This window comes from Ostrinia nubilalis, chromosome 22 (genome assembly GCF_963855985.1).
Source record: "Ostrinia nubilalis chromosome 22, ilOstNubi1.1, whole genome shotgun sequence".
NCBI classification, from domain to species: Eukaryota; Metazoa; Arthropoda; class Insecta; order Lepidoptera; family Crambidae; genus Ostrinia; species Ostrinia nubilalis.
The window spans coordinates 6016347-6151589 of NC_087109.1; the positions used below are offsets into that span (position 1 = coordinate 6016347).

At 39.0% G+C, this 135243-nt stretch overlaps 6 protein-coding genes and 1 long non-coding RNA gene across 7 annotated transcripts; 4 read left to right on the forward strand and 3 right to left on the reverse strand.

The window, feature by feature from the left end:
- Window positions 1-51219: 51219 nt before the first annotated feature.
- LOC135082777 (N6-adenosine-methyltransferase subunit METTL3) lies at window positions 51220-67321 on the reverse strand. The gene is made up of 13 exons (XM_063977541.1): window positions 66823-67321; window positions 66307-66505; window positions 65828-65952; window positions 63982-64070; window positions 62508-62634; window positions 60791-60992; window positions 60512-60600; window positions 60239-60334; window positions 59403-59547; window positions 58756-58903; window positions 53965-54076; window positions 53204-53270; window positions 51220-52603 (listed from the first exon to the last, which is right to left on the reverse strand). The coding sequence occupies exons 1-13, from the start codon at window positions 67010-67012 to the stop codon at window positions 52477-52479; spliced, it is 1716 nt and encodes a 571-aa protein (XP_063833611.1). The 5' UTR covers window positions 67013-67321; the 3' UTR covers window positions 51220-52476.
- Window positions 67322-76626: 9305 nt separating this feature from the next.
- LOC135082805 (uncharacterized) lies at window positions 76627-78288 on the forward strand. Its single transcript, XR_010259485.1, has 3 exons — window positions 76627-76815; window positions 76928-77073; window positions 78065-78288. It is a non-coding gene; the product is annotated as an uncharacterized LOC135082805 (long non-coding RNA).
- Window positions 78289-78811: 523 nt separating this feature from the next.
- Window positions 78812-80692, forward strand: LOC135082840 (DNA polymerase interacting tetratricopeptide repeat-containing, protein of 47 kDa). Its single transcript, XM_063977603.1, has 3 exons — window positions 78812-79227; window positions 79452-79642; window positions 79780-80692. Exons 1-3 carry the CDS (start codon window positions 79075-79077, stop codon window positions 80591-80593), a joined length of 1158 nt encoding a protein of 385 aa, XP_063833673.1. The 5' UTR covers window positions 78812-79074; the 3' UTR covers window positions 80594-80692.
- A 315-nt stretch (window positions 80693-81007) lies between these two features.
- LOC135082692 (uncharacterized) lies at window positions 81008-91322 on the reverse strand. The gene is made up of 9 exons (XM_063977472.1): window positions 91163-91322; window positions 90376-90546; window positions 89205-89415; window positions 88585-88816; window positions 87562-87751; window positions 86870-86969; window positions 86386-86499; window positions 82317-82441; window positions 81008-81208 (listed from the first exon to the last, which is right to left on the reverse strand). Exons 1-9 carry the CDS (start codon window positions 91223-91225, stop codon window positions 81077-81079), a joined length of 1338 nt encoding a protein of 445 aa, XP_063833542.1. The 5' UTR covers window positions 91226-91322; the 3' UTR covers window positions 81008-81076.
- A 1725-nt stretch (window positions 91323-93047) lies between these two features.
- LOC135082778 (vesicular inhibitory amino acid transporter) lies at window positions 93048-96590 on the reverse strand. Its single transcript, XM_063977542.1, has 4 exons — window positions 95991-96590; window positions 95420-95582; window positions 95015-95141; window positions 93048-94927 (listed from the first exon to the last, which is right to left on the reverse strand). The coding sequence occupies exons 1-4, from the start codon at window positions 96133-96135 to the stop codon at window positions 93743-93745; spliced, it is 1620 nt and encodes a 539-aa protein (XP_063833612.1). The 5' UTR covers window positions 96136-96590; the 3' UTR covers window positions 93048-93742.
- Window positions 96591-97332: 742 nt separating this feature from the next.
- LOC135082990 (uncharacterized) lies at window positions 97333-121034 on the forward strand. Its single transcript, XM_063977752.1, has 10 exons — window positions 97333-97410; window positions 98413-98583; window positions 99730-99807; window positions 105843-105984; window positions 106305-106536; window positions 110147-110336; window positions 111813-111912; window positions 119499-119624; window positions 120310-120431; window positions 120882-121034. Exons 1-10 carry the CDS (start codon window positions 97348-97350, stop codon window positions 121032-121034), a joined length of 1377 nt encoding a protein of 458 aa, XP_063833822.1. The 5' UTR covers window positions 97333-97347.
- A 6062-nt stretch (window positions 121035-127096) lies between these two features.
- LOC135082954 (uncharacterized) lies at window positions 127097-130264 on the forward strand. Its single transcript, XM_063977721.1, has 3 exons — window positions 127097-128154; window positions 128542-128724; window positions 129366-130264. Exons 1-3 carry the CDS (start codon window positions 127797-127799, stop codon window positions 129428-129430), a joined length of 606 nt encoding a protein of 201 aa, XP_063833791.1. The 5' UTR covers window positions 127097-127796; the 3' UTR covers window positions 129431-130264.
- Window positions 130265-135243: the final 4979 nt, after the last annotated feature.

The window sequence follows — 135243 nt, forward strand, 5'->3', positions numbered from 1 at the left end:
GTTAAGAGATATTCCTACCTGCTCTGACCTGACCACAGTCCGCGGTAGTAACCGGGAGGTTGCCATAACCACTTGGAATACACAATGCCGCCATTACATGACCAGCTTTGGATATACAAGAACAACACCTGTCCACACGGTGGGCCGTTCCAGACCCGTTAGGGAGACAATACTGCTGGACGGGGCATTGACCCAAGTTGTAGCCAAGATACAAAACATAAGCGGAGTGACCAGAAGGAAGCTCTTGCAATCAAAAGGATATTACCTTACAAGCACAGGCGTGCTCGTCTCAAAACTGTCCTCAAAACATGCGGTCAGGAGTGCACCCTACACGGACGCTGCGGCCGCATCCATTGCAAAGGCATTTGATGAGGGCCGCGCAACAACCCAGCCTCCCACTGACATGCCCGGCGACTCCGACACGGGTGAGATCAGGCCACACCATCTACTTCTGGCTTGTCCCACATGAACGTCGCCTCACAAGCAAGCGTGTCTTCATCCACCCGGCCTGCAAAGTCAAAAACTGCCCTAGCAGTTCCAGTCCGCGAAGTCAGAACCGTAGCCATGATGTTCAAGGGGTGTGAACCAGCAAAACCACCGAAAAGCGCTGCTCTCATAGCCATTGAGGCATATGCGACTAACAGCGACAGAGCATCTACTCAGCCGTATCTAAGCGCAGCCCGAGGAGTATTGGCTCGCGACACCCCGTCTATTCAGGAGATCGTGTCCTACGTATCTGCCTACAACGCATCTTACATCGACACAGCCCCAGCCCTGAGAGGCCTGCTGTACATATATCCCAGGGCAGCCAACGTCTGGGAATTTGACTCATACGACGCGAGGTTTCTCAGGCGCCTCAAACTTCCAACCCGCGCCTCTGACGGCATAAACTGGCACCAGACACCGGCGGCTGACAGGATCAACGTCACTCTTGTCGCAGTTACACTTCCAGCCTTTGCTTCGCACCTTAAAAACTTGGACCCAGGCATGGCAGCTGCTGACGGGATCCCCCTCTCGGGGATGGACACTGCCTGGGCCGCCGTCCCCATCAGCTCGGACATGCTAGGCTAGGAAACCCCTGGCTGCTTGAGCTACTGATGACCTACACGACAACCAATCTTTGGGCAGGCAAGATGTGTCACATGGCCCATGCCCAATATGCTTCCGAGGGGAATCCTGCTGACGCCAAGTACACAGGAATGCCTGCCGCCCACCAGATATGCATCCCAGGGCCGACCAAGTTGGTGTTGGTGCTGGTTGACGAGAACACCTACGCCCAGCAGCTTACCATAACAATACCCGGGGTGGGGGACATGGGAGTGTACAGGGGCACAAGGATCGCTGCGAGAGAAGCAGCATTCAACACATTTTGGGTAAACGCTCATGACGCACTGTATGATCTGTTCACCAACGCTAACTACATCGCCTCTTGCCAGAACATGGTCATGGCACTCCAGTATATGGAGAATAACCTGTGCACTTCAATGGCATTCCAACTGGCCGTGACACTTGCTGCAGAACTCTCCTCTTATGTGCCTGAGTCCCCGAAACTTCATGGCGACGAGAGGGGACAGTATGACGCCCGAACTCATAGGGGGGTACTGTGGCGACTACGTCCCACTTACGCCTCATACCAATTAATTAAAATATACTTAATTGTAATACTTCTTGTACAAACTTAAGATGTAAATGCTTTGTTACTTATAGCGTGTTAATTTTAGAGCATGGTAATTTTAGTTTCTCACGCACCTGCAATTTTAGGATTTTATTGTCGGAATGTTTAACTCAAATCTTTTTAGTGTTTCGCCGATGTAACATGTGGTCCATTGTTGATCTATGCAATTATTGCAGGTGTCTGTGTATCAAGCAACACCAACCTTTGTAATGTCTTTCTATTGTTTGTTGTTTACTTTGTATTATGTTTGTGCCAACCTTTGCCATGTGTTTCATACTAATTGTTTTGTTTGTATCTTCGTGTTATTTTTACTTTGTTTTACGATTGTTACCTGAAAAGGCCGCCGACCGTCGAGAGAAAAACCAATGTTTAGTCAGTCAGTACGCAACCTCGGTACCGGTCGGACGCCTCGAAGGCCCATCCTCGCGCTTACCCAATACAGTTACCGTCTTACCAGTCTATATGAACTTTTATTTATAAAAACCTACGAACCCTGCCACCCGAGTATAGAGCGCCGACAAGCTTAACTTGAGATTGTCGACCAAGCTTTCCTAGGAGCTTTCGCCGCCATCTTGGAAAACGCTTAAAATTTGTTTTTCGGCAATAACTCGGCTATCCGATGAGATTCGAAAATTTTTGTAGGACACTTTTTGTAGCTTTCTTTGTGCTCTACAATAACGCCCGAACCATTTTTAGCGTATCATGCATCGTTATCGAGATATCGATCGATAAAGTCAAAAATTTTGGACACAATTTTTTGCCTGTGGGTGCAGAAAAGCGGGAATCAGTTGCTCCGTTATTTGCATGCACTGCAGTGGGCAAACATGCAGTAACGTCGCCAGAGTCGACATTTTGCTTGACGACGACGACGATGTCTGGAACGATGATGATGACGATGCTCTCATCGAATCAGCATCATTTCCAACGGTTCAACAGACACAACAACTCGAAGAGTTTACGGAGGACGAAGATCTTCAGCCTGGACCATCCAAGCGAAAAAAGACATAAAAAAAGTCCATCGTTCGTGTCTTGAGTGCAGAAAAAAATATTTTTCTTTCCGTTTATTTTGTTTTGTTTATTTTGTATTGTAAAAAAATATTTTTTTTTACTGCACAAACAAATTATTTGTTTAATAAATTACTATTGTGTGATCCTTAATTTGTTGCTCTAAGTACTTATTTTTTATCCCATCAATTTCCTGAACAATTTCCCATTCGATTCGACATCCAGACACAACCGAGCGAGCAGCTCGCTCGACGCTGAGTGTGGATTCACCGACTTTGCGGCGCGCTGGAGATCGTAATTTTTGTCCAACATAAAAAAATCCAAGAAGGAAATTGTAGGTCTGAATATGCTCTACAAGTTTGAATTCCACAATTTTTCATATTTATTAAGACCCAAAGAAAAAAAAAGAAAAAAACAAAAATGTTGTCCAAAATTTTTGACTTTATCGATCGATATCTCGATAACGATGCATGATACGCTAAAAATGGTTCGGGCGTTATTGTAGAGCACAAAGAAAGCTACAAAAAGTGTCCTACAAAAATTTTCGAGTCTCATCGGATAGCCGAGTTATTGCCGAAAAACAAATTTTACCCCTTTTTTCAACATGGCGGCGAAAGCTCCTAGGAAAGCTTGGTCGACAATCTCAGGTTAAGCTTTTCTAGGTATCCCCTACAACATATTAAAAAATTAGAAGCGCAAATTCATTTTCTTTTTTGAATGTACGTAATGACTGGACTAGTCGAAAAGTTCATTACCGAGATTGGAAGTCGCTCTGCTATCTGGGACATGAAAAGCACACAATATAGTGATAGACTGCTTAAAATGAAACAATGGGAAGAAATTGAAACCTTATATTTAGAGCCAGGACAAACTTCTGACATAGAAAAAAATAACTTGGTAAGTTTAGAACTTTTATTTTAAATTTAAGCATATTTACTTTGCCATGGCAGTGGGTTTTCATTTACAAAATAATCTGCTAAATTATTACGGATCGCTGCAGCACTTGTGCTTCCTCTGCAATTATTGTCTATCGGTAAATTAACTATTACCTCTGTCTCATTGTTCGTATATAAAATATTTTCAAAATCAACACCATGTCTTTCCCTCACAAAATTATGGAGTACACAGCATGCTTTAACAATTTTTATAGAAAAATTTATGTTTACGTTCAAAGGGCATTGAAAAATACGCCATTTATGTGTTAAAATACCGAATGCACACTCAATATATCTACGCGCCCTGCTCAAGCGATAATTAAATTCTTTTTTAGTGTAATTCAAGTGATGTCCTGCATAGGGTCGTAGTATATTGTTTGAGATATTGAAAGCTTCATCTCCGATAAAACAATATGGCACGGAATCGGTGATACCAGTAATTGCAGAGGAGTTTGGTATGTTAAGAGTTCCATCTTGAAGTTTTTGATAAAAAATTGAATCACGGAAAACTGTAGAATCACTACATTTCCCATAAGCACCTATGTCAACGTATATAAATTTGTAATTAGAATCACATATAGCTAAAAGTAAGATGGAAAAATAATGCTTATAATTTTACACGCACATGTTTACCATCTAAGGCACCTAAAACATGAGGAAAATTGGCTTTTGACTTAAATCCTTCAGCTATATTTAACCACACTTCAGTTGTAGGCTCGGAAAAAGTCTCCATTTTCATTACATTCCATAATGCATCACAAACTTTTTCTACCTTCGAGACGCCTTCACGAAGGAGTGCCGAAGGCAAAAAAATTCAAAGAGTGGAGCGGGAGCTAAGAGAAATAATCAATATCGATTTTATAATCAACTGTTATTTTTAAAACCTTACGCTGGAAAAAATAAAACTCCGAACAGTTTGCCTACTGAAGATTATGAACCAGTTGGGCAAAGCGATGAATCAGTTGGAGGACCATATGAAAAGAGATCCTTAGCTACAAAAAAAAGAAATCTGATCCTCCAGAAGTAATGACTAGAGAACTTATAGATGCCCCGAAATATTAAATGGGCAAAAAGGAAAACGCCGAAGATCCTGACCGACCGCGACAGTTTATGCTTTCTTTGGTGCCTGATTTCAAAAAAGTACCCGATCGGTTGAAGTCAATGGTAAAAATAAATAATTAAATACATATCACAAGCTCAGGATGAAACGTACAATTATAAAGAACCAGGCGACACTGAAATGTCCTATGCTAGTAACCAAAATCAGGGTTACTATATGAATTCTTCATTGTCAAAGAAGAAAATTCTGCATTATTTGAATGTCACTTACAAGATCATTTCAGTTTCGACACCTTTGATAATATCTCTTTGAAGATGTTTTAACATGCCGCAAAGAAATAATACTACCATCATCTCCGACTAAATCTACTCAACCGAGCTCACAGTCGACTGATACTAAAATTGAAGATGATATTAAATGCAAGGGCAAAGTGGTTGTTCTTGCTGATGAAAAGCTATCGGACATAACAAAACAAAAAGTGAACCTAAAGCAGTGCAAAAAAATTGATAAATCTACAAAAAAGGTTTTAAAGGTAAAGAATGAGCCCATAGCCTACACAAGTGGGGTGAGAAATGTTCGAAGAGCAAGTTACTACAAAAATGATAATGATATACTTACGCCCGATTTCAATAATCGATCTTTCGTCAAATCCAGATTGAAATATGACAGTTAATGTCATATTTCAATCTGGATTGGTGTTACCTGCTTTCCAATAATGTATCCACGACTAGAGATTGCAATCTGCGCTGGCAATCTATCTATGGGAGGGTCAGATCAGAAAACGGATAGACCCTCTGTATGAAAATGACAGTTTTGTGGTTTCCTATATCCTATCCGCCGATTTTGACGTTTGCTTTGATAGGTGTTGTCATCCAAATTTGCAATCCTAGATATTTATAGGATTTTGTCAGAATCTTGATTCTTTTGGACGCTGTTCATAGGTTTTTGTTGTCGTAAACGAAATTGCGTTGAGATGGCGTTCTCACTGTCCAGCAGCAGCAGTGACAGCAGTAGCAGCGATGAAGACCCCACGCTCGTCTCGAGTTCAAGCGAGGAAGAACTGCCAAGACGCTCACGCAGTTTAATCAGAAGAGTCAATTACATGCAGAGCTTGGACGACGCGGAATTCACATTTCGATTTAGGTTAACGAAACCTGCGGTGGAGTTCCTGCTGGCTGAAATAATGCCATTTGTACGAGTGACCTCGACGAGGTACGTTATGAGAAACGCTACAGGAGTACCCTACTTTTTAATATTAATTTCATTCATTCACAACTCACATTCTTTGCAGAAATTTCGGAATCTCCCCACTGTATCAGCTACTGATGTCTTTGCGCTTCTACGCGCTAGGCACAATGCTGATATCAGTAGCTGACTTTGTGGGAGTATCAATTGCTACAGCATGCAGAATAGTGCGCGACATCTCGTCAGCGGTCTCGAGGCTTTATGATCGATATATTTTTATGCACCAGAACAGCGCTGCAAATTTTTACACGATTGCTGGGTTTCCTCGCGTGCTAGGTGCAATAGACTGCACACATGTACGCATACAATCGCCTTGTAAGTTTGTACATCATATTGTGATAAAATGTAATATTCGTTAATTTGTGGACAGTAATTTTATCTATTTTTTATTTTTAGGTCATCTGATAGGTGAAGAATTTAGAAACCGGAAAGGTTATTTTTCCCTCAATGTACAGTCACGGAATGAAAAGGTTCGTCAGTTTTCAAATTGATTCCTTCAACGAATCGCGAGCACATATTACCTTTTGAAACTATTTTACAGAATAATCTCGAGTTAGAGAAAATAATCTTTAACTGTTCATCAGTAAAGTTCAAAATTATTCAGATCTAAGTTGTTTGACGATTTATCTTGTCAAGATTATATTGATAAATATAACCTTCTTGTTGGTTTAACTTGCCATTATTATATCTATTAAATAAAAAAACTACATTCTGTAACATTGCATGGGATAGAAAATTAAACAAGCAAAACCTTATTCATTAGCAAACGTCATATTTATTTAAATGTTAGCAGCACTGTTTCTTGCACTGTTATGTTGGCAGGTTTGACTCTTACTTACAGTACCTAGTACAAGCGAAAACCGACACTAAGGTGACGAACCTTTTCATTCCGCGACTGTACAAGCTGTTTTGATGCGGATTTACGCCTAATGAATGTTGTTGCTCGGTGGCCAGGGTCTGCACATGATGCCACCATATTTAACAACTCTATGCTAAAGGGTAGGTACCTAAGATATGTATAATATGTGTTCAGTGGCTGGAGTATATATATTTAATGAAACCCCTTTTTTAAATTTCATAGCTCAATGTGACTCCGGAGAATTTGGAAACCGGTGGTTGCTTGGCGACAGCGCTTATCCCAACACTCCATATTTACTGACTCCTCTTTTGAACCCCAGTACAGTGGGTGATCATCGATACAATGAAGCCCATAATATTAAAACAAGGAACACAATTGAACGGTAATTATTTTCATACTTATATTATAGAAATAAGTACGTACATTGACCAGTACGTGTTGCCAGTGGTCACTTACTAAGGGCCTCATAAGAAAGTTCAAGGTCACCCAAAGGGTGGGGCGTGCTGTGCTCGGAGTTTCCCTGTGTGATCTAGTCAGAAATGAGGAGTTCCGCAGGAAATCGAAAGAGAAACCAACATAGCCCGCAGGATTGCTAAATTGCTAAGTAGGTGCTATAACTACTTATTAAGCTTCTTATTGTTTCAGAACATTTGGAGTTTGGAAACGCCGGTTTCCAGTAATCAGCTTAACATTGCGACTATCACTGCCTAATATCCAAGCAGTAGTCGTAGCGACAGCTGTACTGCACAACATCTGCAGGAACATGAATTTATACAGATAACAATCTGACGGACCCAGCTTTTCGACTTTGGATGAACTGAGCAAAATCAAGATGTTTTGGAAAACCTAAAACCCACGCTGTAGTAAAACTGTAGTAAAAATAAATAACATCTGATGCTACTGAAAATACAGATAACAATCTGACGGACCCAGCTTTTCGACTTTGGATGAACTGAGCAAAATCAAGATGTTTTTGAAAACCAAAAACCCACACTGTAGTAAAAATAACATCTGCTGCTACTGAAAATACAGATAACAATCTGACGGACCCAGCTTTTCGACTTTGGATGAACTAAGCAAAATCAAGATGTTTTTGAAAACCAAAAACCCACGCTGTAGTAAAAATAACATCTGATGCTACTGAAAATACAGATAACAATCTGACGGACCCAGCTTTTCGACTTTGGATGAACTGAGCAAAATCAAGATGTTTTTGAAAACCAAAAACCCACGCTGTAGTAAAAATAACATCTGATGCTACTGAAAATACAGATAACAATCTGACGGACCCAGCTTTTCGACTTTGGATGAACTAAGCAAAATCAAGATGTTTTTGAAAACCAAAAACCCACGCTGTAGTAAAAATAACATCTGATGCTACTGAAAATACAGATAACAATCTGACGGACCCAGCTTTTCGACTTTGGATGAACTAAGCAAAATCAAAATGTTTTTGAAAACCAAAAACCCACGCTGTAGTAAAAATAACATCTGATGCTACTGAAAATACAGATAACAATCTGACGGACCCAGCTTTTCGACTTTGGATGAACTAAGCAAAATCAAGATGTTTTTGAAAACCAAAAACCCACGCTGTAGTAAAAATAACATCTGATGCTACTGAAAATACAGATAATCTGACGGACCCAGCTTTTCAACTTTGGATGAAATCAAAAAGTTTTTGAAAATGAACAGTCAGACACAGAAAGTGTTTGACTGTTAGTACATGTTCTATAAATTATAACTGTTATGTCTGTGCACAGGTGGTGGTCCTCCAGATCCTAGAAAAGAGGATTCTGAATACTTGAGGATCATAAAGTTTAATTAAGACCAGGACCAGTTGGTTTACATAATCCGTTTGATGGAGATAGTTTGATTCCGGTGGCGAATGACATATAAAACATGCCAATAATCACATCTTCAGAATGATGAAAGGATGATGGGCACAAATGTATGGAAAGTGGTACCCGCTCCAATAGCCATAACCAATATATATTTTAAAAGGCCTTTAGATGTAGGAAAATGTCTGCTATGGGGCCAGTTCTAATTCACGTTTTGAAAGCAGTAATTCCACTAAGTATTATAATGAAAGTATAACACAATCATCCATGTATACGAGTATGTATTATGACTACAATCTATTAATATAACTAAAAGAAGCATTGAAAAGGAAAGGATTATACCTACGATGAACTACCCGAGCTATTAGCCCTTTATTCGCTTTCATCATCATCATCATGATCATTTTAACCATAGGACGTCCAGTTGAACATAGGCCTCCCCCAATGATTTCCTCAATGGCCGGTTGGTGGCGGCCTGCATCCAGCGCCTTCCCGCTACCTTTATGAGGTCGTCGGTCCATCTTGTGGGTGGACTTATTGGGTCTTGTGGGTTTATTCGCTTTAGCAACCCATAATAAAACCATTAAGAAGTAATAAAACTTTAACCCCTTTATTAATAAAAGTTACACCCTAGTTGAACTCTGGCTTAAATTGTCATTTGGTATGGAAATGTCATTTTAATCCAAGGTTCTTCCTAGGTGTAACTTTTTATTAATAAGGGGGTTGTACTTCTTTAAATAAAAATATTTATTTCACAATTATCCCCATCAATAATTATAGAGTTAAGGAAGGATGCTGGAGCAGTAAACCCTTCCTGCCTCGCATAACCTAAGTACCATACGATGGACACGTATGATACTTCTTCTTCTTCTTCCTTCTTCTCACTGATGAGGATCGCGACCACAGATAGTGTTCATAAGCTGTGTGGACCGCACGATGCAAACTCCCGCCCACCGTCTTCCTCACCGCGTCCGAGCATCTCGTCGGTGCCCTGCCCCGTGCGCGTCCCCCTTCATACTGTATGATACTTAGGTTACACAAAAAGTATCTTTATCTCCGAACGCAACCAGATCTGAGGCTGGTGGCCATAGTAAATGTTGTTCGTCTTGGTAAGACCTTTCAAATGACACTACAAACATAACTATTGGAGCCGGGTACCATTCTGCTGAAGCTGGGTAGACGAAGCGATAATGAGCTGAAAGTGGGGCAATTTGGGTATGGAGAGAGGAACGCACGTGGCCAACTGCTGGCTGGCTTTATGGAGAGGGAGGGCCTCTTTATGATGAACTCCTTCTTCAGGAAGCCAAAACAGCGAAAGTGGACATGGCTGCATCCCAATGGCGCTATAAAAAATGAGATCGACTTCATCTTGTCGACGAAGAAGCATATATTCAATGATGTCTCTGTGATCAACTCGGTCAAAACAGGAAGCGATCACCGAATGGTAAGAGGCACATTGAATATCAGACCCAAGCTCGAGAGGCGTCGACTGATGAAGTCTACGCTCCGCCCAGCGCCCATCCAACTCCAAAACCCCGAAAGCTTTCAGCTCGAGTTGCAAAATCGTTTCGAATGCCTAGGAGACTGCGAAAATGTGGACGAATACAATGACAGGTTCGTGGAAATTGTCCAAACGACTGGGTCTAAGTTCTTTAAAACCCGTCGTCCAAAAGGAACCAAAAAGATCTCTGACCTCACCAATAAACTTATGGAAGAGAGACGAAACTTGGTTCTGCAGTCCTCTGAAGATGCTGCTCAGTATCGGCGTCTTAACAGACAGATCTCCAAGTCTTTGACTCGCGATCTACGCCAATTTAATACAGATCGTATTAAAGAGGCGATTGAGCGTAACAAAGGCTCTAAAGTGTTCGCTAGGGATCTGTCTGTTGGCCAAAGTCAACTGACCAAGCTGAAGACCGAGGATGGCAGAGACATCTCGTCGGGGCCTGAGTTATTGGAAGAGGTTGAGAAGTTCTACGGACAATTATACACGAGTGTACGTACACCTGTCACAAATCTAGCCGAAGACCCAAGAGCTAGACTGACCCGACACTACACCGAAGATATCCCGGACGTCAGCCTGTACGAGATTAGAATGGCTCTCAAACAGCTGAAAAACAACAAGGCACCGGGTGATGATGGAATCACGGCTGAGCTTCTGAAAGCAGGCGGAACGCCGGTACTAAAGGCTCTTCAGAGGCTGTTCGATTCCGTCATACTTGAGGGAAAAACGCCTACGGCATGGCACAGAAGTGTGGTGATACTTTTTTTCAAAAAAGGCGACAAAACCTTGTTGAAAAATTATAGACCCATCTCACTTCTGAGCCATGTCTACAAGCTGTTTTCGAGAGTCATCACGAATCGTCTCGCACGCAGGCTCGACGACTTCCAGCCTCCCGAACAAGCCGGTTTCCGAAAAGGCTTTAGTACCATAGACCACATACATACGCTACGGCAGATTATACAGAAGACCGAGGAGTATAATCAGCCACTTTGTCTGGCGTTTGTGGACTATGAAAAAGCCTTCGACTCGATCGAGACCTGGGCAGTGCTACAGTCTCTCCAACGGTGCCAAATTGACTATAGATACATCGAAGCGCTGAAGGGCTTGTACGAAAACGCCACAATGTCGGTCCGCCTCCAGGATCAGAACTCGAAACCTATCCAGTTGCAGCGAGGGGTGAGACAGGGAGATGTCATATCTCCGAAACTGTTCACCACCGCCCTGGAAGATGTTTTCAAGCTTCTGGACTGGAGCGGATTCGGCATAAATATCAACGGCGAGTATATCACACACCTTCGTTTCGCGGACGATATCGTAGTCATGGCTGAGACCGTGGAGGACCTAAACACAATGCTCGATGGCCTCAGTAGAGCCTCTCAACAAGTGGGTCTTAAAATGAACATGGACAAGACAAAAATTATGTCAAATGCCCGTGTTGTACCCACTCCTCTGAAGGTTGGAGACACTACACTCGAACTTGTTGACAATTATGTATACCTGGGACAAACAGTCCAGTTAGGTAGGTCCAACTTCGAGAAAGAGGTTAATCGTCGAATCCAACTCGGCTGGGCAGCGTTCGGGAAGCTTCGCGAAATTCTCACGTCCGAAATACCGCAGTGTCTCAAGACAAAAGTATTTGACCAGTGTGTGTTGCCAGTGATGGTGTATGGCTCTGAGACGTGGTCGCTTACTATGGGCCTCTTATGAAGGCTCAAGGTCACCCAAAGAGCGATGGAGCGTGCTATGCTCGGAGTTTCCCTGCGTGATCGAATCAGAAATGAGGAGATCCGTAGGAGAACCAGAGTGACTGACATAGCCCGCAGAATCGCTAAAATCAAGTGGCAGTGGGCGGGGCACATAGCTCGAAGAGCTGATGGCCGCTGGGGCAGGAAAGTTCTTGAGTGGCGACCACGAGCTGGAAGACGTAGCGTGGGCAGGCCTCCCACTAGGTGGACCGACGATCTGGTAAAGGTCGCGGGAAGTACCTGGATGCAAGCGGCGCAGGACCGGTCTTTGTGGAAATCCTTGGGGGAGGCCTTTGTCCAGCAGTGGACGTCTTTCGGCTGAAACGAACGAACGAACCATTCTGCAAAAAAGTATGTATATCTTCGTACACAACCAGATCTGAGCTTGGTGGTCATAGTAAAAGTTGTTCATATTGGTAAGACCTTTCAAACGATACTAGACACATATCTATTGGAGCCGGGTACCATTTTGCCCATTGTCCTTTGGCATAGAGATAGTTTGAGTCCCGGGAAAGGACATAGGATAGTTTTTATCCCGGTTTTTGAAACAGGGTCGCGCGCGATAAAGTTTTTCTGTGGCAGATAAATTTCCACGCGGCCGGAAAGCTAGTTAAGGCCGGGTAGCAGAGAAAATGGCGAAAATGAGGTTTTCATTTTTCATTTTTGAGGTACTAAACAGTAAAATTAAAGGCTAAGATTTTTATTGGGCATAGTTGAGGATATTTTCTAGGGCTATACGGATGGAAACACGATTTGATGAAGTTGACTCGATAGAATAAATTCCCAAAGTTACCTCTATTCGTTTTCTATTTATGGTTTTATTTTTAAAATAAGCGATTTGAGATTCTAAATCTTTTACTAAACTAAAGTTCAGAAATAACTTGAGGGCTTTTAACGGATGAAATTTTTATATTGCGTCTTATTTAGTTACTATGTTAAAAAATGTGGAAAAAATCGTCCATGACGGCTTGGACAATCTCAATCAGTCGCGCGGTGGCGCTTACGGAGGACGGACGCGTGTCAGTTTGTTGGCCGTGACAGTTCGCGATTTGTCAATATTTTTGACAATGATGACTTTGATGAGTCACAGTATAATAATATCAGTGTTACTAGAGAAAGCTTACATTTTTGATAATTAAAAATTATCTATTTTGTCTACCTATTGAAATTTAAATCGTTCGCATCCTTTTAAACGAAGACTCTACTCATGATACATAGTACATTCCTCAAATTATGAGACAAAACCAATGAGTTAAAATTACATTTTAATAGTACCTACATACAATCGTCTTACACTCTTTAGAAGAGCACACTGACACAAATAAATAATAAAAAATACTGTCTAAGGTCTGTAGCTAAAGGTCTAAGCTGTAAGATAGAAGAATCTTCTAGCCATAAAGATGGCAGATGCAGCAGATGTCAACGGATTTAAAACTGGAGTTCATATGACTCCTTGTAGACTTGAGTCTCTAGAGCGTCCCTTCCTCCACCATGCGTAAGAATTTTCACAAAAATACTGTCTAAGGTCTGTAGCTAAAGGTCTAAGCTGCAAAATAGAAGAATCTTCTAGCCAAAAAGATGGCAGATGCAGCAGATGTCAACGGATTTAAAACTGGAGTTCATGTGACTCCTTGTAGACTTGAGTGTCTAGAGCGTCTCTTCCTCCACCATGCGTAAGAATTTTCACAAAAATACTGTCTAAGGTCTGTAGCTAAAGGTCTACGCTGCAAGATGGAAGAATCTTCTAACCAAAAAGATGGCAGATGCAGCAGATGTCAACGGATTTAAAACTGGAGTTCATATGACTCCTTGTAGACTTGAGTCTCTAGAGCGTCCCTTCCTCCACCATGCGTAAGAATGTTTCAAAAATACTGTCTAAGGTCTGTAGCTAAAGGTCTAAGCTGCAAGATAGAAGAATCTTCTAGCCAAAAAGATGGCAGATGCAGAGATGTCAACGGATTTAAAACTTGGAGTTCATGTGACTCCTTCTAGACTTGAGTCTCTAGAGCGTCCCTTCCTCCACCATGCGTAAAAGTTTTCCAAAAATACTGTCTGAGGTCTGTAATAAAAGTCTAAACTGCAAGATAGAAGAATCTTTTATCCAAAAACATGGCAGATGCAGCATATTATATCAACGGATTTAAGACTGGACTGGCACCACCTTGCAATGTCATCCTCTCATTGTTATCTGTAATGTAAATTATTTTTAAAATGTATTTAAAAAATAAAATGTTCGTTTTATTATTTCAATAATCTGACCTCTCAACTCAACTACACTACACAAACACCTTTGTTCGCAACTGTACTGACGAAACCTCGATATTATACCGTTCATTTAAGATGGCAAGCTTTTTGCTGCGGTAATGCACTCCAGGTAACCGTGTGTGATGCTCTTTCCAAAGTATTAGATTGGTTTACAACTAATAATTTGCTATTAAACGCAAAAAAAACTAAATGTTTAAAATTCACTATGCCTAATGTCAAACAAGTTAACACAAATATTACAGTAAATAATGAACGTATTGAACTGATAAACTCTACTGTTTTTCTAGGTATTACTCTAGACTGTAAATTACAATGGGGCCCCCATATTGCTGCCTTGGCGGGAAGACTTAGTTCAGCTGCCTTTGCGGTGAGAAAGATCAGAAACTTGATTGATGTTGAAACAGCAAGGCTTGTATATTTTAGTTATTTTCATAGTATTATGTCTTATGGTATTTTACTGTGGGGCTCAGCAGCAGACATAGAATCAATTTTCATTTTACAGAAAAGAGCTGTTCGGGCAATATACGGTCTTAAACCACGTGACTCGCTTAGAGAAGTTTTTAAAGAAATCAATATATTGACTGTGGCTTCGCAATATATATTTGATAACATTATGTATGTCCGTAAACATCTACATTTATTTACTAAGAAAAGCGACGTCCACTCATTTAACACGAGACATAAGAATAAACTTGCTGTTCCATCTTTTAGGTTGCATAAAATAGGTAATTCATTCTTGGGGAAATGTATTACCATATTTAACAAAATACCACACAACCTTGTCGAATTGCCAATAAACAAATTTAAGATACATATAAAAAATACCCTTATGTCCAAAGGGTACTACAAGGTTCGAGACTATATTGATGACAAGGATGCGTGGTGAGTTCAGTCTGCACATATTTGATGTACTCGAATTTGGTTATTCTTAGCGTTAGATAATTCCCGGCAATTAGTGGTGACTGAGTTTGTTCCGGCGTTTCTTCTCAGCACTTGCCATGTTTGTCTCGAAGCGCTGGTAGGGCCCAAAAGATAAGGAGACATGTAAAGTGCCCCATAAGGGCTAACATTTCTTTCTTTTTTATTATTTTCTATAATAATTTTGACGTTCATAAGTGCCACTTGTGGTCTAAAATGAATAAATACTTTTGATTTTGATGCTTATTGCTCATAGTGATTTTCGATACAGAGCCCCGTACATACGTTATACATAAATTATGGAAAGAAAACACCCAGACCAATACAAACAAATATGTATGCAATTTTAGTATAATATTTTTATTTATTAATAAACAAAAAGACTGAACAAAATTGATGCGTGTACTGATTAATGTAATTAACCACATGCAAAGCTTTGTGAATTGCAACAACTATAATTTATTATCCAAGCTCTAAATAATCGCTACTACGAGTAACTGATCATAAAATGTTTTTCCAATCGCTCAAGCTCCCGAGGATCTACCGATAGGTCGGGTGACGTAATCTTGAAATTCTTTTAGGCGGCGCGGAACTTCCGGAAGGTCGGGTGACGCCACGCCTCTTTGAACCGTGTTTACTTTGGCAGTTATATTCTATATTTATTTGATTCTAAAATATATTCCCAAAAATTTTGAAAGTTGTTTTAATTTGTATCACTTGGATATGATTTGTATTAGAAAGTGCTGTGAGTGTGACGCTTGAACGGAAGGAAGTCAACCTAACCTAACCAACTGCGTATTTCTAAACTGCGTATTTCTATACTGTGTAGCCGCGAGAGCTCTTTGGCGCGCTGTCTTCGGCGAAGTATTGCGCGCGCAGATTTTGACAGCGCGAAATACCTACTTTAGCAGAAATACCAAGCCTTAATTTATATCTGTTTTTATTTTATTCTCGCTTTGAAGAAATTCATAAAATAGTTTAAGGCGCGAGGCCCCTTGTATCGCGAGGCTGTAGGCGGAGGCCCACGTCGCCCACGTCTTACGTCGCCATTGCTCCCCGCTTCGGGATGTTCAGCGAAAGCTGTCACTCCCTGAAGCGCTGCGCTGCTCCAAGAATGGTGCCCATGCCTTCCGACGTAAAGCGCTTGCGCACGCAAGTGTATTTCTCCAGCGTCGTGGTAGAAAACGTACATATCCAGGTACTCCTGGGCTGAGTCCCGGTACGGCTTTCTAAAACTTTTATCAACAAATCCAATTCGACTCACTCTTGCAATAGGATCCAATCCATGGCATTGCGTTCGGAATCGATTTATCCTATTATTAATTAAAAACTGAGCCAGTCTGTTAGGCATTTCTTTTCTCTCTATAGCTCTGTTTAAGATTACTTATCATTACTTCGGTAACGGAACAAAGGAATCATAAAGATGAGCCCACGATACTCATATGCATCACGGCTATTGAGTGAACATGGTCATAATTATAGTTTTTTTGTTCTTGCTAGTAAAGTATAGGATCACAACTGCTTTTATAACTGCTTTTTATCCCGGTATTTGAAACAGGGACGCGCGCGATAAAGTTTTTCTGTGACAGACAAAATTCCACGCGGGCGAAGCCGCGGGCGGAAAGCTAGTCATAAATAAATAGTAAATAAATCAGTGAAAAAACCGGTTTCTGGGTCCATGTAGGTGAATGTGAATCCATTGCTTAAAGATGGGACACAATGGCCTATCTTTGATAACCGAAACATCATAACCAAACGGGAACCCAAATACCCAGAGAGGGTGGTGAATATAGCCCAAAGTCTTCAGTTTCATTAATGATAGACGCTACAACCGACGATTCTTTGCTTTGAAAACTAAAGATTGACTAAAAAGAATGAAAGCAAATATTGACACTGGGAAAGTTCCACGAGCTCAATACTCTCCAGTCCACTGAAGCTTTAAAAGCTATTAAAGAGAGGGTAGGAAATAAAGTATGCAGCTCTCATCATAGACGAAATGAAAATTATGGAATGTGAAGAAGCACTTCCTAATACTGGACGCACATTCGGTTTTGAAGACTGGATTTATGGTTTAATCCAGCTATACTCAACCTGCGGCCCGCGGGCCGCATGTGGCCCGCCGGGCCTTTATCAGTGGCCCGCGTACACTCAGAGATAATTGTATACTATTTTGAATTTCGCGCCCATTCGCGACGCGTCGGCGAAATAGTGCACGAGCAGCAGAGAAAAACAATAGGTAACTAGATAGCCGGCCGCGGTCGGCGGTGCGTTCCATCCAGTGAGTGTTTGGCAGAAAGGGAGGTCCGCGAGCGGGAATCCCTCTTCTACGTGAGCGCGTGTCGTTCTGTTTGCCGGTTGCAACTTGTTTTGAGTTTGACTTATTGAAGTTGTTCAGTGTTTCGTTATTGTTTTAATTTAAAAACAATGTCAGGAGTATCTTCTAAGTATAAACGAAAGATATCTGATGAAAATAGATTGTTTCAAGATGAGTGGGAAACTGAATATTTTGTTGTGCCTAACAAAAACAGTGCAGCTACTTGTTTGATATGTCGTGAAAGTATTACATTGAAGAAATACAATATTTCTCGTCATTTTACTACAAAACATAATTCGTTCAACGACACGTTTCCTCCTGGATCGTCTTTAAGAAATGAAAAATTGCAGTTTTTTAAGAGATCATTAAATCAACAACAGAATGTTATGTCTGTTGCATTGTCACAAGACTCCGCGGTAACTAAGGCATCATACGAAATTTGTTACATTCTTGGTAAGCATATGAAACCTTTTACAGATGCAGAAATCGTAAAAGAATGCTTTGTTAGTGCTGCTGATATACTTTTTGATAAATTCAGTAACAAGAAACAAATACTAGCTGATATAAAAAAAATACAGCTTTCCGACTCAACCTGTACGAGGCGTATTGAAGACATTTCTAAATATATTCATGAAGATGTTTTGGATAACCTGAGAAAGTGCAAGTTTTTTAGTTTGGCTTTCGATTCCAGTACCGATATTTCAGCTACATCGCAATGCTCGTTGTTTGTTAGATATTGTACCGAGAATAATCTAATTGTCGAACAATTTTTGAAATTTTTATCAATGAAAGGTCAAACCCGAGGCATAGATTACCTTGATACTATTTGCAATTATTTAGAGCAGAATGATATTGACATTAAAAAAATTGTGTGTGTTTGTACAGATGGCTGTCCTTCAATGACTGGGTCCGAAAATGGATTTATTGCGTTGTTTAAGAAAAAATATAATTTAACTAATTTAGTGACATTTCACTGCTTTATCCATCAAGAAAACTTGATCGCGCGTGCTGTGAATCCCGATTTAGAAGCAGTAATGAAGACAGTAATCAATATTGTCAATTATATACGAGCAAAAGAATTGAACCACAGAAAATTTACAAGTCTTTTGGAAGAATTAAAAAGCGAGTATAGCGACGTCCTTTTACATACCTCGGTGCGATGGCTTAGTAGAGGAAAAGTTTTGGAAAGGTTTTTTTCTTTACGCCATGAAATAATGCTTTTTTTAGACCAAAATAATAAAATTTACCCTGAATTACAACAGGATGAATGGTGGTGTCTTTTAGCTTTTCTTTGTGATATCACAGAAAAATTAAATAATGTGAATCAGAGTTTGCAAGGTAAGGATAAGATAGTCTCCAATATGGCCAATACAGTATTTGCTTTTGAAGAAAAGATAAGTATTTTTTATAAAGAATTACAGAACAAAAATCTGCAAAATTTTTCCACTATGTTAAAGACCACAGAAGACCTTTCCAACATTTCTGAGAAAAACTGTGTTATATTTTTGGATTATATAACTGCACTGTTAAACGAGTTCCAAAAAAGATTTCAGGATCTAAGAAAAATAAGAAAATGTTTGTTACTGGTAGAAAATCCATGGCATTTAGAAACAACAACTATTGGTGAGTTGGCTTCAGTTTTAAACTGTAATTATTCACAGTTGTTTGATGAATTCATCGATTTTAAAAATGACACCAACCTAGAAGTTCTGTTTAAAGAAAAAAGGGAAAACAAAGAATATGTAGAATTTTGGAGCATTGTTCCCCAAAAATATAAAATGGTTCAGAGAAGTGCCCAAACCTTATTAACATTTTTTGGGTCTACGTACCTGTGTGAGTCGTCATTCTCAAAAATGAAATACATAAAGAACTTGTATAGGAACAAACTTACAGATTCTCACCTGGATGATGTAATAAGGTTAGCGTGCAGCGACAAGCCAGATCTGGACAAAGTAATGAAAAAGCGTTCACAGTTTCAAACATCACATTGAATGATTTACATCTGTTATTACTATTTTTCAAAATTTTAGTTTCTGTCTTATCGTTATCTTGGCTAATATTTTTAATTTTATTGTAACTACCTTCACTTTCTCGACCATTAAAGTAATTTTGGAAAACTAATTCTTTTTACTCCTAAATTATTTCTGCTTGCGGCCCGCGACATCATGACTAAACCGTGTTTGTGGCCCGTATAAAAAAAAGGTTGAGTACCGCTGGTTTAATCGGATGGCAATAGACTTGCAAGAGAGATTTGCACTTTTGATTTGAACGGAACTTTTTCATTTAGCGAACAAGTTAAGAGCTAACCCCATATATTTTAAAACAAAAATAATGAATGTCCGTCTCGCATCTCAACTTTCCAGTCAAAGTATAGCAGACGCACTTGTATTTTGTGAAAATTTTATCGGCGTACAAGCGACGGCTAATTTTATAAAAGTTTTCAATTACCTATTTGATGTTTTAGACTCCAGGACACATCAATACGGATACGAACGTGCTTTGAATATCGAAAATGATCAAGTTTTCAGGTTATTGGACAAAGCAAAAACATATTTAACCACCCTTAGGCTGGTTTTAGTGTCACGCGGACTGTCCGCACAGCCGATCTGTATGAACTGCTAGGGAGCGGAGCGGTTCCTCCGGACCGCATAACTCTAAAACGCTCCCTAGAAGTTCATACAGATTGGCCGTGCGGAGCGGGTCCGCACCGGACGGTCTGCGTGACACTAAAACCAGCCTTAAATATGATGGAGCCAGTATTATGGACTCGTACTGTTCCACCGGCTTCCTAGGATTTTGTGTGTGCGCTGTAAGAGCTTAAGGCCTCATTAATCACCTTGTGAAACGCCCGATGAGTGAAGCTAATAAAAGTGGTTTGTGAAGCTAGATAGAAGCCATGCCCCCCTTTCATGTGATTGAAGTTGATCAACCGCTTGTCAGAAAATGGACAACCATTCTATCCCCCATGTATAAGAAGAAATGTCCTTTTTTATCTCGACCCATAAGAGAAATCAGGGTTGAAAAGGATCATCTAAGATTGATTTTTCACAGAGAACATTACAATCAAATCTTTTAAAGGTTAAAGATGCAATAATCACCACGTTGGCATTACTAAGGAGTGATCTTTCTCTACGGCCTCGAGAATGGGAAATTATTGAAAAGGCTGTGCCAATACTTAAGCCGTTTTATGAGGTGACTGTTAAAATTAGTGCTGAGAAAAATGTTACACTATCAAAAGTTTTGATTTTTGTGCAGTTGTTAACAAAACATATAACTCGAACGATGGGAATATCATAAGAGCATTCAGAATTAAATAAAATCATAATAACACTTCACGACCAATTAAAAGAACGGTTTCGTGATCTAGAAAAAAACCTTCTATACTCAGATACCACAATTTTGGACCCGAGATTTAAAGGAAGAGGTTTCAGAACACCAGAGGCCTATAAAACAGCGAGTGACAGTTTAAAACGTCGGATATGCCAAACAGTGCCTCGTTCAAATATTGCCGCTCCATCCGAAGAACCTAGTCATTGAATCCTTACGTGCCTAGTACTTCAAAGAATGCATTTGGGACGAATTCGACTGCGATATGGCACAAGTTACAAGACCAGAAAACCCCTAAGCAGGAGGAATACGGGAATTCAATAAATATGTCGTACCTGGAATATTGATTGTCATATAATCATACTTAGTAATAATTTTAATAATATAATAAAACCAAATAATAATAACAACATTAATTTTAAGTGTAATAAATTATAATTTGATTTATTGGAAATGTCTAGTAATGTTATAAAATAGTTTGTAGTAAGTAAAAGGAGTTGTATTGACCGCACCGAGACAAGTCGGGCTCTACCTGCTAGCCCGTTTGGGTAGGGATGGCTGTATAAAAAATCGAGCACCAGCGTGACCACTTTTAGTAGATTTCTACTTTTTTGGTAGATTTGAGGCAAAGAGAACGATGATTTAGTAGTGCGAAATCGTTTAGTAGATTTTGTCGATAATTGGTATTTTTATTTAGAACATTGTTATAAATGGTAGTCCAAAATTAAATTGTAACCGAGCCGAGAATCCAGGCCAGAAAAAAAGAACTTTAGGGTTCGTTTATGGTCACTATATGAAGGCGAACTAACTTGACAGTTCAATTCAATGCAAACAAATGTTGCTACATATTGGCTAGTGTTGTTAATATCGACATAAAAAAAATCAAACGTTTAAACCAAGGGTTTATTTTTAAGAAGTACTTTTATTTATCAATGAAATTAAACTTAAAACTTGTATTATTAAATAGTACTAATTTTAAAAGTGTTATAATTATCTATACTAATATTATAAAGAGCGCTGGAAATTGCACAAATTTTAAACCTGAAGCATCCATGCTACAAGTAATGAAAAATGACAAAAAATTATATAAAAATGTTAAAAAAGACTATAATGATGATGATAAATAAATAAAAATACTATATTTTGTTCAAATTATATATTTTATTTTATGTGCCAACCACCTGGATTAGATAGGTATTAGTGGTAGAATTTAAGTAGAATTTTAAATAGGTCTTGGTAGATTTGAGCATCGTTTTTGGTAGATTTATCTGATGAAAAAGTGGTCACACTGACGAGCACGACTGATTCATTCTGGCCTTACCCGCCGCTCGGTGTTGTTGTCTCAGTGCTGTCGTGAGACTGGCTGAATATTTTATTGTATTCTCACCGAAATACAACAATCTATAGTGAAAAGCTATGTATCGTTTTATTTACCTTCCGCCCAGGCATAACAAAGAGAACACCTATGCTAGTGAAACATAATATCCTGCCCCTTCTGACCGTTCTCCGACAAATACAATCAACGAAGAGTATCTCAAAAGGCAGGATTGCCTACATTGTTTTTTAATAAAGTTTACTGAGTGATTTATTAACATGACAGTCCTAAGCCTGCAAAGTATGAAGGGAAATCAAATATTTATTTCATTTCGTTCAATCTGACCGATCATCTAACCTAATAGAATCGGTGAACTAAAATGAACTAATAGTACTAGAAGACCGAACTAGTTCATTTGACCGATTGTACTAGTTCGAAGCGATCCGTTCAGTGTCCGAGTATTAACAAGCCTACTCCATATGAACCTTCGCCACACGGGGTTGGCGTACCGGCCGCTCTACGAGCGCCCGCCCGAGTGCGGCCGGCTGACGGAGGCTGAACTGGAGGAGGTGCAGGCGGCCTGACGGCGCGTCGTGGAGTCGGCCGAATGCTGGCTCGCGGCGTTGCAGCAAAATAACAAATTGTAGGAGCTATATACGAGTTGATTGATGATTGAAGTGTGTGACGCGGAGTAGGAAAGGCCGCTGCTGCCGGCTCCGCCGAGCCAAGATGAGCAGCGGGCCGGAGAGGCCGAGCGGGCCGGAGAGTGGCCGAGCGGGCCCGAGGCTGTCCATATGGAAAACCTTCGCCGCACGGGGCTGGCGTGACTGAGGCGGAGCTGCAGGAAGTGCAGGCGGCCTGGCGGCGCGTCGTGGAGTCGGTCGAACGTTGGCTCGCGGCGTTACAGCCAATTACCAAATTGTAGGAGCTTTATACGAGTTGAATGATTGAAGTGTGTGACACGGAGGAGAAAAGGCCGCTGCTGCCGGCTCCGACGAGTCCAGATGAGCAGCGTGCCGGAGAGGCTGAGCGGGCCCGGAGAGTGGCCGAGCGGGCCCGAAGAGTAGCCGAGCGGGCCCCGTGGGCCCTCCATATAGAGAACCTTCGCCACACGGAGGAGGTGCAGGCGGCCTGGCGGCGCGTCGCACGGTGGATCGAGCCCATACAAGGTGTTGGACATGGTGCTTTAAATGCAACTACTTAAAACAAGATTGATTTGCATATAAATTGAAAGATGAGACTTCATTCTATCAAATATCACTAATATCAAGTCATGATCTACTATCATAGTTATGTGGTGCGACCGTAAAGTGAACAAAGTCAAAATCATGGATTTTCTGACTTCTGTTTGTATTGTCAATTTATCCAATTTCGTTCACTGGTTTTATGTTATTACTTATTAATGTATTATCTTATACCTTTATCTTAATCTGTGTGTTAAAATGAGTGCCTAAAAAACTTCTAGCTTGGCTATTTTGACGTATTTTTAAAAGGTATTTTTTTTTAATGAAAACTGCGTGTTTTAGTTGACATCTTGGGCGATCTTTAACAAACCATGAATGAGAGATGATAGATGACAACGTGGGCGATATTATTACTCAGTTTTTAGACCCTTATTCATCCCTATTTTCGAGAAAATCACAAAAAACTAAATAAAAGCGCCTCATTTTTCCGCATAGCAAAATTAACTTAGGTAAAATTCGTTACACTAAAATAATGTCAGGTAAACCAAAGATGTTTATTTTGGTTTATGAGTTGTTTATCGTGTGCAATTCAGTAAAAATACTCATTAAAATGAAAAACCTCAAGTCAAATAGAGATTTGTATGCATTATTAAAAACCACGATGAAAGATCGCGCTAGTTCTTTAGCTAGGATACTAGAGCTGTTTTCGCATACACTCTCTTCAGATAAACAGAGGTAAGTACTAACGTAGTTAATACTTTATGAACATAAAGAAATACTATAAAACAGATATAGTAAAAAAATCATATTGTCATCATCTCAAAAGATTGTCGTTGAATTTAGTACATACCATACATACATTTTGTATGTATTTTTTTCTTCATTTATGATTGTGTTAGGTAGGTACTGAGTTACACATTTTATTTATCAGATAACTATAAAAAAAAAACAATAATTTCATTGACATTGTTTGTCGCAAGAAGAAGTAGTGTCATTATAATGAGCACCAGTTTTTAGCTACAAACGTAGATTGGCTTAGGCAATCTGTTGATTGGAGTCAGTTTTGTAGTCCGCTAAGTCCCTATAAAATTGCATTAGTATGTATCTAACAGCTAACAGAATATAAAATCAAGCTCGACAAAATCGAACAAAGTGATTGTGTGCAATGAAAAATCAGGCGTTTGCAAAAACATTTCTTTCATAAGTTTAACACTTAATGAGAATAAATTTAGAGTATTGTTAGATTATGTATCTAACAGTTAACAGAATATGAAAACAAGCTCGACAAAATCGAACAAAGTGATTGTGTGCAATGAAAAATCAGGCGTTTACAAAAATATTTCTTTAATAATTTTAACACTTAATGAGAATAAATTTAGAGTATTGTTAGACTATGTTACTCTTTAAATATGGAAACAGACCAAAATGAGTGAGTATTTGCTTTTAATTGAACAATAAATACAAGTTTTTCATCACTATATTTTAAGATTTTTTTTCACTTATATTAATTGCCATCTAATAAGTAAAATCTATCACATTAGAAAGATAAACTTGTCAACCTTACACTGTAAAAATTTGAAGTTACTACGTTGACGCAATCTCATTTTATTTTAAAAACACTGAGTAAGGAAGCGATGTCCAACGCTTTGTATGGGCTCGATCCAGTGTGCGTCGTGGAGTCGGCCGAATGCGGCCCACGGTGGGCTGATATTAGAGCTTCATAGACTTAGCGTCGCTCAAAAATCAAGTGCCGAATTTTGAAAAAATAAATATGCCAATGTGTTCCTTTACCAAAAAGGAATATTTTATGTTATGTAACGTTTCTTGATAAAGTTATTATTTAATAAGTTATTGACGATTTCCTTTTTTTTTGTATGGAGTTCAACATTTATTTTTATTTTATTCGTTATTCTTAAGCTTTCTTGAGAAATTGACTTTTGTATTATGTAATGCAACATATAAGCTGTGTTATCACCAAGTGTCGCATTTCGGAAATCTTCGGAACATTGTCATTTTGGACTTTAAAATAAAAAAAATAAAAAAAAATAAATAACTGCCAAATTTTGTAAATATAACTACGCCAATGTGTTCCTTTGCCAAAAAGAAATATTTTATGTTATGTAACTTTTCTTGATAAAGTTATTATTTAATAAGTTATTGACAATAATTACTTTTTTTTGTATGGAGCTCAACATTTATTTTTATTTTATTCGTTATTCTTAAGCTTTCTTAAGAAATTGCTTTTTGTATTATGTAATGCATCATATAAGCTATAATATCACCAAGGGACGAATCCCGGAAACCCTCGGAACATTGTCATTTTCGACTTTAAAATAAAAAAAAAGAAAAAGAAAACTGCAATGTTATGTACTTTCTTCCGTACTACCCTAACCAGGTGAAGAACTAAGCACGTTTTTTATAGTGGTGTTCCCAGAAGGCCTAATCCACATGATTACTAAGGTTACTATAATACATATAATATTTGTTTTATGGAAACTAAGCCAGTTTGAAGTTAAATTTATTGGTTAGACTCAAGAGCCACTTTCTGAATCTACAAAAGTAAAGCTTTCTTTCTCAGTATCAGCCTAGACATGAAATTGATCATTTATAGTGGACTTTTTGGTGGTGTTGAAAACCTTTCTTGATGGCAATTACGTCTAAATTATTCAAATACAAATATCACATCGCTGCTTGTGCAGAGCTGCCATTTATCAACGATATTATTTTTCTATCTATCAAGTGAGAATCAGTTATTACGAGATTGTTTTGCTTCCAGAATTTTATTACGATCTATTAAATTTTCAATTTCCGCGTCCATTAAGTTTTTTTCATTGTTAACATTAAAATAGGTCGACAATAATTAAATGCAGCTTATTTTGAATAAAAAAAAAATGGGTCTCCTTCATAAATTTGAAAAAGAAATGAGTCGATAGTAAAAAGTGGAGCTAGAAACCTTATTTTCCCTTATCCATTTTATCTGGAGACATCAAACCGAACGTTCATTTGGGCACTTACAAGTTGCCCTAAAACGCTAGAATCATCATTTTCGCAAATTTTGTTTCGCAGACCAAACTATACTACGTACATGGAGCTCTACATACGTATATGCCTGCAAGCATACAAAATTATTGCTCACGGAAAAGATATTTACTTCCAATCAGAAAGTACTACACCACGCTCGAATTTTGCAGGAGAGCAACTAATAAAGATATTTTACACAATTTATTTTTAAAATCTGATTCTCAGATATAGATAATAATATAAACTTCATAGAAAACACAAAGTTCTATCAACAGCAGCAAAAAGTTAATTAATAAATTATCGATTTGATGATGAGGCTGATACTGATACTGAAAGAAAGCTTTACTTTTGTGGACATTAGCCTATTTCACGGTTCAGAAACTGACTCTGAATAACCAATAAACTTAACTTCACACTGGCTTAATTTCCATAAAACATATTTTAATAATCTTACAAGTGGATTAGGCCTCCTGGAAACACCACTATAAAAAAACGTGCTTAGTTCTTCACCTCGTTAGGGTAGTACGGAAGAAAGTACATAACATTGCAGTAATTTGTTTTTTCGTTTTTTATTTTATTTTATTTTAAAGTCGAAAATGACAATGTTCCGAGGGTTTCCGGGATTCGTCCCTTGGTGATAATATAGCTTATATGATGCATTACATAATACAAAAAGCAATTTCTTAAGAAAGCTTAAGAATAACGAATAAAATAAAAATAAATGTTGAGCTCCATACAAAAAAAAAAGTAATTATTGTCAATAACTTATTAAATAATAACTTTATCAAGAAAAGTAACATAACATAAAATATTTCTTTTTGGCAAAGGAACACATTGGCGTAGTTATATTTACAAAATTTGGCAGTTATTTAATTTTTTTTATTTTTTTTATTTTAAAGTCCAAAATGACAATGTTCCGAAGATTTCCGAAATGCGACACTTGGTAATAACATAGCTTATATGTTGCATTACATAATACAAAAGTCAATTTCTTAAGAAAGCTTAAGAATAACGAATAAAATAAAAATAAATGTTGAACTCCATACAAAAAAAAAAGGAAATCGTCAATAACTTATTAAATAATAACTTTATCAAGAAACGTTACATAACATAAAATATTCCTTTTTGGTAAAGGAACACATTGGCATATTTATTTTTTCAAAATTCGGCACTTGATTTTTGAGCGACGCTAAGTCTATGAAGCTCTAATATCAGCCCACCGTGCGGCCGCCGCGCGTTGCAGCAAAATAACAAATTGTAGGAGCTATATACGAGTTGATTGATGATTGAAGTGTGTGACGCGGAGTAGGAAAGGCCGCTGCTGCCGGCTCCGCCGAACCAAGATGAGCAGCGGGCCGGAGAGGCCGAGCGGGCCGGAGAGTGGCCGAGCGGGCCCGAGGCTGTCCATATGGAAAACCTTCGCCGCACGGGGCTGGCGTGACCGAGGCGGAGCTGCAGGAAGTGCAGGCGGCCTGGCGGCGCGTCGTGGAGTCGGCCGAATGCGGCCGCCGCGCGTTGCAGCAAAATAACAAATTGTAGGAGCTTTATACGAGTTGAAGTGTTTAAATGCATTCATTAAACACTTCATTACCTCGTATAAAATTTAAAAAATGATTTTTTATAGCTTTTAACTCCTTGCAGCTTAGGTATGTAGGGTCAGTACATGGGGGGAGTTGATTCCAAAGATCAAAAGCTAGCCATGTTACTCCTTGAGAGAACACACGACAGTCTGGTATATTAAATGCCTCGCTTTTAGATGTGAAGAAAATTTAAGACTGCAACGAAATGTTAAAAAATCATGGAGGCCAAAGTGAAGAGAATCATAGTACAAAGTGTGTCAGACCAACGTATAAAAGAGAGCTCAAGTATACCTTAAAAAGCCTTTTAAAAAAACTGCCTATTTGGGAAATTGTAATGAATAAATATTTTAGTGAAGCTAAAGAAGTGGCTACTAGCTCAAATGTAAAAACGAATTCGCTTAGACGTACAGTACAGTATGCCACCAACTTATCTGTTCTGGTGGTCAAATGAAGAACTAGCGACGCCATTTTGAAATGTCATTCCGCTGTCAGTTTTGATTTGTGTGAGTGCTCTTTGTGATTTATTTTACTTTTGTGGTAATAAGTGTTTCTACAATGCCTAAGGCTGTAAAAAGTGATGCACGAATAATTATACTAAAAGTATTAGCTTTTATGAAGGACTAGCTTTCCGCCCGCGGCTTCGCCCGCGTGGAATTTTGTCTGTCACAGAAAAACTTTATCGCGCGCGTCCCTGTTTCAAAAACCGGGATAAAAACTATCCTATGTTCTTTCCCGGGACTCAAACTATCTCTATGCCAAATTTCATCAAAATCGGTTGCGAGGTTTAAGCGGGAAAGCGTAACAGACAGACAGACAGACAGACAGACAGACAGACAGAGTTACTTTCGCATTTATAATATTAGTTGGGATGAAAAACGTGCACATCAGCCAATAATACCATTCGAAAAGCTGTATGAACGCGTTGCTGCAGCGACAGGTCAGTGTTGCTAGATACAAGAAAATCAACTCCTAAGAGGATTTAAAAAAAAATGGGAACATTAAAGCTTCAATTAAAATATGTATGTTATTATGGACTACCTAAATAATAATAATAAATTTCATTTATTCAGATTACAAAGATCCAATTATGTTAGTAACAATGTTCTTACATCTAATGTTAGTAGTAATATTTGACATTATTAATTATTTATATATATACAATTTGCGATATTTGACATTTAAGCCGTATTTCTAATCTCGTCAAATTCGACATTTTAATTCCAATAACTTTAAAAAATTATAATTCTAAATGATCTTTATATTTAGTTATCTCATTTATTTCAGGTGTTTCTGAGCGATTCTTACACAAATTAGTTAATGAACAAAAATTGGCTCAAGAAGGTGGCACTAAACTTGAAACACCAGGCAAAAAGAGAAACAGGACTTCAGGTAAAATTGAAATGGACGACTTCGATATAGGTGTTATTAGAAGAAAAATTAATGAATTTTACTCTATAAAAAAAGAAATACCAACTATTCCAAAATTACTGAACGTACTACGTGAAGAGGTAAATTTTAAGGGCAGTCGTGAAACGCTTCGCAAATTGTTAAAAAAAATTGGATTTAGAAGAACGCAAACAAACAGAAAAGTTCTTTGCGAACGGAATGATATATGTGCTTGGAGAGCATCATATTTACAGAAAATTAAGGATAACGAGCGTGAAAATACTAAACCTGTAATTATTTAGATGAAACTTAGGTATAATAGACATTCATCACACTCGACTGGAAAATGCTGGCAAGGTCCTGAAGAAGATGGTGATTTAGAGCCAGTTGCAAAGGTCACAGATGGATCATTGTACATGCAGGCGGCGAAGAAGGCTTTGTAAAGGATGCCCTTTTGGTATTTAAATCCAATACTAAAAGTGGCGACTACCACGACGAATAAATGAATAGCACGAATTTCAAGAAATGGTTAACCGAAAAGTTATTGCCAAATTTGCAGTAACCGTCTTTGATCGTAATGGACACATCATAGCATATGCATTAACCGAAGCCCCAACTCAAATTACAATAAGGCTGATATGCAAAAGTGGCTTTTAGAAAGGGGCGTGGAATTTTCAGCACAAATGACAAGGCCTCAGTTATAATGAATTAATTAATAATAACAAGCCCGTGCCAGAGTACGAGATTGACAAAATAATAAAAGAAAATGGGCATCAAATACTACGTCTCCCACCGTATCACTGTGACTTGAACGCCATAGAAATGATATGGAGTTCAATGAAACGAAAAGTGGCAGAAACAAATGTTTCAAAGTCAAGTGCTAACATGCCTGATTTAATTTCGGATGCGTGCGGTAAGATCTCATCAGCTGAATGAATGAAATACTGCCATCATGTGAAAAATCTTCATGGAGAGTACAGAAAGAAAGATGCACACTTGGATGAGCCGTTTGTCATTACATTACTTAGTGATAGTGAAAGCGAGAGCAGCGACTCTGAAGACGATATGCAGTGTGATCCAATAAGTAGCAGTATCCCTGGGGTTCGTCCACTGACAATGTATCATGACGATCATACATACTGTTATAAAATATAAATAAAATAAATAAATTTGTTGACCCATTTTATGATTTTTCATTAATATACGCAATGGTAATTCCATTTATTTAAGCAAGTACATAGTAAATGTTTAACTCATAATTGTGATTAAACTGTACCACATCATTGCAAAATATATTTAAATGGCAACACTTGATACGACCACAGCGACGTCGCCACCTGAACAGATAAGTTGGTGGCACTCTCAGACTAACCTCTCCATGGGTGGGGTCGACAAAAAAGACCAGTTGCTGCAGGCCTTCCCCGTGGAGAGGTTAAGAAACCAAATCTGGTATAAAAAACTTTTCCGCCGACTTTTGAACGTTTCAATCCTAAATGCTCATGTTCTTTTTGGTACTGGTGGCACAAGGTTGTCGTCGAGGGAGTTCAGGAGCCGTCTCGCCGACGAGATGTTAAACAAATTTCGTCCTCTGGCTCCCTCGACTTCAACCGTTGTGACGGAACATTTTCCGGCTAAAAACTCCCAAAAAGGGGCAAAGGCACGTTGCAAACTGTGCCACAAAAAAGGTGTAGATTCTCGCACAGTGTGGAAGTGCGAGAAGTGCGACATAAGTTTGTGCATGCCAGAATGTTTTAAAGCTTTTCACTTAGAAAGATGCTAACTTTATAAGTGTAAGCTTTCAAACATTCTTCTTAATCTGGCTAAGTTAATATTTTTTTCTGCATATCTGGCTTTTTGTATTTTTTATTATATACATACCTATTATCCTAACAATAACGAACGAAAATGATGGTAAAATCCCTTTGGTAAAATTTTTGCATCTGCATTTGGTTTTCATACTATTTGTATAAAACACATACTTATTTTTGGTATGGTAAAAAGATTATGAGACATGTAACGGCTACTTAAGACCAACACATTAAGTTATTCTTTTTAATATTTGACGATTTGTAAGCACTATTTTAATAGCCCGTGCATATTTCTTGTAATGGGTATTAAACTTTGGAACATGATGAAACTGCGTACCTTTGATGTGCAAGCAAATACATCCAAAGCCCATAGGATGTAAAACATATCGCCCCCCAAAAGACACTGCACTACCTAATAGACGCAGGACTCGGAGGCGAACTGGGATTAGGAAAATAGTGGAGATCGATACCGGTCGCTGTGATACAAGGATCATTTCAGCTCAATGTGGGGGGGGGGGGGGGAGTATTCATTCATCATTTGAATACACCTTAAATTTAAAATAACTTGAAAAAATCGAATTGCCTAAGGTGGGAATCGAACCCACGATTTCATCGATTAATCAAGATCGAAAGGCGACACTTAACGCCATAAAAATTATATTAACTATGTAACTATGAATACACCTTTTTATTCCAGCATGTGTTTGAAGGCGTAAGCCGAATCTCAATCGGTACTGGTATTGATACCGGTTTATGCTCTCAGTGTGTACCCAGCCTTACGACCGGCTGTTTTGCTTACTCATACAAAATGGGACTCTTTGTTTTGAAATACCTATTGTATAGGTTTGGTACGCGCTATTGACGTGATATTTATACATATTGTACTCAAATAACCTATCTTTTAAAAGCTGTTAATATTTTTGGGGTATGTGTAAGAATAAATCTGTAATAAATTATGAAACTGGCGAGAAAAAATACGCCATCTGTCAAATTGTATCGTCATTTAAAAATAATTAAATACATGTTTTTTTAACACAAATAAGTAGTTTCATTATTTTTATCTTACAACACATTAACCAATTGACCGAATGAATAAAAAAAATAAGTAGGTTATCGATTTAATTACGGAAATAAAACATACTTTAGCTCGAGTATTAGCCATTTCTACAGCTAGTTTCGACTTTCATAGTTCATTGTAATTAATAATGTACATAAAAAGCAACGATAACAACACTGTTCGAAAGCTATATTCATCTGCTATCATAAAAACGGCACTTCATTCATAACCTTTATAAGAAGCGGTCATAAACATTAGTTTTTACGACTAGGGTCCCACGCGCGGCGGGTGACGTCATGGGGACGAGAACTCAAGGACGTTTTTTTTATACGCGTCAGGTATTCAAGCGGCTAAGGAAAGAAAAGTAGACATGGCACAATAAAATGAAGTTACTGTCATATCGGCATCTCTTTTTAACTTATGAAGATAATCATAATGTAAAAAAAAGACAACAGTAGTTTTATCTATTTATAAATTTTGTGTTATTAAGTGAAAATTGTGCTTGTTTACGGTGTTAAAACTTGCGTAATACTGCATTTATTATGGGTAGATGCAGTGTGTTAGGCTGCCGCATGAAAAGCAACAAAAAACCTCCCGATATAACATTGCACAGGTAAGTGACCGAATTCATTCAAAATATCTTCATTTTTCTAATTTCATTAAATCAGGGAGAAAAAAAGAACTGCTGTCCAATGTCCTTTCTCCCTGGACTCAAAACTATCTCTTTACCAAATATGAAAATCGGTTCAATGGTTTAGAGTCAATTCGTAACAGACAGACAGGTAAAGTTACTTTCGCATTTATAATATTTAGTAGGGATAATTCATAACGATCTGTTAAAAGAAAGTAAAGCAGATTTTGGAATAGTCAGAAATAGTCCCCGATACCAACAACTTATATTTTTTCGCTTAATTATTATTTGTCATACGTTTAGGTACTATTCAGTTTGGTAATACGAATATGGCATTCAGTCAGGTACTCCAGTACTTAAATGTTATAAAAATAAATGGCTTTTAAATAATGTTTGCCAAATTGCTCAAATCATTGATTAAAAATCCCCCCTGGCTAGGGGAGACTAATAAGAACACCACTAAATAAAACTTTTAAGTTAAGAAAAATAAACAAGATTCTTGTTCAAATATGGCCTAAGAGTTTTATTTATAATTAATTAAGCTATGTTGCACCTTAGCTAGATAGACAAAACTTTGTGATAACGTAGGTTGAATGTTGGCACTCATTTAAAAAAAATCTGTGATTGTACTACCAAAGGAAATCATTATACAGGGTGTTACAATTTTTATTTTTTTCCATCATGGAAGGTAGTTATAGAGCTGTTGTTTTTTTATATTATTACTATGAGACACAACTATACCTGTGCAAAAAATTAAATTCGTCAGTTACATAGTTTTGGAGAAAAAAAATAAAACAGTTTTAGGTATAGATGGGTGGCGTGCAGCGTTGCCAGACGTCCCGATTTTGGCGGGACGTCCCGATTTTTAAATCAAACTTAAATGTCCCGCGCGGGACAGGCTCGGTCCCGCTTTTCGGAGGGAGACACTCACTTCACCAGACTATTGTTTGAAGCGCCATTATTATTCTAAAGAATAAAACTTTTTTAATTTCGATTTTTCTTTTTTTTTCTTTTTTTATTCTAAAGACGAATTTAACGATAGAGTAAATCTGATTTAAAATATATTTTATTGGTTAATACATTTTCTATGGCTACTTTTGCTATCTATTGTCACGTAAACGTACCTAATTTTAAGTCAAATAAAAAGATAAATATTTGAAAACCTTTGATTATATACGTTTTTTTACTATGTCCCGCTTCTGACAGAAGAATCCCGCCATTTTCACTCAAAAAGTACCAAAGTCCCGACTTGGCGAAAAAAAAAACTGGCAACGCTGGTGGCGTGGCTCCCTGGGGGGTGTTGGGGGGGTGAAATTTTGCACAATATACTTATGAAGTATCGTTTGACCACAGTTTCGAGCTTCAGGCTTTGGGGGCACTTTTTCCAAGACTATCCTGCTACGCCCTTTAGTTTGTCACAGATCGTCATAAATTATAGCCTATATGTTATTCTGGGTTTAAACAATGATACTGTAAAGTTTCATCAGAATACGTTCAGTACTTTTTGCGTGAAAGAGTAACAAACATGTTAACATTCAGACATCCATACAAACTTTCGCATTTATAATATTAGTAAGATGTGAAAGGACATTGTCAGAAACCGCCTTAGATTCCTGGGCACAGCAGTAAAGTATCAAAATTAATCTCTTACTTTTTGAATACTTAAATATTAATTAGATTGTAACGGACACTTGAGGATTAGAAAATGAAATAATAAAAGTATTTTATATGTATTCCATAATACTATGACGACATCCGGACATTTTAGGGCGTGGCCTGCTCCATATCCTATGAAGTTCCATAATTTGTGTCGATAAAATCTATGTAAAATCGGCACAAGGCAATGCCGTACTTCATTGTTAGGAATCCATGTAATAGTGATGTTGACTGCGGTCATCATAGACAATAAGATACCGATCTTGTAAATAAAATAAATCGTCCAAATTGCTACAGTATGACTAGATTTTAATTAAAAGTTAAAAATATATTGCACGATACTACAAGAAGCTATCTAATGTGTCCAACTGGTCGAAGGTCATGAATAAAATAAAAAGAATTGTGATCATAACACTGATATAGACAATGACAACAATATGGGATCATCGTTAATATATCTGTTACAGTTTCAAAATCCGATGAAAAATCCAATGCCGCTTAAAGTGAGAGAAATGTCTAAAGTTCTAATAGAATTGAAAGTTTTATTCGCTCAAAATGCTTATAACAATAATTGGTAATACATTTCAAATATTAAGTACCTTTATAACGTATCGATAGAACCAAAATGATATCCTCTCAGCTTGGAAAGGGAAAACCCAGGATTGGGGGAGCGCTCCAGGCAATTTTTAGAACATTTCATAGGTGGTAGTAAATAATATTTATTTTATTATTAAAATTGAATATTTTGATATTGATAAAATTGAATATATCTTTCGATTCAAATACCGAATATTTTTCAATCGATAATAATTATCGAGAATTGTTAATAATATCACAGAATAATAATAAGTACTACGTACAGAAGTTTTACTTCGCGAAGGTATTTAAAAAAATGTATGCTCAATGTCATTAACAATATGGTGTAATTTAGCTTGTCTCAAGAGTCAAGCAAGTTTGTCAGAAGTTTTGATGACAAACGTCAGTGATCGGTACTGCGCCGAAGCTATAGGGCTGACTTCGGTAAAATGATGTGACGTGAGGTGCCAATCTGCAGAAAATGGCGGAGGAAATACATGATTTAGCATGAATTATCATGAATAATATTAACTACTTATTTACCTCTCAGTGTCTTCAGGCAACTTAAAAAAGTACATTCTGTGTTTTTATTATTATTTAGGCAGTTAAATACTGCACAGTATTTAGTACACTATTTTCTTTATTTTTTTCCATCATACACAAGAATACGCGTGCGTGAGTCAATGTTCGCTCGTATGTGAGGCCTTGTCGAATAGTACTCTTGTAGGGGGCAATCGTGCGTGTTTTGTTTTCGATGTAAACTCGCGGAGATGAACAGGCGAGCCCCCCTAGACAAAACGCACTTTTTGATCGAATCGAAAATCGAATCCGTCAAATTCCATACAAAAAAGGGGCTTTTCGACCACTTTTCGACTGGTTTGCGATTATAATGGCACTTTGTCTAGACCCACTGATAATATTCAATTAAAAGTTGTTCAATCGCTGGTCATGCATAGACTAAGACGGTAACCATGGAGATAGTTAATTTGGTAAGTCACGTGTTAAATGTCAAGAGTGGAAAGTAAACATAGGATTCATGTTATTTATTTACGTGCAAAATGTAAGTAAGTAAATCATAAAAGTGGAACGCCGAGCTATTTCCAAAACCCGTCCAATATTATAATACAATTTGGCTGCGACAACTACAATACAGAACATCTCCCAAATCGATGTGCATAAAATAATATAATACAATACTAGTAAGTAAGAGGTTATGATAACAATATTGCTATCAATAAGTTTATAGAATTGGTCCGCCAGGAATAATTGTTCTTACATAAAGATTTGTGTCATTTAGAACCTAGAAAGTATTATTTCGGCACTGTTGATCTAACGGCGAACAATGTATGGAGAACGAACATTGTCCTTTGTGTGGATGTAAATGTATGTAAGAATGTTTGTTACTTTTTCATGCTAAAACTACTATATGGATTTGGATGAAACCTTAAAGTATTATTGCTTAGACTTAATTTATAATGATATGTGACAAACTGAATTTTACCCGGGCGAAGTCGCGGGCAAAAGCTTAAGAAAAAGTATTAAATTATTGTAAAATTTTATCCTTTACAGTTACCAGCCCAATTAAACGAGTGTGTAGAACAAAAATTTGTTTCTCATAAAGCACTGGATGAGGAGCCTGTCTGCAGCACTTCTACACTCGCGAGCAAAACTATGGAATCACTTACATGAAGTTGTATCCACGCGATCTTGTGTACTAACGAATTTGTTAGTAACAAAAAAAGTGACACCATTTTAAAGATTAAACTTTTATCTTTAAATTGATACTAAATTCATTTAAATCACACCAGTATTTAAAAAGATATCCCGGCTGATGTGAAGAAGTAACGAAAAAGACATGTATCAACTGTTTGATACGTCGCGAGTTGCGGCCTATTTACCCCTATAAAAGCACGCGTTTTCGGATTTTTGCTTTCACACGTTGATTCATACACATCTCCACTTCTTTTGACACTTTACCTGGGATTCTACACCTTCAAAAGCAGCACAAATCGTTACACTATTGCAAAAAGGGCTCAGCCAGCGGGCTGTCGCACGTCAGCGCCACATAAGCCAGTCCTGGGTTTCAAAAGTTTTAAGACGCTTTCGGGAGACTGGTGGCTTTATCTCGAGACAAAGTTCTGAATAGCGCCGATGCACATCGCAGAGGGAAGACCGGTTTTTCATGTCAACCACTCTATGAAATCGTCATTTGACTGGAATCGACGTCCAGCAAGAGCTCAGAAATGTTCGTAGGATAACTTTTAGCGAGTGGACAGTTTGTCTAAGATATAAGCAATAGAATTTGACTCCAAAAAGGCCTGCCAAAGGCTCGAAACTGACGGCAGGTCACCGATAAGCACGCTTTCAATTTGCTCGTACACATCTCGATGGGAAGTCAAGCAAGCCACCCCCATAAGCCACTGTTTCAGCGAATAAGCACTGCACAAATCGCTCCCCAGGCCGCCTATAAACCCGACCTCTTCGACTGCTGCCCTGCAAACACAGTTTGCATTCATCGGAGAACAGAACTCGCCTCCATTACTCGCCTTCCCATCGAGATGTGTACGAGCAAATTGAAAGCGTGCTTATCGGTGACCTGCCGTCAGTTTCGAGCCTGTGGCCGGCCTTTTTGGAGTCAAATTCTATTGCTTATATCTTAGACAAACTGTCCACTCGCTAATAGCTATCCTACGAACATTTCTGAGCTCTTGCTGGAGGTCGATTCCAGTCAAATGACGATTTCACAGAGAGGTTGACATGAAAAAACGGTCTTCCCTCTGCGATGTGCACCGGCGCTTTTCAGAACTTGGTCTCGGGATAAAGCCACCAGTCTCCCAAGAGCGTCTTAAAACTTTCGAAACCCAGGACTGGCTTATGTGGCGCTGACGTGCGACAGCCCGCTGGCTGAGCCCTTCTTGCAATAGTGCAACGATTTGTGCTGCTTTTGAAGGTGTAGAATCCCAGGTAAAGTGTCAAAAGAAGCGGAGATGTGTATGAATCAACGTGTGAAAGCAAAAATCCGAAAACGCGTGCTTTTATAGGGGTAAATAGGCCGCAACTCGCGACGTATCAAACAGTTGATACATGTCTTTTTCGTTACTTCTTCACATCAGCCGGGATATCTTTTTAAATACTGGTGTGATTTAAATGAATTTGGTATCAATTTAAAGATAAAAGTTTAATCTTTAAAATGGTGCCACTTTTTTTGTTACTAACAAATTCGTTAGTACACAAGATCGCGTGGAAACAACTTCATGTAAGTGATTCCATACTTTTGCTCGCGAGTGTAGATATAATGATGTAAGTGTACTATTTTATAATTATGTTGTTATGGGTATTTTGGGCAGCATAATATATGGTAATTAATAAATATAATTTTCGTCATAAAAACATACTCGAATTAAATGTTTTTTTTTTAATTTCAGAATAAAGCTGTTCAAATGATTAAAAAATTAAAATTAAAATGTGAACAGCAGAAGAAAAAAATTAAAAAATTAAATGAAAAAGTGCGAAAGCAGAGCAAGAAAATAGCATATTTTAAAAATATAATGAAAGAATTAGAAGAGAAAAATTTTGTAAATGATGATCATGCGGCTGTGTTGGAGCAGTGTGCAGGCCCTAAAGATTTTTTAAAACGGCAAATAGCAAAATCAGTAGGAATACCTTTGGACCGACAATACAGCGAGGAAATTCGAAAATTTGCGTTGACACTCCACTTTTTGTCTCCAAAGGCCTATAATTTTGTTCGCCGTACGTACAATTCCTGTTTGCCACATCCAAGAACTTTGAGTAAGTGGTACCAGAACGTTAGCGCAGAACCTGGGTTTTGTACAGAGGCTTTTAATGCTTTGAGACTTAAAGTTCAAACATGTGAGATGCCAGTGATATGTGCCATGGTTTTGGACGAAATGGCCATAAGAAAGTCTTTGTGCTGGGATCCTCAAACTAAGACTTATTATGGAAGAGTTAACGTCGGCATTGATTGCGATATGGACTCACTAGAAGTAGCCAATGAGTGTCTTGTGTTACTGCTGACCTGTATAAACGGTAGTTGGAAGTTGCCTGTGGGATACTTTTTACAAGCTTTATATTGACTTCACTTGTTAGTATGTGTGGGACAAATCTTGCAACTGAATTTAAGACCAGTTCTCCTCAACCGATTGAGCTGAAATTTGGTATACTTATGTAAGTATGATGACAATGCAATGTTATGGTACCATTGAGCTGGTCTGATGATGGAGTCAGGAGGTGGCCATAGGAACTCCTAAACGAAACGGCGGAACCTCATCGAGTTTAGGTTCGTTAGATTTGTCTTTTCGAGCACTTTAGTGCTAGATGATCTCCAGGGCTCTGAGATTGAGATACAACTAAAAAGTGTAAAATAAAATTATAATAAAAAAAAAACTTTTTTAAAAACAAGCTTTATTCTGAAATGCAGTTGTACTAAAACGAAAAAAATAATTGTATGCTAGGTTCAAATTAATAATTTCGAAAGCTTGTAGCGCAAACAGAAAAAAAGAGGAATAAATCCATGCGCGATACAAGCTTTCGAAATTATTAATTTGAACCTAGCATACAATTATTTTTTTCGTTTTAGTACAACTGCATTTCAGAATAAAGCTTGTTTTTAAAAAAAGTTTTTTTTTTATTATAATTTTTCATAACGTCTTTGTCTGGGGAACAAAAAGCAGTAGGTACTAGTTAAAACATGCATCCATAAATGTGAAGAAGTCGGCGTCAAAGTTGTAAGCTTGACCTGCGATGGTCCAGCTGCAAATTTTAGCATGTTTTCAGCATTAGGATGTGACTTCAATGCAGGCCAGGTGACTTTTACTTACAGCAACAGCATCATACACGCTTTTATTGATCCCTGTCATGCTATCAAACTAGTCCGAAATGCTTTCGGTGAATTGAGGGTGTTCTACGATATGCATGGCAGGAAAATAGATTACATCTACCTGGAACATCTATTAAATTTGCAGGAAGCCGCAGGACTGCATATGGCCACCAAATTAACAAAGGCCCATGTACTATATCAAAAACAAAAAATGAAGGTACGACTTGCCACGCAGCTTCTTAGCGACTCGGTGGCAGATGCCTTAGAGCATTGTGTTGATTTGCTAATCCCAGAATTTCAAGAAGCTGAAGGCACAATCAATTTTATAAGATTGTTAAACAGTATTTTTGATGTATTGAACAGCAGATCAATAAGACCACTAGGCTGGAAAAAAGCCATTTTTTCGGGAAACATTGGTCTGGTGGATGCCTTATTCGAAGGTGCTATAGCCTATCTTCAGAATTTGATGCTGCCATCTGGACAGAAGAACCGGCTTTATCGGGCTTATTGTGGACATGACCAGCGCAATGCAATTATACAAATATTTGGTTGATGGTACTAAACTTTTGCAGTACCTAACTAACTACCATTGTACAAAATCAGCCAGGACCACCTTGAGCTGTTTTTTTCCGCCATTCGAGCTCGAGGCGGCTTTAATAACAACCCAAATGCAGTCCAGTTTAGGGCCGCTTTCAAAAGATTGTTAATAAGAGCTGAAATCAGGGATGCGGGTGTTAGAATATATATATCTACATACCTGATTTATATTAATATTCCATGGTAAATATGTATAATTGGTACACTGTTTAACTTGTTAAACACTACACACACAAAACATTGCACAGCCGCCATATTAACTGACAGATTGAAATTCAGATTTATATAATTCGTAAATTAGAATTTATTGTAAGGTTTTTGGTTTCTTAATAATTCAGAATTTAATTAAGATCTCCGATTCTAAATATGAAAGATAATATTACCCTATTTTTAATTTACAGTGTGAGTCACGTTAAAGTGTACATATGAAAATAGATGAAACTAGACCTATTTTTATCGACAAAAAAGAGGTCAAAAAATTTTGGAGATTTTTTTAAATTTTTTATAGAATTTTTTTTCTTCCAATTACTTATTGTAAAGAAAACATAATAACTTTTAAACTAAGCGGTATATCTTGATAAAATAAAAACAGTAATAATGCTAAATAACAGGAAATACTAAAAAAATACATAAAATACACAAAAAAGGCCAACAAATAATAAAAAAAATATACTTTTTGAAAAAAATCCGCTTAAAAATTCATGTTTTTTTGGTTATTTGATAAATTTCTCCAAAAAATGCCCCTATAACCGGTAGTTTTTATTACTTTGTATTATTTTCTATCGTATTATCTTTGTAAAACCAAAAATCGCATGTCTCTATCCCTATCACAACATTTGCTATGATCGTTTGAACAAAGGCCTGCCACAACATTTTTCTCCGCTACAGGTAGAGACAATTTTAATTTTAAGTAAAATGCTTATTTTACTTTGAAATCTTTTGTTTTTATATGAAATCTAACTTGTCTTTATCAAAATTACAAATCTAGAGCCATTTTCAGTTTTGTTGTTAACGAAGCGTTGAATGGCGCGCCCGGAGAGGCTTAGTTCAAACGATCATTGCAAACGTTGTGATAGGGATAGAGACATGCTATTTTTGGTTTTACGAAGGTAATACGATAGAGAATAATACAAAGTAATAAAAACCACCTGTTATAGGGGCATTTTTTCGAGAAATTTATCAAATAACCAAAAAAACACGAATTTAAAAGCAGATTTTTTAAAAAAAGTATCATTTTTTATTATTTGTTGGCCTTTTTTGTATATTTTATGTATTTTTTTAGTATTGCCTGTTATTTAGCATTATTACTGTTTTTATTTTATCAGGATATACTGCTTAGTTTAAAAGTTATTACGTTTTCTTTACAATAAGTAATTGGAAGAAAAAAAATTCTATAAAAAAATAAAAAAAAATCTCAAAAAATTTTTGACCTCTTTTTTGTCGATAAAAATAGGTCTAGTTTCATCTATTTTCATATGTACACTTTAACGTGACTCACACTGTATTGTAAAATGAGAAACTCCAACTTCCGCTTCCGAATAAAAATAGTTTTAAGATCCTGTGCCGTGATTGGTCGTTTTAAGCCGACCAATCGGAGTTGAGTAAAAAGAGGGAGAATTTGTGTATAAATCGATGGAATTTCTCATGGAGAGTAGTCTGAACGGATCTTTGAGGTGATGCTGATTGCTGACCAAAGTTAAGTATACATTGTTTATTGGTACTATTATTATGCTTGTTGTGTAATTGTATTGTATTATTGTGATATTGTATTAACACCTGGCTATGTGGCTGCGCCAGGCCTATTATATTGACACCTGGCCAATTGATGGTGACATGCCACGGGGTCGGCTCGGTAGTTTGATGACCAGTATAAAGAAAGACAATGCTTATAGTTGCCGGTTATGTTATGGTACAAAACCTAAGTCGTAACCTAACCTAACCTAAACCTAAGTCTTAACGTAACCTAACTTAGAACTTGTTTTCTGTGTGTTTGATTATAAATACTGGTTATACAAAATACCGTCAAAATGTTAATAATAAATAAGACGTAATTACTGCTAGATTACTCATTTTTATATAAGTTATAAATTGTAACTGGTTGAAAAAGAGGCTGACAAAGGTGACTGAGTTTCTTCCGCCACTTCTTCTCAGCACCAGCCCATTTTGTCCCGAAGTGGTGGTAGGGCAAGCTATACCTATTTGGGACGTGTATAAGTGCCCTGGAAAAGGGCTTTATACTGAATAAACCATTTGAATTTATAATTGGATTTTTAATTTGAAACTTGCTTAAACTACAGTATCTATTATAGTCCTATATATTTCCACGGTAGGGTTACAGGGGGCACAGTGACACACGGGGTACAGTAAAACAAGTTTAATATTTCTACCTCTTTTTATCAATTTATTTTTACTGGCCACACTGCCTTATTAAGCGTTCGCACTGCCATCTTGGTGCAGTTGTCTTTTCTCAATTTGAAAGCTGTCTGTTGAATTCTTGCAAAAAAACTGATTTTTGAAAGTAATTCGTATCTTTTTTTCACGAAAAAGATTTCGATTTTATTAGTACACTGTTTACCAAAGGTATGTATGGCTATTTTTTTAATAATTCTTGCATATTTCTTGTAATATTGACATCAGACGAAGGCCGGTGTTTATAACCTAAAGAATGTTATATGTTTTTGTGTTATTGAAGGGGGTCATGGGGTACAGTGAAACGGGGCACAGTAAAACATGTTTCAGTGTAAGATAAGTTTTTTGTTTTTAGAAAACACCACAATGGTTCGTAACCGGAAAAGAAAAACGGATATAGGGCTTCCTAATGAAGCAGATATGAACTTATGAGAAGCAGAAAATCTGAAAAATGTTAATTTTAGCACATTGTATAGGTATTTCAAGAAAAAAAAGGAAAACCGAGAAGAAGAGGGACAGGTCGTGCGATATACGCCCAACTACAAAGTGCGAAGAGTGTTTACGGACTGTGCCCCAATCTGTTTCATAGTACCCCTACCCTAGTTTTACTGTACCCCAGATCTGGGGCACAGTACAACAAAAAACTGATCTCGAAAAAGTGCCAATAATTTAAGATTACTTATAGAAACATGTAGTTTGATATTGTTGATTATTAAAGGGATAGCTAATGTAAATTTTCTTGAAAAGAGTTTATTAAAATAATAAGATATTTTGTTTCTATGAACAAAAAACGTTTTTTTGTTTCATTGTGCCCCACCTTACCCTATAATACGATATGATAGGAATATAACGTAAAGTATTTTATGCTAGATTTTGCTTATTATTATTCTTCTTTTTGTGGTAACTTTATTAATTAAAGAATCTGCTTTAATACATTAATATTTCCTAATTTACAAATGACTAATGCCCAAAATTCTAACACGGGCGTTGGCAACTGCGTTCCTCTGGAGCAAATCAACATTCTAACCTGCTCCAGTAAGACTAACCCAGTCACGGCCATAAATGAATTAACAGAAAGGCATTCATTTGTTGAATTGCCAGAGGATGACAGTGAGTTGTTCGAAGTTTATACATTGCATGTTTAACAACTTGCCCAACTACTCCGAAAGCGTAGTAACTTACATTGCCGGTTTTATATCGAGAAAGTTAGCTCGCTCTGTAAAATGCGATATTTGCGCAAATTTGTTATTCGGAGATGCCAATGCCTACCAAAAAAGTCTAATAACTGTGAAAAATACCCGTCAAAAGACGTGACGAATGTTGTCATTAAAATTGAAAAAAATCTTAAAGGAATTTTTGAAAAGCAGATTCCGTCTGAACAGTATTATCTACATGCTTTTCGATTTTTCATGGAACATTTTGAAGAATCCAATTTGTTGAAATCGAACTGCGAACATGACACGACACACAGACTTTTGCTTATTAAATCTATAGTACAAACGTATATGGATCTGAGGTTTAAATACTATGGAAAGAAGACCACAGAAAAGATTTCGTTTCGCAATTACTTTAACAAAATCATATTATTCCGTAACGATTAAACGACTAGCAATTTTATTAAAGTTCGACATGTTAATTTGATTATTGTGCACCTATATTTTTATAAAGTTTGTATTTTAAGAACTTGATTATAATATTAATAAATCTGTGTAAAATGGTAATTTTCGTTTTATTTTGTTTACTACTCCGCCCTATTGGCTCTAGAGTGTGATTTTATAAAGCCTAAGAGTAGGCGCACACCGTTGCTTTTTCGTCGGCCGTTAGTTTAGTCGGGCAGTTGATCAGTATGGGCATGTATGGGAGTGCGCACACTACGCCGATTCGATTTGGCCGATTCTTCATACAAATTAAAATCGGGCACAACTATCGGCCAACTAAAAATCAACGGTGTGCGCCTACTGTAAAGCCTTCGCCTATAAATGGGGATAGGGGTGAAGTACTAAAGCCTGAGACCAATGTTTGCCATCAATAATAATTATTTTAAGTAAGATTCAATTTACGATACGAGAGTTTATTTAAATAAGTGTTACTATGCAAGTTAAAAATACATTTACCCCTAAAGTATACTAAATTGTATACTAAAGTATGGAATGTCATTTTAAAACAGTGTTCAACAACTGTGTAACTTTTTATTAGTAAGGGGGTTAGTATGGACGCTGGTAACATTGAATTTTAGGAAAGTTCCTGTTAATTCTGTAACCAAACCTATTATTGATACGATTTGAAAGAGCTTAAAAAGCACTTAGGCAGGATCCGTCATCAGTTTTTCTATATCTCACTAATCGTTTCCACTCTGTAGATAGTATAGATTTAAAGACCTTAAGTGCAGGTACTGAAAGCGTGGTTGCTGATCAGTAATCATTATTATACTCTGATACAACATTCTGATAATAGTTTTAATATAGGTCAGTTGAATAAATAAATTCGTATTTAATTCCTACAAAAGGTTTTATTTATTTTAATGTCTAAAAAACTCATTTTTGAACATTTTGAATTCAGCAAACACCGTGAACCCAATTCAACTATCGATAATAATGCGCGCAGCTCTACGTCAAGCCGCCATCTTTGTGCCAGACTAACTTTAGGTATGCACGTTTTTTTTTGTAGGTATTTCATGTCCTTTCTTTTCCTTAGTCTGAGGTGGCACTGTACCTAATTAACTGCATCATTAGATTTTTGAAAGGAGACAACATTTTGCCAGGATAACGCACTCGACATTCACTTTACTGATAACCATAAATCCCAATTAGAAGGTTTTACTTCAAACTCAAACGATACATTTGCTGCCCATTTTTGCTTTTTATGGTGAAGGGAGGGAGTGAAGATTATTTAAAGCAGCCAATTGCGTATTGGTTTACGAATATCCTTAAAAGTGATTTGAAGGACCTAACTGTGACATCACAAAGAAGAGCGTGCGGCGGAGTGCTGAAATGCTGACAAAACTTCGCAGTCCAGGTTTCAGAAGTCGTCGAGAATCCATCAAAATCGGTACTCACCCATTTGCTATTAATTAAAAGCTTTTAAAAAGTTCATTTTAAACTTAAGTTATAATTCGCTTTATATTACTTCAGAACATTTTTGGAGTTTGGAAACGTCTGTTCCAAGTTATTAGCTTAACTCTACGTTTGTCACTGCCTAATATACAATCAGTAATCATAGCCACAGCAGTTTTGCACAACATCTGCAGAAATATGAACATTGAAGAAGTTCCCTCAGAAGGAGGCGCTAGTTGATGAATGGTGCTTACCAAAGAAGTATAAATGATTGGCGATCATATGAGATCGAAGTAAGATTTAAAAATCATGGAATAGTTAAAACAGGAAGTACCTACTAAGGTTAAGTGCTATTGGCGGAAATCTAAAAGAAAACTGAAGTGGTGCCAGACCAGTGTATTGAATGATTTTGCTGCTATAAGTACACCATCAAACATCAAGATAGAATTAAGTAGTCAGATCTACGACTTGTGAGCAGGGCCGTAGCTAAGTTATCAATTTCTCGTTGAAAGATTCCTATTCTGTTCGGTGCCATGCGGCTGTGGTCTGTTTTAATACAGGAGGTTTGAGGTTTGCAAACCTGCCTTTACATATCAGTGTGCAATGAAAGCCCAGGAAAAACGCTAAAGCGTCTGGAAGAAAAGAAATTATCACTGTGCCTGGGGGCCTGTTGGCACAGTTTATACCTTCTTTTTTGTCATGTAAATGGTTTTGTGTCAATTTTTTTTTCTATCCATAATAATAAAGCTCGTTCTATTCTAACTTTGCCTACAATGAAAGTGAAAGGAGCAAGATTGTAAAATTAACTTTGCGCCAATAAATATAATTATGGCAATTACAGGCCAAATCTAGTTTTTTGGAGTCTACAAAACAAGTCACAAATCGTCATGAAATTAAGCGCGTAACAATACTTCAAGCAGAAAGCGCATTGTGGCTTGAATTACGTAGGGTATTGAGTCTGGGCGCATCACCAAACGACATATATGAAGACGGCATCATTGAAATAAAATGCCCTTTTTCTGTATTGATCCAGATATTGCTATTCAGCAAAAAAGCTCTGATCAACCAAGGGATGACACAGCGAGAAGCACTTAACGTTCCCCGCTCATCGATGCAATATGCATTGAAAAGATATGAGATCAAGCTGGCCAGGTAATGCAGGTGTAAGGTGCACAATCAGTTCGAGATGATCAGATTATCATCTTAGAAATTTAAAAAACCGCTGCCTGACCATGTTGTTTTGGCCAGAAAATTACAAAATAATGTTGTTACCTAAACTTTAAGTGAATTGGGAACTGATTTTTCAAACTGCCGAGGGCAGTCCTATCACAACGCTCTGCTAACATGTCACTTCATGTCAGGCAAATACAATAAAATGTCATTTTGGACAAGAAAGCGGACCCAAGTGTGTTCGAGCTACCCAATAGAAAGAAGGAAGGCGATTGAAGAAGCGTTCGCGCCTTACAAGTTTACAACCAGCTTGCGGACGAGGCTTTTCTGCAAGGCATGGTGTTAGGTACTTCGTTACATTCATAGAAGACTTCACCGAAAACATTTATATTCTGCGTAACAAAGATAAATAAGAGTAACACAATATAGCATTAAAAATTTAAATTAAACCTTTAAATTAGCTATTAATAAATATATTTCTCTTTTAAGATTGATAACGAAGAGTTGACGCTAATCGAGGATTCATTGATGATTGATGATGCTTCTTCGGACAACAAGAAAAAACAGCTACTGTCAGTCAGCAGTGATGATGCTTCTTCGGACAACAAGGAAAAACAGCTGCTGTCAGTCAGCAGTGATTTTATTTCTTTAGAAGAAGAAGAGAAAGAAAACATATCAAATGGCGGGCAGACTCCCGAAGAAACGTAAATATTCAAGCAGGTTTAGTACAGAATGTAAATCCCCCAGGACTAACTATTTATACACTCAGCGGCACGGAATTTGGACCAAGCCTAAACACCCAGATATAAGGCCAAATTGGTGTTGTATACCTAAGTTTCGTGTAACATGTTAACAGAACATTTGCTTTTGTTAATTTAAGAGGCTAGATTAATAAAAAAATGCGTCTGTTTAACTTTTTTTTGACTCTAGAAACGCATTTCGTTGTTGGAGCGTAAAGAGTACGGGTAAGTTTAACCGCCTTTTACACAAGAAGACCAAAAAGTGGCGAATTAAGGTATATGCCAGCGCGTGATGACCCGATTATAGTGCTTGCAACGATATGATAGGAATATAACATAAAATATTTTATGCTAGATTTTGCTTATTATTATTCTTCTTCTTTTTGTGGTAACGTTATTAATTAAATAATCTGCTTTAATACATTAATATTTCCTAATTTACAAATGACTAATGCCCAAAAATCTAAGTTTACGCGAATCGTGGAATTAAATCCATAAAGCGTTAGTCTCCATAGAAAATGACACACAACAGAAGAGAGCCGTTATATGCGAAGCGAAATTGGAACGTTTTGCTTTTGAAACGGCCTACTTACAAAGTCCACTCCCATAGAATAGAACGCATCCAAAAAAACTTTACACGATACCTTGCTTTTAAAAGTCGCGACTGTCCCCGAGGTGCTAATTATTCCACTAGACTTTCTTTTTTCAAAATGACTTCCTTGGAGAGTCGACGGAAACTACTGGATCTCATGTCTTTGCACAAGCTCATTCATGGTAGATTGACTTGTCCCGGTCTGCTTCAGCGGGTTGATCTCGCTGTTCCGTATCACATTCCAAGACATCCATCTACAAAAACATTCAGATTGCCCCACTGTACAACCAACCTGGGTAAGGGCGCCCCCTTGTATCGATGTATGCGTACTTATAACGACGTCAACGACCATGGCATCGACATCTTATTGGATTCAGACCGTTTAATCAAGGAAAAATGCATCAGCTACTTGAAGTTGTGTGATAGCCTCAGGTGATAGCTAATGGCTAAATAAGGAACTGTTGCCAAATTTTATTTTTACTGAGTTATTAACTATTTGGATTGTTTTGTTAAAAATTGTTTTTTTCTTCTATGTGTACCACAAATTGTTGAGACAATATTTTCAAAATCATAATCATAATCATTTATTTATTGCTTCATCGTCATTAAGACATTTTAAACCACAAATCGTTGAGACTTTTCATCGTCATTAAGACATTTTATTTTAAACCACAAATCGTCGAGACATTTTCATCGTCATTAAGACATTTTATTTTAAACCACAAATCGTTGAGACATTTTCATCGACTTTAAGACATTTTAAACCACAAATCGTTGAGATATTTTCATCTTTGTTATGACACATTTTAAACTACAAATCGTCTAGACATTTTCATCGTCATTAAGACATTTTATTTTAAACCACAAATCGTCGAGACATATTTATCGACATGAAGACATTTTAAACCACAAATCGTCGAGACATTTTCATCGATATTAAGACATTTTAAACCACAAATCGTTGAGACATTTTCATCGTCATTAAGACATTTTAAACCACAAATCGTTGAGATATTTTCATGTTTGTTATGACACATTTTAAACCACAAATCGTCGAGACATTTTCATCGACATGAAGACATTTTAAACCAGAAATCGTCGAGACATTTTCATCGATATTAAGACATTTTAAACCACAAATCGTTGAGACATTTTCATCGTCATTACGAAATTTTAAACCACAAATCGTCGAGACATTTTCATCGACATTAAGACATTTTAAACCACAAATCGTTGAGACTTTTCATCGTCATCAAGACATTTAAACCACAAATCGTCGAGACATTTTCGTCGTCATTAAGACATTTTAAACCACAAATCGTCGAGACATTTTCATCGTCATTAAGACATTTTAAACCACAAATTTGTTGAGACATTTCATCGTCATCGAGAAATTTTAAACCACAAATCGTTGAGACATTTTCGTCGTCATTAAGACATTTTATTTTAAAGCACAAATCTTCGAGACATTTTCATCGACATGAAGACATTTTAAACCACAAATCGTCGAGACATTTTCATCGTCATTAAGATATTTTAAACCACAAATCGTTGAGACTTTTCATCGTCATTAAGACATTTTAAACCACAAATCGTCGAGACATTTTCACCGTCATTTGACATTTTAGACCATAAATTATTGAGAAATTTTCAACGTCATTAAGACATTTTAAACTACAAATCGTTGAGACGTTTTCGTCTTTTGTTATGACACATTTTAAACCACAAATCGTTGAGACAATTTCATCGTCATTAAGACATTTTAAACCATAAATAGTTGAGACATTTTCACCCATTGAGATATCTTTTTTTTTCATATTTGTTAAAATACGTTTTGAACGAGAAATCGTTAAGAGACATATTCGACCTTGTTAATACACATTTCGAACCACAAATCGTCGAGACTTTTCATCCTTTCGATACGATAAATTTTTATCCTTGTTAAACACATTAGGCATTTTAAATCATAAAATGGTTGAGACATTTTTGCCCTTTGAGATATCTTTTTTTTTTCAAAATAGGGATGGGCAGTGTAGGCCAAAATCTTCATTTACTCAATTACAGAGAGAGTACTCTTGCAGTGGAGACAAAACAATCTGATGATGACGAAGAAAAGATGATACCTCAAAATCGGGATCACATTACTACCACAACGCGAACGACACGACAACGAAGAACAAATAATTATTTTGCAGACATATTGAAAAACAAAATCCTACTCAAAGAAAACGAACAATGCATTTTGTTTTGTAACGTTTTTTTAAAGACATATCACTGACTGCAATCAAAAGGTGGTAGGTATATTTTTAGGACTTCGAGTACCATGAGCCATAGACAATAAACAACAAGTTATTAGTTCTATTAGGGCTGATATTTCAATCGTCGGATAACTTTTAACTGAAGAATAAGTTTGGCATATTGACAGTTTCAGTATGGGAAATATGTCAAAATGACAAGTTTAGTCCTCAGAAAAGATATCTGACGGTTGAAAAATTCTTTCTATACACAAGAACAGCATTTCTGACCAGCAATACAATTTTTTTTTTTTAGCAATCGAAAGCCGCACTTAGCCTCTTGATTAGGCCATTGTGCGCGATTTGTTTTGTGGTTTATCTTTCTATTCCAACCAACCCAGATCCCCCAAATAGCAAGCAGCCTATTTAGGAAACCTTTAGCCCAGCTAGTGTGCTTGCAAAAATACCAATTTAGGCCCGGTTTCCATCAAAGCGGAGCAGAGCGGAGAAATGTTTTGAATAACCAATCAGATTTCATTCAGACAATTTCATTCAATCTGAATGACACCTGATTGGTTGTTCAAAACATCGCTCCGCCTTGATGGAAACCTGGCTTTAACCATCGTCTGAAATAAAAGCAAAATAAATAAATAAAAAGGTTAGGAAAATAAAAACACGTCAATATTAAACATGTGTAATTAACAACAATTATTATTATTTACAAGCTTTCCTTATATTATATTTATTTGTCAAGAGTGATTGTAGGGTTTATAAATACTCCATCTGTCCACGATTTACCCTGTTAGGACTGATATTTCAATCGCCGTATAACTTTTAACTGAAGAATCAGTTTGGCACATTGACAGTTTCAGTATGGAAATATGTCAAAATGACAAGTTTATTCTTCAGTTAAAATTTATCCGATGATGGTAAAATCAGCCCTTAGTGCGGCAAATGCGGCAATTCATGGATAAGATATTGTTTTTATGGCCGTATACAGAAATAAAGCTGGAAACTTATAAGCGCTTACCAGCGCTTCTCAGCGCTGGTAAAACGCGCAGGAAGATAGTAATGAACGCGCGCCCATAAGAACTGAACGGCGCCGACAAGTTTCAACACGCGCTGGTCAGCGCTGGACGCTGCCATATAAAATGCCATTCAACTTGCTTCCTTTGTGAACGAACGGACCAGCGCTTATAAGTTTCCAGCTTTCTTTCTGTATACGGCCTAAGACTTGGAAAAGAAGGTAATTGCGGACCTCTATTTATGTCGTTATCTTGTATCTACCCCATTACTATAATCTTAACAAATATGAATTAACTTTCTGAATGGTTTATCTTCCAATATCTTAAAATGCACACGCACAGTTTTAAACTGAAAAAGCTTCTGGCAGCTTGGTGCTGCAGAAATAGTCTCTCTTAAACATTATTAAGTCTATTATTATTTTAACATTTTACAGTTGGACTAAAGGAGAAATTGGATAAGGGTCATCGCCCACGGCGACTTTTTGTAGCGTTTCGTAAACGAGCGACAGTATCTCTACTAACGCGCGTTAGTCGCATTTGCAACGCACTACAGAAGCGAAGCAAACGCGTTACAGCAGCGTGACTGTATCAAAGCAAACGCGCGACCGTGTCGGACGACATTGGGGAAAGAACGCAGGGAGGGTTACTGAATCGCGTTTGCATCGCGACAGTAGCTCTTTTATGTGTACGAGGGCACATAGCTAGCGACCGCATTGCGACTGTATCGATGCGAATGCGCGACAGAATCGCTACTGCATCGCTACAAAAAGTCGCCGTTGGCTCATTCCCACGGCAATACAGTTTAACGGTGTCCAGTGATGCTGGATCCCGGATATTATACAGTTAACAAGGCAACAAAGTTCAAAATAACGTGGCCGTATTACCATTGTGTTTAGGGCTATTATTGCTTGGCTAGGGCAGCCCTGGGTCCGGGGGCGGAGGCGCCATGCAGTTGCCGTCTGGGTAACGCTTCTTGAACGCTGCGATCAGTTCTGGCTCCACCAAGCGGACGCCGTCGACTTGGTTGCCGAGGGTTATCCTGGGATGAGAAAATTAACATGTAAGGCCCGGTTTCACCAAGGCGCAGTGGAGCGGAGAAATGATTTAAGTAACCAATCATTCTGTCAATTTCATTAAAACTTAATGACATCTGATTGTTATTTAAAACATTTCTCCGCTCCGCTCCACCTTGGTGGAAACCGGGCATTATGTACGAACGACAGCACATTTAAGCTTGTATTTTTTATTGCAAAATAGCTATTATCACAACTGCATAAGATGCTAGTGCTATGAATAAAATCAATAGTATCGGTATAGGTTATCGAAGTAAAATAAATCACTCATAATATCGATAATTTTAGATAGTAGACTATTACAAGATATTTCACTATCGAACTATTTTTGTAATACTATCGAAAGTATTATGATCACTATCGATACAATCTCTCGATAGTAGTAGAGTAATTTCAGGTGCCAGCTTTTGATTCATCAAAAGATTTTCTAGATTATTTTCACTGCTGCAACTCTTATGTAGCCAGGATCTAAAGCTGTTATATTATATACAGTTAATAACAATCATCATTCATCATTTTAGCAAAACAGGGCGTCGACTTTTAATAATATTATAAGTTTTACGTACCAATTAGGTTGTATATTATGTGGTCTCCCGAAAAGCTCAATCTTCCTCGTGCCCGGACTGAGACGTTCTGTTGAAAACAAAATAAAATATAGCACAGTAAAAATTTGGGCGAGGTAGTGCCTAACCGCTCCAAGAGCCCCCGCAGACTATAGACTTTTATCGGCGAATATTTGGCCAGCTTTTAATTTGTATGAGGAATCGGACGATACCACAAAGGAAGGAATATTACCTTCGGAATACAGCAACAACCATGAGCGACAGCTCATGGTTGTTGCTGTATTTTGTTTCGTTTTGTCGTTTGACAAAACGAAACCGATTTTAGGGTGTCACTGGATGTCCATTGTATGTCAATTTTCAAGATTATTTCACTATTTTGAAGAATAATCAATCACTGAAAGTTTATTTCATTCATCACGTTTCTGAAGCACTATTTCTCATAAACATCCACGATTTCACTCACGTAAAATCTGAAATATCTAAAAATTTTCAGTGTGCCAGTAAGTGCCTCTGAACTGTCAAATAGTTGAAAAAAAAAAACGGTTCTGTCGGACGCATTTTTTTATCACAGTGTTGCTGCTAGTGACATGATGACATCTCACTCGCTCAGTTCTTTGTTGATCTATTCCGCTAGGTATATGAACTTTATGGCCGATACCAAATTGGTGTCATGTGCGCACTTTCATACATGTTCATACATAACAGCCCGACCAAAGGATCGGCCGACTAAAGACTATAGTCTAAAGAGTGAAGTCTGTACTCACCAATAATCCCGTATATTTCGTCAGGCTTGTGCGAGGTGGCCCTCACTTCGGCCACGATGACGTCACAGTCCAGGCCTCGGTTCAGGTTCTCCGGGTTGCCTTTCATGCCCACCTGTGGAACAAGCACAAACTTAACAAAAATTATACCTGACGCGCTAGTCAAATAGTCGCTGTTTTAATCAAATGTCTTCCACTGACAAAGGCCACAGATTTCCACGATTTCTTCCAGGAAACACCAATAAAAAAAAATCTAAAAAATATTTATTACCCAAGCCAAGGATTTCTAACCTAAAGTGCGAAGGACTAACCAATAATAGTAAGACCTCATCATCATCAGGTTATATCTCCACTTCAAAGGAACACGACCCTGTCCAATGAGGGCTATCGTTTTTATACTTAACAGTTGGCACCCCTGGTGATTGATAGGACCTTACTCTACAGTGGCGCCATCTTGATGAGTGCAAATGCGATAGTCCTCCTGCCACTTTAGCGCTCACCAGTTGGTGCCACTGTCTTCGCTACTAGCAAGTGACAGGACCTTACTCTACAGTGGCGCTAACTGGTGAGCGCTAAAACGATAGCCCTCATTCACTAAAGTTAAACGGAGAATTTAGCCTACCTTACCACACTTCGCAGACGAGTTGAGAAGGCCTGATATTCGCATATTTTTACCCTAAGAGCTCCTAGAGTTAATGTATTGGCCACCCGAGCACCACCAACCTGAATCACCCCTTTTTCAAACTAAAAAGTAGTAGCAGTACTATTGCTGAACATATGCCTCCCCACAACAATTTCCATGCAGGTCGGTTCGTAGCGGAGTGCATACAGTGCTTTCCCGCAACCTTTATAAGATCATCTGTCCACCTTGTGGCTGGACGTCCCAAGCTGAATTTATTTATTTATTTTATTTATTTATTTATTTAAGGCTCACAAAACAAGTTACAGTCATATTCAGGCACAGATAATATTCCATAGATTAATCTAAACCGCAACTCTAAACATGTGTGCAAAATAATTTTTTTAAAGGGTTTCGGGATTTGTAATGAATGTTAAAATTAAGAAGGGAAAGAAGATTTGGTGAATCAAGTTCAGAGTGCAAAATCTTGTGCAGACAGACCAGTTCAAGACATTCACGTCTGGAGGCCAGAGACGTCATTTTGAAGCGCTGTAGCCTTGCCCTGTATGACCTATATTCGCGACCCAAACCCAATCTGAAGCAAAGAATATTCAGAAACTTTCTTTGGACACCCTCAATTCGGTCCGAGTGAACATTATAGAATGGCGACCAGATTACACAACCATACTCCAAGATGCTTCTGATCAGTGAGTAGTATAGGCATATAAGGGTAGATTGGTTCTTGAAGTCCCTTGTAGAACGTGTGACAAAGCCAAGGAGTTGAGTACATTTGGAGACAATATGGTCGTAATGACAACGAAATGAAAGACCCTGGTCAAAGTACACCCCCAGGTCTCTGACAACGGATTCGCGTCTTAATACAAATCCGTGTAGAGAATAATCATAATATGTTTTATTTTTAGAAGTACCAAAAGATATAACAAGGCATTTGTTGGTATTTAAGAACATATGGTTATCAGAACACCACTTGGCCACCAATGACAAGTTCCTCTGCAGTTCAGAACAGTTTCCAAGATCATTAATTTCTAAGAAAATTTTGAGATCATCAGCGTAGAGCAAGCAGGGAACCGTTAGTTGTTCAGCCAGGTCATTGATGAAAATCGAGAATAGCAACGGTCCCAGATGCGAGCCTTGCGGAACACCGGAGGTGATCGCTGTCGGCGATGAAAGATGCCCATGTACACTTACTATTTGACTCCTATTATCCAGATACGATTCTAGCCAGCGCAGTAGACTGCCGTGGACACCATAACCCTTGAGCTTCCGACAAAGTATGAAGTGATTTACCTTGTCAAATGCCTTAGAGAAGTCCGTGTAAATGGAGTCCACCTGGCGTCCCCGAGCAAAGGCCGAGCAGAGATAGTTCTTGTATTCTAAAAGATTACTCACTGTCGATCTTTTCTCGATGAACCCATGCTGGCGAGGGGACAGATGTTGCTTGAAGAAAGAATAGAGAATGCCATAAGTCACAGATTCGAATAACTTGGCGAAGCACGATAAAATGCTGATTGGCCGGTAGTTTGTACATTGGTCTTTTGCTTCTGATTTATGGATTGGAATTACATGAGCTATTTTCCAATAAGTGGGAAATTTTCCTGTCCTAAGCGAGTTATTAAAAATTATGTAAAGTGGTGCACATAGCTCATCGCAACAACTCTTTACAAAATGTGGAGGTATTCCATCAGGTCCCGCGCCCTTACTGCCGTCAAGACTCTTGATCTTAGCTTTTATACATTTTAAGTCGATTTCAGCAGTTGATAATGAGAAGTGATGATGAGACTCGGTCGCGTACAAGGTGTCATGGCTCTGTTTACTTTCAAATACCGACCCAAAGTAACTGGAGAACATGTCACATATTTCTTCAACATTTGAGGAAATGGTGTTTCCATACTTCATTGTCAGGGGCATTGAAGAAGACGCTTTTTCACCATTGACATATTTAAAGAAATACTTGACATTATGTTTTATAGAAGTTTCAACTGAATCAAGATAACTTTTGTAGCATTTTTGTAGGAGAGACTTACAGCGAGTGCGAAGAAGGCAAAAAGTATCATAGTCCAGTGGGTTACCGTATTTCCTGTATTTTTTATGGTATTTGTTTTAGCGTATTAGAGCCGGACTAAACCAGCAGGGAAACTGATGGATTTTTTTGTTTTTTAGAGGTGTATGTTTATGAATAATTTGGTTTAGTTTTTCATAAAATGTATTCACAGTTACATCAATATCATCACCCGCCAGACAGTCATCCCAATCGATTGAGCTTAGATCACCCCGAATACCATTAAGGTTACACTTATAGAAGTTAGGTCTTTTTCGATGCGTACCAGAAATAACCTTCGGTGGTAACTCTGAAGTAGAAAAGTCTATTAAGAGTGGTGGGTGATGGCTATCCATTCGACTAAGTGCATCAGCGCCATATACAGAGAGTGAACTCTCAGTGCTTAGAACGAGATCAAGAATTCGATTGTTCTTGTTAGGTATACTGTTGAACTGTCTCAGATTACACAGTGAATAAGATTCCAAAAAAAGTTGAGATTTTGCATCAGGTGCGGGGGTGGGAATCATGTCGATGGAATCTGAATACTTAAGCCACTGAATGTTACATGCATTAAAATCTCCAAAACACAAGAAACTAGAGTTATCTTTAAGTTGAAGCAGTCTTCTTTGGAAATCAGTGTAAAAAGTAGTTAATTTAGATAGGCATAAGTCTGGTGGCAAATAACATAAACAAAGTATTAAGTGTTTGTTAGATGGAAAATTAATTCGCAACCAAATATCCTCAACTTCACTCTCCCACTCATATATATCATAAACAAAGTATTAAGTGTTTGTTAGATGGAAAATTAATTCGCAACCAAATATCCTCAACTTCACTCTCCCACTCATATAATCTTTATATTAGATTGCTACGGCTACTCCACCCCCCTCTGTTTTGTGAATACTAGTGCTACAACGGTCCCTTCGAAATATTAAGTATCTTGAGTCCAAAATTTCTGCATTAAAAACACTCGAATTAAAATTAGTCTCTGTGAGACAAATAATATCATAGTTGCAGTTGAGAATATTTAGATAAACATCTTTTAGTTTACTCCTAATACGATTAACGTTTTGATAATAAATTATTATTTTACTATTCATTATTTAAGGAAAAAAAATCCAAATAATATTTATGAGGTACAGTATGAGAAAAAGGGCGTAACATGGACATTCGACATAAGCTTCGTTTTGTCCATGTTCATCCTCAGGCCTACCTGTTGGGAAACTCGATTAAGGTCTTCGAGCATTGTGCCAAGATCTTCCAACGATTCTGCCATGACCACAATATCGTCGGCAAACCGAAGGTGAGTGATGTACTCGCCATTAATGTGATAACAGTGATAACTTATGGCTCGGAAACGTGGCCTCTCACTATAGGCCTTATACAGAAGCTCAAAGTTGCACAGCGTGCTATGGAGAGGGCTATGCTTGGTGTTTCTTTGCGAGATCGAATCAGAAATGAGGAGATCCGTAAACGAACCAAAGTCGCTGACATAGCCCGACGTATTAGCAAGCTGAAGTGGCAATGGGCAGGGCACATAGTACGCAGAACTGACGGCCGATGGGGCAGAAAGGTTCTGGAATGGAGGCCGCGTACCGGAAAACGCAGCGTGGGACGTCCACCTACAAGGTGGACCGACGACATCGTAAAGGTAGCAGGGAAGCGCTGGACGCAGGCCGCTACCAATCGATCAACATGGAAAGCATTGGGGGAGGCCTATGTTCAGCAGTGGACGTCCTGTGGCTGAAATGATGATGATGATGATGATGAGTATGAGAAATAAAAAAAATAAAAAAAAAGATAGATAATATAATATTACAGTTTTTTTAAACATCCTAAGTTTTTAATAAGTATAGAACTAGAGTCCTCATTTTTACGTACAAATATAGCCAAACTAATCTGAAAAGGAGCGATTTTGAACAAAGAAGACTGAAGAATCTGAATTTTGATATATTTTTTGTAAAGGTTTTTGTATATTAGTGTAGAATACTGACCAAGCAATGCTCCTTGCCGTGGTTAAGCCAGTGCCCCGTGCGACTGGTGCGGATGATCTTATAAGGTCATCTGTCCACATTGTAAAGATGATGATGATGATGATGATGATAATGATACTGACCAAGCAATGCTCCTTGCCGTGATTGAGCCAGTGCCCAGTGCGGCCGGTACGGATGATCCTCTGCAGCTGGTTCGTCTTCACCCAGATCAGTTCATCCACGCGCTCGTAGCCCCACAGCTTTAGGCACTCTCTGCCCAACTCCATGGCTCTGGTGACAAGATACGACAGGTTATCATCATCATTTCAGCCATAGGACGTCCACTGCTGAACATAGGCCTCCCCCAATGATTTCCACAATGGCCGATTGGTGGCGGCCTGCATCCAGCGCCTTCCTGTTACCTTTATGAGCTCGTCGGTCCACCTTGTGGGTGTCCCGCTCATTACCACTTCAACTTGCTAATCCGTCACGATACGACAGGTATGTGCAAAATATGAATTTAGACTTTATTGGCCATTAAACTAAGTTTACTGTCGTCTGTATACTTGATTGCAAGTCAATACAGGATGGATTTTTGTAATGCCACCTGAATTACTTTCGGAAATCTTGGAAAGCTTTGAATTCTCTTTCTTTTCAAAAATAAATGTTTTCTTTGAGTAACATTTTCTATCCACAAGAGTACTTTGCCTTCAGGTGGCATTACAAATACAAAATTCCACCCTGTATTTATATGCCAGTCAGTTTTTAGTGCCATGTAAGTCAAGCTTACCTGCCAGTGACCCACAGGAATATAAGCCCGCTGTCCTGCAGTTGCGGCACGCCGAGACACCTCATCTCGTCATCCGACATCGTTCCGTAGGGCAGCTCCATATGGATGTCCCACGGCGGGTCGGCCATGATCACCGCAAACTTGCCTGCGAAACACCTGTACACTCATTAACGCCTCAGAGATTCTGCGCCGGAGAAGTTTGTACATTTGGTTTTGAATCTAATCTTCTAAATATATAAAAGGAGAAACTGACTGACATATCAACGCACAGCCTAAACGGCTAAACATAGGCACTTGAGATTTGGAAGGGACGTAACTTAGGTACCGTAGAAGTGCACTAAGAAAGGAATTCCCGAAATTCCCACGGGAACGGGAATTAGCGGGAAAATACTTTTGTATGAAAAATGTAAACCGCTTAAGTTAGACGCTTGAATTTTTTGGCATGATACCTTAGTAAACTTAAAGCTTAGTTACAACAGGATATTGCAAAATTCCCACGGGAACGAGAGTTAGCGGAAAAAAACATTTGTATGAAAAAATCTAAACCGCGTAAGATAGATGAAGGGAGTAAAACGGGATCCACGCTATACACTATAGATCTGCGTATTAAAGTAGGTAATGCGGGCAGAGGACCGGTCGTTATGGAAATCCTTGGGGGAGGCCTTTGTCCAGCAGTGGACGTCATTTGGCTGAAATGATGACGACGATGACTATGTCGACAAGTAGGAAACATAAAAAAATTTAACAAATTTTTTACTCACGAATTACTATTTTCTTTATGAATTAACAAACATTCACATAAGTAATTACAGTGTAATTTTAGAATTAAAACTTACCTAAGAATGTCATGTCAAGATACCGCAGATCGCACTGCAGCCATTGTGGTGGAGTCAATGTCAATACTCCATCAGGCTTTGACACCACACTTGCACCTAGAATAAAAAGACAGTGAAAAATTCTGCAATTCTGTGTTCAAAGTTTACAAATTATGTAACAGTAAAATCAGTAAATGCTAGTATTGAACCAAAATAATATAGTAATTTTATCCTCTATGGCTAAGTCAATTTTTATAATCAGAATAATGTATAATTGTAGTTAAAATTACTTACCATTTTGTGCAATCTTCTGTGAAGATTCAGTTGTTATTTTGTTGGAATTTGCATTTGGATCCGTATTGTCCACTTCGTAGTGCACATACCTGTAAATAAGTTTAATTTGTTCAAAATGTCCTTTTATTTATTTATTTCAAACTTACATGCACATAAATCACAGTACATAAGGCGACCTTCATTCTAGAGCCAAACAAACAATAGCGTAGACGGTACTTCTGTTCTACTATTGTAAGAAAATAAAGACATTTTATTTAGATTTAGTCTAACTAGACTTACTTGCAGCTATCCATATGGAAGCAGGTGTTCAGAAACGAGCAGTCTCCCAGCGATTCATCCGTATGGCTCTGTATAATCTTCTTGAAGTGGAGTTTCTTACAACTGTACCCCTGCACTTCTGTACCGTCTGGTTTCTGAACTGAGAACGCTCGAACGCATTCCGCGCGGGTGCCGTGCGGGCAAAACTCCATCACTTGAGCACCTGTAAACAAAACACTGATAGTTCTAGAATATTCTATGTTCCCACGATGTATAGATCGTTTCATCCACGAAGACACGCCCCACTAATTTTTGGTTGAGAGAAGCGCGGGGTGCGGGGTTTGATCCGAGCAATCCGAGTGTGTTTATTGTAGTGTGCGTGTGCACTCATGGATAATTTAGCGTGTACCGATAACACTCAAACCTTAGCGGAAGAATGGTGGGGCGCGTCTTCGTGGATGAGTGGATGAAACGATCTATCTATAGTACAGGCTAGGGTCCTAAAAAAAAATTTTGGTTCGTCAATTTGAAAATTCAAAAAACATTGGAATATTTTTATTTGTCAATCAAACACGTAATTACGATGTTATGGTGCATTGAAGTTCCGCGTGATGTCACAAAAGTCACGATTTTAGGCACTTCTTGACGTCACGTGCCTCTATCAAACTTTGGCGCGCTGTATCTCTTTAAAGGATGATGGGCACTTTTCTATGAAATCTGGGCGTAAAACCAACAGAAATGTAACTACTATTATTTGTTAGGACTTAGTATCAGAAATATATTTTCATATAAATAACTACCAAAAACTTCCGGGTTTGCTTGGAAATTGACATAATGTATAATAGTCATAGGTGTTTTATTGCGCAAACAAAAAATATTATTAATTAATATACCTACATTGATACATTAAGTTATTTATCAATTATTATGTCCGAGTGGGGCCAACAAATGGAATAAAATAAGTACCATATTCTACATTACGTGCGTAGGACCACACCTACTCGTGGGTACCATTTTGAGAAATGAAATGAACACAGTCATGTTTCAATGGGATTTCTACCAGTTAAGCTGTAGGTAGTGTTGTCGCATAATCGATCACGAATCGATTATTAATCGATATTGCCAAATAACGATTTATCGATTAACAATTCGATTAATCGATTTCATTGATTACCATCATCACTATCATTTGATTGTTAGTTTGATTCCTTATTTTCAGCATTATACTCGATTACTGCAATCGAATAATCGATTGTGATTTATTCGGTATACTTACATACTTAATCGATAGAATCGATAGTAATATATGAAACAATACTATCAATATGATTGATACAAGCAATTAAATGGACCTAATACTATTTTTATTACCCTAGTGTGATGTGAAATACTATGGAAACTTTGCATATTCAATGACCTCTATCTCCGTATCCCCGCGTATTTCAGGATTGTTGTCATACTATGAAATGAAGTACTAGTATTTAGCTTTAATTTAGTACACTTTTTGTTTCTGTTGGTTCAACGCCCAATTTGCCCATCATCCTTTTTCATTAGTTTGAAAAAGTGAAAAATATGTGTCGAGTATTTTTTGATAAGCTGACTGATGAATCATTCAATAACATGCTGCTTTTTTACCTAGAAAATATCTCTATTAGACTATTCTATGCTTTACTTTCACATAAAAATGACAATAATCTTGCTTGACCAAAATATATTACATAAGAATTTGGTACCATACCTCCTTGACTTTTAAATTTGTCTGCTAAAGACTTCTCTTTAGCTGTGGGCTTGCTCAACAAATCCATTATCTCTTCTCCCACTCTTTTGACCGCCTTTTCTCTGCTCGAAGGCATTGCCAGTAAAGACTGTAAGAAGAAATAAAATTGAAATACATACTTGTATGTCTAAAAGATGCCTACATATTCAAGTAATTTTAAAGTTAAGTTACATTCAAAACATTATGAAACTTGCTCATGAAACTTGGCAAGTTAGAACAAAAATAATAGTATCAATTCTAAAAAGCTAATACAGGGTGACTGGAACTGAACCCGCCATAGCTAATACGCGTATAGAGGAGGTCATTTGCTAATTATTGAACCTTACTTTCTATGACTAAAGTTTTATAGTTTAGAAGATATGTCAATTTTTATACTTTTTTCAGATTTTTCCGAAATTTGACCTAAAGACTGCTTAATTTTTTTTTCTCGCATGATTTTAACCGATTTTTTTATTTGATACTAATATCGAATAAACCTTTAGTCAAACCAAATAAATTTCAGATCTAGATAATGATTCAATAACTAGTTACGAGCCGCCAAAGTTCAACAAAATTACAAACCACGATAAACAATTCAAGTCCGAATTCGATTTTAAAAAAAACTAATGGTGATAATGGATTGCCAATGATCTTAAAAATATCTCTAGCTTCTCTTCTTTCCAATGATATATCACACGTAGTAATTAGATATTGAAATTTATTAAAAATTCAAAGTTTATGGAAGAAAATGGAGTAATAATACGAAAATTATCCATACAAAGTTTCTTCAAACATCTCATATTTTCTGCTATACTCCTTTTCATAACTATTTTTGTGTGTTTTTTTGAAAAATGAATTTAAAAATAATAATAATCACATTATGAAGAAAAGAGTTTAAAAAAAATCAAAATCAACTTTGTATGGATAATTTTTGTATTATTACTCCATTTTCTTCCATTAACTTTGATTTTTTGACAAATTTCAATATCTAATTACAACGTGTGATATATCATTGGAAAGAAGAGAAGCTAGAGATATTTTTAAGATTATTGGCAATCCATTATCACCATTAATTTTTGTTTCAATCGAATTCGAAGTAGAATTTTTTATCGTGGTTTGTACTTTTGTTAGACTTTAACGGCTCGTAACTAGCTATTCAATCATTATCTGGATCAGAAATTTATTTTATTTGAATAAAGACATATTCGATATTAATATCAAATAAAAAAAACTGTTGAAATCACGCGAGAAAAAAAATTGAAGCAGTTTTTAGGTCTAATTTCGGAAAAATCTGAAAAAAGTATAAAAATTGACATATCTCCTATACTATAAAACTTTAGCCATAGAAAGTAAGGTTCAATAATTAGCAAATGACCTCCTCTATACGCCTATTAGCTATGGCGGGTTCAGTTTCAGTCACCCTGTATAATAATTTTCGGATGACTGGCTAACTTACCATTATATCTGTATCACCCTTTGCAACCTTCTTTTCATCTGGCAAAGTCTTTGACACTTTCGGTTTTGTGCTTTGTTCAACAACATCCCCTAAGAAGAAACAAAAATAATATTTAAGTGTCAAGTTATATTGTGTGGAGTATAGACTAGCTAGAGCATTTCTATGGTCTGGTCCGTGAGCACGTAGAATTTTGCCCAATGACCCCAAGCTACCCATCCTTATCGCTCGCGCGTAATTATGTTGCTATCGCGCTCGCACACTCACTGCGGGCGCCCGTCGCACAGTCGCAACAGCAATATAATTACGCGCGAGCGATAAGGATGGGTAGCTAGGGGTCATTGGACAAAATTCTACGTGCTCACGGACCGGGCTTTATGTAATGTAACATTCTTGCAAATGGTAAACAATATAGGTAAAGTGACTTTGTGACAGTGCGATACACAACACATTTCAGTGGTTTGTTGTTCTGTTACATGTAAATACTCTAGTCCAAACTCCAACTCCAAACTTTGAAACCTTGGGGCCATTATTTTTTTCGGTATGTTGCAAGGGCCATAACAATTTTAATTTTTCTGCCCACCTATGCAAACATAGGCTTAGTCTTAAGCTGTCGCGGGCCGGATTGATGGCAGTGGCGGGCCTGATATGGCCCGTGGGCCATAGTTTGGAGACCCAAGGGTAGAGCAAGCTCTAGTCTATACTTTAAAATAGTAAGTTAAACTGTGAATATTTGGCAATACCTCAGATCATAGAAAGAGAATAGATATGAAGTCGCGCGTAACTACAACGAGAACCAGTGTCCCCACATTTCCCCCACCACAGCTCCCACACACACATTCAACTGTGTAAAAACAAAGCGACTGAGAGTCTACGACAACATGTGCAACCGGCTTAAAAGTGCTGTGATTGGCCAGAAGGCGTGCCTTATGGCCAATCAATGGCCGCGTGACGTGACGCACACTTTGAAAACGCTAGTGAGAGAACAAAGATAAAATGGAGTCGACAAGATATCGATACTTTAAATCGCTAGGGGCAAGGCTCGAAACTGATTTCACAAAATGCTTATGTATGAAAACCTTTTTATTATTAAACGTTATTTTTAACTACTATCACCTATTAACTTTTTAATTATGGCGATCTGCGTACCGCATATGTTTATCGAAAATAATGCCTATATTAGGCTTTCAACTAGCTCTTATAGTAATTACATAGTTGACAGTTACTAATTACTTCTACTGTTATTATTTTTTTGTAAAATCTTAAAATCGCAAGTAACACATCATTTTTTTATTTAAAATTATAAAATAGAAAATTATAATTTACTTCTATTTATCGATAATAGGAAACCGCATTAGAACACGAGCACGGCACTATGTTACGACAGGCACATGCGGCCGTACTGTGTATTTTCACACGACAGTGGATACGGAAGAAATTAAATACATTGCGCAGTAGTTGAGCATGACATAAAGTGGTTGCTAACTAAATCGTCAATGTACAAGTGTGTTAGAATTTTTATCACCACTGATTTCGATATCGCAGTAACTGTTACGGCAATGAATTCGTTCGTAAAAATGTTTAGTTTTTTTTATTTATAAGCAAAATACCAATGGATTTGCAATATTTACATGTAGTAAATGACTCCATTGTTCCTGTAGTTCTTCGTTTCACTTGTTTTATTGCACGTAAAGACGCATTATCCAAAATATCGGAGAACATTTCCTTAGTACGACTGAATCGCGACTAACCTAGCTACGCGGCCGATGTTCGTTTCTGGGCATATCGCGGAGACACGCGCCACGCCCCCGTTTCACATCTATTCCCTTCTATGATCTGAGGGCAATACCTTTCCTCTTATGACTAGTAGATTGTTCTTCCATAAGAGCAGCTAGGACTGCGGCAAGTCTTACGGACTCTGCGCTCACCACTTCGATGCCACCGTCTGTTGTAGTCTCTGTCCTTTCTCTTATACTGTAACAAAATAAAGAAGATTTTTTTGGTCATAGATTGTAGGCAAAGTTACGGTACATTTATTATTATACTGCATATTTCATGATATTATTTAATATGCCAGTTGCAGACCAAGACCTTAGCTAGTTTTCCATAGTTGTATGCAAACTGCAAACATGCATGGTGTATGGACTAAGCATTTATATTCAAGTATTGTTGTAGGTTAAATGTAGTACTTTCTTTCTTTACTTTCTAAGCCAAAGTAACTACTAAGATCGTCGAGAAGCTCTTCATAATTATAACAAATTATTAATTCATAAACATGGGTATTACAGGATGTCATGCACCTGGCAATAGGGTCATATTATAACTTACGTAATCAACTTCTGAGTGGCAAATTTTTCAAGTAAACTGGCCACGATCCCTGCATCGACATCTCCAAGGCCTGGCAACAGAGCGCTGGCCGTTGCCGGCAACTGGAGTTGCATGTCTGAGAGCACTTGCAAAAGACGCACTTCCAGCGAAGCCGAAGGCACTGGTGGTTTTTGTTTTTCAGCAGAAGTAGGCGCTGCAACTACAATATTTTTACAAGTTAATCGAATGCATTTGGGTAGGTAGAAATCAACGTTAGATGTAACAGAGATGGATGGCATCTCAGGGAAATAATTGCTTAAATAGAAATTTTAAGTTGATGCAGTTTATTTAATATACATAGCTAGATGTGAATGTAGGTACAAAAAGTAGGTGAGTAAAACTTTTAGGGCAGTTTTGTATTGAATATGGTTAACATCAAACACCTGTAGGATTCACAAGCATTTAGAAATCGTACACAGCAATTTAGCCTGATTTAAAATGTATAACAATGCTAACCTATAATAATTATAGACTTACCATCAGTTTTTTGAGGAGCCGGACTAGATACACTGCGTTCTTTACCACCTGGGGAGCCCTCAGACTTCTCAGGGACCGTTAAAGTGGCTCCCAGAATATTCTGTCGTTCTTTCTTCCGTTTCTCAAGCTTTTCCCGCAAACTGTTCCTTTTGCTTTTGACGGCTTGAATTTCTTCCCAAGCGTCAGACATTTTCACAAAATAACACCAAATTGGCAACCGATCGGTACGATTCAGTCAGTAAGTAATTCAAATCCAAAATGAAGCTAAACTAAAACTAAACCAGGCCCAACTAGCCATTGATGTCTTTTATTTCACAACCGAGAAGACGAGAAGAAAACTGTTTGTAAACTAAATTATTAGAAAGGCACTGCAGTCACTGCACTAGGTACATCTACTAAACTTAAAAATACTGCAAGTTTGCCACCGAAAAGCCGAAAATAACCAATGCATAAATCAAGCAAAAAACAACATTCTTTTCATTCACAGAAGAGACAGAGACAAAATATATACTCTATGGACAAAATCGTAGATACTACGGACAAAATAGATGTTTTTTTTTAACATAGACTACGGCTACGGTCACCTACAATACAGTGCGCTGTGGCGTCTTTCCATTCTATACATAGCCAGAACGCAAGGGTGTGAAACTAATCGAGTATAGTTTGGATATGACTTTTTTTACTAAGCTCCTCCAAACTATACACGACCAGTACGCATACGCTGCGTACTGCTCGCGTATACTTTGTAGTGACTTAGGTCAATTATCTTCCTCCAAAATATACATCGCCAGTACGCATACGGACTAATCATGTATGTATTGTAATAAGTGCGTGATTACAATTATACGCGAGTAGTTGCATGCTAGTCATTTTGACTTATTGACCTCTCTTTCTATTACATACTAGCTTTCCGCCCGCGGCTTCGCTCGCGTGGAATTTTGTCTGTTACAGAAAAACAATATCGCGCGCGTATTTGCTCACCGTTTAGACCTACCCTGGACTACGACAAACATTTTAAAACCAAAATCAGCTCAATCGGCCCAGCCGTTCTCGAGTTTTAATCAGACTAACGAACATCAATTCATTTTTATTTATATAGCTAGATTAATTCATATCTGCGTGTCTACTTTAAACATTGAATCATCTTACGACACGTGTCATTGTTTTGATAAAGGATTTTTTGGTGTTTCTTATTCTGCCATAGAAAAGATATTTGTTTTGGGGCTGATATTTCACCAATTGTAGGTATGGAAATATGTCAAAATGATTTTGTTCTTGAGATAAAAGTTAATAAATAAAATAAATAATAAATAAATATCCTTAGACATTTTACACTGCGCTTCTAGTCCCAAACTAAGCAAAGCTTGTACTATGGGTACTAGACAACGGATATAAACATAATTAAACACTTTTTTTTTGTAAATACATACTTATTATACATAGAAAACACCCAGTCCAATACAAACAAATATGTTCATGCACACAAATGTTTGTACTGTGCGGGAATCGAACCCGCTACCACTTCGAATAACTACACCAAACGGCCGACAATACAAACCTAGCATTTAAAGTCTCGCATAATATTGTATTTAATGCGCGTTGAACTTTCTTCTCTCACTCTCTCTCATATTAATTAAATTGTTATTTAATTTGAAATCTACCTAATCAATTTAATTTCAAAAACCACTTACAATAGTTTTAAAAATCTAGATTTATTATAGATTCAGTAAAATAGTAATATTTTATGTAATAATATCAAATAAATGTAATTTTAAATATAGTTCCATATTTTACTGAATTTTACTAAATCAATATCAACTAAACACACTCTAGTCAAGTGTAAGTGGTGTAGTAGAAACTAATCGAGTATAGTTTGGAGATGACTTTTTTTACTAAGCTCCTCCAAACTATACACGATCAGTACGCAAAATTCGTGTATAGTTTGGAGTCACAGATTTACAAACGGGCACTCCGAAATATACACGAGCAGTTTCCTATGGGTGCGTTCTGGCCATGTATAGAACGGAAAGACGCTGCGCTGTGGTAAAAAAAACAGTAGGTAGGGTTGTTCATAATATCGATAAGATATTGTTAATGAGGATCAGTACTGTTGTAGAAAATTCAATAAAACTAGTATCTACGTTAATCTTTAAAACATAAGAAAGATATATCTTTTTGAATTATCCAAATCGGACCATTACTTACGAAGATATTAAGTAATAAACATAGGCCGTTTTTGCCGCTAAAAGTCAACGTACGCAGGGCCGCGGGACGTCACTATATCCGAATCGAGCGCAGCCGGCGTACTATTGGGATGGAAAATATTTTTTTCCAGCTAAACTATCAGTTTTAGAAAAAAACTTTTAATAACATTTATTCAGCAAAATAAAGTAACCTATCGACCAGTAATTTTTTAAAATAAAAATTGTGAAAAATAAGTATCGCTTTGTCCAAAAACCACATTTTCATAGGATTCGATGCAATGCGGAGACGCGGTTGGGGTGAGTGTAACTTAATGATTGTTTGTATTGAACATAATAATACATAATATGATGGTAATACCCAGTTTCTGGCCTGGGGGGGGGGGGGGGGAGGATAAGTCATACCCAGCTCATAGCCTGGGGGGAGGGGCAAGCCTTACCCAGCTTCTGGCCTTGGTGGGAGGGGGGGAGATGCAAGTCATACCCAGTTTCTGGCCTGGGGGGGGGGATAAGTCATACCCAGCTTCTGGCCGAGGGGGAGTCATACCTAGCTTATGCTTATGGACTGGGGGAAGGGGCTAGCCTTACCCAGCTTCTGGCCTGGGGGAGGGGGGGTCAAGTCATAACCAGTTTCTATGGGCTGGGGGGAGGGGCTAGCCATACCCAGCTTCTGGCCTGGGGGGAGGGGGGGTCGTCATACCCAGTTTCTGGCCGGGGGGGGGGGGGGGGGGGGTATGTAATACTCAGCTTCTGGCCGAGGGGGAGTCATACCCAGCTTATGCTTATGGGCTGGGGGGAGGGGCTAGCCTTATCCAGCTTCTGGCCTGGGGGGAGGGGGGGGGGTCAAGTCATACCCAGTTTCTGGCATGGGGGGGGGGGGGTGTCATACCCAGCTTCTGGCCGAAGGGTAGTTATATCCAGCTTATGCTTATGGCCTGGGGGCAGTGCCGTATTATCCATAAGGCACTTAAGGCCAGTGCCTAGGGGCCCACTATGACCAGGGGCCCAGCACTCCCGATAAAAAAATGAAAAAAAAAATGTTAAAAATTATTTTTATGCAACAAAATTCAAACCACCTCAAAAAACTTCGCCTTATTTTGGTTTACATGTCATGTTTCGATATTGTGGAACCTAATTTATTTTCGTAACGTTGGCATTACTGCTTTAGTTTACATGACAGGTCGACCGCCGACGCCCTTCAGAGGCTAAAAAGCCTCACTGCGGAGGCTAGGGAGAGGGGTGAGGGTGTGTTGGCTGTATCATTCGATATAGCCAACGCTTTCAATACCATCCCTCATTCCACCATATTCTAGGCACTTAAACATCACGGAGTGCCTCAGTACCTTCGAGCGCTGCTGGCCGATTACTTACGGGACCGCGAAGTCCTGTATGTTAACAGAGACGGCCAGCTCAAACGGCGCGGCGTATCCAGCGGGGTTCCGCAGGATTCGGTGCTCGGTCCACTCTTGTGGAACCTAGGCTTCAACTGGCTCCTCCGGGGCGTCCTTCTTGCGGGCATGAGTATCATTTATGCTATGCGGATGACATTCTGGTCACTGCCCGGGGGAAGACATTTGGGGCCGCGGCACGGCTGGCGTCGGCGGGCGGCACATTAGTCGCGCTGGAGAAGACTGAAGCCCTCTTCTTTCCGGGGCCTCGCCAGCGCACCCCTCCCGACGCCCACATTGTGGTTGAGGACGTTAGGATTGACGTTAAAGGCCAGATGAAATATCTGGGCCTCATGCTTGACGGGAGGTGGCATTTTAGGGGTTAAGGCAGCTGGCGCACTGAGTTCGAAATCCCTCCCGAATTTGGGAGGGCCACTAACGAGGTGTCGTCGACTTTATGCCGGCGTTCTGAGGAGCATGGTGCTGTATAGCGCCCCAATCTGGGCGGACGCACTCAACAAGAGGGAGAATGCTGCCCTTCTGCGCAGTCCCCAGCGGGCCATAGCGCAGAAAGTCGCAAGGACCTACTGCACGGTAGGGCACGCTGTGGCGTGCGTCCTCGTTGGTACTCCTCCTTGGGAGCTAGAAGCTGGGGTCTTGTCTGTCATCTATTACTGGATGGCAGACCAGAAGGCGCGTGGAAAGCGCCCGGCCCCGGAGCGGCGCGGCGCCGTCAGGCAGGAAGAGCGCGAGATCATGATCGACCGCTGGAAGAAAGACATGACTCGCGCGCAGTTTGGCCGCCGCACTATGGACGCCATTGGTCCTGTTCTGTACCAATGGTTGGAACGACCGCACGGGTTCCTCACGTTCCGTCTGGCGCAGGTGCTGACCGGGCATGGCTGCTTCGGTTCGTACCTGCATAGGATCGGGCGAGAGGAATCCCCGCTGTACCACAAATGCGGCGCAGCGGAAGACACGGTGCAGCACACCCTCGCGGTCTGCACAGGCTGGGAGCAGCGTCGTGTCCTCACTGCAGTCGTGGGCCGGGATCTTTCGCTTCCGAGCCTGGTCAACGCCATGCTAGGAAGTGAAGGATGCTGGATGGCGGTCGCCTTCTTTTGCAAAGAGGTCATCCTTCAGAAGGAGGCAGCGGAGCGCGAGCGGGAGAACGATCCTCTCGCCTCATCGCTCCACTGGCGGAGAAGAGGGTGGAGAAGGCGGTTGTACGACTGTTCTACTCAGCCCCCAGGTGGCGGCCAGCATGCCGGGGTGCGGGGGCACCCTTGTCACCTCCGTCTGACGGGAAGGGCTTGGCGTTTCGAGCCATTCCCGTCGGACCCCCACAAGGGGGGCGTGTAGGGTCCGCCGTGTAGGCGAGCTGTCGCCGGTGGTGTCGCGGAAGTCTAAGGCTACGGCCCGATACTCGCGACATCCCCACTTGGGTGATGACAGAACGCCGCGGAAGTTTTAGTGGGTATACCCCGTCCTTTTCAGGACGGAGCAGCGCCCTTATTAGGGCTCCAGGAGTCCCACACACCACCCTGTCCCCCGGCAGTGGTGACGGTGCGCAAAGCATTTCCTCCGCGACACAAAAAGAGGGGCCCGAAACGAGCTGTGCCTAGGGGCCCCGAGATGGTTAATCCGGCCCTGCCTGGGGGGAGGGGCAAGCCTTACCCAGCTTCTGGCCGGGGGGGGGGGGGGGGGGGGGGGTAAATCATACCCAACTTCTGGCCGAGGGGGAAGTCATGCCCAGCTTATGACCTGGGGAGAGGAGGGGAGCGGGGAGTCATACCCAGCTTCTAGGCTAAGATTAAATAGATTTCCAGGAGGGAGCAGCTGTCCTTTCCTGCAGCAGCTGGCCCGCCCATGGGAACGGCGAATAGATAGGTAGGTTTAACTCAGAAAAACTAAATAACAGGTAGGTATTGCGTGTACATCGAAATGATCTTCATAGCAATGTCTTGTAGCCTAGGCAGAGTGTATCTTTTTTTTTTTTTGCGGGGAAAAAATGCTTTGAATCGCATACCTACCCTGCGGCGACAGGGTAGGTTATGTGGGGCTCACAAAGTCAGAAGGACGAGGCATACCCACTAAAAAGACCCCGGTGCTCCGTCACTAAGTGGGAGGAAACTGTGGGTTTCCGGACAAAGCCTTCTCTACCACAGAGGCAGAGTGTATCTGCCTCAGCTATACCTTATTGTTAGAAGTAAATAAATTAACACTTATACATTTTTATATTTTACTTGGAAGAAGATATGACTCTAACAACACTTATGAACACTTTATTTGAATAAATCGCCAAATATACCACCGCGGAGACCCCAATCGCGTCTCTGCGTTCCATTGAATCGTATGAGCGTATGGATTTTTTGGGTTATTTTTCACAATTTCTATTTTTAAAAATTACCTATCGATAGCTTACTTTATTCTGATGAATAAATGTCATTAGAAGTTTTTCTCTAAAACTGAGAGTTTGGCTAGAAAAAAATATTTTCTATCCACGCAGTACGCCGGCAGCGTTCGGATCGGATATAGTGACGTCATCGTCCCCGCGCCGGGCGGTCAGTGAACTTTTTTAGTAATTTGGCCATAACTTCGTCAATTTTTGTCGTAGAACAAAAATTTTTGGACTGTGTATTAAGGATTTCTTAGCCCTATAAATCTGCATTCACAGCTAAAAATCGAAATGATCCTCATTGTATTAAACCAACAGAAATCGAAAATAAAGGTAAAATTGCAAAGCGTGATGTAATGTATTTCTGCAAGAGATAAAAGTTGACAGTTGTAATTTCGAAATTATAATACTGTTACGTACGCTGCTGTTACGTTTGGCCGCTTGTATAGAGGAGCTAAGTTTTTATTATTTACAAGGAGTATTCCATGGCTCAAAGGCAACAAATAAAATCTTTAAAAAAGCCATATGCCTAAATTGTCGGTAAGTTCATACAAGTTGAAGAAGTGGTTTTTTAACAATTTATAGCCTGACCAGGAACATAAAAACCCTGGCATAGAGGCGCGTCAATTGCATTTGATAGTGCAACACTGAGTACAGTCGTACCTGTGTTAAATTAATAGGCTAACTATATGTATCAGGATTCAGGATTACGGGCTAATTTGATTTTTTCATAAATTAACGAAAACATATTATTATAGGTAACCTGGTTTAAATAAATTAAATGAAACCATCAATCGAGTTAGTAGGATTTATTTTATTATTCATCAATAATCAAATTCAGAACTTGAATATTCAACTGCAATGTCTGCTTATGAACGCTTCAAACTCGGTACTTCTTTCCCAATTCCATTAAATTCAACACTTAGAAAGTGACAAAAAACTTTAAAATAGGTATTTGACACAAACCACAGCTAATTTTCATAGTGGACTGTACTGTACGATAAACATGTCAGTCAATTTGACAACCTTTGTCGGAAACATTATTCGATGGAAATATTGTCCGAACCCTTAGTATTTCTCTTCGACAAATACTTTAACACATTGTGAACCACTTTTCTTTCACGACTAGAGATGGGTTTGTAGCCAGCTAGTTTGGATAATAACTGATTATTATCTATTAATAGCCATTATTAGCCATCCATTGGCTAGTAACCCTGCTATTAATAGTTTCTTACGTTTTTTCTTCCACCTTTAAAATCAAATCAATATTAAAATCAAATATTACTCAAAGAAACAAAAAAAGAACTAAAATATTAAAAAAACATCAATGTAATTTATATAAACGACATTGTAGTTAAAAAGAATCCAAATATTAATTATATAAAAGGAGAAACTGACTGACTTAGTGACAGATCAACGCACAGCCTAAACGGCTAAACGTAGGCACTTGAAATTTGGAAGGGACGTAGCTTAAATACCGTAGAGGTGCACTAAGAAAGGAATTACCGAAATTCCCAAGGGAACGGGAAATAGCGGGAAAATCCTTTTGTATGAAAAATCTAAACCGCTTAAGTTAGACGCTTGTAATTTGGCATGTAGGTACATTAGTAAACTTAAAGCTTAGTTACAACAAGGAATTCCCGAAATTCCCACGGGAACGGGAATTAGCGGGAAAATCCTTTTGTATGAATAATCTAAACCGCTTAAGTCAGACGCTTGAAATTTGGCATGTAGGTACCTTAGTAAACTTAAAGCTTAGTTACAACAAGGAATTCCCGAAATTCCTACGGGAACGGGAATAAGCGGGAAAATCCTTTTTTATGAAAAATCTAAACCGCTTAAGTTAGACGCTTGAAATTTGGCATGCAGGTACCTTAGTAAACTTAAAGCTTAGTTACAACAAGGAATTCCCGAAATTCCTACGGGAACGGGAGTTAGCGGGAAAAAACATTTGTATGAAAAAATCTAAACCGCGTAAGATACATGAAGGGGGTAAAACGGGATCCACGCGTACGAAGTCGCGGGCGGCCGCTAGTGCTTAATAACAGGCGATACTAAAAAAATACATAAAATACCCAGAAAATGTCAATAAATAATAAAAACTCAGATATTTTTTGACTTTTTTTGTCGATAAAAATAGGTTTAGTAGTTCCGCCTATTTTCATATGTGCACTTTTTCAAGACTCATACTGTACTAGTGGCCGCCCGCGACTTCGTACGCGTGGATCCCGTTTTACCCCCTTCATCCATCTTACGCGATTTAGATTTTTTTATACAAATGTTTTTTCCCGCTAACTCCCGTTCCCGTGGGAACTTTGCAATATCCTGTTGTAACTAAGCTTTAAGTTTACTAAGGTACCTGCATGCCAAATTTCAAGCGTCTAACTTAAGCGGTTTAGATTTTTCATACCAAAGGATTTTCCCGCTAATTCCCGTTCCCGTGGGAATTTCGGGAATTCCTTTCTTAGTGCACCTCTACGGTACCTAAGCTACGTCCCTTCCAAATTTCAAGTGCATACGTTTAGCCGTTTAGGCTGTGCGTTGATATGTCACTAAGTCAGTCAGAATCTCCTTTTACATAATTATTTAGACTAGCGGCCGCCCGCGACTTCGTACGCGTGGATCCCGTTTTACCCCCTACATCTATCTTACGCGGTTCAGATTTTTTCATACAAATGTTTTTTCCCGCTAACACCCGTTCCCGTGGGAATTTTGCAATATCCTATTGTAACTAAGCTTTGAGTTTACTAAGTTACCTGCATGCCAAATTTCAAGCTTCTATCTTACGTGGTTTAGATTTTTTCATACAAATGTTTTTTCCCGCTAATTCCCGTTACCGTGGGAATTTTGCAATATCCTCTTGTAACTAAGCTTTAAGTTTACTAAGGTACCTGCATGCCAAATTTCAAGCGTCTAACTTAAGCGGTTTAGATTTTTCATACAAAAGGATTTTGCCGATAATTCCCGTTCCCGTGGGAATTTCGGGAATTCCTTCCTTAATGCACCTCTACGGTACCTAAGCTAACGTCCCTTTCAAATTTCAAGTGCTAAATTTGTAAACTATGAAGGGATATGTTTAATCATTAGTTTAACATTAATAGCAGGGTTACCATCTGAAATCGGCTATTATTGGCTATTAATGGCTAATAACTGCTTTTAATCCGTTTTTAGCCAATTGCTATTAACCGGATTATTAGCACTTACCCATCTCTATTCACGACTATAAAAAGATTTTAGCAATTTAATTCACAAAATCAATTGCGCACATTTAAAATAAAGTTTGTTTACACTTTGACAGCCATAGACTGACATGCAAGGTGACATGTCAATGAAGTTTTCAGTTACTGTTGCCATTAAAAGAAATTAGTACCATTAGTTTTCCGCAACATGGCGAGGGTTTTTATGTTCCTGGTCAGGCTATAAATACAGAACCATTTAGCGAGTTTAATTATTATCTGTGTAAATGAAAAAAAAAAAGTTTCTTAGATATAAATTCATATAAATTTTTTAAAACTTAGGCTGAGTTGCACCGTCTTATTTTGCCTTTGACAAACGTAAAAATCTGTCAAACTCTATACGAAAAGCACCGGTTATCGTTAATAATTAAAGTTACGGTCAAGTTAGGTGGTGCAACTCAGCCATATTGTTGTATGAAATCAAATGGACATATTATTAAATGGGATCGAATTATTATAGTATGCCTTAGTTTTACAACACTATCGAACATTGTAGATTCACTGTTGACCTATTTTCTAAAAAATAGACAAAATGAAATCCAATACTGTCTGCATAGAACAGCATCATAGTTTTATGACAACATGACATGACAAAACGAACTTACAAACTACATCTCAAATCAAAAGATTCGAATTTTTTGTGATCTTGATAAAAATACCAATTTTTTTAACATCATGCCCTTCGCTCCTGAATTAAGAACCCATTCTCAAAAAGTATGTAGTCTGTATAAAGCAGCTTGCAGACTTATCGAATCTTATTATGTTGCAAAGTAAGTACGTATTTAAGTTTTCTTATGTCATTAGAGCCAACAATTTTTCTTGTAATTTTTATTAATGTGGGCTCACAGTTTAATATAATTTGGCTTTACCTACTTTTTTTAGGTATTGTATACGATACCATCAAGTAATACTACGCAACGAATTTGATAAAAATAAGTGCGTATGTGATCCTCAAGAACAACGTCGTTTGCTTTGGTCTGGTGAAAGTGAGGTTTTTATGCACAAAAATCCTATTCCAAGCGCTAAGTGTGAGTTACTTAATTTCTATAACAAAAGCTAAAAAGTAGTTATTTACAACAAAATGCGTGTCATTCTGAACCTTTAGTGATAGTCCTAGTCTCCTAGTAATCCTAGTCTAATATTTATTGGGATTTTTATTTTACTAGATTGTTTGATGCCTACTTTACGTACATTTGGGACGTAGGTATATCCTGAGATGTAACTTACCCTCTCTTGTTAATTCGCCAATACATTTTAAAACTGTGGCTGATTTTTTCTATGTTATAATTCCTCGGAAAACCGATCCCAAGAGAATTCTGGAGCCTGTATTAGCACAGAATAATAATAAGTATATTAGCCACAGTTGTTGAGATAAGTCTAAGTTAATTGAACTATTAAAACTGGAGATTGAATGATAGAAAAATAAGCTAGAACTGATCCTGATTTGTTGTCATTATAAATTAACAAAAAAAAGTAAGAGTAATTAGTTCAAAATGACTATCACGTAGGTAGATAGGTAATCTACTATACAGGGTGTTTGGTAAATGGGTATATGAGCCGACACTAGCCCATGTTAACATGGGCATATAAATGGTATGGTGAAGTCAGAAAATTGATATCTTCATTTTAATTATTTTATTTTTCATACAAATCGGATTTTATAAAATTTATTTTGTATGAAAATTTAAAAAAAATAAAATGATGATATCAAATTTCTGACTTCACCATACCATTTATATGCCCATGTTAACATGGGCTAGTGTCGGCTCATATACCCATTTACCTAACACCCTGTATAAAAATAAGTCGGGTTTTCCTCCCTGACGCTATAACTCCAGAACGCACGAACCGATTTCCACGGTTTTGCATTCGTTGGAAAGGTCTCGGGCTCCGTGAGGTTTATAGCAAAGAAAATTCAGGAAAAATCTAAAGGGGATAAAACGGGATCCACGCGTATGAAGTCGCGGGCGGCCGCTAGTTATCTCTAACAATAATTTTTAACTGACTTTTCATTTTCAGTCCCAAAATCGTTAGGACTAGCTGCTGGAGTTGCGCATGGGCGCGTTGTCGAGCCACCGGATTGGGTACTAGACTATTGGCATCCACTTGAGAAAGCGCAATACCCTGAATACTTCAGAAAGCGTGAATGCAGAAAATGCGAATATATTAGGAAATGGAATAGTGGCACTTTGTATTAAAATGCTATTGTGATTTATTGAATAAAATTTATCGTGTTCTATGTTCAAAAAGTTATTTCGTTATTAGTAAATTACCCCTTCGCCACACACATCGCGATAACGTTCGGGCGAGAGAGGGAGTAGCGATGTCTTGCGACTATGTAATGTATGTAGGTATACAAACCATCGAAGTAGGTGTTACGCGCGATAGTGCGAATTTTCGGATTTTCGTGATGTATGTGGGGCTAGTAATACTTAAGTTCGTTATTGTTGCAATGTCTCCAAGCGAGACTTATTACGCAAGACGTATACAAATCTTTGCTTTGTTGAGGCTATCTCACACGCTACCAACAGTGCTGTCTCGCTCGCAAACATTTATGAAGAGAGTGAGGTTCGAAATAGCTTGTATTCGACATTATTAAACACATATAAGATGTGTTTGTGTTGTGATTCAATTAGTTATTAATGTTCGCTTCAACTTTTATTGAGTGATACCGTGTTTGCTTTAACGTTTTTTGCGCGATATAACTTATCGATAACATTTACTATCTGTGGTATAATATATATGCATCACTAATGTGTCAGTGTCTCTGTCAAATTTTTAGGTTATTTTCTTTCACTCATGCTGTATTGATTGTATTTTCTTTGCTCATGCTTTATTTTTGTTGTTCAAGATTTGATGACTGGTGTTGGTGAATAAAGCGAAAAGTTTTACATAGAAAAAGGGATTCGCTTAAGTAGAATTTTCCATTCATAGCACAGTTCACAAGGGTTATTAAACAACACTGTCGCTCGATCTTGGTCAATCACAGATTGGTCAATTTCTAAGGAGTCTAATATTGAACCAATATCATGGCTGAAGAGGCGCCTCAAGAGAAGAAAGCTCCTATGACAGACGAAGAGAGGCTTGCGTTATGTCAGAAGCTTGATCAGGAGCTCGACGATTTCATAAACAGCTTAGAAAAGAAGAGGTATACAGAAGGATGGCCAGAAGACCGATGGGAGGTTAGACTATACAATATCCTTCTTCTTTCTTAATTCTTGGATATAACGGCCCACAGATTAAGCTCCCCACTGAATCACATTAGTTTCTTTCTACATGGTTGGAAAAAATAAAAGTCTTAAATACTTTTACTTTGCTTGTGCCTATAACACTTACCCCTGGTAGAATTTGAGTGTGATGTATTGTATCTCTCTTATCTAGATGTCCTTTTTCTTTATGATTTCAGGAAGAGATGGACAAGCATCCATTCTTCATGAAAACTGTCCCAGAGAATGGTGATATATCACCACTAGCCGAGGGGCTTGCAAAACTAAAATATGATCCTGAGGAAAATACACCTGTGGAACTGGCTACCAGTTACAAAGAGGACGGGAACTTTAATTTTAAACACAAGAATTATCGTTTAGCGATATTAGGGTAGGTTTTGAACTATATTCTTTTAAAAACTAGTTTTAATGCTGGTCCTATATTTTCAAGATAGTGTTTTTCTTCTAATGTGATTTGTTTTCTTTAAACTGATAACAATTTTAATATATTTCATAATACACTTTCAGTTATACAGAGGGCATCAAAATTAAGTGTGACGATGCTGAAATAAACGCAAGCCTTTACAACAATAGAGCAGCCTCACACTGGTATCTGAAGAATTACAGATCAGCCCTATACGACAGCGAGAAAGCCCTGTCTTTCAAACCAGAACACATCAAAGCTCGGGTCAGAGCAGCCATGACAGCGCTACAAATAAGTAACTACGATACATGTATTCAACATTGTCAAAAACTACTTGAAACACAAACGAAGAACAAAGACATAATTGAGCTACTAAATAAAGCAAAAAAGCAGAAAATGATTCAAGAAAGGGATGAACGAAGAAAACAAAAGATTGATGCGAAGAATAATGAGCAGAGAGAGGGAGTGGTAAATGCGATAATCGAGCGTGGTATAAGGATATCCAATTGCGAAGATGAAGATGATATTGATTTATCGAAATTGGAGCCGAGTTTACCAGGAGCCCAAGATTCGATCGTTCACATTGAGGACGGTATTTTAAAGTGGCCAGTACTATTCTTATACCCTGAATATCAGATGACCGATTTTATTAAAGCGTGTCCTGAGGATGTATCGTTAATAAATCAATTGGAACAAGTATTTCCAGCACCATGGGATGAAGCAAATAAATACAGTTGTGATACAGTAAATGTGTATTTTGAAGGATATGACAAAATGCCTCACGTGATTGACGCTAAGAAAAAATTGGGTGACTTATTAGTAACGAAGTACTTTGAACTGAAAGCAGGTACGCCAGCGTTTTTCATATTGCCACGTGGTAGTCAAATAGAGAGTAGATTTTTAGAAAGCTATATTTAGTTATGGTATTTTGATATCTATATGTTTATGTAAAAATACTTACTACATTCTAATTACATAAATCTGTGTATACTTTTAATAAAATGATATTTATTTGAATATGTGTGTTTTGTAATTCTGTACTTGTATCTATTAAATCTTCAGATATGTAGTGATAAAAATGTATTATAGTAAATTGGTAGTTCTGCTTATAAAATATAAAAGTAGTAATATGTAAGGTAGTTCAATAAGAACCAATCTTTCAATAAAACATACAGGGTGTTTGGCGAAACCAGTGTGCTTCAAATACGCACCATTGAAGCCATTAAACAGAATAATAATGATATATTTTTTATACATGATCATTTGGACTCTAATTAATTACATCAAGTTCAAAAAATACACTTTAGGCGGTCTTATTGATAGGAACCAACGTCTTTGGAACAGGGTATTGTTGAGGTCAATGAAAGATCTTCAAAATGAGTAATTTTATTTATATTACAACTATTCAGAATCTTCGTCTATGTCAGGGGGGTAGTATGGTCCTGGAGGCTCGTATGTGTCTTTCTCGTCCACTCGTGACGGGTATGGGTGGTGGGGCATAGCTCCCATCCATTGTGGGTACCAGTACAAGCCCTACGAAAAAAATTTAAAGCATTATTACTATAGCTTTAGTAGCACTTGACAAAACGAAGCTTATGTCGAATGTCCATGTTGCGCCCTACCCAGTTTCAGTTGCGAGCTCAATTCTCGAGATTGTTGACAAGTATGTCATAGTCATAAATGTTTATTGCATCATGTTGGTACATTTGGATCTTAAATATTAATACAGAGTCCCGAAACATGGCATGGCTAACGCAGCGTGGGACGTCCACTTACAAGGTGGACCGACAACATCGTAAAGGTAGCAGGGAAGCGCTTGACGCAGGCCGCTATCAATCGAACAACGTGGAAAGCATTGGGGGAGGCATATGTTCAGCAGTGGACGTCCTATGGCTGAAATGATGATGATGAGTAGTGATTAACTGAGTCAGTGCCTGAGGTATGCGAGCGGCACGGGAGGGTGACTTTTTACGTCAAATGTCAGCGAAACTTCAGATTTGTATGCTCTGTCACGTCATATTAAGTCAAAATCACCCTCGGGCACTGCCTTAATACGCTACAGCTATAAGACCCATGCCCTTATTCACAAACATTACTATGAGGTCCCACAGTGCGCGTGGACGCACAGGGTGATACACGAACCAATCACAGAGCTCTATTCAACGCTGCCCGTTCGATTTGCTGCTTCACTTAAGCAAGTATCGTTTGTAAATACGGTCTAGCCTAGTGGCGTTATTTTTTGGCTATATCTGTACCCTCGAAGTCTCACTCTCCCTATATCCCGTGGATGTCGTAAGCGACAAAGGGATAAATATTCGAATATCACGTCTTCTCCCCCAACCCAACTAGTGACGGACAAACTTGACCTTCACTGGTTGGGTTTTTATTGGTAGTCAAGCTGTAGATCCTGGCTATACAGGAGTTGCAGCGGTGGGAACGAGAGGTGGGAATAGTCCCATTCTCCCCAACCCGTCTGGCCAAATCCTCCATTTGCTTCTGGTAAATTAGAAAGGGTTAAGAGATATGTAGTTCAAATCCACTTAGATCACCTGGATTTAATCACCCAGGTGATCAAAGTGGAGTTCAGGCGACACTTTGGTGTTATTTGATCACCTATATAGGTGATAAATCCTACAATCACCTTGTTTCCGCCCACGGCGTTGCACGTATACCGGTCGTCGTGTAGTTCAACAGTGTCTAGATAGCTCTTGCCGGCGATGGAACCGTAGTTCGGAGGGTACATGAATATACAGCCCTCCAGATTATCTGAAAATTCGTTACATGGTCAGTAAAAAAAAACATTGTAGCCATTTTAAGAACCGGGTTTGTGGACTTATGAATAAGAATAAGAATACATTTATTTGCTTAAAACACGGTATATACAGATGTTACACAGAAAAATGTTCAGTCATGTTTTGCTTACACGAAGCATGCAAATATTAATTTTGGGCCAAAAAACCCAGTGACTTGGGAGGAACCGCCCCGGGTGCCAACCCATGCTACGCCGCCACTGGCCGACTATACAGCAGTGTCTTTGGCAATTTAGAAAATCTTCAGGTACAGTCGCTAGCACATCAGACTACATTTTAAAAGCAAAATCGCACTTATTACAACTACATGACGCCCATACCCCCAACGCGACGGTATGCTCATAAGTAGGTACAGTAGAATCTCGATTATCCGGACTTCGCTTATCCGGACATCCGATTACCGGACTCAATCTTATAATCGGGATTCTACTGTATGCATTGACTTCAGCAGTTCAATAAATTCGAAGCCACGATAACTAACGGTGAAGGGGTCGGACTGGCCGACTCGTGATCCGGGGAACGCGGGTTCGGGCCCCGCCACCGCTCGACTATTGTGGTGAGCTCACTCGTGATATAAGTGACACCGTAAAATTGTGAATTCCGTCAGATTATAATCTGACGTAGTTAAATACAATCTAACCTTTTTTTTTTTTTTTTTTTTTTTTTTCGACTGGAAAATGCATTGAGTTGCATACCCAATGGCTCGGGGGGGCCAATGGGTTATGTGGGGCTCTCCCTGCTAGAAGAGCAGGGCCTACCCACTAAAAACCAGTCGGGTCCCTCTGGTCGCGCTTAGTGGGGCACACCGCGAGTCAAACAAATTGTTCGGGTGCGTGCCCCCACGCTACAGCCGCAGCCTCTCCCATAAGGCGTCTGAATAGGACGCCCTCTCTCCAAAGCGCGCGGGGACTCCGCGCGCACTTCGGGCCTCATCGTTAGGAGGCGGACACCCCCGTGTCCACCTCCATAAGGTTAGCCGCCGTGCCATTCTGTGGCACCGACTTAGGCTTTTGCGGCGGCTGGGGGCAGTTTTTTGCCCCCAGAATGTGCTCCGGCGCCTTCCCAGCCGCTACGCATAAAAGGCAGCGGGGGTTCTTGGCTGAGCACACCTTGGCCTTATGGCCCTCTTCTCCGCAGCGGAAGCAGAATCCACTGCGGTCAATTCCAGCCGTGCACTTGAAGGCCGTATGGCCAGTGCCCCAGCACACCTAGACGGCCTCGGTTTAAGCAGGGTTATCTGCACCGAAGCCCACCCTATCAGTAGCCGGCTCTTAGCCAGCTCCTTCGCTGCTTGAGCGGGTACCCGCACTATGACACTGCGGGTGTCTCTGGCTTGACTGATTTTACCCACTGATATAGCCTCCAGTGGGCAGTTCGCCTTACTCGCGATAGCTGCCGAGACCTCCATTGCCCCGGTGGAGTCATCAAGACCCGTGAGACGGAGGTCCTCGGACTTAATCGGTCGCCTAATGGTTACCGTGTCCTCTCCGAAAACTGGAACTGCTCGCAGAGCGGCTGCCAGTTTGTCTGCCTTTTCCTCTGCATCTGAGCTGGATAAAACCAAGAGTTTTGTGGCTGACTGGCTCGGTTTAAACCGAAGGCCGTCCATTATGCCTAATTCGGCTAGATCCACCTGCTGTCTGGCCATGTGCATGAACCAGACAAAGTCGCGAGGTGGATCACATCGGGCGGCCTCCGGAGTCATAGTGATGGCTATGGCCGCTGTCCGTGGGACGCGCACCCTCCGCGCATTACCCTTGGTGCGGCCAGGGCCGGTTCTCTGATTTTTGGCCGGTTGCGGCTTAGCTGGGAGGGCCTTAGTTTTGCCCTTCTTCTTCTTCTTGCCCCGCTTCACCACCTCAGACCAGCCGGCATCCATGGACGCTGGCGGCGGTGGCAAGGGGCGGGGAGCCACTGGGTAAGACGCGGGGGCAGATGAAACATTGCCCCGTTTTCTTCGAGCGCGGCCCCCAGATGCAGATGACGCAGGAGCCACGGCTGCCGAGGAGGGCTCAGCAGCAGGGGACAGTGTAGGCGCCGTCTTGGGGTCGGAACACACCTTATTGGAACGAGTAGTTCTCGCACAGGGAGCCGCCACTGCCTCCGCTAGAGTGGCAGGCGCAACTCTTTTAGTCCGTGTGGCACGGCCAATGGATGTTGTCGCAGCAGGGGGTGAGGATACTTCGGCTGGTGCCGGTCCCTTTACTTTGTCGGACGCGAGAGAGGGGCGGAGGCGTTTCTCCGGAAGGAGACGATCCTCTATGCCCTTCAATTTGGCATCCATCATGGTCCCCATCCGGACCATGAGATCTCTCTCCATTTCCTCTACCTGGGTAGTACAGGCGCGAGGGGGAGCAATGCTGTTGGCGGAGGTAGCTTTGCTGCGTTCATTCTTCAGGTTGTTAACCTCCTGACGAAGCTCCTCAATCTCCTTTTTAAGGAGCGAGTTTGCCACATTCAACCTGTGAATTTCTTCGTCAGGAGGTCGGTCGGCGAGCACATTAATTGCCGCTTCTATTGTGAGAGCGGCTTCTTTAAACGCGCCCTGCTCCGTACCTCTCAAGTTTTTGCACTTGCCCGCACAGTTAAATACCGCCTGAGCACTAGTGCGCACTGTTTGCACAAGTTCGTCTGTGGTAAGTACGTTGGCATGATCCTGCGCGCGAAGGCGCGCTGTTTTCATTTTATTAGTGAGCCGCAAGGTCAGCTCCTCAGTTTCCTCCTTTTGCTCTTTAGCAAGCAATCTGGCTTCGGCCATTCTTTCTTTAAGGCCTATAAACTCCCCTGTTACTGGGGGTCTCCCGCGTCCTCGCGGCTTTTTACTGCCTCGTGATGACAGGCGGCTTCTCTCGCTCATAAACGATGGGGCCGACTCGGTCGACATGCATGAGTCGTCCGTGTCGGCTTCGAAGCATCTCTGTATGTAACGATCCACCCTTGCAGAGTGATCAGTTTCTATGTCCGAGTATTGCGACTCCTCCGGTTCTTCGAGCCGCCGCTTGGCTCCTGCTCGAGTGACGGAGTTGTCTCTGTCAAGCCGTGATGATCGGCTACGGGTAATGGGAGTCAGATCATCGGACAGAGCCGACGCAGTCTCAACCACTACTTTTGCGGTTTTAATCGAGTCCGGGTTGACGTCAATCCGGGTTGGTGTCAAGCCTACTGGGACAGGAGTCACACTGCAGGATGGTCCCGCGGCGGCCTCAACCGTCCTTTTGGCGACAGGTTCTTGTTTGGGTTTGGCTGCATACATGTTTCGCAGCCGACTATCGAACTCGGTCAGTGTGACCTTACAAGGCGTAATCGCCGATGTCGACACAGAACACTTTTCGGCCCCCCCAGATACGTGGGCCGTGACCGCCGTAGCGGCAGAGGATTCTCCAGCTTTGCCGGTACCTCCCTGGGGTAGTTTAGTTTTATTTGTGTCCATGTCATATACTCTGCTTACGGGCGCAGCTGCCCCACCCTCGCTCCACGACGGGGTAGCAACTAGATACCCTCTAGCCATTCGTCCCCTCGGCCCCCGCCAGACCTTGGGATTAGGGGTTTTATAGACTTTTCCTTGTCTTGACCCCGACTTCCGTAGCCGGGGCCCCCGGCCCCCCTCCGTTGGGGGGTTACGGGTTGCCCGACAGGCCCGCCGAGTTGACGCGACCTGCCGCGCCGGTGAGGAGTCAGCCGCCCGCGTGACAGAGCACGCGGACGTTGCCCGGGATGCACCACGGGGAGGTCCCTCACCATCGCACCCCAAATACAATCTAACCTAACCTAACCCACTGTTAGTTTACAATCTAACGCGTTATATTATAAACTGACAGAGTTCACAATTTCACGTTGACATAAGCATATTAATTTAGCTTAGTACGAGGGGCTTTAAAAATCTCAATCATTCAATCTTACAAGGTACGGTGATGTTGTCTTCTTCCTCCGGCTCCTCTGGTTTTGGTGTGGGTTCGATGTAGGGCGGCACGGGGTCAATACCGCTGCCCGGGTCTCCGGGAATCAGGAATGGGCCTGGAATTACATAACTAATAGTTAAACTTGGGGAAAAACTCTGAAAAAATCATCACCGTATTTGCCATTTAGTGTGAAGAGAAGTGATTTCCATTTCGCGCGGTTGCGCCTTCCTGCTACAGTCAGGTCGTCACCTACAAGGTGGACGACCCACGCTGCGTTTTCCGATACGTGACCTCCACTCCAGAACCTTGCTGCCCCATCGGCCGTCAGTTCTGCGTGCTATGTGCCCTGCCCATTGCCACTTCAGCTTGCTAATCCGTCGGGATATGTCGGCGACTTAAGGCATAGTCACTGGGGGAGGCCTATGTTCAGCAGTGGACGTCCTGTGGCTGATGAGAATGATGATGGAGTAGTGTATTTTACCTACCGCCGTAATGGTTGGTGAAATTCCACTCGCAAACGTGGTGGTCACACACTAATGGCGTACGTGGTTCTTTGGTGTAATACGTGTGCCCGTTAGGTGATGTCTGAAATAAAAATTGTATTACGGCATACGGTTTCATTGTCGCAGCACAAAGACGTTCACCATCATCATCTTAATGGCTCGATATACGTCCCACTGTACAAATCGTTTGGACAATGATTTGCTATTATCGTTTTTCTACTGAAAACAATGATCCCATTTTAAAGAAAAAGGCATACGATTATTGAAGACTGCAAGCAAAACATTGGGGATTCTTCTGGTCATCGTGTGACCCAAAAATCAGTTTGTTCCCTTTTATGTAAAAGGCATAACCTTTTCAACGCCAATGACGGTTACATGCGTTTGCGTACATCAGGTTGACCGCCAACAACGGATTAATCCGCCTTAAAAATGATGTCAGTAATAGGCTAATTCAATATCAAGCGTGGCGTCAGAGTGATGGCTTTTTGTATTTGACGTGGCGCTGAAAAGGTTAAAAAAGATAAAGCCTAACTAAAGCTTAGAACTAAAGGCTTTATGGCATGAATGAACAGACATCTTCTGGGAAAGCTCGTTCCACCAAAGGTCAAGGTTTTCAAGAGCAAGCCTATTAAAAAAATAAATCTGACACCGTGATTTGCTTAAGGCATTCTCACCAACAAATAATCGTGGTGCCGGTACCGCAACCCCTGGATATTGAAGTCCAGGATGAAGGATCCCGAAGCGATGATGCACGAAGCAGCCGTCAGTGGCGGCAGTTTGTACATCACCAGCCCGCACTTGACTATGGCTTTGGGCAGAATTACCACGTCTCGTTCACGTTGCAGAACTTTCTTGAAGGGAAACCTTTGGATTTAGAAGTATTCAGGTGTTATGAGTGATTAAATACAGGGTGGAATTTTGTAATGCCACCTGGAGGGAAAGTACTCTTAATACTGTAGATAGAGAATTTTACTCAAAGAAAACATTCCTTTATTTTTGAAAAGAAATAGAACTGCACTCAAATATTTTCAATTTGCTTGCCATACCCAGGAATCGAGCCAACTAACATCTGTTAAAAATTACACCCTGTATTTTTATTGCATCGATCGTTAGGGTTAAGAAGTATAAGGATGAAATCTCTCAAACAAACTTGATAAATCAAATAAAAGGAAAGCCATCTTACATTATTTTAATTATTTATAGACAATTTTATGGTATAGTAGTGAATTTTCGAAAAAAAAAATCTGAAATCTTTGAATGCAGTTCTATTTCTTTTGAAAAATAAAGGTATGTTTTCTTTGAGTAAATTATTCAATCTACAGTACCTATTAAGAGTACTTTCCCTCCAGGTGGCATTACAAAATTCCACCCTGTATATTCCTGTAGCGAAATGTAGTCCAAAACTAAGCATACTGAGACCAGATGATAAAAACGTAGGTATGTTATTATTAATAGAGACAGTGATTGATTGAAAGGTGGTTAGAGCTTTGATTAAACAATTAAATATTTATTTATTGTAGGCGTATGTAAGCCTTGTTTGTTACTTATGTAAGTACATATATTGAAATTAGGCCTACTGGCAGGACTGAAAACGGACAGAAAATGGTATTTATTAATGGAACCTACTATACGTGGTTTCAAGTTTTTCTGCCTAGGCACTGCGTAGATATAAAAGCTCATCGAAATCATCAACTTACCTAAATATACACAGACCGACATGGCATTCCAAGCCATGCAAGAAGTTGTCAGTGGGAAAAGAAATACTAGGATCGTCGATCAAGTAGTACTTCTGTTCATCATGGTAGTGCAGGAAGCCAAGGAACACAAACGATCTATCCTTGCAGTAGGGGGCAGTGCCTTTCCCCATATTGTATATGTCGCTGTATAGCTCTGAGACGAATATGTAAACGTTTTTTCCGCAGTAGTACTCTGAAAATGAGACGTAAATGTAGAGTAGAGGAATTTTTCCGTGTCGTTTTATCCATTCATAGCAGTCGCTTGAAGAATTGACTATTGACCCTTTTTTCCATCGGGAAATTCGGAAATGTTCCGTAGCAATGGCCGATGGGGACGACGATTGGGACTCCCCGCTAGAAAGGTGGAGTCTACCCACTAAAACCCGACTGCCTGTGACCCGACGTTGTCCTCCGGGGCCATGAGAGCCAGTTATTGTCCTAAATTCGAACATTTGTCCACGGCTCCACGGTCTTGGATCGTTCGCGAACGGCCCACCCATTGGACACTGGCGAATTAAAATGACCCTGATCTACCCTGGTCATTACGTTATCCTGGTCTAATTGAACGCTCTGTATCTTACCCTGGCTTAAATAAAATTCCATAGGGACGGGGCCTCCAGTGTACGTCGCCTTTCGCTCTGCAGCCACAGAGTTGTGGTTCTCGTACATTGTCAGCATGTTGTCGATGACGTCATCCAGAGTAATTAAAAGCACCTTTAATTCTTGGATGTGCAGTTTGATGAAACGTCCCAAATGGTCAGTGGCTATGTGGACTCGCTCGTTGATCAGATACTGGAAAAAAATCATAAAAAATTAAAATCTTTTTCTCCTATTAGTTAGGTACTTCCTGTATAAAAAATATCAGTGGAATAACGAACCTCCTCCTCTTTGAAGTCAGTTAAAAAGCTGTTCACATCCACAGCTAGACGTAGAGACGCTAGCTCTCCCAAGGAGCGCTAATCAAAATTTACTCCCGCTTTTTCTTCAAGCAACTCCACAACTATCTTCTTCCTTACCTGATTGTCGACAGTCTTGATCTATGGTCTTGATTCCCATCATCTCGTTTTGGTACAGCCACAGGTTGTTGAACTTGTCGGTGGAGTCGTTTAGACTAGGGTTCCTTAAAACACCTAAGCTAAGAAGACATTTTGAATAAAACGCAAGTGAAACCTGATCCTAGACGGTCTTGATCCGCATAATGTCGTTCTGGTACAGCCACAGGATGTTGAAATTATCGGTAGAGCCGTTTAGACTAGGGTGCCTCACAAATACTTAGAGCGCTTTCACATTAGGGCGTTAGAAGCGCGACAGTAGCGCGGCAGCAGCGTTTTTATAATGTGAAGGCATCCATCCGCTGTCACATAGTATGAAATTATCGGCAGCGCGTCTTTCGCGCCTTTGTCGCGCTGCTAAAGTCGCCTAAAGGTAACTTTCGAAGTAAGCGTCACAGGCGCAGCGTCTTTAGCTTTGGTCTTGTGCCACCAACGCCGTGTCACTAACTCGCTTCGAAAGGCTACCTTTAAGACCAAAGCTAAAGACGCTGCGTCTGTGACGCTTAGTTCGAAAGGCTACCAAGAGCGCTTTCACATTTAGGCGATTTAGCAGCGCGACAAAAAGCGCGCGACATTCACGCTGCCGAAAAAATTTCGTACTATGGGACAGCGGATGCATGCCTTCTTCACATTATAAAAACGCCGCTGCCGCGCTGCTGTCGCGCTTCTAACGCCCTGTTGAATGAAACGCAAGTGAAACCTGATCCTCGGCAGTCTTGATCCGCATCATCTCGTTCTGGTACAGCCACAGGTTATCCAGCTTGTCTGTGGGGTCGTGGCCGTAGATTTCGAACGCGTCGATGATCATCGCCAGGGTTAAGTTCTCGTTGGGGTCCAAGCAACATGGGTGGTTCCGTATGTTGTACGGAGCCTGGTGTAAAATTGTATTATTAATGAATCCAATGCTAATAACAATCAGTGCAGTAACTAGCTTTTTACACGTCCAATATTACTTATACAGGGTGTGGCGTAAATAGTAGTCCAAAGCAAAAGGGTCGATACACAGTGCACTGAGGTACCGTACCACATACCAGTATTACAAAAATTATGTCAAGAATGTTCAAAAAATTATTAATTTTTTTACACCATAAGCATGTAAAGTCAAACGATTTGCTAGAAGTAAGTATTGAATTTCGAAACAATTTTTTTTTATTAAAATTCAGTTTATTGCTTGCTCGATTTTCTCACAAACATTTGCCTCGAGCAAGATTTAAACCCGGCATCCGAAACTAACTTCTAGTCTGGTACAGTCAGCATCAAATAGTTCGTGACATCCAAAGTAGCCAATTTCACAAGATGTCTTTGTTGCAATTGGAATAATGTACCTAGTCTTATCAACTTTTTGGCTAATTTAGGTGTCACGAATTATTTGACGCTGGCTGTACGAAAACCACCGATTTAGGCGCAAAAATAATGTAGTTAAAAACCGTTTATCGTAGTTTCAGGGTATCAGGTAGGTACTCGTATAATATTTGAAAACGACATACCGTAATTTGAACCCAGTTGAGACATAATGCGAGCAACGCGCATGCGCGAATACCGACGTCCATTTTGACGACATGGCGCCCGCCGTTACTCGCTGCTCAAGAGTTTTGAAGCCAATTATTTTAATTGCTATGAATTGAACCTTGTTAATTTTTAACGATGCAAAAACGAGAAGTCAAAACAGACAAAATAATCTTTATTTTTTTCAAACATTATGTATAAAAAAAACTCTACTTATCTAAATTTTGGCTCAGGTAAACGTATAAAAACACATTTTTGTAACAAATAAAACAACTGAATCGAATAACATTTTATATTATTTAAAATACACACCTAGAATTGTTCATTTCATCACAATACATGTATTTTATTATATTTATACAACATTATTGCACTTGGATACATTTCTAAATAGTTTTTGAATGTAAGCTATTTATTGTCACTCAACAAAAAGTACGTTTACCTATTTTTATTGATAAGCACATCATTAAATTTTATTATATTTTATCAAAAGTTCACCCGAGATTTTGGAAGGCCGATTTCTAGTACAAATCAGACAGATATACAACGCATTGCAACCCAGGACTTACTAAATACTCCCGGTACTAATATTAAGTTTCTATAGCTTTCCTCAACACTTTTTTATTATGTAAAAACTTTTTTGTTTTAGTTAGTTACGAATATATTACCCATTTTTTTATATTGTGTGTTTTTTCTCTATTGTTAAATAACATTTTTACTTAACTTTTTCTGACGAGTTTGTTACAATAGTTGTATATCTGTCGACTGTCACACTTGATTTTATTATTCATTAATACACAATCTCAACTGACACATTATTATTATTTCCTAATCTAGGTAACGTGTATAATTAATAGTAATCTACAATATGTATAATATATAATCAACAACAATAAATATCGTTACTTTGAAAACTGGAAGACTTAGTTACTTACGTAGTCAATAATCATGAACATTATAATTACCTGTGTACAGTCAGATACAGCAATGTATAATATGTATATTGCGACACAGATATTTTTGACAATTCCTTATTATCATCATCATGTAAAAATTGACATGTAAAAAGTATGAGTTTATGCCCTATTCGTTAGTCAGGGCTTAATCAGTTTTATTAATACATTTTTGTGTTTGACTGTACTTTTAAGGTATGATAAATATAATTCAAACTTAGTGTTTGTTTGATATTTTTATGTATGATATTTGCTTTTCTAATGCTTTTAATCAATGACAGTATTCTTTCATGATGTTTGAATTTATTTTGAATCCCACAGATATTGCATTACCTACATAGAATTTTTATATTAGCATTTCAAACATTTATACTATAGTAGAATTATTATCTGTGTTTATTTTTCATTTTGAATTAAGACAAATAAAAAATTGTATAAGTACAGTCGCGGAATGAAAAGGTTCGTCACCTTAGTGTCGGTTTTCGCTTGCACCAAAGAGTCAAACCTGCCAACATAACAGTGCAAGAAACAGTGCTGCTAACATTTAAATAAATATGACGTTTGCTGACGAATAAGGTTTTGCTTGTTTATTTTTCTATCACATCAGTGCAATGCAATGATGACATTGACCAATTGACAATAGTTTTTTTTATTTAATAGATAATAATGGCAGGTTGAACCAACAAGAAGGTTTTAGTTTATCAATCATAATAATCTTCTTGACAAGATAAATCGTCAAACAACTTTGATCTGAATAATTTTGAACTTTACTGACGAACAGTTAAAGATTATTTTCTCTAATTTGAGATTATTCTGTAACATAGTTTCAAAAGGTAATATGTGCTCGCGATTCGTTGAAGGAATCAATTTGAAAACTGACGAACCTTTTCATTCCGTGACTGTACAATGATTTGACATAATTATTTTAAAAATGTAAAGAAACGTCTCAAAATCCGAGGTCACAACTTAACTATTATGTAGCATCATTTTATGCAATTAATATAAAATATTTTATAAAACTGAGTATTTTTGTATAATTTATGGTTAAAAAAATACGGTAAACGGTAACTACCTAAGGTCTGGTAGATAAATAATGTAGAAATGCTAAACTATGCGAGATTCATCACTCTTAATAACTACATACAATAAACGACTATGATATAATATAAATATACATAAATATAATTACGCGCAGTTTATATTTTTACCAGCAAATTGAATTTCTTTATAACATATTCACTTTTTATTGGAAGACTTCGTTGTTATAGTATACATTATTATAAACATAAATATATTTTTGTAAGACATTGGATTATTTGCATAATTGCTTTTCATTGTAAAATGAGAGCTAACTTACAATCTATATACATAATGTATAATTTATAAAACTATATTGTAATGGAAGACTTTAATAATTTGTGTGTATACGAATTTGTTAAAGTAAAGCAATATTTTCTTTAAATACAATATGTATATGCGTCAAACAGTTTAATTGAGTTATTTACGTGCATACAACAATTCAAGCTGCGTATTATTGCGACCAAACATTTTACGAAGTATGCGTATATCTAAAAATAGATCAACAATTATCTAAGTCTACTTTGAAATTTAGAAGGGCAGACCTATCTTGAAGGCCTTCACAAGGGCCGACCCCGAGTCGTACATACCAATGATACCAAAGAGAACACCTAGACCGATGATGAAATAGTCATAAGCAATAGTGGTGCTTTCCAACTGATTGCCTTTAAGCTTAAGGTGGAAATAAGCAGGCCAGATGAAACTCAACATAGTGCCAGTAAAGCTTCCAATGAAGCCCATCAGTATAGCGAAATGGGGAATGAAAATTGCCATGAGCACGGAAAACATAATCACCCCTAACCGCCAAGCGAGCCCCCACACCTTCAATTCCCCATCCAGGGCGTATATTACTGGAAATATTGTCTTCGGCTTGCCCCTGAAAAGAGCACGCTCCAACAAATCGCACGCAGCGTAATAAGGCAAAGGATAACTCAGAACTGCTTTTATCACGAGGAAGAAGTTAACAAGTCCCTTAAATCCAGCTGATCTTAAATTGTTAGTTATCACCTGCTGAGTATCGTTTTGGAATGTTAGGAAGCAAAGATAGCCGAAAATTGATTTGAAAGCGGCAGCCGCAATATGGGACCAGTTCAACATCCATTCGAAACGGGAACGATCCTCCATGTTCCCTTCTAATGTTGGCAGGAAGATTTGCGATGTGTAAGAGAAGACAATGACCCCTAAACTTATGGGGAAGTTCTCGAAATCTAAGCTCCACTTGACTTTAGACCAGCCCCAGTCACCGATGTAGAGAATGCAGTAGCCAAGAACGATGGCATTGATGATCAAATGGCTCATGGTGCACCAGAAAGACAACATGCTGACAGATTTCAGGGACTTCAAGAATGCTAAAGGAAGTAAAAATATGCCTGTCAGCATCATCCAGGATCGAGTATCAATAGATCCATCAGGGAAGGTGCCGATCATGAGATCTCCGCATACCACGACATATAGGATGCAAGTCATAAGAAGTTCAATAATTTGAGCAATATTGACAATTCGCGCTCCATATTTCCTACCGAAGCATTCTTTAGCGATACTGACATACGAGTCTCGTACTCTTACGCGTTGTCCTGTGACAGGGTCGTCTTCGTAGAGGCATTCCACTAGGATTTTTCCAGTGTAGCAGCAGATGTGGGCAATACCGATCATAGCGGCGATAGCCCAGTAGCCTCCTTGGAGCACGGCGAATGGTAGGGACACTACGAACATTCCCTGGAAAAATACATTTACTAAGCATCGTCCCTTAAACAAAATTAAGCTGTAGGATAATTTGGAAGATTGCATCCGTTATAAACTTACTTGAATGGCATTTGTGACGTTCCAAGCGGCTTGAAACTCGTTGATTTTAGCGCCAGGCTTGCCGCCCTCTTCGAAGCCGCCTTCTTCTGATGAAGCATAGAAGTCCACACTCTGCATACTTTGAGTTCTGAAAAGGTTATGTAATTAAAATTTTAGTGGAATAAAGATTGACAATTACATCAATGTTGAATTTAACAACATAATCCCTACTATATTTATTACACCTCTGACGATAACACAGTTAAAAGTTTTTTGAACGATTATTATTTTTATTGATTATTTCTAACTTTAAATTGTTACACACACATAATTTGTCACATAAAACTGTTACAAAATTAAATGACTTATTTGTAACTGTTAGTAGTTTGTAGATTGTTTAATCTATAGAATGGAAATAGATTTTACCTTGGCGCTCCATCTTGCTGCGGATAGGTGTTCTGGTAGCTGGTGAAGGAGTCTTCGGCTTGCAGCTCCCCACTCAGGAAGGGATTGGTGGGGTTCGTGGACTGGTACGTCGGGGAGGTCGTCTCGTTCATGGTGGACAACTCGCAGCTCTCCCCCATGTTGTCTAAAATTTGCAATCAATCAGTAAATTGTCGATAAGACTTCACGTAAAAGTATCCATGTAACATCCAAAAAATGTATGCATAATGTTATTGGAAATCTGCATAATTCAGTTATTATACAAATAGGTAATATTATATTAGTTTGTTGTTACGTTTTTACGACATAGAAACCATTTTCATTGGATCACCTCACTTTACTTTCGTATAGTAAACGTTAAAATCGCCTAAAGGGACTGTACGTACCACTAACTCTTGTGTAGTTAGGAATTACAACATGGCCACGAATAAAACCTCCAGTAAAGATTAAGTTAGTCCCGGACTCCTGGGGAAATTTTTGACTGTTGTTGGACCACGTACGAAGTTACATTACTTACTAATAATATAATTACTAGATAATTGTAAAAACTTACCCAAATTGGCAAATCTGACGTTCTGTGGAGGGCGAGGCGAAGGTCCTGCTCCTGACTTATCAGGAATCTGCTGCCGCACCGTTTGCATGGCCACATCCAAGGCATTCTTCAGGGGTGGTAACTTGAATCGACCCAGATTTATCATTTTGATTTTTTTTATTTCAAAAAATATTTTCAATTTATCTGTGTTCCAATTTTTTGTAACAGTACAAGAGTGTCACACTTGCGCAACAATTAATAATTACGAATAAATATTTTTTATTATATCATGTAAAATTGACGTTAACGGGAAGACATCGATTTTTAGTAACACTATATTTTTTTATTAAATCTAACACTTAACTTTTCTAATTACAATTAGTTTGGAAGACTTCTTTACACTACACTATGTTAAGAGATTACATTATTGTGTTAATGTGCCATTGGGTTGGAGCAGCCATTTCTTGGATTTTACCCATCTCGAACCCCAGGGAGATTTTTCACTTTTTCGTCACACTATTTTACGGTTTTTATTTTGTTTTTCAGGTTTAGAATATGTAATTTTGGATTTTACACATTTTAAATGTGATTTTCTTTTGGGTGATGGCTGCTCGGCACAGTTTTCCGTGTGGTGGGAAGGGGTGGGGGGTAAGACGCGGCGCGTTGCGCGGTAGTTCGATCAATATGGCGCGATCGGCGAACGAATTACGTCAGCAGATAGAGTCTGGTCGCTGTCAATTCTGCCAGATGCTATCTAATTGTAGGCGACTCGTAACTTTGATGGCGATTGGGACGCGATGTAAAGAGATGGAGATGGGCATTTGCTTTTAGATTACGCGAGTCTTCTCACCTTGCGTATTTACTTTATTAGGTTACATTAATTGTTACTGTTGATGTAGAGAAAAGGAAATATTTTATAACATCACACAATCACATAACTACTTACCTAGTAAGTAGTTTTTGTGTGTTTGTTTGAAATTATAGCAGTAGCATTTAGTTAATCAATAAATGAAGGGGGTGGCATTTTTTATTCAAGAATATTTTATATCCTTAGAAAAAAATAGCAAATTAGTGAATTAAAAATAAATTATACCTACGTAATTTTTTTAAGTTTATCATTAAAAAAAAACTAAATTCTAGGACGTTTTTAGCTTACATAAATTTTATATAAATAGTAACAAACTTACAATTAGTTCAAAATATAATTTTAATAACTTTTGTTCTCGTATTTATTGGTAAATAGTTTTAATATTTCAAAAATGCTAATCTACTTAACAAGTAGGTAAAAGTTGTTATTTTTTTATAGTTTTAGAAAAGAAACAGTTTTTATGACCATTTGCACTAATTGGTAGAGTTAGGTCGTTACAGTCAGACGCTGATGGTTATGGCGCCTTACTGTGTTTTAAGTTTTGTATTACTATCATATTTTTTTACTGTGACTGTAAGTATTTAATATTGCTATCGTTCTAGAGATAATGTTAGTGTATTATTTTTATGTCTAGGTAGTATCGAATTTTACTGCCCATTTTCACCATCAATCCCTAATTTTTAAGTGACCCCTATGGTAACACTTAATAGTCATTTTGTTTACTTAAGGGTCACTTAAAAATTAGGGATTGATGGTGGGCATAAGTCTATCATTCTATGTAATGTGTACCTTCCCCGATGTAGATAAAAAAAAACCTATAGTTGAAAGATTTATTTAATTCTTTCACGTAAATGTCAATTTAGAATGCGATTCCTCCAAAATTTTACAGCGTTCCTGTATGTTCCTGGTACAGTCAGCATCTAATAGTCACCCAAAGTAGCCAATGAGTTCGCAACACGTCTTTGTTACAATTGGAATAAGGTTGTGTTGTCAACTTATTGACTAGGTACTTTAGGTGTCACAAACTATTTGACGCTAACTGTATCATGTCTATTGCGAGGTTTAGACTTGCAATATTTGCAAAAGTTGACTTCCGCAAGCTGTTTACCACTTTATACAGGGTGTTAGGTAAATGGGTATATGAGCCGACACTAGCCCATGTTAACATTGGCATTTAAATGGTATGGTGAAGTCAGAAAATTGATATCTCCATTTTAATTATTTTAATTTTCATACAAATCGGATTTTATAAAATTTATTTTGTATGAAAATTAAAAAAATTAAAATGATGTTATATCAAATTTCTGACTTCACCATATCATTTATATGCCCATGTTAACATGGGCTAGTGTCGGCTCATATACCCATTTACCTAGCACCCTGTATAGCTGTGGCAAGACAACTTCTGCAAGATTTACATAGTGGTGACAGCTTGCGGAAGTCAACTTCTGCAAGTTTTATTGCTAGTCTAAAACTCGCTTATAATATGTAAGATGATGAAGGAGAGATTTACAGTTAATAAAGAAAGAATTAACAATCAAGTGAATCAAGATTCTAATTTAATCTGTTGTTTAGAAAGCATACAACATCCGTAATCACCCATGTTGCCAAGAGCCAAGCGAGAACCTCACCTTGGCGATGGTGATAGACGCGTACGAGATTTATGGCCACGACCCCACAGACAAACTTGACCACTTGGCCCACTACCAGCTTGAAATGATGAAGGTGAAACGTGCGGAAGACCAGGTGAGATCTTATGTCTTTATCATTGAGGTTAAAGTTGTTTAGCAGATAAAAACCGAACGTCCACCGCCGGCTAAACTAAGTTAGTTTAGCTTAGCTCGTATAGTTGAGCCAGTTTTTCATACATGTGCGTCCACAGCAAACTATGCCAGCTAAGCTACGTGAAATGCCCCAGTTACGTGGAACTAACTTAGCTCGGTTAACTCGACGTTCTAGCACAAACTGACCATCACTAACGTAGTTTTAGCTTATTTATTGGTGGACGGACAACATAGTTCTAGTTTAGCTTAGCTTAGTTCACCGAGTTTAGTTTTCGTTTAGTTTAGCCGGCGGTGGACGTTCGGCTATAAAGTTAAAACCCAATGGTTATACTTCGGAGAAGACAGGAGGTCAGAACGTGAGGACGACCGAGATCTTATGACTAAGGCCCGGTTTCCACCAAGGCAGAACGGAACGGAGAAATACGTAGTTTGAATAACCCATCAGTAGGCTTATTCACGTAACAAAACTTACGACAACAAATCGCTGAATGCGATCCTATCGAGTAATCGTTCTATCGAAATTATCCTTATTTCGAACCCCGTCGCTGGACTATTGTGGTGAACCCACTCGTAGGTAATACAAGCATATTAATTCGTTAATTTAGAGAGGTTAAATAGCGGGACTATTGGTAATTTCTAAATTAATACAAATAAATTAGGATTAAGTCAAACTGATGTAGGTAAATTTTATTTTACTAATAAATAAGTATATTTGCGTCAAATATTTCGTGACACCTAAAGTAGCCAATAATGTTCGCAACTCGTCCTTGTTATAAGTAATTTTAATAAGGTTGTGTTACTTGTGTTGTCAACTTTTTTTTTTGTGCATAACAAGGCAGGTATTTGACCACAATCAATGAGGGCTATCGTTTTAGCGCTCACCAGTTAGCGCCACTGTAGAGTAAGGTCCTGTCACTTGCTAGTAGCGAAGACAGTGGCACCAACTGGTGAGCGCTAAAGTGGCAGGAGGACTATCGCATTTGCACTCATCAAGATGGCGCAACTGTAGAGTAAGGTCCTGTCAATCGCCAGGGGTGCCAACTGTTAAGTATAAAAACGATAGCCCTCATTGAGAAATATTGTAGGTAATGTATTGTTTCTGTTTCAGTACATAATAAATGAACACGTGCATATTGCCACGGACCACCTTGGGAGGTTTGTCCACATGCATATTAAGGAACTGAAAGTAAGTAAAAGCAAAATATAAGTACTTGTATCCTTGCAATATGGTGATTGCGATCTTAATGATTTCTACTGGTCGCCATCGCCATCGCGCACGCAGGCTGCACGCGATGTTTTGGTTAAACTTTAACTGCGCACTTCGCTGCAATGCGACTCTTCCTCCCACTTACCTGCAAACCCCCGTTCGCCCCGTAACCGTGACCGAAACTATCGGATATCCGAAATAAAAAAATATCCGTAACTGAAACCGATTCAAAAGTTTCGGATAAAGGCAGAGTCTAAATCTTAATTTTTTTTAAATATTTAATTTTGTTACTTGTCTGGCATTCCCTGGCACCATACAATATCCTCGCCTGTTTTACCTTTATCATACGTGTCGTCGTCATAGTAGTACATATTGATAGTTATTTGAATTTTACCTTTTTAAAATTCTAATATTCGTAGTTAACTAAAATTATAAGAAACTTTCGGATAATCCGAAACCGGTATAATATTATTCTAATACCCGTAACCGTATCCATAACCGAAACTTTATATCCTTAAGAGCCATTTTACATTTTCGTGCGAATTTCTAAGATTTTGGAAGCATGAATTACTATCTTAAGCAACACCCAGAGATTATTTAATAACTGCGAAAGATAGGTCAATCCTTGGTGTTGACCATTAATGAAACGGATTTCCTAAAACTCTTTTGCCTAATTCACAGTGCCCCATCTCCCACAACCATTTTACGGAAAAATTGCCGCAGACTCATTTTCAAAGTCCTGTATCTATTATTTATGCTCATATAATAAGCTTAAAAATATATAGTAATCATCGGACATATATTCTTGTAGTCCATTAATGAAATAGATTCTTGAATTTCATTACCATTATTGAGTAAAATCTAAAAATAATTTGGCAAATTTGAAGATTAACGTCACATTTTGATCGTGGTTTTTGGTTTAAAAACACAGCAATAACTGCAATAAAAGTATCCCAAAATAAAGAATATTCATTGTAGAATTGATTTCTACAGTTATTGTTTAAATATTAGTAATCACTTTGTCAAAATATTGATGTGAATATCAGTATAAATTACAATGCGCAAGCCGCCCGTCAAGGCAGGACCTGTGTCATTTTTCCCGACGTGACGTTTACGTACGTTCGTGTCGTAAAGCGGTGATTTGTACGGCGACCAAATACATTTGATACTATGCCGAGAGGCTGTTTCGAATCGGCCGGCCGAGCAGAAATTGAAATGATGAATTTTAATTTCTTTGACGGATCTGGGTGTAACTATGTATAATATGTGGTATCCTTCCGTTTGGCCAAATTACTTTTCGCCAAATTTCACTTCGCAAACAACTTATCGCCAAAGTTTCATTTCCCAAATGAACTTTTAGCAACTGTACTTTTCGCAACTAATTCATTTGATCAAATTATCATTTGGCAAAATTTTACTTGGCAAATGTTTATATAGCAAATGTTTTATTTTGTCAAATATTATATCCCAAATAATTTGTTTGGTCAAATTGACACTTCACATACTTACCCACCGTTACCCACAAATCAAAGCATAAGGCACATGATCATGGTTTTCACATGAATGTTATGTAAAACAAAGAGATTGCAGAAAATAGTATGGTTGCAAAAAGTAGGTATTGCAGAAAATAGTAGGTTAGGTTAGGTTACAACAGTGACCCTTAATGAAGAATCCTAGAATCACCTCTATTTTGGAAATTTCGATAAAAATAATGAAATAAGAAAATTAATTTAGAACAAATTTTATATTAACTACCCACTAAACAAAATAATAACCACAAGCTAATTTATATTCCATTCTATGCACCAATCAAATTATTTTGTAAATTAGTTTATCGTGAAATATTTTTGCCAAATGAAGCATTTGGCAAAACATACTTTGCCAAACAATAATTTGCGAAACAATAATATGCTAAAAATGACATTTGCGAATTAAAAGTTTGCGATAAGTTGTTTTGCCAAATGAGAATTTGCCAAAAGAAAATTTGCGAAACGTTGTTTGCGATGTGATAATTCGGGAAACGTTTTTTGGCCAAACATTAGTAATCCATAATATGTAGGTACCATGTATTTAATTTAATAAATAAATTATAAAAAAGTATATGCATTATGCTAGCACCCTTAACACAAGCATATTGGTGGCCTACTTTTGAACTAGATGGCGCTGTGAAATCGTTCAAAGATTTGTTTATTTATTTATCCGCTTTGAGTTTTGTTTCGTGAAGAAGAAAAAGAAGCGTTTTGTTTCGAGAGGGAAGCTTTGTTGTTAAATCTATATTAATAAAAGAAGAAAGATTTAATTGTTTGTTTGTTTGTTTGGACGCAATAGGCTCCGAAAAAAAATTCTTTCACGATTTAGAATCCTAATTTTTTTCTATGTAGCCTATAAAATATTTTCAAAAACTTTAGTACAAAATCTTTGATAAAATTCGACGTTTAATAAATAAATTAGATAACATATTAATACTTTTTTTTCAGTACGATTTTAGTACTTGTTTTTCAGAAATTCTACGATTTAACTAAACTTCTAGTGTTTATATTTTATGCATAATTTATTAACTTCTAAAATATACATATATCCTATTGATAGATGACGTGCTTCGTATTTTATTAAAATTATTACCTGACTATGTTAAAAAGGTGTGGAATGTTATTTTGGAGATAACTTGGTTCCATAGAAATATAGGGGTGCGTGACAGTTTATATAAGTTTATATGATATAAATTCATTTCAATAACGTTCATATTGTATAATAAACGTATGTTATAATAACACTTGATATAATTTTTTAACATATAATGTTTACTTCATATAATAAATCATTTCTAATAATATCATTTCAGATACCAATCACAACGCATAAAGACATTTGATATAAACCTTACTTAATCTAAGACTCATTTGATGTAATTTTGTTTAATATAAATATTATTTCACATAACCATTACTTGTAATAAATATTATTTGTTATACACTTTAATTGATATAATTTCTGAGAGATATAGATAACTTTAAGTATGTTCTTTTTTTTCTTGACTTATAAATGACTTTAGTGGCAAAAACGAATCGCCGTAAAACCGACTCCACGTAGTCTTGTCTGCCCTACCCCTAGAGTGTAATTTAGAAGCGCGTAGGCACTGAGGGGCGAGGCGGCCCGCGGGCTGAGGAGCAGGTGGCTGGAAGCGAGGCGCCGCGGCTGAGGCTGGCCGGCGAAGCCGGCCAGCAAGCCGAAGACGCGGTGTCGAGCGAAAGCCATCTGCGACGATTAGTACGCGAGGGACCGCCAGAGCCCCGCAGTGCCGGAGCCGTGACAGAAGTCTCAAGTTTTTAGTCAAATTTGCATGCTGCATGCCTGCATGCCTGCATGCCTGCTTGCTTGCTTGCTTGCCTGCTTGCCTGCTTGCTTGCTTGCCTGTTTGCATGCTTGCTTGCTTGCTTGCTTGCTTGCTTGCTTGCTTGCCTGCTTGCTTGCCTGCTTGCTAGCTTGCTTGCCTGCTTGCTTGCCTGCATGCTAGCTTGCTTGCTAGCTTGCTTGCTTGCTCGCTTGCTTGCTTGCTTGCTGCATGCAATGCTTATTATAACAAATGAACTTTATACAAAATTATTATTGTTATATGATTTAAGTTTTATAGGAAAAGAATTGTATCTCATTTGATTGTTCGACATTTTATTTTTATATGATTTGAATGTTATTTGTTTTAAATAGTATACATTGTAAGTTTTATAGAAAATATTCATTATATCAAACCATTTTATATCAGCTAATAGTTATATGTCTTAAAATTATTCGTTTTAAAATTATATTATTCGTTTATTATAGTAAATAATTATTATATTAAACGATTTTATATAATTTGATGTTATATCCTCTAAGTATTATATGATATGTAGTTATATCATACATTACACACCCGAAATATAGAGAGATGCTAAGTAATGCGCTGAGTTCGAAACTCAGTGTCGTATTAGAAATTCACACACACAAAGAAATCAAATTATGTGCTCATTATTCACTGCGGTATCAGTATTCACCGTTCGAATAATCTTTAGTACTATGCAAGCAATATAAACTGTTTACATAATGACGTCGCTACTGTCATCATTGCTTTCACAAGCAATATGTTCCAATTTGTCCCTTGTCACATTTCCCTTTAGTTTCTGTGATCTGTGCTTGTTTCTAAGTTGATATCAATGAAATATTCCTTAGTACTTTTGATTTAAATTATTTTTTTTTGACACGTGTTTGAAAAATCAAGGTCAGATTACAATAAAATAACAAGTGAAAACGTAACATTGCATTGCAACTCGCAATTTCGCAATATTGATGAGGAGATTCCATTGGAAAGTCTGTATTCATTCCTAGGATTCCCCTAACACCATCAAATTCAAGAGAATTCAAGAGAGTGCAGTTTCCCATCTCATGCTTAGGGACCACGGTTTAAAATAGTGTGGTTGCATAGAGCCTGCAACGGGCAACCGCGTGCGCAGCTGCTCATACTAATTTTCGATAAAAAGCAAGTGTTGGCGCCCTCACGAGTTTTAGCGGAGTTCCATATGGTAGCGGGAGTAGACTTAATGAAAATCTATGCTTCTCCGACGACCAGTTGTATGTGGAATACTCCAGAGTATGCGCACACAATAGCCTGGTGATTTTAGCACCTGAAGGAAAAACAAAAAAACATTGTTTACAAAGAAATCTGCGGAAGGTTTAGTGTTTTAATTTTGTTTTAGAAAGATCTCATAATTTTGTAAGTATTCAAATATTTAAACATAATAATTTGTAGATTTTATATCAAAAAATATAATTATTTAACAAAATTATTTTTCTTAGAATATTTTAATTCTATTAGAACCATTTTCCACTTCATCGCAGAAGAAGTCGCGGGCAAAAAGCTAGTATGAAATATGTAGTATTGCCCGCGGCTTCACCCGCTTGAAATTTTGTTTGTCACAGATCGTCATAAATTATAGCCTATACATTGTTATTCTGGTCGACCACAGGGATGGATGAGCGTCGCTGTCGCTGGCGACAGGGTCTTCTGGTTCAGGGTTCATGGCGTAGGTCTCAGGCAAAATGAAATCCACTCGTAGAAATTAATAAACTCAGTGTATTCACGAAAATAATTACACACAGCACTAGAGTCGTATCGGAACTGAGTGAACGAAAGGTCTTGCGATAGGAACTTCCGACCCGAGTGATAGTTGAACACAGACTGCCTAGTACTGCTGTACTGTACTGTAAAGTTTCATCAAAATCTGTTCAGTAGTTTTTGCGTGAAAGTATAACAAACATCCAGACATCCACACAAACTTTCGTATTTATAACATTAGTAAGACTAGTAAGAAGTAAGATAGTAAGATGAATTATTTTAGTTATTTGTTTACTTATAATAATATTTATTTATTTATTTCTTAGCTCTGTCTGATAATGGATCTGGAGGAGATGCAATAGCCACCTCCGTAACAAAACAATAGAACCCTATGGAGTTTGGGCTTGTGTGATTCGCCTTGACGAATATTTCGTATCCAGGGTCCGATGATGGAGCTGTAAGGGGGCAGATTTTTTTTTCACTATGTGACTGTCTTTATTTTGTACTTAATATATTTTTTACATATTATACCTATTCGTGTTTCATTATGAATAGAAATATAAAAGACTTATTAAACTCTATTAAAAATTTAAATTAATTTATCAAGTTTGAATACCTCATTGTACCTTAAAATTAATAACTTAAATCAAGTCTTAATACAGTCACGGCTCAAGATTTTTTTGTCCATTTCAGCGTTCTTTTTACTCTTTTGACGTTGCGTTGACAGCTTTTACCTAAATTCGCGCGGAATATTTTTGTGAAATGGCTCTTAACATCCCTGTACCAGAGCGTCGATGTGACAGACATTACGGCTGCTAGGTGCGCAGTTAACTCGACCGGGTTCTGTATAATTTTTTGTTGCAAAATCGGACTTATGTATAACAACATAATGCCATAATTTTAAACCTTGATTCTACTATCGCAGGTGCTTCTAATTGCTCTGGATGACGCCATAGACAACATGTTGACTATGTACGACAACCATAACGCCATTAAGACTGAAAGGGTTGCCACTTACAATTCGGCCGCGGGCGGCGCGGTGCCAGCGGAGTTCTATTTGAGTCAAGGTATGATATACAGGGTGGACCAAAAAATTTTGCAGAGCAAAGATTTATTTCTCGAAAACGGTTCGAAGTAGGGATGCTTGGGTGATGGGAAACTGTGCATAATTTAATGATTTTTAGTCAGAAATGTAATAAGACAGACTTGTAACGACAGATTCGCGGAATGCCAAATTAATTTAGTGGATTACTTTAAGGATATAAAGTAATATTGTTTTTAAATGTATTAATTGACACTCTTACAACTTTCAAGCGATTAAGTAAGCTCTAACACTACTCCCTAAGTCCCTATTCACCTGCATATAAAAGTCGTGTGACTATTACAGAATTCTACTGCGGAAGAAACGTATACTTATTTATATCGGAGATATACAGCGATATATACAACATGGGGAGGGGCCCAGCGCCCTACTGCAAGGGCAGAGCGTTCCATTTTCTCGGCTTCGTACATATGATGGACGACACAAAATACTACCTTGAGGAAGACCCCAATGTCGTGTTCCAAACTGACAATTACATTCACGGGCTGGAGTGCCACTTAAGGGTTTGCATTTTTAGGTAAGTAAAATAGACTAAGAGCTGGTGAACGCCAGACCTACGTCATTTTATAAAAGCTGAAAGTTTGTCAGCTTATAGCCAATATAGGATAGAATGTTGGTGAATCATGAAGTTTGGGTCATCGTGGCTTTGGCAGCGATCCTAAAAAACTGTCTGGCAAGGAGTTGGAACTGTCAAAATTGCCTGGCTGATGTGGAAACAACTTCTAATCATTGCCCAAATATTATACATAATAATCAGATTTTATGGTATAACGTAAGTAGAATTATAGCCTGACCAGGAACATAAAAACCCTGGCATAGAGGCGCGTCAATTGCATTTGATAGTGCAACACTGAGTACAGTCGTACCTGTGTTAAATTAATAGGCTAACTTTATGTATCAGGATTTAGGATTTCGGGCTAATTTGATATTTTCATAAATTAACGAAAAAATATTATTATAGGTAACCTGGTTTAAATAAATTAAATTAAACCATCAATCGAGCTAGTAGGATTTATTTTATTATTCATCAATAATCAAATTCAGAACTTGAATATTCAACTGCAATGTCTGCTCATGAACGCTTCAAACTCGGTACTTCATTCCCAATTCCATAAAATTCAATACTTAGAAAGTGACAAAAAAAATTAAAATAGGTAGTTGAAACAAACCACAGCTAATTTACATAGTGGACTGTACTATACGATAAACATGTCAGTCAATTTGACAACCTTTGTCGGAAACATTATTCACTGAAAATATTGTCCGAACCCTTAGTATTTCTCTTCGACAAATACTTTAACACATTGTGAACCACTTTTCTTTCACGACTATAAAAAGATTTTAGCAATTTAATTCACAAAATCAATTGCGCACATTTAAAATAAAGTTTGTTTACACTTTGACAGCAATAGACTGACATGCAAGGTGACATGTCAATGAAGTTTTCAGTTACTGTTGCCATTAAAAGAAATTAGTACCATTAGTTTTCCGCAACATGGCGAGGGTTTTTATGTTCCTGGTCAGGCTATACAATGTATTGAATATACAGAAAAAGCCACCGTAAAAGTTAGGCTTAAACTTCATAATTCACCAACAGTCTATCCTATACATATTGGGAGCATACGCTGACAAACTTTCAGCTTTTATAAAATGACGTAGGTCTGGCGTTCACCAGCTCTTAGTCTAAAACTTAAACAAGGGCATTTGGCTGGATACTGCAGTGATGTGAATGCCAATGCCCACTCATTGGCCACTGATATGCTATGTCACGCGAGAGGGAAGGGGGTTCGATTAGTAGCATAGCTCATGAGTTTTAGTACTATCAACGGGAAGGGGGCACTAGACCATTCTGGGTCGTATGATAGTGGGTGCCATATCTGTTGGAGATCCGACGCGAAACGGGTTCTTCGCAAAATTAGAGTAGAATGGTAGACAGGCGCAATTGCTCGATGGACCGATGACCTAAATAACATAGCTGGCACCGGCTGGATGATACAGACTGATATGATGATGATCTGGGGTGAAGTTGTGTTCATGCCAACAAACTTTAAATAGCAAACTAAAGATTCACACTTTATTGAACACCCCACAAAACGAGAAAATAACGTTATACAAAAAGAGGAGGTACAATTTAGGCGGTCTTATCACTTCACATTATTAACATACCTATTTATTTGAAAACTAAACCTTTTTATTTGATTCAAATATTGAACGTGTTATGCGTATGAAAACAATTGATAAAAAGGCTTTATGCGTTTGTGGTGACTGTAATAAAAGAAGTCGTCTCTATCGTAAGCCTGTGTGCGTTTGATATTAGTAGCTTCAAACTCATGGCATGCAGTCCCAAGCATTCTGTAGTACTTGCGCACATCTGTGAATACAAGGATACTGTAGTTCCCTTTCGTCAGCATGAAGCTTCCAATCCCATACAATGTATTTTGGTGGACCAAAAACGCCCCGGAACCAACTCCCTTGAGATTATCCAAATTGTTGAGGCATATGTAGTGCCCCCACCAGCGTGGTAGCCATTCGTCGCAGTCCGTCACCGCGTACTCGGCAAAATACGAACGGGATAGCAGCGTATCACTGTCCCTCATAAGGTCGTAGCTCGTAAACCCCAACGACGCAATTGTCAAATAATTATCCTTCAACATGTAATGCTGCTTCGCAACATGAACTGGACTCGGAAATTTGAATCCTATGTAATCCCAATAAATCCAGCTAAACCCACTTCTAATGGCATACTCTCTTGGATTCGTCCTTACTATCATGAGGTCATGCCGCGGACGAATGGACATATTGTGACCGTGAGAATGCTTCCACCTCAATAGCTCTTCTTCCGGGTAAGGTATAATTTGCCTTGCACAAATCATTCTGTGTGTACTCGCATAGAAATAACCGTAGCCGTCTCTTCCCTTGAATATGCAAACTTCGAAACTGTTCAAAGGGGTATTGGCAAGTCTGAGCTGTCTAAATGGTACGTAGGACGTCAGAATCAAGTGGAAATCGATAAATATGCCGGGGGTTCGGAAGCGGCCTTTGGGATCGACGATCATCGCAATTCTGTCGTTGAAAAATGAGTCCAAACTGTCGTAGCCGTCAGTGTATTTGACCTCTTCACATTTGGGCTTTGTGACGTTTACTTTTTTCGTTTCTGTTTTTTTTGGTGTGTTATAAGTGACGACGAGCGCAGGCAAAAGCAAGAAAACTAATAGCGAAAATAACATACTTCTAAATAAACGGCAATACAAAGTTGTATTGAATTTGTAATAAATATGCAACCCATTTTATATTGTTAATTGTTTATTTATGCATTCTATTAGCATTGTTTGAAGGAATGTTATGAAAAGTTGCTAATTGTAATCGAGTGGTCACCAATGTTGTTAAATATGTCGACAAACGATGACATAGCGGCGTTAAGAATCGCTTGAACGCAGTGGGTTCCAATTTTTACCCGACTGCGCCAGAAGGAGGGTTATGTTTTTCGAGTGTATGTATGTTGTTATATTTCTTTGGCCGTGCGCCTACAGCCTAAACGGCTTGACCGATTTTAGCGTGAGAGGTGTCGTTAGATTCTTCGTCACACTGGCTATATTTTGAAGAAATCAGAGCCCCGATTACGGTAATTTTTAACGTCTCCAATCCAGACACGCTTCTCGATTCTGCGATCCGATTGGTCGTTCAACAGCGTACGTCAGCTGTTTTGACCAATCGTATCGCAGAATCGATGAAGCGCGTCTGGATTGGAAACGTTAAAAGTTACCGTAATCGGGGCTCTGAATGGCGGATTTTAGACGCCATAATGTCGTCGAAAAATTTTTTTTTCTTAAAACCTATCGAGTGGGATATGAAAATAAAGGGTTTTTAAGTAGCTTACAAAAATGTATGGTACTTAACTAAAAAGATTAAAATAAAATAAAAACAAGACACCTTAGTGTTCACAAATGCAGTCGGAGGTATCAAAATCACCAACAAAAGAATTAGTCATTGATGCCTCCGACTGCAATTTGTGAACACTAAGTCCTCTTGTTTTTATCTTTTTAGTTCCTTTTTACGCAGTTGGGATTTTGTTTTTTCAAAAAAATATTTACTCTTGGAGGTGTTATTAACGTAGGTATTACTCTCAGATTCCCTTTCAAGAAGAATCTTCAGCATATCCGTGACGTGTCCACGCTGCCCAAGGCCATAGTCAAGTGCGGCACTGAAATGTACAAGCTTCCACCGCTGACGGCCGCATCCTGCATCATCACCTCGGGCTCCTTCATTCTGGACTTTAACATCCAAGGCATAAGGTTCAGACACCACGACTATCTTCTGGTAAGTCTCTAAATATACAGTGTGAGTCACGTTAAAGTGTACATATTAAATTGATGAAACTAGACCTATTTTTATCGACAAAAAAGAGGTCAATTTTTTTTTGAGATTTTTTATTTATTTTTTATATCATTTTTTTTCTTCCAATTACTTATTGTAAAGAAAACGTAATAACTTTTAAACTAAGCGGCATATCTTGATAAAATAAAAACAGTAATAATGCTAAATAACAGGTGATACTAAAAAAATACATAAAATACACAAAAAGGCCAACAAATAATAAAAAATCATACTTTTTGAAAAAATCTGCTTTTAAATTCGTGTTTTTTTTGGTTATTTGATAAATTTCTCCAAAAAATGCCCCTATAACCGGTGGTTTTTATTACTTTGTATTATTCTCTATCGTATTACCTTCGTAAAACCAAAAATCGCATGTCTCTATCCCTATTACAACATTTGCTATGATCGTTTGAACAAAGGCCTGCCACAACATTATTCTCCGCTACAGGTAGAGACAATTTTAATTTTAACTGAAATGCTTATTTTCTTCGAAATCATTTGTTTTTATTTGAAATCTAACTTGTCTTTATCAAAATTACAAATCTAGAGCCATATAAGTACAAAGTAATAAAAACCACCGGTTATAGGGGCAATTTTTTGAGAAATTTATAAAATAACCAAAAATTCCAAAAAAACACGAATTTAAAAGCAGATTTTTTTCAAAAATTATCATTTTTTTATTATTTGTTGGCCTTTTTTTGTGTATTTTATGTAATTTTTTAGTATCACCTGTTATTTAGCATTATAACTGTTTTTATTTTATCAGGATATACCGCTTAGTTTAAAAGTTATTACGTTTTCTTTACAATAAGTAATTGAAAGAAAAAAAATTATAAAAAAAAAATTGACCTCTTTTTTATCGATAAAAATAGGTCTAGTTTTATCTATTTTCATATGTACACTTTAACGTGACTCACACTGTATAATTTATTTAGTTTCAGGCTGCTTAGCAACGAGCGGGTTATGAAATGTGGCGGCTTCCAAACACCGGTGGCTGTCGCTCGCTTCTGACACTCGAAATGTGGCGGTAGCGCGCGATAGCCACCGGTGGCTGTGGTCGGTGGCCCATTTGCGCCGAGCCTTATTATAGTAGGTCCGACTGTTCCAGACAGACTGCCAATAGGGAGATAGTGGAAGATGCTGTGAACGCTTCGATCCCTGACAGACTTTTAGCCTAGGCGCAGACCACCGATTTTTTGTTTTGTTGGATAGTTGGATCGGGCTGGTAATCATCCGTATGGAGATGTATGATACTTCATAGAAATTAAAATCGGGCCCAACTATCGGCCAACCAAAAGTTGGTGGTCTGCGCCTAGGCTTAGTTTGGTCAGTTTCTAATTTGTAATAATCGAAATTGCTTGTTTAATTTTCCTCACCACTTCGTTATGGGCTTACTTTTGTGTTGTTTTTGTTTGGCAGTTGTTGCCCAACGGCCACACTTACTATACGAAGGAACCTTACTCCCCGCTCACGTGCGACCACCATGTCTGCGAGTGGAACAACACCAATTTCTACGGAGGTATGATTACGTGGCACTCAATGGCAGAGCCGCCTTTTTGTTTCAAAGACTGCTGGGAAAGGCCTTCCCTATGGTAGGGTTGCCAGGTGTCCGGCTTCAGCCGGACATGTTTGGCCATTTACGGTCTTGTCCGGCCAAATATTGGCTTGTCCGGCCTGTCCGGCTTTTGAAAGTCGAGCTACAGAATAATATCTAGCTCACGCTTCACGATTGTTAGGCAACCGATGATGATAGTACTCACTTGTAATATTATTTATATGACACTAATTGCAAAAATGTCCGACACATTTAGGGTAAAATGTCCGGCCAAATGAAGCACAGAGTCCGGCTTTTGTGTTTTGGACCTGGCAACCCTACCTATGTGCCTTTTTTCTGTGATGCGGATTTCGGCACTAATGAAATGCTAAATCCGCATCACAAGAAGGCACTAGGATATTTTTATTTTTTTTAACTTTCGCTTTGCTTATTTAAAATTGTAGTTGTGTGTGTAGGTACACGGCCAAAACGTAAAGCGAAAAATGTATAAAACTCTGTGTGTCGAAACATTGCTAATATTAAGCATTTTATGAGCATGTAATCTTTTGTATCCGCTTTTGTAGAAAACAGGCCCTAGAATTTAGTTATGTAACGCGGCAACGCTATTTCATAACGTTTGTAACGTTATCGCGCGCGAACAACGCAACGTTAGTGTTATCACGCTATCTCGTCTAATAGCGAATCACGCGGAAGTATGGTGCCGCGCCCTTTCCTCGGCCAATCGGCGCGAGGCAGTCCCCCCGCGCGTCTCGCGACTCACGCGGAAGCTTCGAGAAGTTTCCTTCTTCCCGGTGCGCGACGCCAACGTGAACGGTCGATTTTGAGCTAGCCTATTGTATTATGTGGAAATATGTAAATTCCCATGATTGTTTGCCACGAAAAGTTTGTTTAGTCGTAAGCTTGAGTTCAATAAATGAATATTGTGAAACCACGACTAAAATGACGCCCAACTCGAGGCCTTAACCTACGAACAGTACCGGCAAAGTACCCACCGTGGGTGCAGTAACGTGTCGAAACCTGTTTTTACCGGCGTGAAAACAGTGCAATCTCGAACTTTACGAGTGAACGATGGCTTCCGCGACGCGATCCAAGTGTGGGGTCGCAGGCAACCGCGACGACCACGACGACCACTCGGCGGCAACGGCATCGGCAGCCGCGGGCGACCAGGGGGTCGCTCAGCACGGCGCCGACCGGCAAGCGACAGCGGCTCCGACCGCGCCCGGCGGCAGCGCCGCGGGCCCGTTCATGACCGAGTCGCAGGTGTCCTCCCTCCTGTCGGCCTTCGCACGGTCCCAACAGGAGGCCAACCGCATCCTCTTCGAGAACCTACTGACGACGCTGAGCACCACGAGCACGACGAGCACGGGGCCGGCAGTACCGCCCCAGTCGCCACCGATGTCGACATCCGAGTCGCAGTTCCGAGGCGGGTCGTTCGCAAAATGCACGGCACGTTTCGATGGGCGAGCGGACGACGCCGACAAGTTGGAAGCATTTCTGGACGCCGTCACTACATACAAGGAGTGCCTGAGCGTGAGCGACGAGCACGCGCTGCGCGGTCTCCCCATCCTGCTGGTGGATGATGCAGCTGTGTGGTGGCGAGGGGTCAAGAACTCCGTCTACACCTGGGACGACGGGGTCGCGCGCCTACGAGGCATGTACGGCGCCGCACGACCGACCTACAAAATCCTTCGCGAAATATTCGCGCAAGAGCAAGGACAGCAACGATGCGACGTGTTTATCTCGAAGACGAGAGCGTTGATAGCTAAACTTCCATACGAACTGAACGAGTGTCTGCAGATTGACATTGTCTACGGTCTACTTGACCGACGAGTGCGTAAACGCGTAACCCGCAAAAGTGTTGTGTCGTTAGACGTATTGGTGGATAGGGCCCGCGATATCGAGGAGTCTATCGCCGAGGTAACGCAAGGGGACGCAGGTAAAGGTCCACGCGGCACCACAAGTACCTATTCCATCCAGAAAACCGTAAGTAGTTCTCCGCTAACTGATAACACACCTACACACTCGACCTCTAGTTCAAATGACGCAAAAACACAGGGACGTAATCGTTTACGTTGTTCTTTTTGTAAAGTATTTGGTCATCAAGTAGATAATTGTCGTAACCGTGAGCGAAATAACAAAACTTCCACGAGCAAAGACAACTCCGAACGTAATTTTAATAATAATAGTTCGCGTAATAATAGTACAATACGGTGTTATGGATGTGGCCAGCAAGGCGTAATCAAATCGAAGTGTGAGACGTGTAGTCCGAAGTCTCAATCGGAACTCCACACTTTAGGGTCCCGTCGTACTTTTTACAATAATTGTAAACCCCCCGTAACATTATTATCATCACGTAACAAGACGAAAACTCGTAACTCATCACGTAAAATTCCCGTCATACAGGGTGAAAACGGGAATGTTTTTACAATACAGGGTGAAACCGGGAATTTGTTCACTAAAAATTGTAAACCCGGCAATATTAATTCAGCACGGGGTGGTAACCGTAGTCCACCTGTAACACAGGGTGGTAACCGTAGTTCACCTGTAACACAGGGTGGTAACCGTAGTTCACCTGTAACACAGGGTGGTAACCGTAGTTCACCTGTAACACAGGGTGGCAACCGGAATTTTTCGGACACACAGGGTGGCAACCGGAACTTTTCGGGCATATTACAGGGTGGCAAATGCGACTTTTCTAGGATGCAGGGTAACGCATCCGAAATGTGTCACAGTGGTAATTGTGTGCAAGATAGATGTGAAATGCCTATCTCACCCGATGTTTTACGCAATTTTCGAGAAATTGCTGATTTTAAGGCGAAAGCCAGTTTTTCAGGTGGTAGTGAGCTTAATTCCGCCCAGGTGAAGGGTGAGCCTCACGATTTTTGTTTCCTCCCTAATCTTACTTTTTATACAGCGGGAGTTGACTTCGACCAGTTCAAACCGACGATCCGTATCAAGATCTTGGGTCATAGCGGTGTTGCTGTCATGGACACAGGGGCTACGAACTGCCTCGCCAGTCCGATGCTGTACCGGACGTTGGTGGACGGCGGCGTACGCTTCATGGAGACGCAGCGATCGATCGGGTTAGCAGACGGAACACGACAGGTACACGATGTCCTTATAGGTGACGTGACTGTCGTCCTGCAGGGTCGAAAAATATTTACCACATTCATGGTGATCCCTGGAGCTGATACGAGGACGCTTCTAGGACGCGATTTCATCCGAGATGCAGGTATTCTCATCAATATCCAGCAGGCAACGTGGAGTTTTGCCGACACACCAGGCCGGCGGTATGCCTTTGTAAAGGACCATGTACCTACCCCTACCGCCGATGCAGAGCTGATGCGTGTCGAGGCCACCAAGCTGAAGCTGAGGGATGATGAAGGTGTTCACCTGAGTGATGAGCAGCGCGACAGGCTTAATGAGCTGTTGGTGGAGCACGCTAATCGCTTCGCTCCCGATGGCAAGCCTACGGATTTCGCGACGCACCACATTAAGACTGACGAGAAGCAGGAGCCTATCGCTTCTCCACCTTACCGACTGTCACAGGGTAAGAGGCAGCTTCTGGAGCAGGAGCTGGATAAGTTGCTGAGAGACGACATCATTGAGGAGTGCGAGTCACCTTGGGCAGCAAACGTCGTACTTGTCACGAAGAAGGATGGCGGCGTACGCCTCTGCGTGGACTATCGCAAACTCAATGCCGTGACGGAGCCGGACCGGTACCCTCTGCCGAGGATGGATGATGTCCTGCACGCCGCGAAGACCAGCAATTTCATGAGCACGCTAGATTTAAGATCTGGCTACTTCCAAGTGAGTGTCGCAGAAGAGGACCGCGATAAGACCGCCTTTATCACACCCGTCGGTACGTACCGATTTAAGCGGATGCCCATGGGTTTACGCAACTCTGGCGCTACTTTCCAAAGGCTTATGGACAGGTTCAAGTCGAACATCCGGGGCGACGTCTCCGTGCTATGCTACCTCGACGACCTGATTGTCTTGTCTGACACGTACTCTCGACACCTGGAGGACCTGGAAGCGGTATTTGATAGACTCGCATTATTTGGTTTGCGCATCAACCGCGAGAAGAGTTTTTTCGCCAGAGATTCGGTGAAGTTTTTAGGTCACCTGATAGTTCCAGGAGGAATACAGGTGGACCCAGCCAAGACCGAGGCCATTACGTCCCTGCCGCCGCCGAGCAACCTGAAGCACCTGAAATGTTTTATTCAGACGACGAGCTGGTTTCGGCGGTTCATCCCCAACTATGCAGAGATTGCCCGGCCTTTGACGACGCTGCTAAAGAAGGACGCCAGCTGGAAGTGGGCGCCGGAGCAGCAGTCTGCCTTTGAACAGCTGAGACAGCTACTCGTGACGGCGCCGATATTGCGGCAAGCCGATGAGACCCAGCCGTACAAGCTACGAACTGACAGCAGTGGCTATTGCCTCGGGGCAGTTTTGATGCAGGGGGAGGGGCCCGACGAGCGCCCCATTGAGTACGCTAGCCGCCTCCTGACTGCCGCCGAGAGGAACTACACGACAACGGAGCGTGAAGCCTTAGCAGTTGTGTGGGCTGTCACGAAGTTCCGGGGATACATCGAGGGTTCCGAAGTAGTTGTCATTTCAGACCACCAGCCCTTGAGATGGCTGATGAGTGTCAAGTCGCCCAGCGGAAGACTCGCAAGGTGGGCGCTGACACTGCAAGAGTACAACCTGCGCATCGATCATGTGCCAGGTAAGTCCAACGTTGTAGCGGACACCCTATCGCGACCCGCGTGCAGTGAAGAGACCAGCTGTGACCTGTGTCTTACCGTGGTCGATCTCCCGACTCAGAGCGCATCCGACCTGCGCGAGAAGCAGCTTCAGGACCCTGAGATCAAGAGGATTATAGACGACTTGGAGACGGAAGACGAACCCTTTAGGGGGAGACAGTGGTCAAACCGCGGCTACGTGATGTCAGATGGAATTTTATACAGATGTGGTCTTGAATCCGACGAGAATGACGACGCGTGCTTAGTTGTACCGACGAGCGAGAGAGCAAAGGTCCTCGCTGATTACCATGACGCACCGACGGCTGGTCACATGGGAGTCGAGCGCACGCTGCACCGGATCAGTTCACGATTTTATTGGCCTGGTATGAGAGCGACTGTGGCTGAGTATGTGAAGAATTGTGTGCCCTGTCAGCGGTATAAAGCTGATAACCGCAAGCCAGCCGGCCTTCTTCAGTCCCCTGCCGGAGCCCGCCGTTTTGAAGTAATGTCTGTCGACCTTTTCGGTCCCTTGCCGGAGACACCCGCGGGGAACCGATGGATTTTGATTGTCGAGGATGTTTGCAGTAGATGGATCGAACTCTTCGCATTGAAGAATGCCACCAGCGTAGAATGTGCCAAGACCCTTATAGAGGAGGTTTTCCTGAGGTTCGGTGTGCCGAGGAGGATGGTAAGCGATAATGGCGTGCAGTTTGTTAGCGAGATCATGCAGCAGGTCTGTAATACGTTCGGGATCGATCAGTGCCTGACGCCATTCTACCATCCTGAGGCCAATCCTGTGGAGAGAAAGAACAGAGACCTGAAACCTCAGCTGGCAATCCTGGTGGGCAGAGATCATTCGTCGTGGGACGAGCACATAGCTTCCGTGAGGTTTGCGATGAACTCTCATTGTGCACTAGTACTGGGTACTCACCTGCGTTCCTTACCTTCGGGCGGGAGCTGCGCGCGCCTGCCGACGCACTCACTGACATGAGGGAGATTGTGGAGAATGATAAGTTCGTAGCTAATATTACCACTTACCTTAGGAAGCTGTCCTCCGCACTCCTCGACGCTAGAGATGCTCATGAGAAAGCCCAGGCGATCCGGAAGAAATACGCCGACGAAGGTCGTCGGCCGCCGCCCGACTATAAGGTAGGCGATTTGGTCTTGCTGAAGACCCAGGGTTTGAACGACACTGATCGAGGTCAAACCCCTAAGTTTAACCCTAGGCGTGACGGCCCGTATAAGGTATCGAGGGTCTTGAGTGACAGCACTTACCTCCTGGAGGGAGAGCCTGGAGCGAAGTTAGGGAAGTGTTATACCTCACAACTTACTCCATTTGTTGGTCACATCCATCCGCCTGTTAGGGAAAATCGTAGGCGAGGTAGGCCGCGTAACTTTTAAGCTAGTCCAGACCGCGTTGCGTCGTCTGAACTAGAGGGGGAGGTTGTAACGCGGCAACGCTATTTCATAACGTTTGTAACGTTATCGCGCGCGAACAACGCAACGTTAGTGTTATCACGCTATCTCGTCTAATAGCGAATCACGCGGAAGTATGGTGCCGCGCCCTTTCCTCGGCCAATCGGCGCGAGGCAGTCCCCCCGCGCGTCTCGCGACTCACGCGGAAGCTTCGAGAAGTTTCCTTCTTCCCGGTGCGCGACGCCAACGTGAACGGTCGATTTTGAGCTAGCCTATTGTATTATGTGGAAATATGTAAATTCCCATGATTGTTTGCCACGAAAAGTTTGTTTAGTCGTAAGCTTGAGTTCAATAAATGAATATTGTGAAACCACGACTAAAGTTATTAAAATTTTCGCGTCTCGGACCAAATTTTTAATAACGTGAAAAAATCCAATTGAGAATGTTACTAGGTATGCAAAATCACTTGAAACCTATGTTACAGTTAAGCTTTTACATTTACAAATACATTAGTTTTTATTTCATTCAAAAATACCCAGTAGTTATGATTTTATAGGCATTCAAAGTTCGCTTAAATATTGAGTCCCGCCGACGGTCACGTGACCCCGTGTGACGTACATTCACAGCGTCCGCTCACTAGAAAACGGATATAAACATACTTAAATAATTTTTTTTTTGTAAATACAAACTTATTATACATATTAACACCCAGACCCATCACAGAAATTAAAATTGAACCAAACCCAAACTTGATGCGATTGTGTCATTTTATTGCGAATTACCTTCCAGCTCCATCATTAGACCCCGATTACTATATAGAATTAAAATACTCATCAATACAAAACGAACGAGCCCAAACTCGATGCATTTAAGTCGTTTTATTATAGAGTTCCTATGGCCACCTTCCAGCTCCATCATCAGATCAGCTCCATGTCATCATAATATTGCATGGTCATCCAAATCACATGTGTTTGCGAAATTTCAGCTTAATCGGTTGCCTGGAAGTGGGTCTTAATTCAGTTTGCAAGATTCCACCCATACAAATATGAGCCAGTCGTTGTAATAATTATGACGTCACGTGCATAAAATGGCGGGCCGGCCGCCGCCCGCACTTTTAAAATTCAATATCTTGGAAACTAATTGACGTATCGAAATAATTCTTTCACGTGTATTTTTTATTTTTAACAGAGAATACAGAAAGCTAAAAAACAAAATTAGTGAACATTCTTCATTGCGTAAGGCAGGCGGGAATCAACCCCACATACCCAACGGCAAGCGAAAGACCGTGGATTAGATTCCCGCCTTAGACAACTCGAATTTTTAATGTTTTTATTGTGTGATTGATTTAAAAAATAAATAAACATACCTATTGCTTATTTTTTTCGCAAGGTCCATTTATAATACCTGGTGATCCTGGCACGGGACTGTCTCCGATACCGCCTTTCTTTGAACAAACCACTGAGGCCTACCGGCCGACCACCGAGTCTGGGAGTATTGATGGAGGCAATATTACGTGTAAGTTATTATTTTACAGTGTGTTTCTGTCTGAACTGCTGATACATTACAGTTTGCGAGGCGTAAACTGAGCTTTGCATTTGTGTGAATGATCCCATCCCAGAAGCCACGATAGCCGAACGGTGAAGGGGTATGACTGGCCGTGACGTGATCCGGGGAACGTGGGTTCAATCCCAGCCGCCGCTCGACTATTGTGGCACAAATATTTTGAGATTGTGGTGAGCTCACTCGTGACACAAGCATAATTTAGCTTAGTACGAAGAGCTAACGGGAGTAGTAATTTGTGTATGATTCTCTTCATAAAGTTGCGAAGAGAGCAAAAATAAAAAGCCGTATTGCGTTTGTGCGAAAGTCTGACATCTTTATTTTGTTTCAATTTCTTTTTAATTTCTGTCCCTGACAGGGTAAAATAAAAAAATACTAACACGGAGAGCAAAAATCGAATAACTTCCGAGCAAAATTCAACTCCTAAGGTGGTAAAACGGGGTCCATGCGTATGAAGTCGCGGGCGGCCGCTAGTAAATAATAAAAATGTTTATTTTTTCTCACAAAGGTTACAGAGTTGGTAATATTTTTTTCCTTATATCCTAGACTCGATTTTGACTCACACTCGTGTTTTTTACAGAGGACTGCCTCTGGAGGACCACTTGTTTTCTATTCCAGATTCACTTGTTTTCCATTCCAGATTCCTTGGACGGGTGCTGGTTCATGTTCCCACCGAACTATGGCTCCATTGCAGGGATCAGCTACCTCGACCCACTCACTGTGAACGAATACCGGTATACGTGCCAAGGGTCGGGGAACAAGGTTCGAACCTCGCCGTATAATTCAAATACATAGTTTATTTAGTACATTTAAGCCCTTTCCAGGGCACTTATACACGTCCCAAATATAGCTTGCCCTGACCACCACTTCGGGACAACATATGGGCTGGTGCTGAGAAGTGGCGGAAGAAACTTAAGTCACCTTTGTCAGCCTCTTTTTCAATCAAAAACAATAATTTATAACTTAATGACACGTAATAAGTGCGAGCTAGGCAGGTAATATCATCATAATTTTAATAGTTTCTAACAAAACAATATTCTAAGCTGTTCCTTTAATCGCCATTCATAGAGGAAAGAGGTGAATTGAGAAGCCTAAAAGCAGCACTTTGGCTGCACGGTTTTGAAAAATAATCATCGACAGGACCTGTTGTTGGCGCCAACTGCTGACGTCATGATCATTATCCATTACGTCACGTCCATTGTCCGTTCGCAGGGTCTGTACTGGTACCCGCAGTGGATGGGCGCGCCCCCCCACCACCCCTACCCGCGCTCCGACGACGCCCCGAACACACTCGAGCGCGGCGGCGGCGTGCACTACCCGCATAAGAGCGCACCGCCTCCCCTCAAACTACCCTCAAGAGAATGATCAATAAAACACACTTAACACAACTTTTTTACTCATTTATTACAATTCGATCCGTCGTCTACACTTGAATGATTATACCAACATAGTCTTTAGCTACCTACTTAATCTAATGACGACTGGTTGAGAATGACATTAATAAGGACGGAAGTGAGGACTTCTGCAGATATCTAATATTAAGTCGCTATAAGGCCTTACATCAGTGAAGACCAGTATACTGTCGTTGCCTTTCTTCAGAACAAAGCTGCTGACACCATACAACGTGTTGTTGTAAAATAAAAGTGCGCTTGATCTCAGATGTTTGAAATTGTCAACGTTTCTGATACAAATGAAGTAGCCCCAGTACCGAGGCATGTACTCTTCGCAATCTTCAATCACATTTTCGTCCTCATAAAATGCCTTTGACTTCATGTGGGTGTGCCTCCCTGGTACTTGTGTATTATATAAATAAGTGAGCTTTAAAGGTTGATCCAATAAATCTTCCTCAAACGCTATGGCCGTCAGCATGGGCCCGGCTACTCGGTAGCTGGCCCGATAGCCCACCCTGTACTGTCTGAATGTGTAACGGCCTGGAGTGGGGTTCAAAAATGACACTGGCTCTCCTTTTATTTTTAAAATCATCAAATCGTGTAGTGGGCTGAGTTGTTTTTGTAAACCATGCCACAGTTCGCTGGGTGACGTGGCGTTAGGCATCGGTATGATTTGATGAAACCAGTCTACTGGAAAAAAGTAAGTGTGATAATGGCATTCAGCTTGTGTCACCCGTTTACGCCTATGTAAAGCGCGTACCCGTAAAGCATTTAAAAACGTAAAGTACTCGTGTTTGGTTAATTCATATCTGTATGGGTTATATGTTGTCAAAACGTGTTGTGTAGTTATAAACACGCCCTGAGTGTAACGATTTTCGTAATACCGGTTGCTTGGATGTAAAAGGTGATTAAGACCAAATATTAAAACAACTCTGTCGTAAAATATATCCATATCTATGGGTTGTCCATTTCGGTCGGCACGGTCCACCCATCTGAATTGGCTGGTTACGGCTACTTCCGACACGTACCAGGAGGCAAGCAGCAGAACAATGTGCAGTTCGTTCCTGAAGACAACGAAAGAACTCAATAAAATAACTGGTATGGATGGACACACCTCAGTAAATACTTATTACTACACACAACACATCACATAGCCTTACTTTTGAAAAATACCTTATTATGAAATAGCTGTTTGTTTATAAAAACTATTGAATGTAACCAAAACTATAATGATATCTAGCGTTATTCTAGTACTAGTAACACGTACTCGTACTTGTGAGTTTTTGTGGTTTGTTTAATAATTATGTATCTTTGTAACTTTAAGAAAGAGCGGGCCTCCTAACACTTGTATTATACTTAAAAAGAGACCCCAGCCACTTGCAACAATTATGTTAACTTAAAAGATACTGAATAAATGTTTTTTCATTTTCATTTCATTTACTACACACAACACACCTCAGAAATAGGTACCTAAGTTGTAGAAGTTGCCTATTTATTTTACGACAAATTCTCACGGCATTATAGGTTAGGCCCATGTAGGGTTGCCCGGTCCAAAAACAATTAGTATCGTATCATAGCTCATAGGTGAGTACTATCATCTATCATCTTGGAATCGGTAGCCCTACACGCATGTGTGCTTTTGGATGTGCGCGGCAGCCACAAAAAAAAGCCTAACAAAGGCCGGACAGGAGAATTTTTTGCCGGACAACAAGTCCCTAAAAAGCTAAACATGTCCGGCTAAAGCCGGACACCTGACAACCCTACCATGGTTAGGCCAAACCTACGCGTGCAGCCTGCGTGCGTACACCATGGCGATCATGTCGCACTATGGACCGGATCGAAAATAGGTTTTATAGAGATAGTGATTTTATTCACAATTTCTATTTCAAAAAAACCTATTGATCTAAAACTGATAGTTTGGCTGGAAAACAACATTTTCCTTTTTCGTTGGTATGGAATGAGACGGAAGCCACTTACTTACTAAAGTTTATTTTTATTTTTCAGAACCATGTCATAGAACATAGTCCCCCGCCCCTGCGGCCTGGCGGTTGTCTCACTACAGCTCCATAGAAAAATATTTGTTATTCAAAGTTAAAGTGCGAATTACTAGTCGAATTATACATAAAAGTGTAGCTGAGTTGACTATCTATCTGATTGTCAATAAAAACCTAGCAAAAATATGGTTTAGTGAAGTGAAATTGATCAAAATACCTTGAAGTTGGTCAAGTGAATAGTGGAATGTGGGGTATGTAACAAAAACAATACTGGTTATAAATCAGCTGACAAAACAAAACTACCTCGTTAACATTTCGCTGGGATCAATACCTGTACACAAATTTCACCCACTAAGCTAAAGCGATACATGGCGGAGTCAGTTAAGACATCGACTCGCTACGCAGAGAACGCGGGTTCGAGCTACACTTCTGAGAATTTTTTGTTTTCAATACAATATTATTAATTTCATCGTTATAAAAGTAAAAAAGTTGCTCAGAAAGATGGATCCAAAAAAATGTGCAAGATGTAAGAAAACAGTTCCCAGAAAAGAATACTTAACATGCCTTAGTTGCAAATTGACATTTGATATAGAATGTTTAAATATATCCTATAACCTATTTCAATTGATGAACAACGAAAAGAAACTTAGCTGGACATGTTTGCAATGTAAGCAAAATTTAAAAAAGAAAGATAGTAAAGGCAACGTAACCCCAACCAACTTCAAAGAAGTACGGAAGAATGCACCACAAAATAATTTGGTCCCGATAACGAAAAAATGCACACCAACTCAACAAACTTCATCAGTAGGAAATGTTACTACAAGGAGTAAAGCCAAACTAAGAACTTCGCCTGAGGAGGTAACTCTGTTTGACGATGAAATAATAGAGTCGGAGAGAGTGGCTGAGCCTCAACGTCCACTTATTAAATCGAAATCTTTCGATACTTTGCATGATGACACTTCAATCATAAACAACACAATATCTAGAAGCACTGAATCGATACGTGATCTTGATATTTTGAATGAAATGAAACAAGAAATAAGTAATCTTCAAGAAAAACTTGTTGTAGCCGAAAATGAAATGGAAAATATACTATCTGAAAACTGCGAACTACAACAAAAAGTAAAATCATTATCTCAAGAAATAATCCTCCTAAAAAAGGTATACACAACTCCCTCACCTTCAAACCGCGAAAGGAAAAAGGAGAGCCCATTAAAAAAATCTGAATATTTAAGTCAAATTATGGCACTGGAAGTAAATGTATCCAAACTTCAGAATGAACTACTAAGAGCTCAAGAGGAAATCGCAAAGCTGAACGATATCATCACTGAATATCAAAACAATACACATGAACAGAAAAAAATTGCAAAGGAAAGCTCATTAGGAAATGCTTCGGATCAAATAAGAACACGTTATACTAGTGAAACCTCTAATAAGAAGAGAAAGCTGTGTATTATATCTAGTACAAACAAACTAAAAATAACTAAAATGATACATTCAGATGATCTGTATAGCGGATTTGATATTTGTCACTATATAAAGACCAATAGTACGATAGATACCCTAACTAAAGACATCCAATCAAAAACTGGATCTCTAACATTGGATGACTATTGCATTGTTTTGATAGGTGAGTCTGATTTTTATCGATCCCAAGACCACGAGGAGCTGGTACAGCTGCTGAAAGACAGAATAAAGGGAATCGCAAACACAAATATAATCATAGCTGTTCCAACTTACATATGTGGAAGGCTATTGTTCAATAATAGAATTGAAATCTTCAATAATGAAATCTATCGCTGCTTGTCAGAACGGAGTAATGATAATATACATGTATTTGATACTAATAAGAGACTTACATTGGATATGTTTTCACCGTATAGCGGTAAACTTAACAACAAGGGCATGAGATGCATCCTGAAAAGCTTGGTAGATTTCATTTCATATCAACGGATTGACTGCAGAAATATTATAGATAGCAACGAAAACATTACATATACTGAAGAACAAGACAAAAATGAAAAATCGCAGTTTTTTCTTTTATAATAAAATAAACATATTACATCAGAATATATCAGGACTCATAAATAAAAGCGAAGAACTAGCCGTAAATTTAATAGAACTGCAAAAATCCAAACCTATCGACGTGATATGCATAACTGAACACAATATGACAGAAGAGAATAAAAATTATGTCACTATTCCAAACTTTCTTTTGAAAACAAGTTTCTGCAGAGATAAAAGAAGAGGAGGAGCGTGCATTCTGGTTAGAACTGGACTTCCATGCAGAGAATTAGAAGACATAAAAAATATATCTGTAAAATGTGTGATTGAATGTTGTGCTCTAGAACTATTAGACCACAATATAATTATAATTTGTGTATATAGAATCCCTGGATCGAATCTAGATATTTTTTATGAAAAACTCGAATTGATTTTACAAAAGACGTGTATAAATAAAAATAAAAAAATATTACTATGCGGAGACTTCAATATAGATATCCTTAAAAAGTCATCAATGAGTAGAGATTTTGAATGTCACTTGGTTAGCTACAATTTAAAACTACAATTTCGTGAACCAACTAGACTTTCGAGTGGAACATGCTTAGATAACATTGCCACAAATTTCAAGGGATCCAAAGGTGAAGTGATTGAGCTCGCCCTATCGGATCACACTGCTCAAATATTGAGCTGTCCAGTAAAAAAAACTTGTTCCTTGCCCTTTTGGTTTATTAAACGTCGGGATTATTCACTGGAACACCTCGAAAAATTTAAGGAATCTTTGAGTTCTCTAAGTTTCTATGACACGTTTAACTCTGTCGAGGTGAATGAGGCATTTGATTTTTTTCATGATGATTTTAAATGTTTTTATGACTTATGTTTCCCTTATAAAACAATAAAAAGATCTATAAAAAATAAGCCGAAATGGATTTCCCAAGGAATAAGACTATGTTGCAAAAATAAAAGAAAACTTTTGTGGTTATCAAGAATTAATAAAAGGAATAAATGTTACCAAACAAAATTCAAAAACTACTCCAAAATATTGAAAAATATCATAAAATTAACTCAAAGAAAACAAAATGATAGAACAATTGCAATGTCAAAAAATAAAACTAAAGCCACCTGGCGCATAATTAACCAGTCGAAGACAATAATGCCTGTCGAGCCCATAACTAAAATTAAAATAAATGGGGAGAATATTGTTGACCCGTTAAAAATAGCTACTTCATTTAATAATTATTACATTGATCAAATAAAAATCAACAATAAAGCTTTAGACAAAAAAAATAATGTCCCAAATCATACTAATTCCATATATTTAGCTCCAGTAACAGCATACGACATTATAAAAGTAATAAAAAATTTAAAGAATACAAGTAGTGTGGGTATCGACGGAGTCTCAACTCTGGCTGTGAAATATGTTGGAGAAATAATTGCGTTACCGCTTAGCCACATAATAAACTTAATTTTTAATACAGGAATTTACCCAGATAGATTAAAGTCAGTTATTGTAACACCTCTATATAAAAAAGGTGACAAAATGGATATATCCAACTACAGACCAGTAGCATTACTACCAATATTTTCAAAAGTAATAGAAAAAATTATTTACAATATATTATATAAATTTCTTGAAAAAAATCGAATATTGGTAGAAGAACAAAAAGGTTTTCGCAAAGGCATGACTATTAATTCTGCAATTTATGACTTGGCAAAACGTGTAACATTAAATTTAGACAAAACTAAACCAACTTGTGCTGTCTTTATGGACATGTCAAAAGCTTTTGACCACGTAGACCATACTATACTTTTAAAAAAACTATATCGCTATGGTATTAGAGGAAATGCTTTGAATCTAATAAGATCATACTTAGACAAAAGAATCCAATTCACAGAAATAACTCGCATATCATCTTCTAACAGTAATAAATATAGATCTGAAGGTAGAGTGATTAAATTTGGAGTCCCCCAGGGTAGTGTGTTGGGTCCTTTATTGTTCTTGGTGTATATTAATGACATGCCTAAGTCTGTTGCATGGCAACACTAAGCTGTGGAATTTGATTTTTGTGTAATGGCAATGTTTCTCTCTCTCTCGTCTCGGCTCCCACGAATACACAAGTGTGTTAACTGAAGATTGTGTTTTAATCAAGAAACCCGCAGTATCCAGCCCTATCATACACAAACACGCGCGCGGCCGCGCCTCATGGTCCTTCGAGATATTTATGAAGATCTGTGGGTTGACCAGAAACCACTTGGAAGAAACGCAAGTATTCGCAATTTGGGAAGCACAACAAGGACGCCATTTTCGTTCATTCGTCGTTTGGGTCGCAATTCGCTCAGCATCCAATCAAGCAGCACGCAACAAATCGCAACCAGGTGGCGCTGTAACCGCAAACCCGATTCGTGCCGATTGTGGTGTCGACCATCGCCGAAGAAAGAAAAGGACGCAAAACTTGCAACGAGACCGAGTGCAAGCAGGACGGCAAGAACTTCGTGCAACACATTCGTTCACCCTTCGTTCAACATTCGTTCATCTGCTGCACCACGTGACGACCAACGCTACGTGCAACACCTTCAATCTCAGTTCATTCGCCAATTTTGCCATTTCCGCCATTTTGTGTTTCGCCCTTTTGTAAGCGGTTAAATTGTTGTAATTGACGTAACTATTTTAAGTTAAGCATAGTTATAAGCGTGAATTTGTGTGAGAAGTTTATCCATTGTGGTGAAAAGGAAGTTTAAACATGGAGGAAGGATTAAAACAGAAACTTGCTTCGCGAGGTTACCTAAAAGGTACGATCACAAGATTGCTACAAGTTTGTGAACAAGATTTATCTTCACATTCAATCGAAATCTTAGAAGCAAAACGTGTCAGACTTGAAACATCTTTCGCAGCGTACGAAAAGCTCAACCAAGAAATATTGTACTTGGATGAAAATGACAGCGAAAACGTCGAAAGAACTGAAAGCAACTATTTCGCTATTCTAACAAAGCTAGACTCAGAAATTAAAAAAAAGATGTCAACTTCCTCCATGCAAGCCTCCAAGTCACCTCACCATAATTTAACTAAGTTACCGCCAATTACAATCCAAACTTTCAATGGTAAGTTTACGGAATACGTTCCTTTTATTAATATCTTCAATTCCATGATTCACAATGACAATACCTTAGACGAGATTCAAAAGTTTTATTACTTGCGTTCGTATTTGCGTGATGAGGCCTTCGACCTCATCAAAAATCTGCCTATTACTGCAGATAGCTACAATGTAGCTCTGGGCCTTCTCAGCAAGAGGTACGAAAATAAATACCGAATCACTGCAGAACATGTATCGCAATTATTAGATTTAAAATCAATTCCAAGGCCTTCTGCCACAAATCTTAGAGAATTTGTATGTGTAGTCCGTCAGCAAATAGCTGCTATTAAAAACATTGACCCTAATGTCATTTACTGGGACGCAATTCTTTTAAGTATTTTAATCCGCAAACTAGATAACTCAACGGCAAGGGCGTACCAACTTGGGCGCTGTATGGAAATGGAGCCCAAACTTGAAGATTTCTTGCTATTCATCGAGAAGCAAGCAATGGCGCTGGAGAATACTGAGCAGGGTCACACTTCCAGCAACAACAACAAGGTGGTGGTGACTCACATGACTACAGCAGCATGCGGATACTGTAAGTGCAATCACAAGTTATACACTTGCAAAAAGTTTAAACTTTCACCTACACAAGAACGAATGCAATTTGTAAGAATTAATAAACTGTGCAATATTTGTCTTGGTGCGCATCAGGGAAAATGCAGGTTCCATTTTAGGTGCTCAGTGTGCAAGAAACCTCACAACACACTGTTGCACAGCGATCAAGCTGCCCCCGCACCCCCTGTTTCTTTGACAGGCAACAATATATCTAATAACAATGTACTTCTTCCCACAGCAAGAGTTAAATTAGTGGCGAAGGATGGCACAGAGCTTCATGTCAAAGCTTTGCTGGACAGTGGCTCGCAAGTTTCATTTGTTACCTCTCATGTGGTCAACCTCTTAGGTTACACCCCTAAGCAAACTAACACCAAAATCATTGGAGTTTCTAATGCAAAAAGTTACACTAAATATTGCATTCCATTAGAAGTCTACTCTTTGAAAAGTCCATTTAAAATAAATGTAAATTGTCATGTAGTTGACCAGATAACATGTAAATTACCTCAAAACAAGATTGAATTAAATGATTTTAAAATACCTCCCAACTTGACTTTAGCCGATGAGCAGTTCAGTGAACCAAGTGACATTCACATGCTAATGGCAGCTGACATATTTTTCCAGGTGCTCATACCGAGCCAAGGAGGGGCACCTCGCGAGCTGACGGCGTTGCCCACGCAAGCGCCTGAGTCTACTGGGTCTCTGGCTCGTGAGCAACAAAGCAGCAACTACTCGTCAACTGCCACAAAGGATAATTCAGCTAAGCTATTCATAACCAATACCCACTTCGGAAACATTATTGCAGGTACTGTCTCTCCTTTTCAATTACCTAAACAATGCCACAAAGTTGTTCTCAAATGTGAGTTAGGGTTGAGTGACACTATTGCTAATTTTTGGAGTACTGAAAAAGTCCCAGAAGTATATCCTGAGCATTCTTCTGAGCATGAACAGTGTGAGCAAATATTTAAAGAGTCCGTTCAGTTGAAAGACAATAGATTTCAAGTCGCATTACCTTTAAAGTTACCTTTACCTCAAATTAATGACGTCCTTGGCGAATCTTTTCATTTGGCTCTCAAACGGTTCTATAATTTAGAAAAAAGGCTACATGCAAATCCTGAGTTATTCATGCTATACAAAAATTTCATTCATGAATACTTAGCACTAAATCATGGTCACTACATAGACATTGAAAGTTATGATTTGATGAAACAACCTGTTTATTTTCTGCCACATCATGCGGTAATAAATGACAATAGTAAAACTACTAAACTCAGAACTGTGTTTGATGGATCTATGAAGTCAAGCAATAAAGTATCATTAAATGACTTACTATTAAATGGGCCTGTAGTTCAAAGAGAATTATTTGACATAATATTGTTATTTCGATTAGGTGATTATACTTTCACTGCTGACATCAAGCGCATGTTTCGCAATATAAAAGTAGATCCGGAATACACTTCTCTTCAGAATATACTATGGAGGGACGATCCCACCGAGTCAGTGCAATGCATTCAATTAGATACTGTAACGTACGGGTTGAAAAGCAGTACATTCATTGCCACTCGCTGTTTAGATGAGCTAGCAAATAGATATAGGGACGAATTTCCTCTAGCCTCATCCATAATTAAAAATAATGTGTATTGTGATGATATTTTATTTTCTCACAATGATCTCGAAACTGTGTTTGCGGCACGTGACGAATTGCGTAGATTACTGTCACTAGGTAGTTTTGAAACTCACAAATGGAGCTCCAATGACAGTCAAGTTCTATCTGATATACCAATCAATGACTTGCATTTTGATAGTCTTGATTTGCAAAAAGACAACTTTAATATGAAGGCTTTAGGTCTTACAGTAAATGTGAAGCATGATCACTTCATAATATCTTCACCACAGCCATTTGATTCAAACAAAATCACTAAGAGAACTATTTTGAGTTATATAGGCAAATTCTATGATCCAATGGGTTTTGTTAGTCCTATTATCGTCTCAGCCAAGTCTATAATGCAAAAACTTTGGCTGCAAAAATTAGAGTGGAATGACAGTCCCCAACCTGATGTGTGTCAGGAGTGGCAATCTTTTACAGCTGACTTAGCTGCAATGAAACCAATTTTATTACAAAGAAATTTAAGCATTTCAGACGTTGACACAGCTGAATTAATCGGATTCGCAGACGCATCCAGTACGACTGGCTACGGCTGCTGCGTATACCTTCGCTGGTCCAGCCCCACAGGTACTGTGAATGTGCAATTACTCTGCTCGAAGTCGCGCATCAATCCTATACAAAAGAAAGGTATGACTGTGCCAAAGTTAGAGCTAAATGCTGCACTCATACTGTCAAAGTTAATTTTTAAAGTTTATGATGTTCTTATAACAAAAATTAAAATTAGTAATGTTTACCTATTTACTGATTCTAAAATAGTCCTTGCATGGCTTAGTACCGATCCAACAATGCTCAAAGCATACGTTGCAAACAGAGTAATTGCCATTCGCCGAACCTGCGATCAATGGGACTGGCTGTATGTGAAGTCAGCTGACAATCCTGCGGATCTTGTAAGTCGCGGAACCAAGCCAGGTGAATTGCTAGGGTGTGATTTGTGGTGGCATGGTCCTCAATTTCTTCAAACTAGCGAGCTTGACTTTTCCTCTTGCTATACGGGTCTACCTGTCGACTTACCTGAAGTGAAACTCTGCTCAGCCTTCTCCTGTAACGTTGTGTGTGACGATTTCGATCAGCTTGCATTTATATTTCAGCGTTTGCATGATTGCTCAGATATACATAAAATGACTAGGTTGTTAGCTTATATCTTGAGATTTTTTAATAATTTAAATAAAAATAAACAAAAATTAAATGCATCATTTTTAAGTGCACAAGAACTTAACAATGCGTTAATGCTATTAATAAAGTACGAACAACATACCTATTTTCAAACTGAATTAAATTTATTGCGCAATGGCAAGAATGTTAAGGGAAATTTAGCTAATCTGCACCCCCATATCGACGACCAAGGGCTTTTACGTGTGGGTGGTAGGCTTCATCACGCAGATATCGCTTACGCACAAAAACATCCCATAATATTACCGAAAAGTTCTATTGTCACTAACTTGCTTATACGAAGTGAACACGAAAGGTTACTGCACGCAGGGCCTAGGCTTTTACTTGCGCATTTAAACCAAAGGTATTGGATTGTAAACGGCTTAATGGAAATTAAGAAGATAACTCATAAGTGTATTACATGTTTCAGACAAAAAGCCACTGTGGCCAAACAGCTGATGGGGTCCTTGCCAGCTGCTCGCGTCACTGCGACCAGCCGTCCCTTTGAGAAGGTCGGAGTGGATTTCGCCGGGCCTATTGATGTCAAGCTATCGCGAGTGAGACGATCTGTAGTTGGTAAAGGTTACATCTGCGTGTTCGTCTGTTTTACGACGAAGGCCGTCCACTTGGAATTGGCCTCAGATCTAACCACTGAAACCTTTCTCGCTTGCTTAAGAAGGCTGATATCACGAAGAGGATTGCCCGCCGAAATTCACTGCGACAATGCTAGTACTTTTAAATGTGCACGGTCCCATCTAGCTGAGCTTTACAAATTGCACACTTCCCAGAGTCACCAAGCAGAAGTACATCATTTCGCAACACAACGCGGTATTGCTTTTAAGTTTATCCCCGCTTACTCACCTACCTTCGGGGGACTATGGGAAGCTGCAGTTAAAAGCACAAAATATCACCTAAAAAGAGTTCTGCAAAAAACTGTACTTACCTATGAGCAACTTAATACTGTGTTAACAGAGATAGAAGCAATACTCAACTCGAGACCCCTTCTACCTCTGTCATCAGATCCTGATGATTTTTGTTATTTGTCACCAGGACATTTCATTATTGGTTCTCCTCTAACTATGTATCCGGAACAGAATGTTGTCGTTCCGCGAAATAAATTAAAATTTTGGCAATTATGTACTAATTTAAAACAAATGTTTTGGAAAACTTGGCATAAGAAGTATCTTAATGTATTGCAAAATAGGCCAAAATGGAGAACAGATTGCAATGATGTAAAAGTAGGAAGTTTAGTAATTTTAAAAGATGATAACACTCCTTCAATGTCATGGCCTATGGCTAGAATTATAAATGTTTTCCCTGGGCATGACACAAAGGTTAGAGCAGTAGAAGTAATGACATCTAATAAGAAAACTCATGTTCGTGGCATACATAAAGTGTGTCTATTGCCAATAGATGATAATCTGTAAAATGTTATCACTTAATTTTAGAAGTTAAGGCTAATTAATAAACCTACTGTTAATTTAGTTACGTATGCATAATATCTTATGATTACTTACAAGATGTAACAAATTACATTATGTCTTGTACAAAATGTGTACTGTGATGAGTATTATAAGTCTAACTTACCTTTAGTTACCTACTAATTAATAGTAAAATTAATGTTGTGTAACTATCAAATATTTTCGCCCTTCCTGGGGCCCCAGTATGTTGCATGGCAACACTAAGCTGTGGAATTTGATTTTTGTGTAATGGCAATGTTTCTCTCTCTCTCGTCTCGGCTCCCACGAATACACAAGTGTGTTAACTGAAGATTGTGTTTTAATCAAGAAACCCGCAGTATCCAGCCCTATCATACACAAACACGCGCGCGGCCGCGCCTCAAAGTCTATTAACTACCCTATGGTCTTGTTTGCTGATGATAGCACAGTGATTATTGAAACCAATCAACCTGATCAATATGAAATCACTATAAACGACACCATAAAAGACATAATTGCCTGGATGGATCATAACAACTTGAATATTAATTTAGATAAAACAAAGATAACACAGGCCTGCAAAAAAAAAATTTTTTTTTGGTGCAGCTCTTTTTGTATATACGATCGATAATATAGGTAATCTACAATATATTGACATACTTCATTTCAACTCATCAGCTCTAGTTTGTCGACTACCCTCATTTTAGTTTTTTTCCCGTCTTGTTCGCAAATAGTCATTATTAAAATAACATCGATAAACTTTATATTACTATTTAGCTATGGATAGTACGTCCAGATGTTGTGTTAACGATCCTGATGCATTTTGATAAGTTTGTGGTGAATACTACTGAAATATCAGCGTGAAACCATTAAAAACACGGCGAATTTTTTGTATTTTGCTTACTTCGGTATTGAAATTCAATACAAAGGTAAGGTGTAGGTGCCTCAAATTGTATGTATAATGTGCGTTGAACATCTGCGAAGATATTAGAAAGGCAGACGTAAGTTTTTGAAGCTTGGAGTGTCTATGATATGGCGAAAATGGCCAATATTTCCAGTTAATTTAACAGAAATTTCCAACTTTAAGTACTGAAAAACTAAAAGCAGGTGTATTTGATGGACTTCAAATAACTGCATTAATAAAAGACTCCACTAAATTTAGAATTTCTATGAACCATGTGGAATGGTTTGCGTGGAAATCTTTTGTAGCAGTTGTACAAAATTTCCTCGGAAAGCATAAGGCTGAAAACTATGTAGAATTAGTATAGGATGTGCTGGTTCAATTCAAAGATTTAAGCTGTTATATAGGTATAAAATTACACTATTTTAACAGTAAACTAGATCAATTCCAACAAAATTTAGGAGAACTAAGCGAAGAACAAGGAAAACGTTTTCACCAAGACATAAAAACAATGGAGAATAGTTACCAAGGAAGATGGGACGCTCATATGATGACCGACTACTGTTGGAGAATCATGCGAGATTGCCCAAGTAAGTTTCATTCGAAAAAATCACTCAAAAGACAAATTCTTGATGTTTAATGCTAACAAAAATATATATTTATTGTAAAAATTGTTTTTTAGTTATATCGGGAACTAGAGCTGATAGAGAAAAACTGATTACATTTTTGATATCGCCATGCAGGACATACTTAAAATCAGGTCTTAGATCCCCGGCACCAAAATGGCTGTAGGCCAGTGTAATGCAATTCACTCAAAGAAAACCGAAATTTAATTTAAACATAAATTATAACTCTGTTCCAATCGAAAATGTACATTCGATCAAGTTTCTTGGTGTTCTCATAGATAGCAATATGTCATGGGAATCGCATTCTATAGAAGTATGCAAAAGACTTTATAGATTCTCTTTTGCACTGACTAAACTCGCAAAAATAGCTGATCAACCTACTGTTCTGGCTGCATATCATGGCTTTGTAATGTCGACTCTACGATATGGGGTGATTTTTTGGGGCAATTCCTCTTACAGGGAAATTATTTTCAGAGCACAAAAAAGATGTGTTCGTGCAATCTATGGGTTGAAATCAACAGACAGTTGTAAGCCTATATTTAAAAAGCTAAAACTGTTAACCTTCCCGTGTCTGTATATTTTAGAAGCCTGCCTTTTTGTCAAATATCATCCAGATGAATTTAAAAGAGTGGAGTCGACAATAGCTCATCGTCTTCGACCTAGGAAACCTATGGTAGAAAGAAATATGTGTAAGACTGCATTAATGAAAAAGAGTTTCTTA

Excerpts from the sequence above, each read along its gene's own strand:
- LOC135082777 (XM_063977541.1), bottom strand. The coding sequence starts at position 67,012 with ATGTCTGACGCTTGGGAAGAAATTCAAGCCGTCAAAAGCAAAAGGAAC. Across the intron at positions 66,506-66,822 it reads GGCTCCTCAAAAAACTGATG|TTGCAGCGCCTACTTCTGCT; the intron begins GTAAGTCTATAA and ends AAAATATTGTAG. Across the intron at positions 64,071-65,827 it reads TACTAGTCATAAGAGGAAAG|GGGATGTTGTTGAACAAAGC; the intron begins GTATTGCCCTCA and ends GTTTCTTCTTAG.
- LOC135082840 (XM_063977603.1), top strand. The coding sequence starts at position 79,075 with ATGGCTGAAGAGGCGCCTCAAGAGAAGAAAGCTCCTATGACAGACGAA. Across the intron at positions 79,228-79,451 it reads GGCCAGAAGACCGATGGGAG|GAAGAGATGGACAAGCATCC; the intron begins GTTAGACTATAC and ends TTATGATTTCAG. Across the intron at positions 79,643-79,779 it reads TATCGTTTAGCGATATTAGG|TTATACAGAGGGCATCAAAA; the intron begins GTAGGTTTTGAA and ends ATACACTTTCAG.
- LOC135082692 (XM_063977472.1), bottom strand. The coding sequence starts at position 91,225 with ATGGACGTCGGTATTCGCGCATGCGCGTTGCTCGCATTATGTCTCAAC. Across the intron at positions 88,817-89,204 it reads GGAATTTTATTTAAGCCAGG|AGTACTACTGCGGAAAAAAC; the intron begins GTAAGATACAGA and ends TCTCATTTTCAG. Across the intron at positions 82,442-86,385 it reads AGACAACATCACCGTACCTT|ATAATCTGGAGGGCTGTATA; the intron begins GTAAGATTGAAT and ends ACGAATTTTCAG.
- LOC135082778 (XM_063977542.1), bottom strand. The coding sequence starts at position 96,135 with ATGATAAATCTGGGTCGATTCAAGTTACCACCCCTGAAGAATGCCTTG. Across the intron at positions 95,583-95,990 it reads CGTCAGATTTGCCAATTTGG|ACAACATGGGGGAGAGCTGC; the intron begins GTAAGTTTTTAC and ends TGCAAATTTTAG. Across the intron at positions 95,142-95,419 it reads CAGCAAGATGGAGCGCCAAG|AACTCAAAGTATGCAGAGTG; the intron begins GTAAAATCTATT and ends TAACCTTTTCAG.
- LOC135082990 (XM_063977752.1), top strand. The coding sequence starts at position 97,348 with ATGGTTATGGCGCCTTACTGTGTTTTAAGTTTTGTATTACTATCATAT. Across the intron at positions 99,808-105,842 it reads TGCATATTAAGGAACTGAAA|GTGCTTCTAATTGCTCTGGA; the intron begins GTAAGTAAAAGC and ends CTACTATCGCAG. Across the intron at positions 120,432-120,881 it reads GCCAAGGGTCGGGGAACAAG|GGTCTGTACTGGTACCCGCA; the intron begins GTTCGAACCTCG and ends GTCCGTTCGCAG.
- LOC135082954 (XM_063977721.1), top strand. The coding sequence starts at position 127,797 with ATGGAGGAAGGATTAAAACAGAAACTTGCTTCGCGAGGTTACCTAAAA. Across the intron at positions 128,155-128,541 it reads TACAATCCAAACTTTCAATG|ATAACTCAACGGCAAGGGCG; the intron begins GTAAGTTTACGG and ends TCCGCAAACTAG. Across the intron at positions 128,725-129,365 it reads TACAGCAGCATGCGGATACT|GTGCTCATACCGAGCCAAGG; the intron begins GTAAGTGCAATC and ends ATATTTTTCCAG.